Source organism: Podarcis muralis, chromosome 9 (genome assembly GCF_964188315.1).
Source record: "Podarcis muralis chromosome 9, rPodMur119.hap1.1, whole genome shotgun sequence".
In the NCBI taxonomy this organism is placed as follows: domain Eukaryota; kingdom Metazoa; phylum Chordata; class Lepidosauria; order Squamata; family Lacertidae; genus Podarcis; species Podarcis muralis.
The window spans coordinates 9384707-9528885 of NC_135663.1; the positions used below are offsets into that span (position 1 = coordinate 9384707).

At 46.0% G+C, this 144179-nt stretch overlaps 1 protein-coding gene across 1 annotated transcript; it reads right to left on the minus strand.

Annotated features, from left to right (window-relative positions):
* Positions 1-22455: 22455 nt before the first annotated feature.
* On the minus strand, positions 22456-91588 carry NPFFR2 (neuropeptide FF receptor 2). Its single transcript, XM_028744421.2, has 4 exons — positions 91274-91588; positions 36253-36597; positions 35006-35105; positions 22456-25712 (listed from the first exon to the last, which is right to left on the minus strand). The coding sequence occupies exons 2-4, from the start codon at positions 36578-36580 to the stop codon at positions 24866-24868; spliced, it is 1275 nt and encodes a 424-aa protein (XP_028600254.1). The 5' UTR covers positions 36581-36597; positions 91274-91588; the 3' UTR covers positions 22456-24865.
* Between the last annotated feature and the right edge of the window lie 52591 nt (positions 91589-144179).

The following is a 144179-nucleotide window of genomic DNA, read 5'->3' on the forward strand; positions in this document are numbered from 1 at the left end:
ACCACTGTACAGTAGTTGGGAGCTGGCAAAACACTTGGCAGAAAGTGAATCATTCTCTCCCTAATATGCAGGAGGGCTATTGCCTTCATGATCTGTTTGTGAAGCTCCCAGGTGTATCTGGCTGAGCACTGGGGAAATACAGGAAGCTGTCTTAGTCAGACTATTGGTTCAACTAGCTCAGTATTGGTCCAATGGGATTTCAGACATTACTTGTTGACAGCCCTGCTGGGGAAATGCCAATTACTGAAGCTGGAATCTTGCAAAACTGAGGTGCAGGATGCTAGCCAATTTGTCTGATCCAGCAGTTCTTCTTGTTGTTGTTGTTGTTGTTGTTGTTGTTGTTTTATTGGTATGCCACCCATCTGACTGGGTTGCCCCAGCCATTCTGGGTGGTTCCCAACAGAATATTAAAAACACAATAGAACATCAAACATTAAAAACTTCCCTAAACAGGGCTGCCTTCAGGTGTCTTCTGAACAGATAGTTGTCTATTTCCTTCACATCTGACGGGAGGGCATTCCACAAGGTGGGCGCCACTGCCGAGAAGGCCATCCGCGTGGTTCCCTGTAACCTCACTTCATGCAGTGAGGGAACTGCCAGAAGGCTCTCAGTGCTTGATCTCAGTATCTGGGCTGGATGATGGTGGTGGAGACACTCCTTCAGGTATACAGGGCCAAAGCCATTTAGGGCTTTAAAGGTCAGCACCAACATTTTGAATTGTGCTCAGAAACTTAATAGTAGCCAATGTAGATCCTTTAAGACCGGTGTTATATGGTCTTGGTGGCCGTTCCCAGTCACCAGTCTAGCAACCGCATTCTGGAATAGTTGTAGTTCCCGAGTCATCTTCAAAGGTAGCCCCAGGTAGAGCGAATTTCAGTTGTCCAAGAGGGAGATAACCAGAGCATGCACCATTCTAGGGTATCCTAGGATAAGGACATGGGTTTTCTTGAGATCTACTGCATCCTTACCCACTCCAGGATTTTGGTTTTAAACTTCTATTCCCATTAGTAAGGTGATACCTTAACTCTTTGCACTGTGTCTTTCTGTTGTTTCCACTTCTGCTGCATCTGATTGCCTGTGACAGGACATGCTGATTTCATTTAAATTCTGTTGCCGCTGCAATTGTGCGAACCATAATGAAACGGAGGAGGTATGTAGGGTGGTGCAGCCGAAAGCATTGTGACATTAGCTACGTTCCCTCCACAAATCTCCTGTGGAGATGAGAGGTAATTGATCTCAGCTTGTGTGGCATGAAGATCAAGGCATTGAGACCAAGACGTTAAATGCAAAGCAATAGACCTGGAAGCAGGGGTGCTATAATTTTTCTGTTCCCAATGTTAACATTAAAGAGAAAATTAAAAATGGAAGAAAAGAGAAAAGAGAAGAAGCAGCTGACACAGCCAGCCAAGCCATTAGCCGGGGTAAGGCCACAGGTGAAATCTTGCCAGAAATCAGTGAAATCTTGCCCAAAATTTGTGCCAGGCTGCAGGATGGGCAGCTCAGGCGGCCGCGGCACAAAACAGGACATACCAGCCCAGAAGCTGTCATGTTTCTAATTAGGGTTCCAAACTTGCAGTGCTAATCCATTGCATTCTAGTATTCTCTGTAGGGGTCCGTCCCCCGTCCCCCCCGCAGAATCCATTTCTGGAAATTAAAAATGAAATATATAATTGAACCATCTCATGATAAGTAACTTGGGAGGGGTACAGAGAATAAAGTTATTATTGTTGTTATTATTATAATTTTGATAATATTCTTTATTGATTAAAAGAAGTCTTTTCTTATTATTTCTTTGTTTCTTATCTTTGTTACTTCTTTATTTTTTATTTTTTTTCTTTCTTTAAAAGTTTTCTATTTTATATAATTTTCCTTTTTCTACCTGTTAAGAGATAGTACATAATGTTGTTATTATAATTTTGAACACTATTTTGTTGGTGAAGCTGACTTATTTTTTGAGCAGTTACTTTAGATACCAGGAAAACAGATGTATTGACAGGTGCTTTCTTTTCATATACATAGTTATTATTCCAATAATTTATAGGATACATTCAGACATCGTTTCCTTTTTATACTAGCAATTTAGAACTCACAAGAAGTGGATACATTTATGAGCACTTCAGAGAGTCCTTGAAGAGAACAGTGAAAAGGAATTTTTTGTAAGATGGACAATAAAACTTGCACAATCTACAGGGTGAGAGGCTACATACTGACAATAGCTTCCATGGCAGATGAATTTATGGCTGTGCACATAAATGGGCTTTTAGAATAAAAATAAGTATGCTTTCTCCCTATCTGAGTGTTTCCCAGGGTTTCTGAAGCTCCAAATAGCCTGGTCTTGGTTCTGAAGCATCAAAACTGACACATCAGGAATTATGTAACTGAGTGAAAAAAATGATCTGGGAAAGACACAATGAGCTGAATCCAAAAGGTTATCTTGCTCTATCACAAGAAGATTCATTCCATTGGAACAAGGGAATCTTTGGATCCAACCCAATATATATAGATACATGGACCAAAACTAAAATGGTATCACCCCTGAGCAAGTTGGCCCAAATTCAGTGGTTGTATTCCTCCTTGGGTTCAATATTTTCAGGAGAAACAGAGTTACATCATGGGAGATCCATGGGAGATTGTCTTCTTTGTTCAACAGAGTCATGCCAAATTTGGATATCAAGGTAACTTAGTGTCAGGAGGCAATACCATTGATGGATCGCCGGGATGGAACCAGGAGCTCTAGGTGTCAGGTGATCCATCAGAGTTACACATTGGAACATCATCATAGGCCTAGGACAGGAAAAATGTGCCCTGAAGGTCACATGGGGCCCTTTGCCTAACCATGCAGATGAGGGTAGCCCAGATAGAGAGAAGGAGGATATGAGAATTGGAGGGAGCCAAAATGGAAGGTACAGTGGAAGGAAGTGATCAGTTCAGACCACCAGCGCGGGCAATATGTTTGACCCCTGATAACCTGCTGAGCAGGGAGAAGAACAGAACTAATAATTCTGTTGCTGCTGTCCAGTTGTGTGTATATTCTGAAATTTTGCACCTTTGCAATCTCATGCCATCCAACATTTCTCCAATGAAAAATAGAGCTGGACCATAAAGAAGGCTGATCGCCGAAGTATTGATGCTTTTGAATTATGGTGCTGGAGAAGACTCTTGAGAGTCCCATGGACTGCAAGAAGATCAAACGCATCCATTCTTAAGGAAATCAGACCTGAGTGCTCACTGGAAGGACAGATCGTGAAGCTGAGGCTCCAGTACTTTGGCCACCTCATGAGAAGAGAAGACTCCCTGGAGAAGACACTGATTCTGGGAAAGATGGAGGGCACAAGGAGAAGGGGGCGACAGAGGACGAGATGGTTGAATAGTGTTTTCGAAGTTACCAGCATGAGTTTGACCAAACTGCGGGAAGTAGTGGAGGACAGAGGTGCCTGGCGTGCTCTGGTCCATGGGGTCACGAAGAGTCGGACACGACTAAACGACTAAACAACAACAACATTCGATAATAATAATAATACCCCACCCATCTAACTGGGTTGCCCCAGCCACTTCCAACATATATAAAAACATGATAAAAAATTCAGCATTAAAAACTGCCTACAAGGCTACCTGTCTTCTAAAGGTTGTATAGTTATCTCCTTGGCTCGGGGGTCACAACACTCCACACCCTCCAACGTGTCTCCGATGAAAATAGGGATGTCCTAAGGAAAAGCGGGACATTCCAGGATCAAAGCAGAAACTAGGGATGGCTTTTGTAAATCCAGGACTATCCCTGTGTGGTGATATTCACCCCTTTAAAACTGGTTTGTGGGAGTGGGTTAGAACCTCAGAAATAATGAGCTTGCATACAGCTGTCTCCCGTTAAGGATTCAAGGCTGGTGTCACAAGGTAATTGGGTGGAAGAGGTGAATGCCGATATCCAAGTTCCCATAAAATCTGGATTGCTGGGAGCTACAGCCAGCCAAGGTTAGGTCAGTGTTTACTTGGGCTTTTGACAGCATCTAGTTCCTTTGCTCAGCCAACTGAGATTGAAGTGTAAGCGTTTATGTTGATTAGCTGGATCAGTTAGCATTTGTTGTTTTCTTACCTTCTGAGCTATTTTAATCTGTGTAATTATTTGGAGTTTTTCTCTCTTGTAGAGTTTTGTTTTTTTAGTAAAGCCTGTGTATGATTTTATGAAATTTGGTCTGGTCTGAGTTCCTGAACTCTTTAATTTTGACCATGCTTTTCGGAGCAAGGGTCATCCACCATACCCTGGAGAACAGGGGCACTCGGAGGGTCAACGATCTGCTGGTTTGATCCATATACTCATGAACTGGTGCGGTTTCCGTTCTTCTTTGCCATTTCTTTAGTCAGCTCGGGTACCCTCAACAATCATCATCTCAAACTAAGCTCTGATGACATTTCCAAACTGGAGATATTTACTTCCCCAAAGCTGTGCATATTGAACCAAGGGGGGAGGGGAGAATGAAGACACAGTACCTTTCCTTCGCCATATGGCAGAGTCATGCTTTTCACAAATTCACCCAGATGGCTTAATCTCTCCACCAAGTGTAAACTTATTACTTTCTGAGCAAACAGAAGAACAGGAGAGATAAATCAAGGGGCAAACCTTTGCCAAGAAGGGGTGTTTGTAGCATGCAATCAAGTATGTGCAAACTTTGTGGAAGAGGAGAACTACGAAGAGTTTGGGGCTTCACTTGCTTTGCTGTCCATTGCACCAAGCTGTGGCTCTCTTTGTAAAAAGAGTCCAGGGCTCAGAAAGACCAGCTCTTCAGTCATCCAGAGAGCCAGTTTATGTATTTAAAAAGGAAGAGGATAAAGGATTGACACACCCTGAAAATAAGACCAGAACTAGGGCTTTGCTTACAGAAACAATACGATGTATGTTTTTATTTTACTGTTCATGGCTGAAGCCTGCAGAGAAGCAGGGCTGTTGATGAGGGATGAGAGTGAATTTCTGGAGTCTGTGTAGCCCCGGCTATAAATGAGTTGCAGTGCCATGCAAGCAATCACAAGTACTGTACTAGCAGGGGAGCCATTGGCAAAAGAAAGATCAGTGAGTAGATAACATTGGCATTCTTGCAGATGATTAGAATTATCAATATTAGAGAAGAGGCCCTATTCTGAGGTCCAGCGCTGAGGGCCTTCTGGCGGTTCCCTCACTGCAAGAAGCAAAGCTACAGGGAACCAGGCAGAGGGCCTTCTCGGCAGCGGCACCCACCCTGTGGAACGCCCTCCCATCAGATGTCAAAGAGGTAAACAACTACCTGACATTTAGAAGACATCTGGAGGGAAGTTTTTAATGTGTGACATTTTAATGTATTTTTTAATCTTTGGTGGAAGCCACCCAGAGTGGCTGGGGAAACTCAGCCAGATGGGCAGGGTACAAATATATTATTATTATCATCATCATCATCATCATCATCATCATCATCATCATCATTACCTCCTACTGGCAATGGTGTTATTCCTCTGGAAACAATGACAGCTAAGGCCACATGCAACAGAAACAGGGACACATCACCCAGTCATCATGCCTCATTTTGCTTCCTGGGAAGAAATTATCTATTTTCTTTCTTCCAAAGGTGTCATCAATTTCCTCAGACAACCATGGAGTTGTAGCCATTGCCAGGGCAGGGGATGATCCTTCTCTTCACTTTATCCAACTGCTTGGTGCCTTCAGGCTCAACTGACTTATAAGGACTCTCATGCTCATCACTTCTTTCTTGAAAGCTAAGCATATCCCGGCACCGTCTGAGATTTGCACATTATCTTCCCTGGGCCTCAAGGGAGCTCAGAGTTTCCCAGCAGCACTTCCATCTCTTGAAAGTTTCGGGGGAAATGGATGGAAACTCTGCTGCTATTGTTATCTTACAGAACAGAACTCCATTCTGCAGCAAACATCTGGATGCAAGTCAGAAGCATAAAGGACTAACACTTGAGCTGTCACTTATATCTTTCAGGCCTAGCAGAAGCTTTTGAAGAAATGAGCACTCAGACTTTATTCTGTGGGTGCCCTTTGTGGCATCGCGTGCGGTGCTTTGGACCCAGGGAACCTGCCTCTCAGTATTATTCATGCCCAGCCTCAGTAGACAGGTTACACTGCTGGGGGCCAGTCGCATAAATAGGGGCTGGAGCCAGCAGCAGCCAGGAAGTCGGCTCAAGAGTTTCACCTACCCAGTAGCGGAGATTCATGCTCCGGCACCGGGGGATGGAGAGCAGATGGGGCGGGGCTGGGGCATGTCCCGGGGGCATGGCGCACCACCCACAAGGGTGTGGCACCCAGCGCGGGTGGGGGGCATAGCTGTCAACTTACAGATTTGAAAATAAGGGGTCAGCAGCCAAAATAAGGGATTTTGCGAGCACAGGTATGTTCAACTTCTGAGCCCCTCCAAGCCAAAGGCATAAAGCCCAGCCAGCAGCCAAACAAAGCCTCAAGCGGTGGTTCCCACAGCGCAGCAATCTGGCAAAGGGGATGCAGCAAGGAAAACCACCGTCACCTCTCTGCTGGGAAGTGCTGAGCAAAGGCGAGTCCCCAGGCAACCCGGCCGATTTGATCGGCACAAGGCATGCAAGCTCCACCCCCCAGTCGTTCTTAGACTCCTTATTGGGTGAGCAACGCAGCCAAGCAACACAGTTGGAGCCTCCCTCCTCCCTGGCCGGCAGGGAGGGAGGGAGAGGAGCTGCTTCCTTTGAAACCCAGCAAATTTAAGGGACATCATCAATAAGGGACAGCAGCGGGACACGGCGCTGGGATAAGGGACTTCCCCACCAAATAAGGGATGGTTGACAGCTATGGTGGGGGGCAGCTGCGATGGCACCCCACCGGGATCATGCTGCCAGGGGTGTTGCACTTCCCCTGCACTCCTCTTCCTCCGCCAGTGCGCCCACCCAAACCTCCTTTTGTTTATTTTTTATTTTTTAAATATTTTTATTGAGTTTCTTTTCTTAGGTTCATATACACAAGATAGAAATAAGAAAGTACAAGAAACAAATACAAAGAAAAATAATAAAAAAAAGGTTATTTCAATCCAACTTTCAATAATTTTTTCAATATTCCAAATGGACTTCCCCACATCCTCCAGACTCTGCGTTCTTTGCAATAAAAGTTTCAGCAAATTGTTATCTTGTTTCTTAACTTACTGTATCTTTCAGTTATTATGTTCCCAAATTCCCAAACCTCCTTTTGTTTAATGTTTCTTGTTTACAGTTTAACCGTTTTCTTTCTGTTTAGCGGGCGCTGCTACGATCTTTGACTGGTTGCTGTTGAAGAGCCGGGAAGAAATTTTCCTGCATTGGCAGGTTTTGTCTTCCCTGTAGCAATTCTTCACAACTTTGGCAGTTTAAGGCTTTGAGCGGAATCCTTTAGTCTTTTCTTCCCTACAATGGGGGGGGGGGGGTTTGAAGTGGTGACTAACCCCCCCCACCTGCGGCAGCGATTTGAGGGTCCCCTCTTAAAGGGGTTGTCACCCATATTGGTGTCACTGTCCATACACTGAAAGGTCGTCAGTAAACTACCCTGCGTGTGGGGATATGGGGTGGGCTGCCTGCGTACACTTCTTGAGGGCTTCATTTAATACTCTCCCTCACTTGTGTTTTGGATTACTTCTGAATCTCATTCTAAAAGAACCACCTTGCATTTGGCAAGACAATGGGTCTCGGCAGATGCCACTTGGATGTATGGGTCTCAACAGATGCCTAGTGATGCTGACATGTGATACCAGCTGCTGGAAACCACAGGAGGGGAGGAGAAAGAAGAAGAAGAAGAAGAAGAAGAAGAAGAAGAAGAAGAAGAAGAAGAAGAAGAAGAAGAAGAGGAGGAGGAGGAGGAGGAGGAGAGGAGGAGGAGTAGTTTGGATTTGATATCCCGCTTTATCACTACCCGAAGGAGTCTCATAACGGCTAACATTCTCCTTTCCCTTTCTCCCCCACAACAAACACTCTGTGAGGTGAGTGGGGCTGAGAGACTTCAGAGAAGTGTGACTAGCCCAAGGTCACCCAGCAGCTGCATGTGGAGGAGCGGAGACGCAAACCCGGTTCCCCAGATTACGAGACTACTGCTCTTAACCACTACACCACACTGGCTCTGGGGAGAACATTGTTGCGCTCAGGTCCTGCTTGTGCGTTTTCCGTAGGCTTCTGGTGTCAGGGACTGGAATGAAGAGGCAGAGGCATGGTGGGGGTCTCCCCCACCCCCCGTTTCTCCTGTAGCTAACAGGGCGGAGAGAGACAGTCTTGAATTGCAGCCAAACAATGAGGAAGATAGTGAGGTAGGGATGGGTGAACAGCCAAGCTACGCTGAATTGGGAGAATTAAGGGAGGGGAAAGAGCAGCCAGCAAACTCTTCAATAGGCAGTGTGGCAGATCCTCCGTCCCCTAGGACGCGGCTGTCGTTGAGGGTACAAGAGCAATGTATGCAGTGGTGTTTGGCAACAGGAGGCTTCTGTAGGGGCTGGGGAAGGGGAAGGGGAAGGGAGGAGGAGCCAGAGTGAACAACTTTATCATGGAGTAAAGACTGGAATTCTTTGTTACCGCAGTGACTGAATAAATCATACTGAAAAGCCTTCTTGTTTTCTCCCGTCTCCTTGAAACCCTTGGGAGGGCAGGGAGAGATTCCTGAAGCCTGACATATGGCCTGTCATTGTGAGAACAGGACCCTGGACTTGATGGAGAGCCAGTGTGGTGTAGTGGTTAAGAGCCGTAGTCTTGTAATCTGGGGAACCGGGTTCACGTCTCCGCACCTCCACATGCAGCTGCTGGGTGACCTTGGGCCAGTCACACTTCTCTGAAGTCTCTCAGCCCCACTCACCTCACAGAGTGTTTGTTGTGGGGGAGGAAGGGAAAGGAGAATGTTAGCCGCTTTGAGACTCTTTAAAGGGAGTGAAGGGCGGGATATCAAATCCAAACTCTTCTTCTCCACTTGTCTGATCCATAAGGTTCTTCATCTTCTGTTCTTACTTTGCTAATAGTTACAACAGCACCATTGGTGAAATGCTCTGAAAACTGAAAGCCTTATAAAAAGGTTCAGCCTCTTACGTCAACATATATTCCAGAGCGAGAGCTTGAAGTACGGAAAAGAGTTACAGAAAGCATTAGCTTTACTTGGGGATATTTGCCAATTTCGAAGCAGTGTTGTTTATCAGCCAAATGCATCATACTGTACATTAATGCCCCCAAAATGCAATCTTATGGTAATCATGAACTTCGTATTACGCAAAATGGCTTTCATTCTTTTCCTTTTTTAAAGCCATAATCCATCTTAAAGTTGATTTGCCTTTTCCTCAAATGCTCAGTCTTTGTCCCCATAGGCGGCGTTATATCTTCAATTTGAATATTCAAGCCTAAATGTAAAAATATGTGAATGCCACAAGAGTTCGGCAATACCCATCGCACCCACAGAATTAAAAAATAAAAAGGAGCCATGAGGATTTGCACCAACGGCATTTTGTCACGCATGAGTCCTAAACCATCTTTCATCCTCTCCAGTACTATTATGCAAATGCACAATCTCCAATTAAGATAGAATAGTGAATCAGAATGCATATCTAATCTGAGAGAGCACTCAGGGCAATGTAGCATTTTATGGTGCCCACTGCGAAGTGATTTAGGCCTAAGAAATGCTTTAAATCTCCTGTGTTGAAATGCCTCAAATCTTCAATGAGTTAAAGGTGTGGTTTCTTGCCTCGGGATGCAAAGCAATGTTCGCCTGCCCAAAATGGAACTTTGCAAAATCCATTTCTTTGTACGCATACTTCTGAGCATTACTTACCTGTTCAGTTAAGAGGGGTAGAGAGAGAGAAGATCTTTTTTAATATATAATTCTGCCTGTGTGGAAGAAAACGAGTCTTCAGGCTTATTTTAAGGTGCAAAGTTATGTGAAAGATCACGTTATTGGAAAGCAATAGTACTTGAGATGGAACAGACAGAAAACCCAACTGAGTGCCCCCCTGCTAGGCTGATTCCTCTGAAGAAGCAGGCATTTAATCACACATTAATTCATAGGTTGTTCTGCTATACAAAAAGAATTAAGGCAGGTCATTTCAAAGAATAAAGGTGTACGGAGCTCAGCAGTTACATCCAGTGCTTTTTGGGGGGGGAGGGTACGTAGGGGTACACATACCCCTAAACATTTTGTGAATCTAAAGGGAGAAGAAACTATCTTTTTTTAAAAAAAAAATAGTTTCTTCTCTAGCATGATGAATCATCACTTCTGTTGCTACCTCCAATGGCGGCCTCATTTCCTATCATGGTGTTTCCTGAGTCTCAGACGCAAGTGAGCGTTTAATGTGTGAAGTAGGAGCTGGGATTTAGAAGAAGAAGAAGAAGAAGAGTTTGGATTTGATATCCCGCCTTTCACTCCCTTTAAGGAGTCTCAAAGCGGCTAACATTCTCCTTTCCCTTCCTCCCCCACAACAAACACTCTGTGAGGTGAGTGGGGCTGAGAGACTTATTGGTCAATTTCGTTCTGTTTGCTGTATTTATTTTCCCTGATTTGAACTATAAAATGGTGATTTTCTTGAGTCAAAATGAGAGTACCCCTAAACATTTATATCTATATATACAGAAAAGAAAGCACTGGGTGTAATAATGTAATACCGAATTGTATAGTTTTTGTAAAATATGCAGGGATTTATGATACGTAAAATGAACCATTGAAAGAGAAGAAGGGGAGTCATTGATGTCTTAAGGATGTAAAAGTGAGTACTTTAAATTGTAAAACAGAAAATTTATACATATGTATAGTGTGGACACATATAGGGGTTCCCATGTAGACATGTAATTAAGACATGATGGCTATGTTCTATCTCCACAATGCTTCTGAATACCAAACTGCTGGAATGGGAAGCTGGGAGAGGGCTTTTGCACTCAGATGCTGCTTGCAGACTTCCCACTGGGACACTGGTTGGCCCCTGTGAGAACAGGATTCTGGACTAGATGCGCCTGGGCCTGAACCAGCAGACTCTTCTTATGAGGAAGCAACGGACTCTGCATGCTGCTCCACTGTTCAGCTACCATCAGGAGTGGACAAATTAATCCAACTTTGGTTCTTGTCACTTTTGCATGTATTCATTAGGAAGTCTGTTCCATCTCATTACCACATTGATGTGCATTAAATAATAATAATAATAAGACTAAGAATAACCCACACAGAAATATTATGTAGGGCAAGCGACTTGATCCCTGAGGGGCTGCCTTTAAAAACATGTCCTTGTCTGTTTCATGGGTAATGGCCACTTCGAGCAGTGGGAAAGCTGAATTGCTGCAACAGAAATTCAAAATGAGGTCACAAATGCTCCCAGAAGAGACAGGGGCCTTCTCTACAGCCACAGCAGGAGCTACAACAGCTTGGCAGCACCCCCAAAGGTGCACTCCTTCATTGTCTCCTGAGATAGGCAGATGCCAACCAGTGTGTATGGTTTTCCACTCTCCACCTACCATTTATCGACCCAGCTCCCTTGATAAGCAGTTACGGCTCAGGCAAGGCTACCAAGTAAACTTCATGGCTGAGCAGGCATTTGAAGCCAGGTCTCAATGGATCGTTCAACAGAGAATTTGCTGCCACTGGATGTGTTGGGAATTCCCTTCCACCCTTGCTGCAGATATGTGGGATTGTTACATGTTACATTTCTGTTTACATTCCAGCACAGATTGCTGGAGTCCCGTGAGCAGAACATCTGCTCTGTATTGCTTTTGTCCTCTCTCTCTCCAAGAAGAATGACAAGAAGAGAGGCTATGCCTTTCTTTGTCCTGATTTATGTATAATAAATGCGTAGTTTAGTATAGTAGCCACGCCTCGAGCCCGATCTGTTGTGTGTTTACTCTGCTGGGTAATGTGTGCTCTTGCATGCACAGCAGCATGAGTTGCGGAAGCATGTCGGAGGAGGATGACTGATGGATCTCCGCGGTGGCAAGGCTGAGAAGGGAGACGCTCCGGCTGGGGCCAAGCCAGCTGGCTTTCCATCCCACGGTTCCGACAGGATGTAGGGTGGCCATCAACTTGACAAGTCCACGGAGGACTGGCTATGCATATTATCTCTAGGATCAGAGGAAACATGCCCCAGAATACTAGGCACATAGTATTACAAGGAGGAGAGTGTCATTGCCCCCATGTCCTGCTTGTGGGCTTTCCATAGACATCTGGTGGGCTACGGTGAGAATAGAGCACTGGTCTGATCCAGAAAAGAAAAGAAAAAAACCACTGACTACACCCCTTAAGGAACAGCAGCTGTCCTGCGCCATTTACCTGTGAGTTTAGCTGGTTTTGACACCCCTTCCTTCACACCTGAAACAGTAGCTCTATTTATGAAGTCGTGTTTTGTTAATCTGCTGTTTGTGTGTTGTTTTATTTTGTTGTGATGTTTTGTGTTGTGAGTTTATGGAAAATCAGGGTTCAAAGTTTGATTCCGGTCAGATTTCCCCATCAAAAATGAGTGTCATGACCAGTAAAGAAAATTCTCTAGAGAAACTGAAAAAGCAATGAGAATTTCCCTCTCATTCTCCTTCTTAACTTTCTTTTTCTCCCTGTGTTTCAATCCCTAACACTCAAAACCATTGCCCAAGCCAGAGATCCGAGCAAGATTGGAACATTATTTACTGTTAATTATCTCAAATTATGCAATGCATTTTTTTGGCTCTAGTTTGTCTATTTTTAAAGGGGGGGGGGTAGAGAGTTCAGGTTGTGTGTTCTAGACCTGATCAATCTGGCACACACCCAGCAAAGTTGTTTAATTATTTGATTCCATTCCAAGTTGCATACAGAAGCATAGAATCACCAAATTGGAAGGGACCCTGAGGATCATCTAGTCCAACCCCTTGCAATGCAGGAATATGCACCTGTCCCTTACATGGATCAAACCTGAAACCTTGGCATTATCAGCACCACACTCTAACCAACTGAGCTATCAGTTTTTCAAAAATGTTTAAACTGGTTAAATTGGTTTAAAGGATTTGAGAAATTTGTAAACATGTTAAGACTGTGAGCAAGTTGAAAAAGTTTATCTTCCTGCTGGAAAAGGACCAAGGTTTAAATAAGGTTTAAGATCATTGTGACCTTATAAAAGCTGGAAAATCTTTTCCCCCCAGGTGTTTGCTAAGTGCATGTATGTTCTCTCAAAAATCATTTGTAAACTGTTAAGCTTGAAAGCTTGAGAGAATATAAAAGGTGGAGAGTGTCCAGAATATTTGTTTTCCTCATTCTCTGCCTGGGATTGTTTTTGTTTTTGGCCATTAATTTGTAGGAGACAAATGCTGTTGGAAGGCTGACAAGAAAACTTCTGCTGTTCATTAACTCTGTGCTGGCTAGGATTAACATTCGACATTTGGCAGTGACTAAGTTCCAGAAATAAGAACAGTAGCACCTGCAATTATTATAAGTGATTCAGGGGGGACAGTAAATTGATAGCTGCCAAATTATTTTATCCTGCCGTTCTTCAGTGAAAATGGGCACCAGCTCAAAATAATCCTTAAAAGGGCTATAATGAGCCCTTATTGAGGTACCTATTGACTATGTTCAAAGAGGAAATGAACGGTCTATGTCTCAGTTTGTCATTCACCTGGCAATTTGTTTTGGATCCTTCAATTTAAGGAAATGGGTTCTATTATAGTAAGCTGATTTTGTAAACCAGATCAGACTGTCTTCTAAGTCTTCTGGGAAGCTTGGGATCTCAGCTGTTTCCCTTGCCTGGGCGAGCAAGATCAGCTTAATACGTTCTTGCAAAGGGAGACCTGCACCAAAACCTTCATTCAATATCCCAAAGATCTGTTTCCTTACTCTCTCATCAAGTTTATCATCTTTGGGCAAAGATTCCATTTACTACAGAAGCAGCTCTGCCATCATATCCTCCTGTTTGGTGGGTTTTGCCCTCCAGTGCACATAGCCTGTGTGGTACCAGGAGGATCTTTCATTTGCCCAAAATGTGGTGTTGGTTCTGGAAGGGTTCTTTTCGGCCAATTGGTGCCAAAGAAGGACAGAACTTTCTTTTTGTACGCCACAACAGCAGCAAGAATACTTATCGCAAAGTATTGGAAGACACAAGATCTACCCACCCGGGAAGAATGGCAGATGAAGGTGATGGACTATATGGAACTGGCGGAAATGACTGGCAGAATCCGAGACCAGGGAAAAGAGTCGGTGGAGGAAGATTGGAAAAAGTTTAAAGTCTACTTACAGAAATACTGTAAAATTAATGAATGTTAGAATGATGTTGGACAAGAGGTTAAGTGGTTTTTAGCCATAATGCTATAAGGAATATGAAAAAATGGATTATTAACAGGTAAAAATTTAATGTTACTATATTTTAAGATTAAAGACTAGGATAAACAAAGAGGGAAAGGATTTGCTGAACTAACAAATTGAATTGGAATACAAAAAAGGGAGGTGTGAGGAGGTCCGGGAAACAAGCAAATGAAAGATAAGTAATGGAAAGATGGAATTGTTTTTAACTATTTTTATTTTGTATTTTTCTTTTTTCTTTTTTCATTTTGTAATACTTTGAAAATCTTAATAAATATCTTTTTTTAAAAAAATGGAAGGGTTCTTTTCATTTTAGCTCTTTCTTCTCAGGATGCTTGGAAGGGCCAATAGTTACCACGCAACGCACAATAATTTCTTGGCTTTGTTAATTACACCAGTCAAGGAAAGGTAAACTCTGACCGATGTGCAAGGTGCACCCCTGGGTTAAATCCATATATTATCTTAAATTGCAATTTCAATAAAATCACTGTAAATACCACCCAGAAATCAAGCATATGACCAGGGCTGTCGTAAGCATATGTGGTGCCAGGGTGCAAAAATCTGCCCAGCGCCTCCCCCCTGCCTTCTGGATGGAGTTGCTGTGGCCGGAGCTTGCTTGGATGCCGGGTGTTGGCGACAGGGAGGGGGGTTACAAATCAAATAAAATGGCCAGGGACTCCGCCAAGCTGATTTCTTTTTCGCCTGCATTGCCATCCTTGCTCACATGTTGCCTCCGTCTCCAGCAAATCTGGGAGGCAGAGAAATGGAAGGAGGAAAGTTAAGGCTGGCAGCTGCCAGGCATCCAAGTGGCAAGCCTCTGCGGGCGGCTTGCAAAAGCCCGTCCGGGGACCCAGAGCGCTGCCAGCTTTGGTCCCATGGCAGCACGGCACCTTAAGACTTTGACAATGATTCCGCCGTCAAATGCTGGGCAGGAGGGCGGGGAGTTGGGGTGGAGAGCCACCTGCAGCAGAGCTCACGGACGGGCTCTTCCCCGGACTCAACTCTTGGGCCCTGGGCTCTCAGCCTAGCACCCCTGAAAGCCTGGCGCCCGGGTGCCCCGCACCCCTAGTGCCTATGGGTAAGATGGCCCTGCATATGCCTCTTTATATCCTTTTCAGGATGGCAATTCCATGTTGTCCAGCTCTGATACAATTGCTACAAGCTGGACAGTGTTAACAGGTTAATATACGAGGAGTGAGTCTGACTACTGTCCCCATATTTGAATGGTACTTGCTATGTAGGGTAGGTACTTCCTCCTTAGGTAAGCCTTTGTTTGGATGGAAGGGAGGTTGTAGCCTCTGCCTGTCCCTCCCTCCTCATTAAAGGTATCCTGTTAAAGGGATCTGGGGGTGTGGATTCTGTCTAATGCCTGGACATGGGCCAGGGACCCCTCAGGGTCCCCCTATTTGATGTAAGTCATAGGGCTCCCCCTATTGGTGGTTTCCCCTTAGACTCCCTGTTAGACGGGCAGGAGTCAGGATGTAGCCTGGCTTCACCCAATGCCTAAGCCAAACTGTTCACATCTGTAACCTATAAAATTGTGGCCTATTTCAACCCATAAACCAAAATACTTGTGCATGTGTGTTTATTATCTACTAGGGAACTACGGGTCACAGGACCTTGGCGCACAATTACAGTGGTACCTCAGTTTTCAAATGTCTTGGAAGTTGGACGTTTCGGTTTTCAAACGCCGAAAACCCGGAAGTAAATGCTTCCGTTTCTGAACGCACCTCGGAAGTCAAACTGCTTCTGCTGAGTGTTTCTCCATTTTCTCAATTAACTTTGCAGACTGCCCTTTGTGCCTCGGTTTATGAACGTTTCGGAAGTCAAACAGTCTTCCGGAACAGATGACATTCAAAAACCGAGGTACCATTGTACTTCCTCTCTTATGAGTAACAAATATTATTCTGCCTAAAAGAAGGTACCATGTTAAAATGAATCTGGAAACTTAATTTCAAAAGGGAGAAAAAAATAGGGAATGCTGGAGAAAACAATAATTTTACAAAACTGTATCATTTGGATGATTCCATTTTCATTCGAGCCTATATGGTTCTTTGCAGCCTCCTTATTTTTGAGGCTGTCCCAATGCACATTTGTATTTCAATAAAGGTCTATCTTTTCACTTACTTTGAACTGTCCATGTCAGGAAGATGCTCTGATCCATCGATTATTGTGGCACTGCTTTTCTGTAACCTTTAAAGCCGTATGAATACCCCTTTAGAAATGGCATTGCCAGCACTGTGTACCACATTTTAAATGGAAACTATGACCTGACACTGTCAATCATGTTGTGAAAGCTAATGCTTGTGCTTATGTGGGTGGAAGGTAACATCTTTGTACATTCAAACAAAAGTTGCACAAAAGTTCTTTTCTTTTCTTTTATTTCTCAGATCCTCAATTCTTTTTTTCTTTTTTTAAAAAATAAAGTCCTTAAACGGAGGGACGGATTTACTGGGAAGCGAGACAGCACAGCACAAAAGTAACAAAGGGATGCTCAAGAGGGGAGAATCAATACAAAGAAAAGGGAAGTCTTGAAAATCTTTACCATATGCTGGTTCAAAGAAAGCCAAGCCTGAAGGAAAGAGAATGCAATGTTACCTAAGAAGGAGCCACCCAAATCGCAAATTGCCTATTTGGCTGGTGACTGGCCAAAAACGACGCCAGCTTTTATTAGGCATGTCTATCTCTAGGGCTACTGGCAATGGAAGCTTGTTCAATTAAAGAACTCCAGAGATAGACAATGTGGTCTGGAGCCAATATTCAAAGCACAATTTTCAAGAGCAGTTGGTGCTTAATGGTGAAGAATTGTAACGTAAGACTGAAAAGAAGGCCAATTAGCGAGAATGTCTCTGCCCCCTCCCCTTTTTAAATCACATTGAAACCAGTTTGGAAAAAGTTCTGATTCCCACAAAGCACTGTGAGGACTGCAGTTTTGCCGCAGCACTGAAAATTCTTTGGCAGGGATATGAACGTAAGAACCCTGTTTGATCAGACCACAGGTCCATACTTCATTAGTGGTCAGGAAGGCCACAAACAGGGTGTGAAGACACCAGCCCTCTCCCACTGTTGTTCCCTGATGTCATAACTAAGTTGTTCCATTGAGATCCAAGTTATCAAACAGATAACTTCAACAGGATCAGGGTTAGAGCATGCCCACATTCTACAAGCACAAGTGCCCCATGGTGACAAGGTAGTTTGGGCCAAGTGTTAATGTGCCCAGTGGCTGAGTATGCATGTTTGAGAGAGGAGCTGCCTCACATAAGAAGCCCTCCAGCATGTGGAACATCAAAGGTTCTGTATCCCTGTGGCAGACTTAGCCACTGTGATCCACGCGTTGGACACCTCCAGACTTGATTATTGTAACTCACTCTACATGGGGCTGCCCTTGAGATTGACCCAGAAACTCCAGCGGGTGCAGAATGCTGTGGCAAGACTCCTTACAGGGTCCTTGCCACAGGATCACATTCACCCTGTGCTATACCAGCTGCACTGGCTCCCAGTGGAGTACAGGATCAGGTTTAACCTTTAAAGCCCTATACGGCCTAGGACCCCCGTTCCTACGGGACCACCTCTTCTGGTATGTTCTACGAAGGACCTTACAATCTTCAGACAAAGACATCTTGGAGGTCCTGGGTCACAGGGAGGTTAGGCTGGCCTCAACCAGAGCCAGGGCTTTTTCGGCCGTGGCCCCGATCTGGTGGAATGCTCTGTCACAAGAGACTAGGGCCCTGCGGGACGACATCTTTCCACAGGGCCTGCAAGACAGAGCTGTTCCACCAGGCCTTTGGCCAAGGCACAGTCTGACCCCCCTCCTTTGGAAATCCTCACAGAACTCTAGTGCAATGGTTGCCATTAATTTGATTTTGAAATTGATTTTAAAATGAATTGATTTTAGAATGCTGTATTACTTTTATTGTTGTTAGCCGCCCTGAGCCTAGCTTCGGCTGGGGAGGGCGGGATATAAATAAATAAAATATTTTTTATTATTATTATTATTATTATTATTATTATTATTATTATTATATGATTTGGATGTAGAAGCTTAAATCCACAGACTTTCATGTTGAAGGATCTGTGGAAACAGGACAGGGGGAAGTCCCTGGAGAGCTGCATGCTGAAGGCAGCTCCGAACAAAATATCACAGACCTGGCATCAAGTGTTGGGGCTTGAGGGAAATATGGGCACCTACAGCAGCTGCTTGCAAAATGCCAACTTACCATGGGGATAATTTGTCGAAGGAAGAAAATTAATAAAAAGCCAAACAAGAATTTCCCTGATTTTTTCTCTCCCCTTTGCTTATTATTGAATGGAGTTTCTTTTCTGACATACACCAGAGATTAGCAACATGGTGCCCTCTAGGTGATGTCAGACTCTAACACTCAACCAGGGTGGTCAAAGGCCAGGGATGATGGGAACTTCCAGAGGGCGCCATATTGGTGGTCCTTGTTGTGCATGTTAACTCAGAAATATGTCACACTAGGCAATAACCTATTGATGTCCTTGCAGCAAAGTCATTAGTTTGCATCAGGCGTCCTACTGGGAAGACCCAGTTTTCTGAGTGCATGTTCTGGAAGTTGGGCAATAGGGGCAGTACAGGATTCCTTTTTGTGTACCAACCTCCCCGCTGCACCAAGGATTCCCTGTCCGAGCTGCTTCAGGTCGTGGCGGATGTTCTCCTGGAGACACCTAGTTTGGTTGTCCTAGGGGATTTTAACATCCACGCCGACACGACCTTACAAGGGGCCGCTCAGGACTTCGTGGAAAGCATGGCCTCCTTGGGGCTGTCCCTGAATAAGTTGGGCCCAACTCATAGTCATGGACATGCCTTAGACCTGGTATTCACCTCTAGTGACGTGGGTGATCTGACACTAAGTAAAAGTGAAACCAAAGAAGTGCCATGGTCAGATCACTTCCTGGTGCAACTGGACTTCTCCGTGACCCTTCCCCTCTGCAGGGAGGTGGGACCAATTCGGATGGTCCGCCCCCGCCACTTAATGGATCCAAATGGTTTCCAGAGAGTGGTAGGGGATGCTTTATCCCATGTTGATGGCCTTTCAGCTGATTCCCTGGTGGCCCGCTGGAATGCGGAGTTAACCAGGGCTATCGACTGTCTGGCTCCGAAGCGCCCTCTCCAATTGCATGGAGCCCAGACAGCCCCGTGGTTTTCTTCGGAGCTGAGGGCGATGAAACAATCGCTGAGACGGCTAGAGCGTCGGTGGCAGAAAACTCACTCCGAATCTGACCGGACACAGGCTAGAGCTCAACGTCGAGCCTACCAAGTGGCGATAGCGACGGCGAAGAAGACTTTCTTCACCGCCTCTATTGCATCTGCAGAAAATAGTAGCAGGAGACTCTTTCAGGTGGTCCGCAATTTAACGGAACCACCTTTACCACCGGGGCCTTGTAAAGACCCCAAGATCTCCTGCAACGATTTTGCAAAGTTTTTTGCAGATAAAATCACTCATATTCGGAAGGAGCTAGACACCACTGTGGGAGCAGGGCTGGGGCGGGAGAGTGCTAGAGCCCTGTCTGGTCAAGTTGCATGGAATCAATTTCAATCCGTTACCCCAGAGGATGTGGACAGGCTGCTTGGACACATGAAACCAACCACCTGTCTCCTTGATCGTTGCCCATCCTGGCTAATAAAAGCAAGCCGGGAAGGGCTGGGTGATGGGCTCTGCGGGGTGGTGAATGCTTCCCTCTGTGAGGGAACATTCCCAGATCCACTGAAAGAGGCGGTCATTAAACCGCTTCTTAAAAAACCATCTTTAGACCCGGCCAGTATGTCCAACTATCGCCCAGTCTCAAATCTTCCATTCTTGGGCAAGGTGATTGAGCGTGTGGTTGCTGAACAACTCCAGGCATGCCTGGAGGATGCGGACCATTTGGATCCCTTCCAATCGGGATTCAGGCCTCATCATGGGACTGAAACTGCCTTGGTCGCACTGGTTGATGATCTCCGGCGAGCTAGGGACAAAGGTGAGAGTTGTTTCCTAGTTCTGCTGGATCTCTCAGCGGCCTTTGATACAATCAACCATAACATCCTTCTGGACCGTCTAGAGGGGTTGGGAGCTGGGGGCACTGTTATACAGTGGTTTCACTCCTTCCTCCTGGGCCGTGTTCAGAAAGTGGTGGGGGGGAGGAGTGTTCAGACCCTTGGGCCCTCACTTGTGGGGTGCCTCAGGGTTCCGTCCTCTCCCCCATGCTTTTTAACATCTATATGAAGCCACTGGGAGAGATCATCAGGGGGTTTGGACTGGGTGTCCATCAATATGCAGATGATACCCAGCTCTACCTCTCTTTCAAATCAGAACCAGTGAAGGCGGTGAAGGTCCTGTGTGAGTGCCTGGAGGCGGTTGGAGGATGGATGGCGGCTAATGGATTGAAGTTGAATCCTGACAAGACAGAAGTACTGTTTTTGGGGGACAGAGGGCGGGCTGGTGTGGAGGACTCCCTGGTCCTGAATAGGGTAACTGTGCCCCTGAAGTACAAGGTACGTAGCCTGGGAGTCATTTTGGACTCACAGCTGTCCATGGAGGTGCAGGTCAATCCAGGGCAGCTGTCTACCAACTCCACCTGGTACGCAGGCTGAGACCCTACCTGCCCGTGGACTGTCTCACCAGAGTGGTGCATGCTCTAGTTATCTCCCGCTTGGACTACTGCAATGCGCTCTACGCGGGGCTACCTTTGAAGGTGACTCAGAAACTACAGCTAATCCAGAATGCGGCAGCTAGACTGGTGACTGGGGGCGGCCGCCGAGACCACATAACACCGGTCTTGAAAGACCTACATTGGCTCCCAGTACGTTTCCGAGCACAATTCAAAGTGCTGGTGTTGACCTTTAAAGCCCTAAATGGCCTCGGCCCAGTATACCTGAAGGAGTGTTTCCACCCCCATCGTTCTGCCCGGACTCTGAGGTCCAGCGCCGAGGGCCTTCTGGCGGTTCCCTCATTGCGAGAAGCGAGGTTACAGGGAACCAGGCAGAGGGCCTTCTCGGTGGTGGCGCCTGCCCTGTGGAACGCCCTCCCATCAGATGTCAAAACGATAAACAACTACCTGACATTCAGAAGACATCTTAAGGCAGCCCTGTTCAGGGAAGTTTTTAATGTATGATATTTTAGTGTTTTTTGGTTTCTATGGAAGCCGCCCAGAGTGGCTAGGGAAACCCAGCCAGATGGGTGGGGTACAAATAATAAATTATTATTATTATTATTATTATTATTATTATTATTATTATTATCATCATCATCATCATCATCATCATCATCCAGTGGGAGGGCTTTCTTCGTGGAAAAGGGGATTTTTTGTTGGCCAATTTCTCCTGCTTCTGAGAGTCCCCAGCAGCTCCAGGAAATTTGTTTTGTAGGGTTCTCAATGATCAAGTCATTGTCCGGCACCAGGCCAGTTGGCAGACCAACTCTGTGTTACAAAGATTTCTGCACGTGTGACATGAAGGCTGGCAACATCAACGCTCCCATATGTGGGAAACCCTTGCAGATGATCACAGCACCTGGAGACAGGCAGATGAGTTGTGTATCCATAGCAGTGACCAGAGGAGGAATGACCACTGGGAGGAGCGAACAGAGAAGAAACGCCTTGGTGCATCTGCATTTGGAGCAGCACAACTGGACACCTTCATCTGCCCCAGCTGCAACAAAACATGTCTCTCCAGCATCAGTCTCTACAGCCACAGCAGGCAATGCAAACTTCCAACAGCTTGACCTCACCTCCAAAAGCACACTCCTCCTTTGTCTCCCAAGACAGACAGATGCCAGCACAGGGTTCCCAATGGTCCAGAAATTGTATATCACCTGTTATGTTAAATGGGGCATACTCCCATGTAAGTTCGCAAAGAAAGTAGCTGTAGTCACAACTGGCTTTAGCTAGTTTGAGGCTTCCACATATGCATTGCCAGGGGACTCTGAGAAACCATAATACAACCGTGGAAAATATATATGTATGCAAGTTAAAATCCTTCAAATATACTCAATTGAAAGCAGCATATTCATTATTATTTTCAAATTTTGTGATTTTATAAACGTTAACTTTTAAAACTGTTTTGTTTTTCTAGTCATGGCTTAGGGAAAACATTTCCCAAATATCAGAAAGGAATAGGAAGGACATGCACCACCTGTAGTTTGGAATACATCACCTTTACAAAAGGGGATAGGTAGATATTAATTGCATGCAAGCAAGGTAAACATCAGAGGCACAGGATGCGTTCAGTATTTATTGAACTGCTTCTTCAGATACCTATAAAGGATGCTCAAGATATGGGGCACCACGGAGGTGAGAACTGCAATTCCAAAGCATAGAAGCTTGTGGTACCCAATTTAGAGAAGTAGTAAAACGTACTAGCACTTGTCTCAAAGACTTAAGCCAGCTTTACCCAGTCTGGTGCCTTTCCATCCTTCCTGACCATAAGCTATGCTGATTTAGGGAGGTGAAGAATAAAACACCTGACACCAGGGTAGGAAAGGCTGCCTTAAGCAATTAAGACACCACACACCCAAGGGACCTGTCTTTTTCCTGTACATGCTGTTCTTAACATGGTCTGAGGCTGCACACCTATACCCAGGGATACTGAAGCTTTGGCCCTCTGAAAGTTGTTGGATCCAAACTCCCAGCATCCCTGACCATTGCCCATCCTGGCTGGGACTGATAGGAGTTGGAGTCTAGCAGCATCAGGAGGGCACCACATTCCATATCCCTACTATATGGCCACTTACCAGAGAACTTAAAGGTAAAGGGACCCCTGACCATTAGGTCCAGTCGCGGACGACTCTGGGGTTGCGGCGCTCATCTCACTTTATTGGCCGAGGGAGCTGGTGTACAGCTTCCGAGTCATGTGGCCAGCATGACTAAGCTGCTTCTGGCGAACCAGAGCAGTGCATGGAAACACTGTTTACCTTCCCACCAGAGCAGCACCTATTTATCTACTTGCACTTTGACGTGCTTTCGAACTGCTAGGTTGGCAGGAGGAGGGACTGAGCAACGGGAGTTCACCCCATCGCGGGGATTCGAACCGCCAACCTTCTGATCGGCAAGTCCTAGGCTCTGTGGTTTAACCCACAGCGCCACCCACATCCTGCGACCAGAGAACTTAGTGGGGGTTATTTGTAAGTAGACACATGCAGGATTGCACTGTTAGTGCCTTCTTAATCACACCATAATGAGCTTAGAACAGAGATGTCTGGGTAATACATTGATCTATCAATCTTCCTTTCTGGAGGTTTAGATCACTCATATAGAAGAGAGGGAACATAAGTACCTAGAACTGTGTTGGATCTTCTCAAATGTCAAGGTGGGTTTTATTTTTTCCCCTTTGTTCTGAAACCGGCATATCTTTTTACTGCAATGAGTTACTGTGATAGCTACACAGAGGTAAGCTAGTAGCTACAGTTAAGCAAATGGCAGATTGCTTAATTTTAACAACCCATTTGTTCCTAATAACAGGTGCTAACCAGTGGCACAGTGGGGGGGGCACAGGTGCGCTTGCCCTGGGTGCAAAATTTCGACACCCGGTACTGCCTCAGTACAGTTGTGTGCTTCCATCGCTGAGCTCCATTGAAAACAGCTTCTCCATGCAAACCAGGAAGTGTCTACTCCAGACAACGTAATGACTCCTCTTTTCTTATCTCTACAGCTGTGATCTCTTGGGTGACGCGGATGCCATTGGGCAGTTGAATGTGCATGTGTACTCTATCTGTTTCCCTCCCATCCACCCAGCCTTCCGCATGGCCCTGGGCACTGGCAACCCACACTACACCACTGGTGCTACCCAACCTGAACGTTCAGGATAGCAACTCAAATATGAATACAAGCACCCATGTGCAAGCACATGTGCGTGTGAGAGAGAGAGCTTTAATGTTATTCAGTAAAAAGTGTCCTCGCTTCCATCTTTGTCAGGAGCAAGATCCCAGTCCCAGCTAAGGCAAGACTGGGGAACCTGTCACCCTCCAAATGTTGTTCAACTCCCATCAGTCCCAGCCAGCACAATGGTCAGGAATGCTGGGATTTGTAGTCTTCACAACATTCAGAGGGCCATGGACTAAGGGGCATCCCTGAGCTAAGGGACACTTCAGCAAGGGAATTCTCAGGGTGGTGATATCTTCCATGTAAGTGACCTAAAATATATATTCTAAAATAATTAATAAAAGAGGTAAATGTTTATGTTAAGGCCATGGAGCGTTAGCGCATATCCAGGAGTTTTCTCTTGTTTTGAGTGACCCAGGATTGTCTTTTCAACTGGAAATATTTCCCAGTCTGAAGGGTGTTGGCCTTCTAACTGACAGTATGTCTTAGATAAAAGCTGGTCAAGCTTGCACCAATAGGTTTTGCAACAGGCTGCATCCTGCTAGGATCCAGAGCTCCCTTAGAGTCAGGACTTTGAGACTACTCCAGTGAGATGGTGCAAATATCACTTCTAGCTTATGTTATAAACATTCCTGGTTTGTACTGGCATAGGAAACCACTTCTCCCCCTGACCCCCTAACCATCAGATGTAATTACAAAAACGTATATACACTGTACAAGCAAGAAAGTCCTAAAACAGCTGCAGATGTTTTTGCCAGATAGGGCTTGAATATCATGGCTCTTTTGGCAAAACCAAACAGCTGAGGTAGTTTATAGCAGGTCCTGCTTAACACCATGGTTGTTGGAAACCTGTTCGAGGTTCTCCATCATCAAAACCTGCGTCTTGTCCATCCAGTTCCCTTTCTGAGTTGACTTCCCCATCATCGCTGATGTAAGGCTATGCTCCGGCTCCTGCGGATCAGCTGCTGGCAAAATGGCATTGCTCTGTCCACGCTGGGAGTAGGTTTCCCTGGGCATCCCATCCCCAGAGCAGAGCTGAAGCCGGAAAACTGCCTGGAAGCCTCGCCGGAAGTTCTCGTTGAAAAAGCCATAGATGATGGGGTTGATGCTACTGTTGAAGAAAGCCAGCCAGTGAGCGAATGGGTAGATGTAGATGTTGATGACCTGCAGCTGTTCCTCGTTCAGGTCAGCGTAGTCAGAGAGCATCGCCAAGGTCCACAAGGGCAGCCAGGAGAGGATGAAAAGCAACGCCACGATGATGAGCATCTTGATGACCTTCAGCTTCTTCCTGCAGACAGAGTGGCGCTCCTGGCCTTGCTTCCCAGAGGCAGGCAACGAGGTGTTGAAGAGCGTGATCCCAATCCGGGCATACATGATGACAATGAGGGACAGAGGGGCCAGGTAGATGTTGGCAAAGAGCACGGTTGTATAGATCTTCCTCATGTCCTGGTTCGGCCAGTCCTCCCGGCACCAGTATATGGGGCTGGTTCTGTTGTCATAACCGAGCAACACTCGGAAGTGCCGGGATTCTTCCACCTTCAACATCACGGCAGACGGGCACATGATGGCAATGGCCAGGACCCAGATGACAACTATGATGACAACTGCTGTCCAGATGGTGAGCTTCTGCTTGAAAGGGTAAACAATGGAGCGGAACCTGCGAGGAAGAGATAAAAACACCTCTAAGTTCAAAAACAGACAAGGTTTCCATTCTGCATGTCTCATATTCTCAACGTGTCTCCTTGGTGGAAAATAGGAAGTTGCCATATATTGATGCATCTAGTTCAGTACTGTCTACACTGACAGTGTCTCTCTGGGATTTGGGACAGATAGGGGACATTCTCAGCCTTACCTGGAGATGCCAGGAATTGAATCTAGGACCATCTGTATGCAAAACAGATGCTTTAGCAGTGAATTAGAGTCCTTCCCTTATTCTGGCAGCAAAAAGGAGGAGCGGGACAGTGATCAGTACAGGTCCTCTCCACCTACCAGAGTGTTCCATGATGCTGAAGACTCTGTACTGTACCCAGCCAGTAAGAAGAGTATTATCTCATCCACTAGGTGCTTTGTAGGCTGCAGGAAGAAGAATTCACTGCAGCATTCTAGCTATTTTCCAAAAGAAGATCTATCAGTTGAAACTGAGGTTCAGGCTGCGTGTGTTTGTGTGGAATCCCAAACATCAAGGAAGGAATTCAATGCCACCTTGCCACAAAAGTTCTACAGTTCTAACCCCATCCACTGTTCTGTGAGTTCTGCTGACCACTGCCAATTGAAGGGAATGGGGTACTGGGGAAGGAGAGGAGGGAAAGCAGGAAGTGGGGCTTCCACTAGCAGGACCAATTAGTTGAATCCAGTCCTAGGAATTCACCCTTGAGTGGGTGGTTGATCGTATGTGTCAGAGACGGCCTCCAGGTCCCAGCTCACAGAAGACCAACGCTAGCCAGCAGAACTGTACAAAGTCTTTATTGAAGTTTAGTTCCCATTTTCAAACCCTAGCGTGCGTCTCTACGTCTAGACCCTAGACCAGCGAAGCCTCGTCTGAGTCTCCGCCCCCTGTACACCAGTTTAAGACTCTAGCCTTACTCCACCTCCTACGTTTCTCCTTCCTCCTCTGGGTCCTACTACCCCCCTGGGTGCCTTCCTTCCTGGACGCCTCGGAAGCGGACCCTTCGGACTCCTCCCCCTCTCTTCGGCGTGCTTTGGGACCCGGCTCCCTCTCCGGGCTGCTCATTGCGCCTCCCTCTTGTACATTTGAACTTGGCGCGCGCGCGCTGCCCCCGACCTTCCTTTTGACCGTTTCCTCGCTCTCTGATGCAGGCGTGGCTAACCCTGACTCATGTCCTTCCGCTGACGGAAAGCTGCCTGCTGCCGATGTTTGGGACTCCTCCCCCTTACTGCTCTCCGGTGGGGAAGCTGGTCCCGATTTCCAGCTGCTGCTCTCTGAGTCCCCTCTGGCCCCTCCTTCCTGGGGTGTTCCCTCTGGCAACCCCCTAGCTCTGACCACGGGAGCCCCTTTCTGTGAATCCTCTGATTCGCTGGAGAGACTTAGAGACCTCGGATGGCTATCATCGCTGACCTCTCCCTCGGATTCCTCTCCCTCGGTCTCTAATTCCTCCCTATCCTGTCCCTCTGCTCCTGAACCCCTGACATCCATCCCCCCTCGAAGCCCCCCCTTCCCCCCTCCCCTCCTTCCGGTGTGGGTACTGGGTGCTCCGTCGTAGCGGGGGTGCGTGCAGGATACAGTTCGTCCCCCATGTACTCGTCGACCTCGCTCTCCTCTGCCTCCATCTCTCTGTCTCCATGCTCGAACCCCACGTTTTCCCCCAACACGTCCATCTCGCCCCCCTCCCCCTCTTCGGGTGGTCCCAGCCAAGGACCCCGCAGCCACTTCCTGCGCCACTGCTCCTCTGGTTGATCGTCCCACCAATACGAGTGGTCTGAGGCAGACCCCGGTGGCGAACCCACCTGGGAGCTCGGGACTGGTGCCTGTTCCTCGTCCGAGGCGAACCCCTGGAATGTGCTGGCTGAAAGAGTGGGTGTGAAGAGCCAGTCGTCGAAATACTCTGCTGGCATGGGCCTGTGCGGGAAGATGGCATGAAACTCCTCTTTGAGCAGAGGCTCCTCCAAGGCATAGTCCGGTACCCAGCTGTTGGCACTGGCCGGGGTACCCTCTCTGGCTAGGAGATATTCTACTCCCTCTTCCCCCCATCTCGAGTCTAAAATCTCTGTGACCTCGTTGATGTGCCCCCTCCTAGGCGACCCCCCCTTTCTGGGCCCTTCTCTGAGCGGGTCTGGTGCTGTGTCTGGCTCCTGAAATCTATGAGGTGCTTTGTAGGGCGTGAGCACCGATCTATGGAACACCGGATGCATTCTGGAACCTTCCGGAAGAGCCAACCGGAAGGCCACTGGATTTACCTGTGCCTGGACTTGGTAAGGTCCTAGCTGCTTATGTCCTAGCTTCTTCTTCGCTAACGATCTGGTCGGCACTGCTTGCGCTGCTAACCAGACCCAGTCTCCCACCTGTATGTCTTCCCCAACTCTTCTGTGTCTGTCGGCCTGCACCTTGTATGCGTGCTTTGCTAGTTCTAACTGCCTCCTGAGTTGTTCGTGGACTTCCTGCAACTCCGACGCTAAGGCTTCCGCTGCCTGTGGCTCCCCCTCCCCCACTCTCTCTAAACCCGGGAAGGTTCTGGGATGCCTCCCGTTGTTGGCGAAGAACGGCGTCACCCCCGTCGACACGTGCTTCGTATTGTTGTAAGCGAACTCGGCGAGTGGCAGGTAGTCCACCCATGTCGTGGGCTGCTGATTGGCGTAGCATCTCAGGTACTGCTGCATGATGGCGTTGACCCTCTCCGCTTGCCCGTTGGTCTGTGGGTGTCTCGCCGACGCCAAATTGACTTTGACGTTCAGAATGCCCATCAGCTTCTGCCAGAAGTTCGAGATGAACTGTCGCCCCCGGTCGGAGAGAATAGACCGTGGCAGACCGTGGACTTTGAACACGTGGTCTATGAACAGTTTGGCGGTCTGCTCTGCCGTGGCTACCTTCGCACACGGAATGAAGTGTGCCATTTTAGTAAACATGTCCACCACCACTAGCACTGCTGTCTTTCCCCTCGAGCTGGGCAGATCCGTGACGAAGTCCAGGGCCACCCTCTCCCACGGTTCAGACGGTGTCTGCAGCGGTTCCAGCAGTCCCGCCAGCGGTTTGTGAACTGACTTGGCCCTTTGGCAGGTGTCACATCTCGAGACGTAATCCGCTACTTCCCCCCGCATCTTGGGCCACCAAAAGTCTCTGGCTACTAGTTCGACAGTCTTTTCTTTGCCAAAGTGCCCGGCGGTGGGAGCGTCGTGTAGCTGCTGCAGGACCCTTGCGCGGAGGTCGTCTCCCGGCACGTAGAGTGCTCCCTTGTGGAGGAGCAACCCATCGCGTATCTGGAACTCGTCGGCCCTCGCTGTGCCCCTGTGCACCTCCTCCATCTTGGCCTGTGCGAAGGGGTCTTCCCGCAGCGCGCGACGTACGGCGTCCAGGTCCACGGTTGCCGACGCGCATGCCCACGCTTCCGGTGCGAAAATGTGCTTGGCCGCCGACGGTGCCGCCTCCTCAAGGTATTGCGGCTTTCTGGACAATGCATCCGCCATCACGTTGTTGTCGCCTGGAATGTACTCTATCTTAAAGTCGAAGTCCGCGAAGAACTCTGCCCATCTAATGTGTCTCTGGTTGAGGAACCTAGCCGTGCGCCAGTACTCCAGATTCTTGTGGTCCGTGTGGACCTGCACTGTATGTCTGGCTCCGATGAGGAAGTGCCTCCATGCCTTGAATGCTGCATGTATGGCTAGCAACTCCCTGTCCCAGATAGTGTAATTCTGCTCCGACTTGCTGAGCTTCCTCGAGTAGAAGGCGCACGGCCTCCAGTCCCCCTGCTGGTCTTGTTGCAACAGGACAGCTCCCACGGCTCTGTCTGAGGCGTCTGTCTCCACCCTCATGGGTCTGCTGGGATTCACATGCAGCAGCTGCTCTTTGGACGCGAAGAGACGCTTGAGTTTCTGAAAGGACTGCTCCGCTTGCTCCGTCCAGATGAATTTCTTCTTCTTGGAGCTGAGCGTGTCGGTGATGGCCGCTGTCTGCATGGCAAATCCCTTGATGAACTTGCGGTAAAAGTTGGAAAAGCCGACAAACCGCTGGACTTCCTTCCGATTGCGTGGGCTTTTCCAATCCAAAACTGCGCGAACCTTGGCGCTGTCCATGGTGAGCCCCTTGTCCGACAACTTGTAGCCCAGGAAATCCACCTCCGTCACGTCGAACTGGCACTTCTCCAGCTTGGCGTACAGCCTGTGCTCCTTCAGTCTCTGCAGAACTTCCCTGACATCCCTCTCGTGCGCCTCTCGCGATTCTGAAAAAATCAGGATGTCGTCCAGGAAGCATACGCACTTCTTGTAAAGGAGCCCCGCCAGCACATGATGCATAAAGGCTTGGAAAGTGTGAGAGCCATTTTGTAATCCGAAGGGCATAACTCTGTATTCGTAGGTGCCCAGTGGCGTGAACATGGCCGTCTTCCACTCGTCGCCGTCGCGCATGCGAATCAGGTTGTACGCCCCACGTAGATCCAACTTGGTGAAAACGCGTCCTTTCCACACCGTCGCGAGCAGGTCGTCTATCTTGGGCATGGGGAAAGCTGAGGGCTTGGTTTTCGAGTTTAAAATTCTGAAGTCCACCACCAGCCTCCGTTGGGGCGTGTCCCGCTTCTTCACAAAGAATACTGGACTGCCTCCCACCGCTTTCGACTCCCGGATGAACCCACGCTTCAAATTGTGATCTATGAACTCCCTGAGTTCCTGCAGTTCATCCTCAGACATGGAGTACAGTTTCCCAGTTGGCAGCGTCGCCCCCGGCAGGAGGTCAATCTTGCAATCATAGGGTCTGTGAGGAGGTAGCTTGTCCGCCTCCTTCTCGCAGAATACCTCCAAAAACTCCGCATACTTGAGGGGTACTGCTTGCAGCGTGCCCAACTGTAACTGCGGGTCCTCCTCTTCCCCTTCTGGGCTGGGTATAATGCAGTGTTCTGCACAGTAGGAGGATCCAAAAGTCAGTTGGCGCTGGTACCAAGCCAATGCTGGGCTGTGCCTGTGCAGCCAACTCATGCCTAATACTACAGGCGTGTCCGACAGTTGGGTGACATTGAAGCTGATGACCTCCCGGTGATTCCCAATTTGCATCACCATCGGCGGCGTCTGCTGCACCACCTGCCCCCCTAGCAGTTCCCTGCCATCCACCGTGACAACCTTCAGGGGCAGCGTGGCTGGCAGTAAAGCTACGTTGTGTTGTTGAATGAATTCCAGTCCTATAAAGTCTGCATTACTGCCAGAGTCAATCGTAATAGGCACTTCTAAGGTGAGTCCATTGGGCAGCTGGAGCGATGCGGTGAGCTGCACCACTGGTTTGGGCGGGAGGGGGTCTGTGGGCTGCAAAATCTCTGGGGACTTCTTCACTGACTCGTCTGGCTGGGCCCCAGTGCCTCCTATTCCAGCCAGACTTCGTCGTTTCCCTGCTGTGGTTCTCTCTGCTGAGTTGTTTCCAATACTGTCACTGAAGCTGCAGTTTGCTTGTGGATCCTCTGGGGACACTCTTTCGCCATGTGCTCTTCACTCTCACATATATAGCACTTCCTGTTCCTTCTAGGCAGCTTCGGTTTTACTGCTCCCGGTGTTAAGGCTCTGTTAGCTGAGTGAGCCCTAGCACCGCCAATCTCCATCTGCTCTTCGCCCCCTCCCTGTGGAGGCGTGGACTGCGCACGCGCTGCCTCTCTAGACAAGAGGGAGGGCACTCTCGCTGGTGTGCGTCCCCAACGCCCTTCTTCTTTGCTCCATGGGCGTTCCTCCTGCCTCACCCCAATCGACAGCGCTCTTTCAACCACTTGCTGAGTGGTTGTGGGTCTCTCTCCCCGTGCCATCTCATCCTTGATTTGTGGGTTCAATCCCTCCAAAAAAAGGTCTCTAACTGGCGGAGAATCCTTATCCCAATTCAGCGCGTTGACCAATGCAAAAAACCTGGAATGATACTGCCTTACGCTGGCTTTCCCTTGTCTTAGCCCAAATATGTCTTTCCGGGCAATGTCAATGTCTATGTTAGATAAGAAACAGGAGTCCATTGCTTTAATGAATGCATCTGCGCTTTGGAGCGCTGGATCGTTATCCCTCCACAGATTGCGCAGCCATGCTTTCGCGTCCCCATGCAGATGAGACAAAATAAACCCCACTTTCTCCCGCTCATCTCTAAAGTCTCTATCCAGCAGCTGCAGCGCAAACAGCACATCTGCTCGGAAATTGGGGTACTGCTGCAAATTCCCATCAAAATGAGATACAATGCTGCCTCCTCTCTTCCCCAGCCCAATCCCCTCGGATCTGGGTCCCGGTAGCCCCTGCTTCACAAGCCCTTCCAACCTGGCTTGAAGATCTCTGCAGGCAGCTGCCGCTTCTTCCTCTCTCTTCCTGGATGCGATTATTTCAGCGCTGAGTTGTGTCACCGCTTCTTCCAGGGAAGCTATTTTCTGTTCTGTAGTCATCTCGCCTGACTTTTGTGAGCTCGCAAGGCACCAGTCTTCTGCCCTCCCTGCCTCGCTCCCGCAGCGATGCTTGAGGCGAAGAAAACCGATGAAACTGTGAGACGAGGCTTACTGTCAGAGACGGCCTCCAGGTCCCAGCTCACAGAAGACCAACGCTAGCCAGCAGAACTGTACAAAGTCTTTATTGAAGTTTAGTTCCCATTTTCAAACCCTAGCGTGCGTCTCTACGTCTAGACCCTAGACCAGCGAAGCCTCGTCTGAGTCTCCGCCCCCTGTACACCAGTTTAAGACTCTAGCCTTACTCCACCTCCTACGTTTCTCCTTCCTCCTCTGGGTCCTACTACCCCCCTGGGTGCCTTCCTTCCTGGACGCCTCGGAAGCGGACCCTTCGGACTCCTCCCCCTCTCTTCGGCGTGCTTTGGGACCCGGCTCCCTCTCCGGGCTGCTCATTGCGCCTCCCTCTTGTACATTTGAACTTGGCGCGCGCGCGCTGCCCCCGACCTTCCTTTTGACCGTTTCCTCGCTCTCTGATGCAGGCGTGGCTAACCCTGACTCATGTCCTTCCGCTGACGGAAAGCTGCCTGCTGCCGATGTTTGGGACTCCTCCCCCTTACTGCTCTCCGGTGGGGAAGCTGGTCCCGATTTCCAGCTGCTGCTCTCTGAGTCCCCTCTGGCCCCTCCTTCCTGGGGTGTTCCCTCTGGCAACCCCCTAGCTCTGACCACGGGAGCCCCTTTCTGTGAATCCTCTGATTCGCTGGAGAGACTTAGAGACCTCGGATGGCTATCATCGCTGACCTCTCCCTCGGATTCCTCTCCCTCGGTCTCTAATTCCTCCCTATCCTGTCCCTCTGCTCCTGAACCCCTGACAGTATGGGTTATTCCCATTAATTTATTTGGGGGCATTTGTATTCTGCCTATTAGCATTTCCAGGGCCATTAGCCTATGATCGTAAAACAATGATCACTAAAATGGCAGATTTTTATTTTGAAAAAAGAAGAATAAAAGAAGATGCTATGAAGTTAACGGAACCAGGAAAATATTAATAATAAAGGTTATTCTGGCCAGTACTGAAAATTTTTCTGTCAGGTTGGTGTGAGGAAAATTGGAGTGGGTTCTGCTTTCAACAAATATAAAAACCAGAGGAAGAGAGGGGTGTGAAGAAGCCACACTTCTTCTTAACATAGCGCTAAACTGGTTTTGTGCATGGATAGCCAATATGGTACTCTTCAAAGGTTGTTGAAATATAGCACCCACCCATCTCAGCCAACATGGCCAATTGGCAGAAACTATGTGGGAGTTTTCTCCTTCATGGATCACTGCCTTGCCGTGTCTTAATGAGGGTGAAAAAGGAGAGCACAAAATATGGTCAGAAGCTCAACATCAAAAAAACGAAGATCATGGCCACTGGTCCCATCACCTCCTGGCAAATAGAAGAGGAAGAAATGGAGGCAGTGAGAGATTTTACTTTCTTGGGCTCCATGATCACTGCAGATGGTGACAGCAGCCACGAAATTAAAAGACGCCTGCTCCTTGGGAGAAAAGCAATGACAAACCTAGACAGCATCTTAAAAAGCAGAAACATCACCCTGCCAACAAAGGTCCGTTAGTTAAAGCTATGGTTTTCCCAGTAGTGATGTATGGAAGTGAGAGCTGGACCATAAAGAAGGATGATCGCAAAAGAATTGATGCTTTTGAATTATGATGCTGGAGAAGACTCTTGAGAGTCCCATGGACTGCAAGAAGATCAAACCTATCCATTCTGAAGGAAATCGGCCCTGAGTACTCACTGGAAGGACAGATCCTGTAGCTGAGGCTCCAATACTTTGGCCACCTCATGAGAAGAGAAGACTCCCTGGAAAAGACCCTGGTGTTGGAAAGATTGAGGGCACAAGGAGAAGGGGACGACAGAGGACGAGATGGTTGGACAGTGTTCTCGAAGCTACCAGCATGAGTTTGACCAAACTGCGGTAGGCAATGGAAGACAGGAGTGTCTGGCATGCTCTGGTCCATGGGGTCACGAAGAGTCGGACACGACTAAATGACTAAACAACAACAATGTGGGAGTTGAAGTCTCACAACTTCTGAAGGACATCAAATTGGCTGGCCTGGGTTTAGTACTACATCAAAGATGAAACACAGACTCAGACCATTGGACTATCTAGCCCAGAACTTTCTGCTCTGATTGGATAAGCTACCATGGCAGGTTTATTTAATTTATTTATCAAATTTCTTTCTCACCCCTCCTCCCAGCCTTGGATACGTGTCTTTCCAAGCTGGTATGTGATTAGAGGAAGAGCTGTGATGGTGCATCAGGCTCGCATACAGAAGGTCCCAGTTTAATCCCCAGCATCTCCAGGTAGGCCTGGGAATGTCCTCTGCCTGAAACCTCGAGGAGCCAATGCCAACCAGCATGGAACAATGGTCTGATTCAGTATAAGGCAACTTCCTATGTTCCGATGTAGAAATGTCGCAGGTGGAGCCTAAGACCTCATGAGCTCCATCATGATGCTAAGGCTCCTTAGTCATAAACTCTGTGTCCTGCTAAACTGTGCATTTACTCTGATAGGCCTGCAATCCCCACCTCTTCTCTCTCTCTGTCACTTTTCCTGCAAAGCTTGAATCACAATAGGTTTGCAGAGGCAGTCTCTCACATCAGTCGAAAAAAGGCCACAAACCCCCACATGTTCTGAAAAGCTCCTTCACACAGCAACAAGCTCACCACTGCATAATTGTGCTGTCTTGTCCCACCGGATTTCTTCCTGACGCTACTGCACAATGGCGTAATTGCACAAGAACTGAAGAGGCTTACAAAGACAGCAACCTTGGACAATTGGTACAACTGACATTTTATGTGTTCCATATCCATTTCCAGGCTGTTACAGACACATACCTGTCGACTGCAATTGCCACTAAAGTGAAGACAGAAGCCGAGACAGATATTCCCTGGACCATTCCGTTCATCTTGCAGGCAATATTCCCAAAGGGCCATCCTGGAGTTTGAAAAGAAAATGGTTATCAGATATTGAAACTGCTTTCATAGCATACCAAAAGGAAAGGACACATTGGGGCTAAACTGGGTGCTTGTCAGGTATGTTTAAACATACACAGTCCTTGTCTGCGTATGAAGTTGAGGGTGAGAGGGTCTTTTAGTTCCCACTAAAATCAATGGGTGGTATTCAACAAAAATTACTATGAACCACAGAAATTAATGAACACAACTTGTGGATTATTGCATTAGTTCTCCTAGTTGAAGTCCTAGTGCTTTTATCCTGGATTCTAACATTCTTTTTAAACTGCAAGACCTGCTGGATTACATAAGCATGGCTTTTTGATTGATATACCATCATGTTGCATTAGATTTTAAACAGTGGGAAAGAATATGCTGGAATACTACTGGAAATTTTTTTCCATCATGTGAAATTACATTGCAGAACTCACATGATTTTCCAGGCTAATGGGGCTGCAAATGGGTTTTTTCATGCAAATAAATAATACAAAAATGAATGCTAAATTTCCACTAGTTTTCCAGAGGTGCCTTTTATGCTGTGTGAAAGAGCACATAAAAAATGGAAATTATCGGGTAAGGAAATGCCAGGAAAATGAAATAGAGTGCTGTGTCAGATTCTTTACTTTCAATGGATCTACTATGCATTAAGTCGTGACTAGTTTGTGCCACTGTTTTCAAGAGTCTGTTTTAAGTATGACTTAGTTCAGGGATGGGGAATCTGTGGCCCTCCAGATGTTGTTGGACTCCAATTCCCAACAGCCCTAGCTGGCATGGCCAGTGGTCAGTGATGATGGGAATGGGAATCCAGCAAAAACTGGAGGGCAACACGATCCTCACCCTGACCTAGGATTTGGAATGCTGGTCGTGGTCTGCTATGAGTATGACGTTGTTCATGGTGGGAAAGTTATGGACCTCCAGATGTTGCTGGACTCCAACTCCCATCATCCCCGGCCAGAATGGCCAATGGTCAGGGATGGATCTGAGTATGATGTTGTCCATGGATGGGAATCTATGGCCCTACAGATATTGCTGGAGTCCCAACCTCCATCAGCCCTAGCCAGCATGGCCAATGATCAGTGGTGGTTCCTCTCCCATGACTTCATTGGACACAAGCTAGAGACAAAATTTACCTGATATGATGTTATCCACTAAGGTAGTGGGCATGCAAAATATCCCCACCAGCAGGTCACTGACAGCAAGGTTCAGGATGAAGAGGTTGGTGACAGTGCGCATATGTTTGCTTCTCAGCACGATAAAACACACCACTCCATTGCCAATCATGCACAGGAGGAAGATGAGAAGGTAGGAGATGATGAAGACTGCAGCCACGAGCGGCTGGTGGAGGTAGAAACCCACATAGGAAATGTTGGTCTCCATGTTGCAGCTGCTTATATGTCCACTGCAATTTCTCACGGGAGGTCTGCTGACTGAAGGACTGGAGTCCAGGTTCTTGTCCATGTTAAAAGTGTGCTTGACTGCAGAAATCAGACAATTGAAAAAATTGAGTCAATGAGGAAAGGGAATGCATCTTGGAATTCTAAAATGTGTCTTGTAACTAGTATGATAAGATGGTATACCCTATAAAATATCAGAACACCAGAAGATAAGATGAACCCTGCTGGGTCAAGGCAATAGCCCATCTAGTCCAGAATTCTGTTCTCACGGCGGCCAAGCAGATGCCTATGGGAAGCCGATGGAGGTTCTTGGAGGTGCAGCATAGCCTCCATTTTGGCCAATAGCCAATGATAGTGGTATCCTCTTTGAATCTGCCTAATCCTCTTTTTAAAAATTGGTTTTTATAAAGCAAAGTGATAAAACAAGTGCTCAAGGAAACAAGCATTGCTTTATTGTTGCAAAGGGGAAGGACTTGATTTGACAAATATCTCAGCATTTTGGGCTTACCTTCAAAACAGCTAACCATCTCAGGTTTCATTTTACTTATAACTTCCAAATAATGGGATTATATCCACCGGGGTCTTGCCTGAGGTTTGAAATTGGCACATCAAGTCGGGGCTTTCACATCTGAAATTTATTGAAACATTCCTCTGCAAGTTCACTAGTAAAAGGATACTAGGAACAGCTTCATTTTGGTTTAATAGAGGTGGAGCTGCCTTTGTAGTCTTGACCAAAACCATCATACATTTTTGCCTGTACAAGTATTTATTACAATTCAAGTGTTGAATTTGCCAGGGGGCACATGCCCTTTATTATACTGCTGAGTTGGCAGTATATGGTGAATTAAAACAAGTAATATTATGAGATATTCAGTGTTGGGTATCCTTGCCATAGCTGCGTAGACCCTTTGAAATCAAAATACTTGAGTGTCAGAGATTCTACTACAAGTATGACTAACACTGGATAGCACCTACTGCATTCGCATTTAATATACTGCCAAAATTGTCCGCTGTAAGGGGAAAGGTCCAATAAAGTAAGGATTGTGCTATAAAAAATAAAACAAAACAATTGGTTTTTATTAAAGATTTACTTGTGTTACAAAACAAACAAGAAAAAGTATATATAGTATAACATGGCAACTGCAAGACAAATTTCGGGACACTCCAATACCCTGGCTGATCCACCACCAACTAGTGTACAAGTCTTCTTCGACAACCCAGCAACATCAGGCCATTGACTAACTTCGAGAAACTCCTCCTAACAACAGAGGAACAGAGCAAAGGGGTGGTATCTACATTATATAAAATACTACTTCAAGACAGGACAGCCCCCCCCCCTAATTAAAGACCAATGGGAGCATGACATGGGATACAAAATAAATTCTGTCCAATGGTCAAAAATGTGCTTCAAACTACCATTTAAATCTATCTCAGCCAAAAGAAGAGAATTCACTCTGAAACTTATCTATAGATGGTACCTAACACCATGGAAGCTGGCACTGATACATCCAGGAACCTCAGCTAAATGCTGAAGAAGCTGCACCTCCACAGGCACATACCTCCAAATGTGGTGGGAATGCCCCAAAGTTCATTCCTTTTGGGTATCAGTGTTGCAGGAAACCTCCAGAATAACAAAACAGGTAATAGAAGCAACTCTAGAACTAGCCCTATTAAATATCCTCCAGGACAACAACACACATGCACATGACAAGACCTATCAGGAGCAAACATAGACCACTGGTACCAAAATGTATGGGAAACTGCCCTACTGGAAAAGTTAATCAACAAACTTTTACTAGCACAGGGACAAGCAAAGGAGGACTCCTTCACCCTGGAATGGCTCCCGTTTATTATATATACAGCACAAGACAATGATCTATCCCCCCAGAAGTGTATGAATCAATTATGGCTAATCTGACCCAACAATTCCCTCCACCCACCTGTCACACATACAAACAAACCCCACTGCAATCGACTGAATGCCTAATCCTCTTTTAAAGTCATCTAAAAAAGTGGTACATGACCCCAGTCAAGCTTGCTAAGATATATCACCTGTCTGATAACAAATGTTGGAAATGTAAGGAGGCAGAAGGGACATTCTTCCATCTCTGGTGGACCTGCCCAAAAGTGAAGGCCTACTGGGAAATGATTTACAACGAGTTAAAAAGGGTATTTAGGTATACCTTTCCCAAGAAACCAGAGGCCTTCCTATTGGGCATGGTGGACCAGAAGGTGTCAAAGAAGGATAGAACTTTGTTTATGTATGCTACCACAGCAGCAAGAATCCTTATTGCAAAGCACTGGAAGACTCAAGATTTACCCACGCTGGAGGAGTGGCAGACGCAGTTGATGGACTACATGGAACTGGCTGAGATGACTGGCAGAATCCGAGATTTGGGGGAGGAAACAATGGAAGAGGACTGGAAAAAATTTAAGGACTATTTGCAAAAACATTATAAGTTGTATGAATGTTAAGAAATACGCACGATTAGGAAACTTTTGCTTTTAGCAACTTGATTAGGTAAACTGAAAATTAAGACAGGTAAAAAGAGGTGGTAAATATGAAACAATTTTATTATGTTAACTTTAAATGTACAAAGTTGGGATACAATATTGTGAAATGTCCCATTAAACTTTAATTAGTTTAATGCTATGCCAATGTCCAGTGCGCTTCCACCGCCACAATGTCCCATTACAGCAGAGCATTTCGCGCAGCAGTTTAAGAAGGGCTGGAGAGTCAGTATCTTTTCAATAAAGGAATCTTGGAGCAAGCGGTTTGGAACTCAAATAAAAGGTTTATTTACACAAAAAACAAAAAACCCTGGTGACAAACCACACATATCAACAAACACGCCCAAAAGAAAGGAGGGAAGGGGACAAACACACGAGTGAGCTGACTATTTATACAAACTCACATTCCTGGCAATTTAACGACTTCCAGCTGCTCAGTGATTAGAGCGTCTTGATTAGAGCCTTTTAACCCTTTAATACCAACACCCCCTCTCGCTCGTAACACTGAGCTGTACCAACCTTAATTCAAATTTAAACCTGAACAGAAACATTTATGAGATTGCGGACTCAAAGCTTTTGTAAAACCGTCTGCGAGATTTTCTTTGCTTGGACAATACTTTAGTTCAATTAAACCTTGTTTTACACTTTGGCATACATTTTGATAACGGATATCCAAGTGTTTTGTGTGTGCCTTGAATTGACCTGATTTGGCTAGTTTAATACAAGGTTGATTGTCTTCCCACACTCTGATAGGTAGGGAACATTCTCCAAACAATTCTTGTACCAGTTGCTTATAAAATTCCAGTTCTCTACATACATCTGATAATGCATTGAACTCAGATTCAGTTGAACTTAAAGCTATAAGTGATTGTTTTCTTGATCTCCAACCAATTAGTGCATTTCCAAATTTTATCGCCATTCCTGACACTGATTTTCTATCTGGTCCAGCATCTGCCCAACTGCTGTCGGCCCAACATTCAAGTTGTGTGCTGCCCTCTGCTGATAGTTTTAAGCGAAACCTTTTGGTAGTTTGGAGATACCTTAAAACTCTTTTTACTCCTTGCCAAGCATGCATTGATGGTTTTTCAGCTTGTCTACACAGCATGTTGACAGCATATGTTATATCGGGCCGAGTCCACTGTGCAATGTGGAGTAGACTGCCTATCGCTGACTGGTAAACCCCGGGATTACAGAACTCTGCCTGTTGCTCAGTTTGAGCATCCTTTGTGTAACTTAGCTCCATTGGGGTTTTAACACCAGCACAGTTGTCCATTTTAAACCTTTCCAGCAACTGCTGGATTTTAGCTTCTTGGCTGAGCCAATAGTTACCATTTTCATCTTGCTGAATTTTAACTCCTAGATAAACAGATACATTGCCTAGTGATTTTATCTGAAACCTTTCTCCAAGCTTTGTGGCAAATTGTTGTGCAAGTTTATCGTCCTTTCCACTGTATAATAAATCGTCAACAAATATCAAGACTGCTTCTTGTTCACATCCCGAGCCTTTTAGATAAAGACACGCATCTGCTGCACTCTTTCTGAACCCCATGCTCTCTAGAGCATCGTTTAAGCAGGTATTCCAATTACGGGCGGACTGTTTCAACCCATAAATGGATTTGTGTAGGCGCCAGACCTGGTTTGGCTTGTCTCCTTCAAAACCTGGTGGTGGTGTCATATAGACTTCCTCCTGTAAGTCTGCATTTAAATAAGCCACATTGACATCAAAATGAAACAGCTTATTTCCCTTCTTAGCTGAAGAGGCTAAAAGCATTCTTAATGACTCCGATCTTGAAGTAGGGGCATAGATTTGAGAATAGTGAACTCCTTTGCGCTGCGAAAACCCTTTTGCAACTAGTCGGGCTTTATATTGCAACTCTTCAGTAGTTGTGGGCTTTAAACGATATACCCATCGACAACCTACAGCTTGTTGCCCTTTTGGAAGCTCTGTACTTGTAAACACACCGAGAGACTTCATTGAAGCCATCTCCTTTTCCATTGCTTCCTGCCACTTTACGGCTTCTGAGCTTGGAAGCTGTTGTACTTCCATATAGCTATCTGGCTCACACTGTGCCATATTTACGTATACACTTGTCACCTTAAACCGCTCTGGCGGCTTGCCCTTCGTGGCGCGTTTTGACCTGCGCAATTGCTCCTCTTGTGCCCCCTCTGACCGTTGGCTGTCAGAATCTGTCTCAGACTTTATGTCTGGACGTGCCTCTAATAATAATAATAATAATAATAATTTATTATTTATACCCCGCCCATCTGGCTGGGCCTCCCCAGCCACTCTGGGCGGCTTCCATAAAAACCAAAAATACAATAAAATATAACATGTTAAAAACTTCCCTGAACAGGGTTGCCTTAAGATGTCTCTTGAATGTCAGGTAGTTATTTATCACTTTGACATCTGCTGGAAGGGCGTTCCACAGGGTGGGCGCCACTACCGAGAAAGCCCTCTGCCTGGTTCCCTGTAGCTTTGCTTCTCGCAATGAGGGAACCGCCAGAAGGCCCTCGGCGCTGGACCTCAGCGTCCGGGCAGAATGATGGGGGTGGAGACGCTCCTTCAGGTATACTGGACCGAGGCCGTTTAGGGCTTTAAAGGTCAGCACCAACACTTTGAATTGTGCTCGGAAACGTACTGGGAGCCAATGCAAGTCTTTCAAGACCGGTGTTATATGGTCTCGGCGGCCGCTCCCAGTCACCAATCTAGCTGCCGCATTCTGGATTAGTTGTAGTTTCCGAGTCACCTTCAAAGGTAGCCCCACGTAGAGTGCATTGCAGTAGTCCAAGCGGGAGATAACCAGAGCATGTACCACTCTGGCGAGACAGTCCGCAGGCAGATAGGGTCTCAGCCTACGTACCAGATGGAGCTGGTAAACAGCTGCCCTGGACACGGATTTGACCTGTGCCTCCATGGACAGCTGTGAGTCCAAAATGACTCCCAGGCTGCGCACCTGGTCCTTCAGGGGCACAGTTACCCCATTCAGGACCAGGGAATCCTCCACACCTGCCCGCCTCCTGTCCCCCAAAAACAGTACTTCTGTCTTGTCAGGATTCAACCTCAATCTGTTAGCCGCCATCCATCCTCCAACCGCCTCCAGACACTCACACAGGACCTTCACCGCCTTCACTGGTTCTGATTTAAAAGAGAGGTAGAGCTGGGTATCATCCGCATACTGATGAACACCCAGCCCAAACCTCCTGATGATCTCTCCCAGCGGCTGCATGTAAATGTTGAAAAGCATGGGGGAGAGGACAGAACCCTGAGGCACCCCACAAGTGAGAGCCCAGGGGTCTGAACACTCATCCCCCCCCACCACTTTCTGAACACGGCCCAGGAGGAAGGAGCGGAACCACTGTATAACAGTGCCCCCAGCTCCCAGCCCCTCAAGACGGTCCAGAAGGATGCTATGGTCGATGGTATCAAACGCCACTGAGAGATCCAGCAGAACTAGGAAACAGCTCTCACCTTTGTCCCTAGCCCGCCGGAGATCATCAACCAGTGCGACCAAGGCAGTTTCAGTCCCATGATGAGGCCTGAATCCCGACTGGAAGGGATCCAAATGGTCCGCTTCTTCCAGGCGTGCCTGGAGTTGTTCGGCAACCGCTCGCTCAATCACCTTGCCCAGGAATGGAAGATTTGAGACTGGGCGATAGTTGGCCATCGTGGCCGCATCTAAAGATGGTTTTTTAAGAAGCGGTTTAATAACCGCCTCTTTCAGCGGGTCTGGGAAGGCTCCCTCACGGAGGGAAGCATTCACCACCCCACGAAGCCCATTGCCCAGTCCTTCCCGGCTAGCTTTTATAAGCCAGGATGGGCAAGGATCCAGGAGACAGGTGGTTGGTTTCACTCGTCCAAGCAGCCTGTCCACATCCTCGGAGGTAACAGATTGGAATTGATCCCACTCAACTTGACTAGACAGAACTCTAGCACTCTCCCGCCCCAGCCCTGCTCCCACGGTGGAGTCTACTTCTTCCCGAATCTGAGCGATTTTATCTGCAAAAAACTTTGCAAAATCATTGCAGGAGAACATGTGGCCCGTACTGGGCCCCGATGTTGCAGGTGGTTCCGCTAAATTGTGAACCACCTGAAAAAGTCTCCTGCTGCTGTTTTCTGCAGATGCAATAGAAGCGGTGAAGAAATTCTTCTTCGCCGTCGCTATCGCCACTTGGTAGGCTCGACGTTGAGCTCTAACCTGTGTCCGGTCAGATTCGGAATGAGTTCTCCGCCACCGGCGCTCTAGCCGTCTCAACGATTGTTTCATTGCCCTCAGATCCGTGGAAAACCACGGGGCTGTCCGGGCTCCATGCAATCGGAGAGGGCGCTTCGGAGCCAAACAGTCAATAGCCCTGGTTAACTCCACATTCCAGCGGGCCACCAGGGAATCAGCTGAAAGGCCATCAACATGGGATAAAGCATCCCCTACCACTCTCTGGAAACCATTTGGATCCATTAAATGGCGGGGGCGGACCATCCGAATTGGTCCCACCTCCCTGCAGAGGGGATGGGTCGCAGAGAAGTCCAGTTGCACCAGGAAGTGATCTGACCATGGCACTTCTTTCGTTTCGCTTTTACTTAGTGTCAGATCACCAACATCCATAGAGGTAAACACCAGGTCCAAGGCATGTCCATGGCTATGGGTTGGGCCAGACTTATTCAGGGACAGCCCCATGGAGGCCATGCTTTCCACGAAGTCCCGAGCGGCCCCTTGTAAGGTCGTGTCGGCATGGATGTTAAAATCCCCTAGGACGACCAAGCTAGGTGTCTCCAGGAGAACATCCGCCACGACCTGAAGCAGCTCGGGCAGGGAATCCTTGGTGCAGCGGGGAGGTCGGTACACCAAAAGGAATCCTGTACTGCCCCTATTGCCCAACTTCCAGAACATGCACTCAGAAAACTGGGTCTTCCCAACAGGACGCCTGGTGCAAACTAATGACTTCCTAAAAATCACTGCAACCCCCCCTCCCCGCCCACATGACCTGGGTTGCTGTGCGTAAGAGAAACCTGGTGGACAAGCAGCGGCAAGGACAGGCCCATCTGCTTCATCCAACCAGGTCTCTGTTATACATGCCAGGTCAAATCCTCCATCCATGATCAAGTCATGGATGGCAGTGGTCTTATGAATCATTGACCTGGCATTGCACAGCAGCACCTTCAGGTCATGTGGGTATCCCTTGCTGATTCTAGTATCCATCCGGTCAGGACCAGACCCGGAGGCAGGGATAGTCCTCAGACAACGACTAAACCTGCCTCCTCTGTAATGATAGGGTCTGGTCTTAGCGTAACTCCTCCTCCTACCTGTGATCACTGAGATCGGTTGTCCCAGTGCATCCTGCCCTGTGGAACATGCCCCAGCCATTTTATGGGCTGGGGCCCACTCCCCGGCAGCCCTGAACCCTCCCCCTAAAAACAAAATAACACCTTAAACAAACAACCAAAACCAATAAAACAATACAAACGAAAAATGTAAAAATTACAAAAACATCAAAATAATAAAAAAATAATAATTCCCCAAGCCCAACCAACATCCATCCCACCCCCACCCCCCACATACAAAAAAATCCAAAGAATTAAAAAACAAACAAAAAAACACATTTTAAAAACACTCTGTGCCTCTCCGGCAGTAACAACTGTCCTGGTGAGGCCTGTCAGGCCCCGCCCTGGGCCAGATGGTAAGTGGCAGGAAGGAGCAGGGCCCTCAAGCACTCACTCAGGGAGTCTTCCTGGGCAGCAGGCCGCAAGCCGCACGCAGTCCTTATGAGGCCCCAGGCCCCGCCCCAGGCCAGATGGTAAGTGGCAGGAAGGAGCAGGGCCCTCAAGCACTCACTCAGGGAGTCTTACTGGGCAGCAGGCCGCAAGCCGCATGCAGTCCTTATGAGGCCCCAGGCCCCGCCCCAGGCCAGATGGTAAGTGGCAGGAAGGAGCAGGGCCCTCAAGCACTCACTCAGGGAGTCTTCCTGGGCAGCAGGCCGCAAGCCGCACGCAGTCCTTATGAGGCCCCAGGCCCCGCCCCAGGCCAGATGGTAAGTGGCAGGAAGGAGCAGGGCCCTCAAGCACTCACTCAGGGAGTCTTCCTGGGCAGCAGGCCGCAAGCCGCACGCAGTCCTTATGAGGCCCCAGGCCCCGCCCCAGGCCAGATGGTAAGTGGCAGGAAGGAGCAGGGCCCTCAAGCACTCACTCAGGGAGTCTTCCTGGGCAGCAGGCCGCAAGCCGCACGCAGTCCTTATGAGGCCCCAGGCCCCGCCCCAGGCCAGATGGTAAGTGGCAGGAAGGAGCAGGGCCCTCAAGCACTCACTCAGGGAGTCTTCCTGGGCAGCAGGCCGCAAGCCGCACGCAGTCCTTATGAGGCCCCAGGCCCCGCCCCAGGCCAGATGGTAAGTGGCAGGAAGGAGCAGGGCCCTCAAGCACTCACTCAGGGAGTCTTCCTGGGCAGCAGGCCGCAAGCCGCACGCAGTCCTTATGAGGCCCCAGGCCCCGCCCCAGGCCAGATGGTAAGTGGCAGGAAGGAGCAGGGCCCTCAAGCACTCACTCAGGGAGTCTTCCTGGGCAGCCCTAGGGATAAAGACCTCCGTTTAGATACTTCCCTTGGGCTTGGTGTTGCAGGCGACCTGCTTCGCTTTTGCTGTCTGCTAGGCCTACTGACTGGCGATGTTGGAACACTCCCAGATTCTGGCTTTTCTACCTTAGGAGAAGAACCTTGTGCCTGGTCAGAATCTGCATCTGAACCATGTGCACCGTCCCCTTCTGGCTCACCACCCTCTGGACTTTCTTTCTCACCATAAATGCCTAAATCATCTCTCAAAATTTCAGGGTTAGCATGTAAGTGAGTCCATCCGGATTGCTCACAAAATTCAGCGCTCCTACTGAGGACCACTCTTGTAGTATCCCCATCTGGGTCCACAAACCTCCAAGATTTGGCATGTGGTTCGTACCCGCAAAAGATGAGTTTCCTAGCCCTTGGACTTCCCTTTTTCCTTAACGCTTTTGGGATAAGTACATAGGCTTGAGATCCAAACACCCGAAAGTAATTAACTTTGGGCTTTTTTCCATATAAAGCAAAATATGGGGTAGTATCAATTACCGAATTATATACTCGGTTCAGAATATGAGTAGCCGCCTGCCAGGCTTCCGCCCAGTAACTTTGAGGGAGTTTAGCATCAAACAACAGAGTTTGCCAACTCTTGCAGAACCCTGTTTTTACGTTCGGCCACACCTCCTTCTTGGGGGGAATAAGGTGTAGACAGACGATGCTTAATTCCCTTTTTCTTAAAGAAATTCTGCAACACAGACCCGGTAAATTCTGACCCTCTGTCTGTCTGAAAAGCAAGTACTCTAGTACCGAATTCAAGTTCTACTGCATGAACCCAATTTTTAACTGTTTCTGCAGTATCTGCTTTTGTTTTGAGAGGAAAAAACCATGTAACCTTTGTTTTGTCATCCGAGAGACACAGTGCATACCTCGAACCTCCCATGCTAGTAACAGGCATTGGGCCACATAGGTCCATATGCACAAGTTGGAATACTTTGTCAGACTTCCTATTTGAACTGGGATAGCTGCATCTATGAACCTTCGCACTTTTGCATGCAGTACAATCCAAATACTTAGTACATTTGTTCAATTTGCACCCTTCTGATAATTCAGGTTGCCTTTTAACATACTGAAAATTAATATGTCCCAAACGGCGGTGCCATAAATGAACACAAGAATTATGGGTAGGCGAGTTCACACAACCAGCATGAACCTGTTCAACTTCATCTGGACTTGTCTCAAAATAATATAACCCATTTCTGCTTTCCACCTGCAAAAGGGACACGTTATTCTTTGAAATAGTGCAAACCCCATTTTCAAACACAGTTTTAAACCCATTTCTATCAAGTTCTGACACAGACAAAATACACCCCTTCATTCCCTTTAGCACGTAGGCATCAATTTCTGTTTGCAAACAATTCAGGAACACTGTGCCTACGGTCTCTAAGGAACGTTTAGTTGAATCTGCCATTGTCACAACTTTAGGGGTTTGCAAATGTCTGCAATTCTGCAAACGGACACTAGATGGCGCCACCAGGTGGTGAGAGGCACCGCTGTCGATTAACCAGCGTAGTTTGCTGCCTTGGCCACGCCCTTGCATCAACACCATTGCTGAAGCCATGTGCTGTGTGCTGTGGGAGTAGCCACGACCTCCTCCTCTTCTTCGACGTCCCCTGGAACTCCTTGTCTGGTAACTAGGGGTAACGGCCTTGGTGCTGTCTTGACCAGGTTCACGTGTACAATTCCTGATTAAATGGGAAGAGGAACCACAGCGAAAACAGTGTCTAGCTGCAAAAGCATTTACTGTGTTCTCAAACTCAGCATCCCCACTCTTAGGCACAGCATAACTCCCCTTTGAAAACAAACCTCTTTCTCTTTGCCTTTTATCCTGTTCATCTGCAAGTCGAGAAGAAATGTATTCAAGGGTTAATTCAGTTGAAGGCATAGCTTCCAAAGTTAAAGCTAGAGTCTCATAGCTTTTATCAAGAGAAGACAACAATATGTATGACTGCTGCTCCACAGAGAAAGGAACGCCCAGCTGTCTTAGTTGATTAAAGGCAGACACCATTTTGGCAATATGTTCTTTCACACACGCTCCCGGTTGGAGACGTAAATCAAACAAACATCTTGTAGCATGGATCTTGGCCCCCGCAGTGTTTCTGGAATTTAGCCGCTGCAGAACCGTCCAGACCTCATGCGTGTTCTTTAACTCAGAAATATAAGGCATTTGCTCTGGTCCCACTGCCAAAACTAGTAGACCTTGGGCTTTCCTGTCGCGTTTCTGTGAAGCTGCTGCTGCTGCTTTGTCTTCTGCAGACGCGTCTGCAGCTGCCTGTAAAGGCGGTGCTTCAGTACAACTCCACAACTCTTTTGCTTGCAACCAAACCCTTACTCTAGCCTTCCAATCTTGCCAATTTTTCCCATTGAGTCGCGTAAATGGGACAGTAAAACTTTCCTGGGACTCTGCCATCCTCCCTGGGGCTTAGGAACGATACTCACACACCTGTAGACCGTCTCCCAGCTGCTGAGGTGGCTCCTTGAGGAATAAGACGTCTTCCAGCGAGTACAAACTGCGCAGTGCCTCTTTAAAACTTTTTCTAGGCACGTTGCAGGACTCAAGCTGCTTTGAAAGCTTTCGTTGTCGGCAACCGCTTCTGTCTTCGCTCCAGTCCTTTCATAAATCACCCTGAACTGCACTCCTTATCTCCTTCTTGACGTACAAACAACCATAACCTGTCCCATTAAACTTTAATTAGTTTAATGCTATGCCAATGTCCAGTGCGCTTCCACCGCCACAATGTCCCATTACAGCAGAGCATTTCGCGCAGCAGTTTAAGAAGGGCTGGAGAGTCAGTATCTTTTCAATAAAGGAATCTTGGAGCAAGCGGTTTGGAACTCAAATAAAAGGTTTATTTACACAAAAAACAAAAAACCCTGGTGACAAACCACACATATCAACAAACACGCCCAAAAGAAAGGAGGGAAGGGGACAAACACACGAGTGAGCTGACTATTTATACAAACTCACATTCCTGGCAATTTAACGACTTCCAGCTGCTCAGTGATTAGAGCGTCTTGATTAGAGCCTTTTAACCCTTTAATACCAACATGAAATTAGAAACATAATAACTGAAAGATACAGTAAGTTAAGAAACAAGGTAACAAATTGCTGAAACTTTTATTGCAAAGAACGCAGAGTCGTGAGGATGTGGGGAAGTCCATTTGGAATATTGGAAAAACTATTGAAAGTTGGATTGTAATAATCTTTTTATCATTTTTCTTTGTTTTTGTTTCTTGTATTTTCTTACTTTAACTTTGTGTCTATGACTCTAAGAAAAGAAACTCAATAAAAAATATTTTTTAAAAAATAAAGTCATCTAAAAAAGTGGCCATCAGCTAATCATCATTGAAGTGTCTAGTTAATTAAGAATTAAACAGATGCAAAGGCTTGTCTGCACAATCAGTGTAATATCAGGCAGACATCCATGATGAATTTGCCCAATATGCTGCATTTAGCCAGTTCAAAAATCATGGATATGTTTGTGTGTATGTGGGGAGCTGTTAGCATGATTAGTTTAATGATTCACTGCTATGCTTACAGTGATTAATGAACCCATTCAGCATCTTGAAACAGTCTAAAAATGGAAAACTGCCAGCTGAAACCTTGCTGTACAAATTATGCAAAGGTTGAGGCTAGATAATTTGTGTGACTATGTGAGTTTGCCCATCTGCCAATTCTCTCCATAATAATCCATAATACCAAACGGCAAAAAGTATATTTTTTCTCTCATGGCGGTGTTTCCATTCTCATGTGAATGGACTCACATACAGAGAACAGGGATCAGCATTCTAGCAATGGAACACCTGAACAGACTATCTTGGGCAAGGTTCTCTGACCAGATCCAGGTGCTGTTGGAGGAAACTGATTTTCTTTTTTTCTTTTTTTAAATATTTTTTATTGAATTTCTTTTCTTAAAGTCATAGACACAAAATTAGGGAAAGAAAATACAAGAAACAAATACAAAACCGAAATAATAAAAAGGTCAAAGGTCAATACAATCCAATTTTCAGTCATTTTTTCAGTATTCCAAATGGACTTCCCCACATCCTCCCGACTCTGCGTTCTTTGTAATAAGAGTTTCAGCAATTTGTTACCCTGTTTCTTAACTTACTGTATCTTTCAGTTATTATGTTTCTAAGTTCACAATATTATATCCCAACTTTGTACATTTAAAATTAACATAATAAAATTGTTTCATATTACCACCTCTTTTTTCTTGTCTTAATTTTCAGTTTACCTAATCAAGTTGCTAAAGCAAAAAAAAAAATCCTAATCGTGCATATTTCTTAGCATTCATACAACTTATAGTGTTTTTGCAAATAGTCCTTAAATTTTTTCCAGTCCTCTTCCATTGTTTCCTCTCCCAAATCTCGGATTCTGCCAGTCATCTCAGCCAGTTCCATGTAGTCCATCAACTGCGTCTGCCACTCCTCCAGCGTGGGTAAATCTTGAGTCTTCCAGTGCTTTGCAATAAGAATTCTTGCTGCTGTAGTAGCGTACATAAACAAAGTTCTGTCCTTCTTTAACACCTTCTGGTCCTCCTTCCAGGAGGAAACTGATTTTCTAGATCCATTTCAATCAGGGTTTAGACTCAGTTTTGTCACAGAAACTGCTTTGGGCGCCCTGTAGGAAGACTTCTGTCAGGAGAGGAATCAACTGTCCTTGTTAGTTCTCCTCAACCTCTCAGCAGCTTTTGATATCATTGACTATGGCATCCTTCTAGAGTGGCTGCCCAAGTTAGGGGAGGGTGGCACTGCTTTGAAGTGGTTCTGGTCCAAATTAGGTGGTTGTTTCCAGAGGTGGATGCTTGGGAAGTGCTCCTTGGCCCCCTCAGGGTTTGATTTTATATCCACATGAAACTGCTGAGCAGAGTCATCCAGAGTTTTGGAGTGTGTTGTCAGCAATATGCTGATGACACACAACTCTACTTCTCCTTTACATCTGCAGGTGAGGCAGTGGATGTGCTGGACCAATGTTTTGTTACCATAAAGCACCAATGCTGCAGCAAGCAAAGGCTCCAGCAGCTCAGTCAGCTGCTTGTGGCTGGAAAGCCAGACAGGATGTTTGTGACTGTTGCCATGGAAACAAAGGGGCAGTCCATTCTGTACTGAGCACCGGATGTTAGCTCAGTGTGTGTGTCATATGACCCGTACTGGATGTACATGGGTGGAGTTTCTTCTTGCTGTTGTCGAGTGCAGACATGTTTCTCTGTACTGATATGAGAGGCAGAAATAAACGATGTAAATAGTTTTCTGTCTGCTTCTTTCCCCTCCCTGGGGGACACCAAAGGGGAGAGAGGAAGAACGGTGTGTTCCTCTCACACATCTGAGAAGAATCGCCGGTACCTCGCCTGCTTATCAGCAGAGGGAGAAGAGGGAGGTCGACAGGAATATCTGCCGGTGCCTACGCTATGGCACATTCCTCTGACCGGGCAGAATTCCAACAGTGGCAGCCTTCGGATGGTTCGATTCATTGGACATCTGCATGAGAGGCTGGTGAATTGTCCTCCATTGCTCCATGGAAGCCTGTTGTGAGAGGCTGATCCTCTGCAGCCAGAAGCTGACCAGAAGAAGCTGACAGCCAAGCCACGATGCCCAAGGTATGAGATTTTTAAGGGCTTAAAAGAGTGAATGCAGATTGATTCATTCTCTGCTTCACGGAGAGCGTGTGTGGGAAAGCAGCTCCAACTTAGAAGAGGCCTGCATTCCAAGCATTTTTGTGGTTTCCTGTCCGAGGAGAAATATGCGCCGTTGCTAAGCGACGTCCTTCAGTGAAGGAGGACTGGAAAGTTATATCGAGAGGGCTGGACAGTCAGTCTATGCCTCAGAGAGGCGAAAACAAAGTTTTGTTATGACTAGGTCCTCACGAACTGCTGGAAGGGACTTTCCAACGCAGCCAGAGTCAGAGCTGCCAGGTGCAAAGAAAGTAAACAAGCCAGCTATTGGATTTTAGAGGCTTGTGTTTCAGAGTCAATGCAAGGACTCAAAATGGATGCTAAGAAGGGGGGAGGCCTGCCTTCTCCACCCCTCCTGACCAATGACAATTATTCATCTTGGTCTGTAAAGATGAAGGCCCTGCTGCAGAATCAGAGACTGTTTGAGGTGATTGAAAACCCCATTCCTGCAGCACCAATGCGTGCTTGGGAGTCACAGAATGTAAAGGCTAGGACTGCTATAATTCTGTGCGTCTCAGATGATCAATTGGTGCATATTCAGCATTTGGAACATGCGCAAGAGGTTTGGGATACGCTGCGTACAACGCATCAGAGAGATGCCGGTTCTTCAGCGTTGCTGTATTTTGAGAAGTTGACCAATCTGAGATTAGCACCTGATGGAGATGTTCAAGCGCACCTGACAGAAATGAAGTTTCTGCGTCAACAGATGGTGGAACGCAATTTTCGTCTACAGGAGGAAGTGTTTTGCTTCATGATGATAAACAGCCTGAACCAGACTTACAAGGTTGTTGCCAGTCAGCTTGGTTCGTTACCAGCTCAAGACCTGACTTCGGAAAGAGTGTGTGCGGTGGTCCTCAACGAACACGACAGACTTGCTGCACTGGAAGTGAAGGACAGGGGGAGGCAAGAACAGAGTTCAAATCTTCCCACTGCTGATGCTACTGGAGAACATGCTGTAGCATTGAGCGCTGTCCGATGCCACAATTGTGGACAGACTGGGCATCTACAGCGGAACTGTAGAAAGCCACGACAGTCAACAGGAGCAAGGAACAGCTCGACGAAGCCTGAGGCGTCAAGCAAAAGCCGTAACAAGTGCCAGGTGAAACCTGCAAAGGCTATGATGGCGAAAGGAACCACGCCAGATGTTGGGAACGCATTCATAATCGACACGGGTGCAACGAAGCATCTCTGCCCACACAGACAACTGTTTTCGACGTTGAAGAAGCAAAGCTTCACTGTGAAACAAGCCAACGGTCAAGAACTGGAAGCGACCGGAATTGGAACTGTGTATCTTGAGAGTCTGAACTTGACTATAAGCGATGTTTACCTGGTTCCAGAACTGAGATATAGTCTGCTGAGTGCTTCGCAGATTGCAAAGAAAGGGCTAAAACTGTACTATGATGATAAAAGATGCAAGATCTACAAAGATGGAGAACTGTTTCTTACTGCCAAAGAGAAAGATGGACTGTATTTGTTGACTTTTGATCAAAGTGATTACATGAAATGTAATACTTTTGATGCTAACGAAATTTCTCTTGCAGATCCGACCAACAAGGACACCAAGAAGGTGACTAAGAAGGTCGACAGAGCGTTTCAGCGGGTGTATGCTGATGTGATTGGTCCTTTAGAACCATCTAGAGGCGGTGCAAAATATTACCTTTTGTGTGTTGATTGTTACACTAATTATTCTTGGGTTTATGTGATGAAGAAACCGCAAGAAACTTTAGAAAAGTTTCAGGAGTTTTGTGACAAGGTTAAAAGTATGCATGATGCTAACGTTGATTGTCTTTTCACAGATGACAAGCCAATTTTTCTGTTACAGGATTTCCAGAAGTTCCTGGATGGAAAAGGGATAAGACACAAACTTGCTAGTTCTGAAGAAGCATGGAAGAAATGTGTCTGTGTAAAAGTGAACAAAGAATTGCAAAAAGGCATGCATGCGCAATTGCTGAGTTCACATTTACCACATGAATATTGGGCCGAGTCGCTAGCGTCCTATCTTCATGTGTGGTTGAGAAAAGTCTCAACAGAGTTGGGATGTTCTCCTTTTGAGAAGCTGTTCAATAGAAAACCTTCTGTTGCATATTTTAAGGTTTCTGGTCTCATGTGAGAACAGAAGCTCCAAGTGGGGTAAAGAATGTCAGAGGCATTTTTGTGGGTTATGAAAAAGGTCTCTATAGAGTAATTTTGTCTGAATCTGGTCAGGTGATTCTCACAAAATTTCTAGAGAGTGCTCCTGAACAGGAGAGAGTGATTGTTCACACTTTTCCCACAGATGATTCTGATGATTCTGATGATGAGTTTAATCTTATTGAGTTCAGTAGTACTGATGATGACAGCGATAGCTCAGACAGCTCAGTTGTAACAGTCATTGAGAGGAAATCTCAAATAATGACTAGACCCTCAGAAGAGGAGGATGAACCACTGATTAAGCTTAGTACTGGTTCTCCAGAGAGTTCAGAGGCTGAACCAGAAAGCAGAGAAGAGAAGCAACTCTTACGTAGGTCTGAGAGAGCTACAAAGGGTGTACCATCCAAGAGGTATTCAGAGGAGTTTGCTAACCTAGCATATGTTGCTGTTGTAAACGATCAAGGACAGATTGAAGCTGTGTCTGAGTCAGAGACAAAGGCACAACAGAGAGTTGTTAACCAAGGTAATGCGAAGTCACACAACCAGAGAGGTACATTGGTTAAACCAGTGGCGGGTAGTTCCAAGGGTGGAACTGAAACAACAGGGGAATGTTATAAGTATAACAACTGTTTGTTTTCTTCTCTGGATGACGCTTTGCTCGCAGCAAGCATTGATACTTTAGGGGGAGTATGTTACCATAAAGCACCAATGCTGCAGCAAGCAAAGGCTCCAGCAGCTCAGTCAGCTGCTTGTGGCTGGAAAGCCAGACAGGATGTTTGTGACTGTTGCCATGGAAACAAAGGGGCAGTCCATTCTGTACTGAGCACCGGATGTTAGCTCAGTGTGTGTGTCATATGACCCGTACTGGATGTACATGGGTGGAGTTTCTTCTTGCTGTTGTCAAGTGCAGACATGTTTCTCTGTACTGATATGAGAGGCAGAAATAAACGATGTAAATAGTTTTCTGTCTGCTTCTTTCCCCTCCCTGGGGGACACCAAAGAGGAGAGAGGAAGAACGGTGTGTTCCTCTCACACATCTGAGAAGAATCGCCGAGACCTCGCCTGCTTATCAGCAGAGGAAGAAGAGGGAGGTCGACAGGAATATCTGCCGGTGCCTACGCTATGGCACATTCCTCTGACCGGGCAGAATTCCAACATGTTTTGCCTCAGCAACGGACTGGAAGAGAGCCAACAAACTGCAGATCAATAAAGATAAGACTGAGGCACTGTTAGTGGGTGGTTCCCTAGATCAGATGGCTGAGAGATTGCCTGCTCTTAATGGGGTTATATTCTCCATGAGACGCGGGTGGCGCTGTGGGTAAAAGCCTCAGCGCCTAGGGCTTGCCGATCGAAAGGTCGGCAGTTCGAATCCCCGCGGCAGGGTGCGCTCCCGTTGTTCGGTCCCAGCGCCTGCCAACCTAGTAGTTCGAAAGCACTCCCGGGTGCAAGTAGATAAATAGGGACCGCTTACTAGCGGGAGGGTAAACAGTGTTTCTGTGTGCGGCTCTGGCTCGCCAGAGCAGCGATGTCACGCTGGCCACGTGACCCGGAAGTGTCTCCGGACAGCGCTGGCCCCCAGCCTCTAGAGTGAGATGGGCGCACAACCCTAGAGTCTGTCAAGACTGGCCCGTACGGGCAGGGGTACCTTTACCTTTACCTTTATTCTCCATGAAGGAGCGAGTATTTGGGGGTACTCCTGGATCCTTGAGTTTCTGGTGGCCTCAGTGGCACCCCGTCAGCTTCGACTAGTGGCCATCAGCTTTGACTAGTGGCCCAGGTTTGCTCCAATCTGAACTTTTGTTGTCTATGCTCTGGTAACCTCTAGGTTAGATTACATGTTATTTGTAGGGCTGCCTCTGAAGACGGTTTGGTTGCTCACTGGGGCAAAACGGTTTGAGCATATTACACTGATCTTGGCCTGACTGCGGTGACTGCCAGTTTCTGAACCCAATTCAAAGTGCTGGTTTTAACTTGTAAATCCCTAAATGGCTCAGGACTGTTATACCTCAAGAACTGCTTCTCCTCATATGAACAAACCCAGATCCTGCAATCATCTTCAGAGGCCCTTCTTCATGTTCCTCCTCCACAAGAGGTCCAGAAGGTGGCAACATGAGACTGTGCCTTTTCTGCAGTGGCTTCATATTTGTGGAATGCTCTCCTCAGGGAGACTCGCCTTCCTTATGCACCTTTAGATGCCAGGAGAAAATGTTCGTCTTCAAATAGGCCTTTGGCTGATTGACATCTGATGCCCTTTTAAATGTGCTGTGGGAGCAGGGTATTGTTTTATTGTGTTTATTATGTATTTTGTGTTTTTATCTTATATTTTTTCCCAGTAGTGATGTATGGAAGTGAGAGCTGGACCATAAAGAAGGCTGATCGCCGAAGAATTGATGCTTTTGAATTATGGTGCTGGAGGAGACTCTTGAGAGTCCCATGGACTGCAAGAAGATCAAACGCATCCATTCTGAAGGAAATCAGCCCCGAGTGCTCACGGGAAGGACAGATCATGAAGCTGAGGCTCCAATACTTTGGCCACCTCATGAGAAGAGAAGACTCCCTGGAAAAGACCCTGATGTTGGGAAAGATGGAGGGCACAAGGAGAAGGGGACGACAGAGGATGAGATGGTTGGATAGTGTTCTCGAAGCTACAAACATGAGCCTGACCAAACTGCGGGAGGCAGTGGAAGACAGGAGTGCCTGGCGTGCTCTGGTCCATGGGGTCACGAAGAGTCGGACACGACTAAACGACTAAACAACAATCTTATATTTTTATGTTGTGAAGCACCCTGAGATCTTCAAATGAAGGGTAGTATACAAATTTAATAAAGAAAGGTTATAATAATAAAGATTTTCATGAGCAATTAAAAAAAAACAAGCAAAGAAACAAACTGATGCAATGAATGGAACTTAAGTTTGGAAATATGAAAAATGGAGAGAACTGAAGTTGATCGATTTGTCCGTCCCTAGTTGCTAAATGCTTTGTTCCAAAGTGCAGTTATTGTGCTCTTTGTGTTTGCTACCCTGAAAGAGAATCAGAAAGATAAATATGTATTCTCGCTTTCGTCAGCAGAGGTCAAAAAGGGAGTTGAAAAGAAAAGAGGGAGAAATACAAAAAGCATAGAACTGGGATAATCTGTAGACGATGCCTTGGTGTGCATCTGTGCTGATTGATTATATGGTGTCAAAAGCACATAGTGGAACCATTTTGTAACCTAAGTAGAGGTTAGACAGGAAAAGGAAGGAAAGACGAAGCACAATTCTTTTCAGAGCCAAATTGCTGTTTTTTTCCCCTGAGAATGTCATTTCCTCACTATGTGGCAAGATTTAAAAAATAGTAAAGAAGAGAGAGCACCTGGACCATAAAACTATGTAGCATTATTAAAATAAATTAATAGTTCAGGAGAACATCAGGAACCCAGGTTCTTCAAGGTGCTGCTAGATCAGTACAGGCAGCGACCATTTTAGGAGCATCTGATACATGGGAGTTTGTGCGCACATGCATTGCTCTGAACCCAGAAATGACCCCAAAACATCACAAAAAAGGGTGGAGCAGGGGCAGAATGGGGTGTTTTCAGGTGTTATCAATGGTTTTTTTCCCCAATTATACATGATTTCGCTTAAATGTATGGAGCCTTGGAATGTAACCCCCATGTAAATCGGGTGTTTCCTGCACAGAAATGAATATTGCTAAATTGCTAAATGTTATTGGACAGCAACTCTCACCATCCCTAACCATTGACCATGCTTGCTGGAGTTAAAAAGATAGATAGATAGATAGATAGATAGATAGATAGATAGATAGATAGATAGATAGATTTTGGCTGAAAACAAGACTCATAACTGGCAGGGTTGCAGAGCTCAAAAGCACATGTTGTGAAGGAGATGGAAAATGGAACCATGCCATAAATATCTATAACCTTGTTGATGTGGATAAAAATGCATATTGTAATGTGCATTTTTGATGAGGACGTCTGTTGAATTTCACCATTCTCTGCCAAGGGCAGAAAAGAAGAGGGGAAAGAAAAGTTGCAACACTGCTTTGTGTGGATGCAAATCAACATGGTTCCACACCAACTATGTGCAAGGGCTCAGGGGTTGGCTCATTTGAATTAAGGTAATTTGAATCACATTAAATAAAGACCCGTTTCGCTAAGCGAATGTAAATCAGGTTTCCTGTTTTGCAGGCCATTTATATCCTGAAGAAGTGTTCCTGCATATCAAACGGTGTTTACAATCACAAAAGTATAGCGGGTTGCGACTAAAAAGAGAGGTACTGAATGACTGAGAATGTAACACGAACCTTTTGGCAATGAAGCTCTCATGTCTTTTCCCTTGCGAAACTGCATAGCCTCCACATTTGTTTCAATGGATGAAAATAAGGATCCGTACTCCTACGGTCAGCGATCTCCCATTTTTGGCTGGGATTTCCAGGCTAAGCCAGCAATCGTGATCCACAAGGTTTGAGCAACCACAAGGCAAGGCTTAGTAGGTGTCTTGTGTCCAGATTGCTATTATTATTATGATTTATTAGATTTTTTAGATTTATATACTGCCCCCTGCAGTATACGAAGAAGCTATTTTAGATGGGCTTTGCATTTTATAACATTAAGAACCATCTTGTGAGAATTCCTCAGTTGCCACTAGCCTTTCCAGAGAACAGGAAATATCAGAAAATATCATTTAAATCCTACTCTTGCGAGGAAATCCCTTGGGGCCAGCTCTAATTTGGTATTCAGCAGCTCCATGCTGACTTTGAAAACTGTTCCCATGACACACATGAAAACATTTTGGTCAAAGGGGATGTAAATGCAGCACTCTATGAAGACAATGCTGTGAACTAGATATTGAAGACATTCAGAAGCTCAAGAACCCAGCTGGCCACCCTTATGGGAAAGGCTGGTCAGGTTTTGACCGTTTCCAGGCTCTGATGACTGCTTGCTGTCCCACCTCTGAGCTCCCAAACAACTCCCAGCTCAGAACTATGGAAGGGGGTGAGGATCATGGTGCAACTAACAGGACAATTCCCCACCTTACCTCTGCAACTTCAATGTAGCGAGGGAGGCTCGTCGCTCATCACACTCGCCAAAACAGGTTGGCAGAATCACCATGTCATATAGAGGAGGGAGAAAGGTTGTTTTCTGCTGCTCCAGAGAAGCGGACACGGAGCAATGGATCCAAACTACAAGAAAGAAGATTCCACCTAAACATTAGGAAGAACTTCCTGACAGTAAGAGCTGTTCGACAGTGGAATTTGCTGCCAAGGAGTGTGGTGGAGTCTCCTTCTTTGGAGGTCTTTAAGCAGAGGCTTGACAACCATATGTCAGGAGTGCTCTGATGGTGTTTCCTGCTTGGCAGGGGGTTGGACTCGATGGCCCTTGTGGTCTATTCCAACTCTATGATTCTATTCTATTCTATTCTATTCTATTCTATTCTATTCTATTCTATTCTATTCTATTCTATTCTATGGCAATTGCAGCAACCAGAACTTTTGAAGACTTCTTGTAGCAAGGAAAGCCACTCGAGCCCTTCGCCCCACAAGCAGACACACTTCTGACAGTTCTGCCTGCTGTGTTTTTACTTATCAAGGGTGGGTTGGATAGTTACTGGGAAGAACAGTGCTTCGTCATGATAGAAAAAGGTAAAGGGCACTCGTAACTATTCGTAATCCACAGTTGGCACACACTAAAGGCCTCAGGTGATTAGAAGTTCCAGCTGGTGCAGAATGTGATAGATGTGGCAGATAGCCAATAACCTATGCCAACGTGGTTGAAACATCTGCACTGACTGCTCATCTACTATTGAGCCAGATTTAAGATTTTTGCACTCATTTACAAAGCCCCGAGCAATTTGTTTGTAGTGCCAGGGCTACCACTGAATCCATGGTCCTGCCACTCATGGCCAAGTAGGAAGGTGGGAGGCAGAATATTGCTACTCCAGTCTGGAGCTGGTGCAGCAATTTGGCTTGATGCTGTTGCATGACAGCAGTGAAACCAGCCTAGGGTCCAATTAACCCTGGACCAGCTCAGTTCCTCCCATCTATAGAAAGCCCCATTTAGGAGCCTTCTGGTAGATAGCAACAGCACAGATTCTGCTGATAGCATCCTGCTCACCTTCACCCTCAGCTGGACAGAGGGATGCTTCTGCCTGATCCAATGCACTCCCAGCCCAATGTACACAGAGTGTGGATTGCTCTTTACCCACTTCATAGGGTTGTTGTGAGGATAAGATAGGGAAAAGAACTACCGGTAAGTTATGGTTACCAGATGTCCCCGTTTCCCATGGACAGTCCCCGGATTTACAAATCTGTCCACGGACAAAATCCGTCCCCGGAATGTCTCCAGATTTCATTTAATGTCCCCGGATTTATATTTTAAGTGTTGTAGATTTATTAGTAGGGGATGAATGTTGTGTGATTGGTTCAGCGGCACAAGACACATCATACGGGGACTTCCGGTGAGGGAAAATGGCGGGCGCCACGGCAGCAAGCAACTCCTGAAGCCAGACAGAGCCAACTGTGCTACCAGGCTGGCTCCGGGCTGCTGAAATTGCCACCACCGCCACAGGGGAACAGGGGACGCCTGGTGCGTCAACTAGGGAAACCACTGACACACACACCCCACCCCGCAGCCCAAATCAAGCCAGGAGCGAGAGTGCCCGGCCATCCAGCCGAGTGCCCAGCAACACTCCAGGGCCAGGAAAAACCCCAGAGCCGATGAAGGGAGAAGGAGGAGAGGAAAAGGAGAAGAAAGATTGAGAGAGAGAAAGAGGAAGGAGAAAAAAGAGGGGCGCCCCGACCTTGCCACGCCACTGCCGCTGAGGAGGAGAGGTAGGAGAGCACTGGGAGGGCAAGGACACGTGGCCGAACCCAGGCCCGGCCTGAGCCTTCTCCACGGCAGCTAGTGCTCCAAGAGAGCAGGCCGGAGCCCAGAGGAAGGCCATGCAACAGAGGAGACCACAATGGTTGGCCATTGTGAAAATGCAATGCTGGACTAGTTCTTCTGATGTTTAAAGATTTCTTATTTTTGTCTCCAGGAGAGGGGACAGTAGACTGCAAATGCCGACCAGTGACCAAGCCCACAGAGCAATACTCTGTGAGCGTTACCTATCAGACCACAGCGAGGGTCTGCAAGCAGGGCACAGCTGGTTGACGAGCCAAGCTCTTTTGCATCTCATTAGACTCTGTGCAGAAGCTGCTGGAGCATGAGGCCAGTAGCAAGCAAAAGAGAAAAGATGCTGTATTGTGCAAAAGAACCACCACCACATCAAAGAACCATGTGCTTGGCAAGTGCCTGATTTGGACTAAACACTTGAAGATGCAGCATGTTAAGCAGAAGAAGAGCTTGCTGGATCAGGCCCATCTAGTCCAACATCCTGTTCTCACAGTGGCCACCCAGATGCCTTTGGGAAAAACTTTGAGCATAATCCTGAAGCCATCCACAAAGCCAGGGGGTAACAGCTGCCCCTAAAGTCATGCCCCATTGCAACCTGGGCTGAAGCACTTTGTAGATTGCTGGAGTGCTTGCATACTAAGGCAGATGCAGTAACCATGCTATCATGACTCTTAGTGCCTTTGAATCTCGGAGCCTTCCAGCCATGATAACTGGCTATAATAATACAGTTTTAAAGCACTGCTTTAAGAAATATTTCATTTGCCACTCTAAAAGAAACACAGCGTATGAGAGGAGAGGTTAAATCTTCCCTCAGATTGTTTCTGCTCCTTTTTTCCATGAGGAAATTGCATATGTGAGTGGAAGGGGGTGTTTTTAAATTAATAAAGAATAACTAGGAAAACAAAGTATGTGATTCACCCCCTATTATTCTTCCAAACCAAAGACTTTCACATTTGTACGCAGCAGTCTGCATGTATTAACATGCACAAAGGCTGCCTTTGTGCAATTTGTTTCATTTGCTGGTACGTCATGTTGTCGAGCAGCTTGGCTCAAAGAACATAAGATTGGTCAATACAGGTGCTATAATGAGGCAAGGCGAGGCTTGCGGACAGTCCCAGGGAGTGCTTCCTTCCTGCCAGTAACACTGGCTGTCCAACTGTCCAGCTCTCAGCCAGCCAACCACCCCTTCTCCCAGCCTCCCTTCTCTTTCATGAGGAACACTGCATGAGGTTGCAATAAGAGCGGGGGCTAGAAAGGCTGTTGAAACTTAGCAAAGTAACTTTAAAAATTTTGCTATGTTTTAAACAAGCTCTCTAGCTAATACAGCAGCAGCAGTGCAGGCACTGTCCCAGCCATGTCACCCAGAATGCCTTGCTGTAAGGAAGGATCCCCTGAACCGTTCCACAGAGTGAGGCAGATGTGAGTGGGAGAAACAGCTAACGGTGCCACCAAGGGAAGTGATAGTTCTGGTCTATTCTGCCCTGGTCAGACCACACCTGGAATACTGTGTCCAGTTCTGGGCACCACAATTTAAGAAGGAGATTGACAAGCTGGAATGTGTGCAGAGGGGGGTGACCAAGATGATCAAGGGTCTGGAAACCAAGCCTTATGAGGAATGGTTGAAGGAGCTGAGTATGTTTGGCCTGGAAAAGATGAGACTAAGAGGAGATATGACAGCCATCTTCAAATATGTCCAAGACTCGATCTGGCAACCTCGCCAGATCTAAAGCTTTATTATGAGGCCTCATGTCTGTGTTGGCTAAAAGAATGGATGACTCTGAAAATTACGGATATACTGGACACACACGGATGGGACAACAGATATGGGTGGCATGCATACCTAGGCTACAGTAACATGCAAGTACATGGGGGGGGTTAAATCATATAATTCAAAAATCTCTATATATAGTTTGGTACTGATATAAAAACTTGCTGGAGCCAATCTCTACAATTCTCTGATTCTCTGATGGTTAAACCATTCTAGGATTTGCAGCTCTGTGAGGGGAATAAGGACCTCCTAACAATTCTAGGCACCATTAATAAATTATATAATAAAAGAATATGAACACTGTTAATAAATCCTACAAATCCCAGGATATTTTAAATGTATAGTACAAATGCGTGTCACAGATATTTCTATGAGAAGTGTGAACTGAGTTGTTTTCTCATGGCAAAGGTCCTGTAGTCTATCATTTCTTCCAATGCCTTAGTACAACTGCAGAGGGAAATGAATTTACAGAAAAAGGAAAGTAGGGAGTGTGTCCCTGTATCAGATTGCTACAACACAGTATCTCCTTTTTTTCTTAACCAGTTTCCCAGAATTGTTAGGACTATTGGAGATTGCAGGGCTCTTAATTGGTTCTCAGAACACTTTGCTTTCTTCTTTGATGAAAAGGAAGTTGTCAAGAGTAAGAGAAACAAATTGGACATCCATATCATTTCTGTGAAGTAGGAAATGTGAGCTATAAATAGCACACCAAGGAAACAGAATGAGAGGGAGAGTCATAAAAATGGTATGAATAAAAGAAACTGAAGTGTTAAAGGATCGCTGCTGCACTTAACTTGAACTTTGCTCAGCACTCCTCAGTTTCTTTCTGGGGATGGCAAAATTTGCAATGAAGGAAGCAGCAGGGTGTTTTCTTTCCCAATGAAGTTAAGTTTTTCATGTTTTGTTACATTTTGGTTGGTGGTCTTCATGCCTCAAAGGTCCATCTCCCCCAGTGCACTGACACCTGACAACCTTCTCCACATTATATAAAATTCAGAATTCATTCGGCAATAAGTGGCTAATTCCAGAATAATGAGAAATCCCAATGAGGAGAGTTTGCCTAGCATCTACCACTGAAAGCGATGCTTATCCCATGCATTCATAAATATACAACTGAAACAGGTGCTATTCACAAGCAGCAACACCACTTGATTTCTCTACAGTTCATCACTGTGCTCAAAAACCAGCAAGCCTTTCTTGATGCCAATTATCAAGGGCTTGGTTGAAACCCACAATTTGTTCTCCTGATCTACCACCCACACATTGGGAAGGGGGGAGGCATTCTGATGTTATGCTGACCTCAAGATGCAGCACAGTTGCAGGGTGCAATGCTCTGTCCCATGAGACCAGGGTCCTGCAGGATTTAACTTCCTTCCGCAGGGGCTGTAAGACAGAGCTATTTCACCTGGCTTTCAATTTGAACTTAGCCTGATCTTTTATTCCCCTTCCTTCCCTCCCCCTCCCCTTTTTATGAAGATTACCCGCTCTGGGATCCCACAGCTAATTCTCCCCTGGTCTCCTCGCTGGCCCAAATAGGACTAATTTAGCCAGCTGGCCCTGGTGATCATCTAATGTTTATTGGATGGATTTTCCCCCTAAATTGATTTTTGAATTCTGAATTGATTGTTATTCATGTTTTATACTTTATTTTATGCTGTTTATCGTTGCATCAATTAAGTGTTTTAAATTTGTTGTTAGCCGCCCTGAGCCCAGTTTTCTGAACTGGGAAGGGTGGGGTATAAATAAAAATTTATTATTATTATTATTATTATTATGGAGCTGACTGGCTCTCCTCCCAGAGGAGAGAGATGAGAACTATTGCATTAAGCCTCAGGTGCTCAGAGAGGAGCAAGAAACCCTGTGGCTTTTCAAGTGTTTCCAAGAATAACTACAGCAGCTGGAGGAGACCGTACTATTGTTAAGTGCTTTGAAGTCAACATGCCTCCCCATTGTTCTTTAGGCAAGGAAGAAGTTCAGGGGTCCTCAGCACAGCAGAAAAACAACAACATACTTGTAAGTGGAATGCTTGAGGGATCAGATGAAAGCTACCTTAGACGAGGTTACAGCATTTCTCAATCCAGCCCAATATAATCTGCACTGACAGGGGTCTGAAGATGTGGTCTTTCATATCAGCTGCTGCCCACTCCCTCTTTTGAAACCAGAGAAAACCAGGGACTCCACCACTAAGTCACAGCCCTTGCCCATTCATAATTCTGGAAACTTCCTCCCTGCCTCTATTTAGTTGGTTAGCCATGGACTCAACTGTGTCTGGCAAAAGAACCCATGGCACCATGTATACAAAAAAAAAACCCCTGCCTGCGATCATCTGTTATCTTTGTTGAACTCATTTCCCATTGAAACCAATGGGACTTAAGTTATGGTCAAAATGCTCTGTTGATTTCAATGGGAAATAAGGCCAAGATACTTAACTTTAGGTGGAGGTGGGTGGCGCTGTGGTCTAAAACACTGAGCCTGGGGCTTGCCGATTGGAAGGTCGGCGGTTTGAATCCCCGTGACAGGATGAGCTCCCGTTGCCCTGCCCCAGCTCCTGCCAACCTAGCAGCTCAAAAGCACATCAAAATGCAAGTAGATAAATAGGTACCGCTCCGGCGGGAAGGTAAACGCCGTTTCCGTGCACTGCTCTGGTTCGCCAGAAGCGGCTTAGTCATGCTGGCCACATGACCTGGAAAAACTGTCTGTGGACAAATGTCGGCTCCCTTGGCCAGTAAAGTGAGATGAGCGCCACAACCCCAGAGTTGTTCACGACTGGACTTAACTGTCAGGGGTCCTTTACCTTTTTACTTAACTCTAGATCCAACCAAATGAGTGTAAGCAATATCCAATGGAGATCTTGAATATCTCAATGGAGATATGGCCCAGCACACCCTTCCTTTTTGTTCTTATTGATATCAGATCTATTGATTGCAGTGAGGCCAGGGTGTCAGAGGTTTCTGCAGCAGCCTGAAGTGGGGAAATGGGACATCAAATCTCCATCTTCAGTGCCAGAAAGATTTGATAAATCCTGTGGTGCTTGGGATGCCCTCCCTATGGCCATGGGAATGCAATCTAAAAAAATCACAATATACTACTAAAATTTCATTTATAATGTATTATCAGTTGAATACAATTTTGCCAGTGGGTAACTCAGTTGGCCTGATAACGCCAAGGTTGCGGGTTTGATCTCCATATGGGATAGCTGCATAGAATCATAGAATTGTAGAGTTGGAAGGGACCCCGAGGGTCATCTAGTCCCACCCCCTGCAATGCAGAAATCTTAGCTGAAGCATCCATGACAGATGTCCATCCAAACTCTGCTTTGAAACCTCCAAGGAAGGAGAACCCACCTCCTCTCTGCATTGCAGGAAGTTGGTCTACTTCCAGTATAAAATAACTGGTAGTGATCTACCCATGGACATTCGAGGGGGGAGCTTTTTTTAGGGGGGGACGTCAAAGAAACGGAAAAACAACCTCCATTAGACACGAGGGAGGGACCAAGCGAGGGCAGCGGGGGGCGGAGACTTTCAGCCCAATGTTTTTTCATCCACCGATCGGGAGGGATCACGAAATCGACCGCAATCGACAGGGAGCACCGATCTGTCAATCCTGATTGACCAGTTGGACATCCCTGGTCTAGATGATCCTCAGCGTCCCTAACAACTCTGCAGTTCTATGATTCTATTGCTTTATACTTGAAATATCATCTTGCCCCTTATATATCCAGTCAGCCGATGTGTTCTGCAGCTGAGGGCCTCCTAAACATGGCATCTTATCAGGAGGTCACTTCTGCACTGCATTGTACCTTTAACACTGTGGCACCAACCTACCCTTTCAAATTCTCTCCCCATGAATATTAGACAGGCACTGTCTCTGTTCTCTTCTTGGTGCCTACTGAAGACCCTCCTCTTGCAACAAACTTTTAAAGTAAAGATATTTTCCTAATATGCATCTATGTTCGAACTGTTTTGAGATGCTCTTGTTGTTTATTGCTTGTGAGTTTGCCACCTTGGGCTCCTTTAATAAACTTTTTTTTTAAGAGGAAGGGTGGGATATAAATTTAATAAAGAAATAAAATGTCATTAAGATGAAAACAGCTTGAAAGTATTCAACCTGCATCTCTAGTGCTACATTGCTACACATACTAAAAACATCCAAGTAAAACTGTCCATGTACAACTCCTAACAGTTTGTAAACAAATGACAGCCTCAACTACCAGACATTTTTTTTGGACTGCCAATTTCTTTTCAAGCTGGCTGGTTTTCCTCAGCAGCACAAAAATTAAAGGTATATGTGTGATGAATCCAAGGTGAGTCAAACCATCTGTCTTTCAAGCTCAAAAGGCAGGCATAAATTCACTAGATACTCAAATACATCAAAATTGTTGCTCCTTCCACGGATCTCCAGTTTTCTTAATTAATCCACATTTTCTAGTCCTCTGGAAAGTCGTTATTTGGTGTCACTACCAGAAGTTTGAAGGCTACAGCCTTTTGGCCCAGGAGCCAAATCAGCAAGGAGGAAGAAATCACTTGTATAGGAACTGCAACAGCAGAGATCATTCAGTTTGTAATTTAAGAGTTAATCTAGTTATCAATAAGCCAACTAACCAAGTAGGTGTGGGGAGGTGCTGCTGCTTAGCAACCAAGCTGGTAGGCGTGATGTTTGGTGGGGTAGTGACTGCATTGGCTCTGTAGTTCTGTGGCAATTTTTCCCTGTCTTTCCTCTATTTGGCTGACTGTTTCTCTGATATGTACATGGCCTGAAGTAAGAAAAACAAAATCAGTGTATTTCTCCTTTTTTGTTCTGTTTCCTCAGTTCCATTTCCTGTGTGCCTCACTGCCCTCTTCACACTCTGACTTGGAACCAGTAGTATACAGTGGTACCTCAGGTTACATACGCTTCACGCTTCAGGTTACAGACTCCACTAACCCAGAAATAGTACCTCGGGTTAAGAACTTTGCTTCAGGATGAGAACAGAAGTCGTGTAGTGGTGGCGCAGTGGCACTGGGAGGCCCCATTAGCTAAAGTGGTACCTCAGGTTAAGAACAGTTTCAGGTTAAGAACAGACCTCCAGAACGAATTAAGTTCTTAACCCGAGGTACCATTGTAGCGGCAAATTCAGATGTGCAGAGTTCCTTCATGATAAGTCACAGCCACACTCTCACAACCTTCTAATACAATAATCTAATAATTATATAGTAGTAATAATAATTAGGTATACCTTGCAGCAATCAATGCACAGCTCCCTGTGTTCCTTTTTTATCCATATCCACTGTTTTCTGTGCATTTACACAGGCAGATGATTCAGAGTGCTCCAATATCTTATTTTGGAGTGACAGTATGCTGTGTTTTCCTCAAAGTCCCATTGAATATAACAGTACCTGAGCACCATTCTCTTGAAAGCTTGTTTTTACATTGTTCCCAGATGGTCAGCTTTTGAGCGTTCAGAACAGCTCTCCCTCGGCATTCTTCCTGGACACCTTTTCCAGAATGACCCTAGGAGTCTACCCTCAGTGGTTGACTAATCTCCTTTCACTCTGATTGGGTCAAACAGAGAGAAGACTTATTCTCAGTGGCTTAAAATCTCCCCTTTCATGCTGACTGGGCATATCTAGGATGCTGAAGACCCTGCTAGGACCCTGCCACAAAAACAGTAACAATTCCTCGACTCCTCGTGACCCCGGACCCCTACCCCACCCCCCGTTTTGTCTGCTATGAACAGAGGTCCTTTGGCTAGGCTGGGACGATATAGGGTTGGGGGCCCAACTCGCATCCCTTGTGGGGGCGCAATTACTGTCAGCACCTTCCATCAAGAGTTTGGGTGTAATCTTCGACTCCTCCCTTTCTATGGAGTCGCAGGTTACAGCTACAACAAAGGCGGCATTTTTTCATCTCCACCGAGCTAAGCGGTTGGTCCCTTATCTCTCTCGCCCTGACCTTGCCACTGTCATCCATGTGGCGGTCACCTCCAGGCTTGATTATTGTAACTCACTCTACATGGGGCTGCCCTTGAAACTGACCCAGAAACTCCAGTGGGTACAGAATGCCGCAGCGAGACTCCTCATGGGGTCCTCGCTGCGGGAGCACATTCATCTGCTGCTATACCAGCTGCACTGGCTCCCAGTGGAGTACAGGAGCAGGTTTAAGGTGCTGGTTTTAACCTTTAAAGCCCTATACGGCCTAGGACCCTTGTACCTACGGAACCGCCTCTCCTGCTATGCCCCATTGAGGACCTTAAGGTCTGCAGATAATAACACCCTGAAGATCCCAGGCCTCAGGGAGATTAGACTGGCCTTGACCAGAGCCAGGGCCTTTTCGGCCATGGCCCCGGCCTGGTGGAATGCTCTCTCACAAGAGACTAGGGCCCTGCAGGATTTGACATCTTTCCACAGAGCCTGCAAGATGGAGCTGTTCCGCCAGGCCTTTGGCTGGGGTTCAGTCTGATTCTTTTCTTTCTGTATAAGAACAAGCATTAAAGAGGCCTCCTAGCCCGCTCACGGGTCCTCTATAAGACCAGTGGTAATAGCTGGCCCTGGAGAATATTAACCACTCTCAATTCTACCCGTGGACTGCCATCTGTCCAGATTATAATTTGCTCTGAACTAATTTTAAGATGTATTTAAATTAACTGATTGTCTGTTTTTATATTTTTATGTTCTTATGTTCTTTGTACACTATGTTAGTTTTAAGATGTTAGCCGCTCTGAGCCCGGCTCCGGCCGGAGTGGGTGGGGTGCAAATAAAAATTTATTATTATTATTTTGAACACCTGAATAAGAAGGCTGCCATCAACCTGTGCCCTGTATTTTCCCCTAGACAACTCAACCTAACCAAAGCTGCTGGTGGATTTCGCCTGGGTTTTTGTTCTTTTATAACAGAAGCTTGTCTTATGTTTTTAGGGGTTGATAGAAAAGAGGCAGAGAAATGTTGAGAGAAAGAGACAGGCCGGCATGTAGGATGCTCTGAGATCCAAGCAGAGCCACCAATTTGTGTTTCATGGCAACAGCCACCCATCAGCAGGTTCCATGCTGAGAACAACGAAATTTGTAGCTTGTATATATTAGTGGCAAACTGCTTGTCCCCCCCCCCCCAGTTTAGGATAAGCTTATTGAGCTGCTGTGAGCTACATACAGTACCAAGCCTGCAACCAGTCATTAGCCACACCGTCCAGAGCCTATTTTTACAAGAACTGAGCTAAAATGTTCACCAGCTTCTCTACAGGAGTTGAGCACACTTCAGGGATATGTTGCTCTCTTTTTAGGGTAGGGGTGCAAGCAGGGGGAACCCACAAACAGGATAGAAGCACGAGAACCCTCTCCCCCCCCCCCGTGGTTTGAAGCAACTGGTGTTCAGAAGCATTTATTATTTCCCATTGTGGAGCATAGCCACACTCCTCACGAATTTGTCTAGCCTTCTTGTAAAACTACAGTGGTACCTCAGATTACATACGCTTCAGGTTACAGACGCTACAGGTTACAGACTCCGCTAACCCAGAAATAATACCTCGGGTTAATAACTTTGCTTCAGGATGAGAACAGAAATTGTGCGGCGGCAGCACGAGGCCCCATTAGCTAAAGTGGTGTTTCAGGTTAAGAACAGTTTCAGGCTAAGAACGGATCTCCGGAACGAATTAAGTACTTAATCCGAGGTACCACTGTATCTGGCTTGGTAGCAATCACTGGCAATCTACAGATGATTTCTTTTTCGAGATTCTACAAATAAGATCCAAGACCCTCCTGTTTTATACAGCACAGATCATCATGAGCCTTGCTAAGCTACATGAGGAGTTAGCTGACTGAGTCTACCTTATCTTCTTCTTCTTTGGCGATGACTCGTAGCCGAGTAACATTGTCTTCCATAAACACGGTATTAACAATGAGTCCATAAGTGACTGTGGAGGCCAATTCTGGATCCACATGTCCTTCCACAGTGGGGGCATTGGTTCCCGGGCAGGAGTTGATCACAGTGTGGATTTCCTCTTAGCACATTTCTCCCTTGCGTTCTGAGTTCGAGTGTCTTCAAAGTCCATGACACCTTTGTGGTAAAGGCTGTTCTCCAACTGGAACGCTGGCAGGCCAGTGTTTCCCAGTTGTCAGTGTTTATACTACATTTTTTTAGATTTGCCTTGAGAGAGTCTTTAAACCTCTTTTGTTGACCACCAGCATTACGCTTTCCATTTTAAAGTTCGGAATAGAGTCGTTGCTTTGGAAGACGATCATCAGGCATCCAAGCAAGATAACCAGTCCAACGAAGTTGATGTTGAAAATCCATTGCTTCAACACTGGTGATCTTTGCTTTATCCAGTACACTGATATTAATTCACCTGTCTTACCAAGTGATGTGTAAGATTTCTACCTTATACCATAAAATACTGTTTTCTGCTGCAGAGGATATAGCAAGGCAGGCAACTTTAAAATTAAACATTCATTTTTAAGCACATCCTGTAGAAACCTACCTTAGGCAGCAGAGCTTTCTCCTTTCCCTTTTTGCACTGCCATTCTCCCCCAACTAGCTTTATATGACATCTACTAATTATAACACAGACACACAACCCCCACAGAGAGAACTGAAGCTTGCTTCAGGGTTGAGGTGGCTCTAAGGGCTTCAAGAAGACAAACAGTGATGTGTCTTGTGCTGATTTTTCTAATTAAAAAAGGCTACTTTCGTGCATCGTATCTTCCCACGTTTCAATAGTGATTCAACTCATTTTACGGGCAAAATTCAAGGCCACTGTTCCTTCTTTGCTTATCATTGAAAACATTTGTCAATGTTATTTGTAGTTAGTCTCCATACAAGTTTAGCTAATTAGCAGGGCTGAAGCAGCCAACAGTTAATTCACTTTGATTTTTTTTTTTAAGGCATCCAAGTAGTGTCAGTAGCCTGACAGAGAAGCCAACAGGTAATTCATTCTAAACAATTTAAAAGGGTGTGTGTGTGTGTGTGTGTGTGTGTGTGTGTGTGTGTATGCAGTGCAGTTCCTTTCATTGAATGGGTGAATGGGTAACCAAGAAATATTCAGTTGGGAATGGTTGGCTGGCTAATTAGATAGAGAAAATAAGTAAGAGGCAACTGAAGTATGCTATGGGCAGTATCCATTAGCACAAGGATGTCCCATTAGAGCAAGGATTTAGATTTGTTGCAATGGAACTTCCTCCCCTTTTCCCTCCCATACATAATTCACACCTTCCCCAAGTCCGTTTCAGAGTTGGGAGAACCCGCCAGAACAGATTTAGGGGAGAGAGAGAGAGAGAGAGAGAGAGAGATGATAGATGATAGATAATATATACTCCTCCCATCTGGGCTGTTCCCAACAGATAACCTCACTTCTCGCAGGGAGGGAACCGGAGCTGGACCTCGGAGCTGAACAGTGGGGGTGGAGACGCTCCTGGGCTGAGGCCGTTTAGGGCTTTAAAGGTCAACACCAACACTTTGAATTGTGCTCGGAAATGTACTGGGAGGCAACGTAGGTCTTTCAGGACCAGCCACCCCCAGTCACCAGTCTAGCTGCTGCATTCTGGATTAGCTGCAGTTTCCGGGTCACCTTCAAAGGTAGCCCCATGTAGAGCACACTGCAGTACTCCAAGCAGGCGATAACCAGAACATGCACCACTGTGGCGAGACAGTCTGTGGGCAAGTAGGGTCTCAGCCTGTGTACCAGATGGAGCTTGTAGACAGCTGCCCTGGACACAGAATTAATGTGTGAGAGGATGAGAGGGGCAGAAAGCTCCATTGCACAAGGGTAAATTCTTGCACTTACACACACAAACTTAGCACTACTCTGGATACAAGCCAATGTTTTGTCTTATATTGTGAACCTGCTACCTCGCTGATACAGGTCACCAATGTTAGAAACTCAGATATATAAGCTAGGTGCCAAATTCCTTCTTTGAACCAGGGTTCCAGGTGCTGAAACGGAATGTCTAGTTGCCATTTGGGGGCCAAGCAGCTCAAAAGTTGTATTTTTCAATATGACTTTTTGCTTCCTGAAATTCATTCTGATTGTGCAGATAAAATATCATGGCTGGAATTCTACAGGATGTGTTGCTAGTGTGTGGAAACCGTCACAATCCAAGGATCCCCAGGCTTGCACCTCCAGATGGTCAGGCGCCATCTTGGGGCCTGGGCATCTTCACTAGGTCACAAGTGGCCAATAGCCAGGTGCTTACATTGCATATGGGAGCATCTTGCCTCCCTCCAGGCAGAAGCTTCCTGGGCTTAGGGTCTGATGGGTCCAAGAGCTCTCCCACCACCTTCCCAAAATGCACCCAAGCTTAGGGAAGGAGGCAGGAGGGCCCCAACATCCTATCAGAGCCCTGACACCTCCTTCCCAAAGCCCAGGAACCTTATTCCTGGCTTAGGGATGGAGATATGCTCACATGCACAACATCGCCCTCACAAGCTGGTGCCTCTGGCCCTGTTTTCCCACGAAAAGTTTCAGCGCACACCACTGCAAGCAGAGCTGTTATGTTCTTAGTGGCAAGCCATTGCACAAAAGAATAGTAGCTCTGAAAGGGTTATTTTAAATACAATTTTTATTTTCATTCATTCCCATCTGCTGCTCCACCTGTCTTTTTTTTTTTTAAAGAATATTTTTTTATTAACTGACCAATCACATCAAATCAAACCAAATTACATAAATTCCAAATTACACAGCCAAATTTTAAATTTTTGTTGGGGGTACCCATATTTCAAGTTCCGAAGGGGATCCAATCAACTTCTTGCTTCTTACTGCTGTTTTAATGTCCACAAATCTAACCTTATGATGCTCACAGTACTATCCAGTCCTTTCTTATTATTTTTCCACATCTCTTGTTGTTATTTTCATATATTTTTCCTTTCTCTTTGTGACCTCTGATAGTCTCCACAAGCTGGTTAGAACAGTTTGTAATCCTGCGTGGATTTTTTCTTCTTCTTCCAGTAGCCATATCCAGACGTTTTCCATATAACATCACTTCCAAACATCAAAACAGTCTTAGCGTCATTAATCTTCACCAATCTGCCTCCTTTCTCAAAACCTCTGAGGAGATTCACCAGGAATGCAGTCTGAAAACAAGCCCGTTCCTCCTCCCGGCTATAAATCCTTTGGCAAGATGGCGACTCCGAATTAATTGCTGTGCCATTCCCAAAAGCTCTTATTGCTTCTCGATCTCCATAAAGCATACTTTTGGTTAAAGTTTATCTCTACACAGACCTTAATCATCCTGCTTGGGTCAGTTCAACCGACGATTCTAATGAGGAGGGGTTCTTGTAAATCACATAGAAGGAAAGTGAAAAAGGTCCCGTCCCCCCATTCAGCCCCGTTGTCAACATACCCAGCCTTTGGTGTATCTTCATCATAAAATATTACTGTTTCTCCAACCCATCGCCTTCTTTCGCAGAGGTCACTTAAATTAGCAGACTTCACTCCCCTTCTTCACTTGAAATATGTGCATTTGCTTCTTTTGTAATTAATTATTCCAAATTGCTGCAACTAGTGCGCGATCAGAGACAGCGTCCAGGAGAGCCGAGGTCCACACGGGGGCATTCTGCCTAGGGCCCTCACCCCCTTCTTTCGAATTAGGGGGTGATTTATGGGCACAGCAGGCAAAGGCAGTGTTCCCCATTTCCTTGGGGCAACAAGGGAGGCTGCCTACTCCCATAACAGCCTCTTAATTACCCCGTGTGGGTCGGAGAGATGGTATTGTCGGCCATCTTCCAATGCGCCCCCTAGTGGCCCCCCGCTGCTCCACCTGCCTTGATTCCAGATGGCTTTATCTTCTGGTTGCCCTTTGATCTTTAAATATCTGCTGAGCTCTGGAGGCTGCAGGCCAGGTTAAAAAAGGTCTAGGATTTCCTGCCCACTGAATGCATAATGGCTTTCTAAGGGCCTGGGACCACGCGGAAGAACAAATGAGCACTTAAACTGCCAAGGTCCAAACCGTTTGCCTCCCTGGCTGGGCCTTCGTATCTTCTTGGTCGCTGAAAGTCAGTGGGGGAAAAAATGTGCCAGAGGCTTTGAATCTGTTTCCCACCTTGTGTTTTTCATTTAGTGAGAACATGAAGCACATTGACTTTTGTGGTTGTACAGGAACAAAGGATTTCCATTTTGTGATTAGTTGTGCGAGTGGCAAAGGATCCAATGATCTAAGCCAGCCCATGTTTCTGTTCCGTAAATGGCTTGTCATTTTTCATAGATGCTACTAATAAGAATAATAATTTATATGCCACCTATCTGACTGGGTTTCCCCAGCTACTCTGCATGGCTTCCAAACACGTTAAAACAGTAAGACATCAAACATTTAAAACTTCCCTATACAGGGTTCACTTCAGATGTCTTCTAATGTTCTCATCTCCTTTACATCTGATGGGAGAGTGTTCCACAGGGTGGGCAGGACTACCGAGAAGGCCCTCTGCCGGGTCCCTGTAACCTCACTTCTCAGAAAGGGAACTGCCAGAAGGCCCTCAGAGCTGGACCTCAGTGTCCGGGCTGGAAGATAGGGGTGGCGATGCTCCTTCAGGTCTACAGAGCCAAAGCTGTTTAGGGCTTTAAAGGTTAACACCAACACTTTGAATTGTGCTCAGAAACATACTGAGAGCCAATGTAGGTTCTTTAGGACTAGTGTAACATGGTCCTGGCACTGCCTTGTCTGAGTCTAACTCATTACCAGATTTGTCACCTGGCAATTTCCCTCCATCTGTTCTGCTCAACCACTTGGACATTTAAGTTGGGCACATTTGGCTGATATCGCTTCATCAAATCCATACCAGAGAGCCTATAAATTGCATGGCTGACAAGGGCCAAAAACCACACATGGAATACAAGGGGAATGCAGATGGCGCATCTGCAGACAAGGCAAGTGTTGGCAGAGGACACAGGGACCACAATGTGGGAACTTAACAGCACCAGACAAGCAATTTGTGACAACTCAGGTCCAAATGCAACATGATCCGAAGCCTCTTGACTATTGCATTGCATTTATTGGCTGCCAAGGCATCCAAGGCCATTTACAATTTCAAAATGCTAACACAAACAAATGGTCCTGCCAAGCCAACCCATGGTCTCTTCAGTGACTCCCACCTTTCCTCAGGACGGAGGGGTCTCAAGAAGCCCTAGCCAGAGGTGGGAGAGAGGCAGGGATGTAGTGTAGGGGGGCTGTCGGGGCGATTGTCCCAGGCACATTTTTCTGGGGTGGCACGGTGCTCACACCACCTTCCCTGATCAGATCTCAGCCTTGCAAAGCGGCAGAGGGCTGGCTCAGGGAGGACGGCATGAAGAGGACGCAACAGTTATGTGCCTTTTGATCCCAGCCCCTTGAGGGTGAGGCTGGGATTGAAGGATGCATGGTATACTTCTCACACAGCCCTCCCCAGGATGCAGGGCACTGTGCTGCTTTGCGAGGCTGGGATTATTCAAACTTCATTTAATTGAATTGAAATACTTTATTGTCACTTGCACAACTTGTACACAGGGACGCGGGTGGCACTGTGGGTAAAACCTCAGTGCCTAGGACTTGCCGATCGTATGGTTGGCGGTTTGAATCCCCGCGGTGGGGTGAGCTCCCGTCGTTCGGTCCCAGCTCCTGCTCACCTAGCAGTTCGAAAGCACCCTTAAGTGCAAGTAGATAAATAGGTACCGCTTTATAGCAGGAAGGTAAACGGCGTTTCCGTGTGCTGCTCTGGTGCCGGTTCATTCAGCAGGCTAACAGCCCACGGATAGAAGCTGTTCTTTACCCTGTTGGCATGACTCATCATGCTTCTATATCTTCTGCCCGAGGGCAGGAGATCAAGGAAGTGCCGGCCAGGGTGTGAATAATCCCTGAGAATTTTCCTCACTCTCCTGAGGCAACGTTCTTCCGCTATTTCATCCAGTGGATTCATGGGACAACCCATAATATCTTGTGCTGTATTCACCACCCTCTGTAGTCACTTCCTATCAGTTGATGTCAAACTAGTGTACCACACCATGATGCAGTATGAAAGGACACTTTCTATTGTTGACCGGCCCTCCGAGCCATTTGCCCTGACGCCCAGCATTCGTGTGCATCCCTGGGCGCCATGAAAACATGCTCCGCTGCTGGAGAGAGGATGCCCCAATACTTCTCTTGGACAACTGATGGCTCTGTGGTCTCTAGCTGGGGCTTCTGTTTTCGCTCAGGGCACACAGATCTTTCTCAGCACAATCGTACCTTGGAAGTCAAACGCCTTGCGAGTCGAACATTTTGCCTTCTGAACACCACAAACCCGGAAGTGCGCATTGCAGTTTGCGAACGTTCTTTGGAACCCGTACGTCCGACATGACTTCTGCAGCTTCTGATTGGCTGCAGGAGCTTCCTGCAGCCAATTGAAACTGCACCTTGGTTTCTGAACGTTTTGGAAGTCGAATGGACTTCTGGAATGGATTTCGTTCGACTTCCGAGGTACGACTGTAGTGGCCAGTGAGATGGATGGGATGGGGCACCATCACTCTTCCAGCTTTCTAATCAGGGGCAGGGGAGGGCCATAGGGAGCTTGGTCCAGCCTGGTGCATCTGTAGTGGGATGCATTTGGCCATTGGTGATGGCAGCATCTCATAGCAGCCATCTCCAACTGACACTGTGTTGTGAGGTCACAGACTTCCAGAACTCTAGAACTGGGGAGCTCAAAGGAAATGCCACAGGAGGCTGTGTGGAGGGACACAGCAGAGTGGGATGCAGTGGGGGAAAGAGCAGTTGTAAACAGTTCTAGACCGCCAAAAGCAGAACAGAAAAGAAATTCAGTTTTTTGCAGCAGTTGCCTACCGACATAATTCCTTTCACAGTGGAAAATCAAGCCTGAAGAAGATTTGGATCAAAACTAGCCAGCTTTTGTATTATCTTCTGTAAACAAGTTCCTGAAGCCAAAAGAAATATCCAACTTTTAGTATTTCTGCTATATGTGTTTATTTGTAAGCGCACAGGTTGTTCACAGACAAGCAGCTAGACAGATTGATGCTGCGTTTTTTAAACCTAGCACAATTTCCAAAAGGCAAACAGCATATGCTTGCAGCCTCACAGATAGACATCTCATTCACTGGCTACAACCCAAACGATTTCTCTCTGGCCTCACAAAATGGAAAGCGAGCAACTGTCTCAGCTCCTATCCTCTGCCCACTGGCTAGTAGACTACAGCCATCGACCCAAAACAAAACATCTTCTAGCTCTTAGTGATGGCAGTGTGCTGAACATTTCTCCCACTTTTTTTTAACCCTTCCCCTTCCATTGCTGAGAAATAAATTGCATTAAAAATTGTGAAGAGGGAAAAATGTTGGTGATATTCTCATGAGTAGGCTACACAGGCTTCTGTCTCACTAACAATACTTTTGAGGTAGCTGAGATGTGCTTGCAAGTGTCCTTTCCTTGATTCTACAAACAATCCTGCAAAGTGCCCCATGCTCCACAGCCTTCCTAGGTGCCTATGTTGCAATCAAAATCCAGGAGTTGCCACTGGGCTTTTGCAGCGGTGCAGGCAGCTAGGGAGGCTGCAAATTAAGGGAGGAAAGGTTTACTGTAAAGAAAAAAAGCACATGCATTTTTAGAATAATTTAACCCTTGCAATGGCATAGTAAGCTCAAAGCCCCACATTCAACAAAATTCTCAAGTGCCATGAGAATGAGGCAGAAGAAAATGGAGGAATCTTTTGTAGGCGAAGAAAACTTTTGAGAAATTGGAGGATGGGGTTTTGGCACAGGACTAAGTGGTTCCCATGGAGGACAAATATTCAGCCATCAGTTAACGAAAGCCTAGAGAAAAGGGCACTTGGATTAATAGCAATATTAGCATCCTAGACCACATTCACACCGTACATTCAAAGCACTATGATACTACTTTAAATAGGCATGGATTCCTTCCCCCCAAAATTCTGAGAACTGTAATTTGTTAAATGTGCTGAGAGTTATTAGGAGACCCCTGTTCCCCTTACAGAGCTACAATTCCCAAAGCTCCCAGTGAAGAGGGACTGATAATTAAACCCAGTGCTTTTCTTCTAGAAAAAGAGGTGCCATTACACACCGTGAAGTTGCTACAGCAAGTAGCAGTTTTAACCAGTGTTTTTCTTCTAAAAAAACCCCATGCCTTTACTGCATACCCTTTAGTACCCCCAGAAAAAAGCACTGATTAAACCACTCTGCAGCGGGAATAGGGGGTCTCAGCACCCTTAACAAACTACAGCTCCCAGAATTCTTTGGGGGAACCCATGACTGTTATGTACGGTGTGACTTTGGCCCTACCCTGCAATCCTTTGGTGCGGCGCTGTACAGTGGTGCCTCGCAAGACGAAATTAATCCGTTCCGCGAGTCTCTTCGTCTTGCAAAACACGGCTATTAGCGGCTATTAACGGCTTAGCGGCTATTGACGGCTTAGCGGCTATTAACGGCTTAGCGGCTTTAAGAAAAAGGAAACAAACTCGCAAGACGTTTCATCTTGCGAAGCAAGCCCATAGGGAAATTCGTCTTGCGGAGCGACTCAAAAAACGGAAAACCCTTTCGTCTAGCGAGTTTTTCGTCTTGCGAGGCATTCGTCTTGCGGGGCACCACTGTACTTGGTTCCTTTGGAGGAAGGTGTGAGGTTTAAATCTAATAAATGGTACATAAATTATAAAAACCAGACGGAAGGTGTTGCCATTTTGTATTATTTAGTACTATTGACTGATGAAGCTTGCTGCAAAACCTGGATAATATCCGGAGAACAGGTCTCTATTTGGCTCCATTTTACTATTTGTACCATTTTCACCGTGGGAGCAGTGAGGAGTTGTTTTCCCGCAACTGCGCATACATATATCGCTTAGCGCTTCCGGCAAATGACTATTTGAAGAACACTTTCTCGCAATCGCTCCTACGTATATGGCTTTGTGCTTCCAGTGAACGACTATTTGAAGAACGATATGTTTGCTCAAGCTGTGTAATGTAATACAGTGGACGCTAAGGTTGTGAACGTGATCCGTGTGGGAGGCACGTTCGCAACCCGCAGTGTTTGCAACCCATGACCCGTGCGTCTGCACACACGCAGGTTGCAATTCGGCGCTTCTGCACATGTGCAAGTGCCGAAACTCAGAAGTAACCCATTCCGGTACTTCCGGGTTCGGTGCGGTGCGCAACCCGGAATCGCACAACCCGAAGCGTCTGTAACCCGAGGTATGACTGTACTTACTGCATACACAACCGGTATAGTAAAAAGAGAGACATTAGTTCATTCTATGTTTATTAGTCTCTCCAGGATTGGTTATGCACATTGCACTTTAGTTTGCTTATTGTTTAGTAGGTTTATGAGTTTATATATCTATTCTAGTAAAACTGTCCTTTATATTCATAAGCCAGTTTTTGGTGTTGTTGGCTTGTTGTATAATAATTGTCATTACACCTGATACTTTTTGTGTATACTATGTTTCATTGAAATGGACATAATTTTCACGTGAAAATACCTGGGAACGGAAATAACTTTATAATGGGCATTTTTAAATAGGGACCAGCATTCTCTATTGGTGCCACTCTGGTGTTTCCCCGGGTTTTTATGCAGATATTTCCAAAAAACAGCAGCCTCACAGAAAAGTGTGCGCCCAAGCTAGGGGAAAGCTAAGAATGAGCTTGATGTATGCTCTCATGGTATTGTGGGAAGCATTCTAGGTTAGCATTACACCTGTACAAGAAAATTATAGGATACGGCGTACCACTACTAAGTCATTTGCAAAAGGACTCATAAAAACTAATAATGCGGAAAATATTAGTTGGCCGACATTCATGACTTTTGCTTCTAAGTGGAAATTTACGGCTAAGAAAGTTATCAGCGCTACGTTGGAACAAGTTGGAATTAATTAAACCCATGTTAAGGTTTAATTAAAATTAAGAGAGACAAGGTAATCTAATTTTGTCAAAGAAAAACACATCTCTATTTATTTCATGTTGATTTAATGATATGAAACTAGGCCAAGCACTATATTCCAATCTGTTGATTTGCTTTCCACTTTGCTGTTTTCAGATAACAACCCTTTTTAAAAATGGCATTATCACAAATTGTTATCAGAATACTCTGACAGCTAAATTAAAATGTACCGTAATTATGGCATTGGTGTGGCAGCCAGAAATTATCTTTATACATACACACACACACACACACACACACACAGAGAGAGAGAGAGAGAGAGAGAGAGAGAGAGAGAGTGGTTCCTCGGGTTAAGAACTTAATTTGTTCCGGAGGTCTGTTCTTAACCTGAAATTGTTCTTAACCTGAGGTACCACTTTAGCTAATGGGGTCTCCTGCTGCAACTGCGCCATTTCTGTTCTCATCCTTAATCAAAGTTCTTAACCCAAGGTACTATTTCTGGGTTAGTGGAGTCTGTAACCTGAAGCATCTGTAACCAGAGGTACCACTGTGTGTGTGTGTGTGTGTGTGTGTGTGTGTGTGTGTGTGTGTATGCGCCACAATACTGATCATAGCTAGTGATGAAACAAGAAGAGATGCCATGTGTGCATCAAAAATTGATATTCGTAAAGTTTCTTATAAAACTCAAAGCCATGAAGCACACATGGGTAGAATGATCACTGCAGATTTTCAGGTGAAAAACACAAAACAACATTTTTTTTCTGGAGAGGGAGGGGTGGAAGTCGAAGTTTTGAATTTATTTACAAATCCCAGTGTATCTGAGCTTCTTCGGGCTGGGGAAGGACAAATTAGTCTATTTATAGCCTGCATCACTTTTGCATGTTTTTGCATACGAAAGTAAAAACATAAGAGGAGGAGGCTGGATCAGGCCAATGGCCCATCTAGACCAGCATCCTTTTCTCATGGTGGCCTCCCAAAGGTCTGAGGGAATCGGATTCAGTGGGGTGTCTCATTTAGGTGCCCTGCGGGAAATCTTAATGTCCCACACCAGCTGCACCTTTGTCCCAAAACCTGCCCCAGACTGCCCAAGGAACACCTGGGACGAAGAAGTCTCAAAGGGAAAAGTTGAGATAGACAGAGGAAGGTTCATTGAATGATAAGAAGCTGCCTTAAACCATGTCTATGCTGGTTGGTTGGCTGGCTGGGTCTCTGTAAGGTTTCAGACATCTCCTGTAAGTTAAAAGGTAGAGGACCCCTGGATGGTTAAGTCCAGTCAAAGGAAACTATGGGGTTGCGGCGCTCATCTTGCTTTCAGGCCAAGGGAGCCGGTGTTTGTCCACAGACAGCTTTCCAGGTTATGTGGCCAGCAGGACTAAACCACTTCTGGTGCAATGGGACACTGTGAAGCCAGAGTGCACGGAAACGCCATTTACCTTCCTGCCGCAGTGGTACCTAGTTATCTACTTGCATTGGCGTGCTTTCAAACTGCTAGGTTGGCAGCAGCTGGGACAGAGCAATGGGAGCTCACCCTATCGTGGGGATTTGAACCGCCGACCTTCTGATTGGCAAGCCCAAGAGGCTCAGTGGTTTAGACCACAGCGCCACGTGCGTCACCTGTACTACCTGGAGATGCCAGGGGCTGAACCTAGAACATTCTGCATGCAAGGAAGATGCTGTACTACTGAGCTATTTTTCCATTATTATTATTATTATTATTATTATTATTATTATTATTATTATTATACCTGCCCATCTGAATGGGTTGCCTCAGCCACTCTAGGAGCTTCCAGATCATACAGAAACATAATAAAACATCAAACATTAAAAAGTTCGCTATACAGGGCTGCCTCCTTGACATCTGATGGGAGGAAATTCCACAGTGTGGGTGCCACCACTGAGAAGGTCTTCTGCCTGGTTCCCTATAACCTCACTTCTCACAGTGTGGGAACTGCCAGAAGACCCTTCCCCATTGAGATATGGAAAATAGACAACACGTTAGCCTAGGGCAGGGTTTCTCAAACTTGGGTCTCCAACTCCCATCAGCCCTAGATACCAGGACCAGTGATTGGGAACGACAGGAATCGTAGCCCCAAAACACCTGGAGACCAAAGTTTGGGAAACGCCGGCTAAGGATGTGCAAAACAGGCTGTGGCACACATCTCTAAGCTCTCTGCCCCTCAGAATTTGCCGCCTGAGGCAGCTGGGTCACTCTGCTTCATGATAGGAGCAGCCCTGTCCTTCCTGAGCCAGCACTTTCCTTACCCAAAAAACCAACAACTTCATCTAGAATGGGGAGGAGTAAGCAGAGTCAGCCAACATGTAGGGGAGGATGAAAGACCATTTAAGCATCCTCTGTTGGCTTCACATAAGGGAGAAGATGGAGACCTCGGGGCAGCACAGCAGCAGCTTTTAGCACAAACACCTAAGCAAGGAAGGGAACAGAGAGCCCCCAAAAGGGAGAGACTGAAAAGCCAGGAGCTTCCCTCCTTTGCTGTAAATAGGAGAGTCATCCACTCACTCAAAGGTTAGCAGCAGTGCAGGAAATGAATTTAGCTGGTATCACAGTTGGTGAGGGAAGGGGAAAACCTCTCTTCTTCGCATGCTGCATTTCCAATTAAAATTCACCCCCTCCGTGCCTGTTATTAACATTTTTTTAAAAGAAAGAAAAAGATTGACACAGCTTCCACTAATGTCACATTTAATGGCATCTGAAGCATGGCCCTCAGTAAGGTAGAGAAATTTGGTGAGGTTTTCATTTTAATTCACACATCCCAAAGGTAAACACGAACCAAAATGTGCCCTCCATCTGGCAAGATAGGCTTTCACACTAGATCTCCAAATCGGACATAGTAGCAGCTAACAATCAGATCTTTGTAAGCATGTGGCGAGAAGACCGTAATGCACTCTTATGTGGTGCTGCCATGGTGAGTACCATCAACAGCCTGCGATTATTGAAGAGTGGGATAGAGATGGACCACTTAGCCCAAGGCTACAACATTTTCACAAGCTGCTGATTATTTTATAGGCTCTTGTCACTCTGATGGCACCGGCTATAGAGAGAGCCCTCCAAAACACATCATGACAATTTATAGCGGGCTTCTGCTGCCCCAAGTAGGGCACCCGGAACAGCTTACAAGCCGTATTTCAAACCGGAGAACAATATTAAAGCAATAGATATCTTGAAGAAAAACCACTTGATAGGTCAAGGCAGATCCAGCAGCAACTCTAGCTAAACACAAGCTCAGCAGCCGTAGGTCGAGAAACCAGAAACATGACCATAAAAGAGAGAAATTGCGTAAAGAAAGCCATCGTGAAATATCTCCTGCATGTGCAAGCTGATGGCTCTCCCAAGGGGCGGTAAATTCCTCAGTCTAGGCACTGCCAGTGTTTAAAATTAGGTAACCACCAAGCATGTTTTGTGATTCCAATTGCAACCATGTTGAGCTCTCTGAATGACAGGTTGGTGACAACGCCATCTGACTGGCCCCTCCAGCTTTCTAAAACAGGTAAGGAAAAGAGCTTATTTATTGCACGTCACTCCTTTTTCTCCAAGGAGTACGTGGTTCGCCACTTCCTCAGTTTATCCCTACTATGACTCTGCCTAAAAGGCTGTAATTGGCCCAAAGTCACCCAGTGAGCGTCATGACTGAGTGGGGACTTGAACCCTGATCTCCCAGGTCCTAGTCCAACACTTTAACCACTACACCACCCTGGCTACCTCGAGGCCTTCTGCTACAGGGCAGCTCTATAAATTAAGTAGCTAAATAAATACGGGGAAAGCAAAATGCCACTTACAGAAGAATCTGAAGTATTTTCCTTGAAGATTGAATTTGTTTTATTCTGGATTGTTTTATTTGATGTTTTAATGTGCTGTAAAACTGCTTTGATTTTTTTTTCTTTAAGAAAATGAATAGAAGTAATAATAATAAATCTCATTGGGGGGGGGGGGGGAAGTACCTAGACATTCCACTATGGCAACCGTAACCTAGGTTTAAGGTGCCATTTGGAGATTAGATTTTACAGTGGAACCTCAGTTCCCGAACACTCTGTTGTCGTACGTTTCAGTTCTTGCACGCCAAAAACCTGGAATTAAATGCTTCCATTTTTCAAACGTTTATTGGATCCCAAATGTGTGACGCAGCTTCTTCTGAGTGCAAGAAGCTCTTGCAACCAAAGGGAAGCTGCACCTTGGTTTTCAAACATTTCGGAAGCCGAATGGGCTTCCGGAACGGATTTCGCCAGAAAACATCTGAGTTTCTAACACTGGGCACTGCTACCAAGAAAGCCCAGACTCACTTCATTGTCTTCCTCACCTCACAGTCATGAAACAAGTCTCTCCTAAACAACAGGGTTCTCTGGGGGTTCAAGCAGAAGAAGACAGTTTTTCATCATCTTCTAATGCAGGGGTAGAGAAACTCAGCCCCAGGGCCTGAATGTGAATAACCTCCACATGCCCTGATTTTCGAGGGACATTCCTGGAATTACAAAAGCTACCCCGGCTTCTGCTTTGATCCCAGAATGTCTCTAGTTCCCTTGCCAGTGCAGCCCTGGAGGAGGATGAGCCGGCACTTGCTCCAAGTGCCTGTAGTGGCTGCTGCAAAGGAACTTCCCATTGCCTCTCCATGACCACTGCTGCCAGCCTCCTCGCTTGGGCATTAAAGGCTTTTCTCAGGATGTGGAGGGTGTGTGTGATGGTGGCACATGCCCTTCTTCTGGTAGGAAATGCTTTGCTAGGCAGGGGGAAATAGGGGGTTGAGGAGGGTCAGTTGTGGGGGCAGAGAACTCCTGCAGGGTGGTGACAGAAACACAGATGCCAAGGGGGCAGCATACCCTCCAACATTTCTCAGATGAAAATGGCCCTATTTGCATCTGAGGAATGTTGGAAGGTATGGATGTGACCCTACGTCATGGGTAGGCAAACTAAGGTCCGGGGGCCAGATCCGACCCAATCGCCTTCTAATTCTGGCCCGCGGACGGTCCGGGAATCAGCGTGTTTTTACATGAGTAGAATATGTGCTTTTATTTAAAATGCATCTCTGGGTTATTTGTGGGGCATAGGAATTCGTTCATTATTTTTTTCCCAAAATATAGTCCAGCCCCCCACAAGGTCTGAGGGACAGTGGACCGGCCCCCTGCTGAAAAAGTTTGCTGACCCCTACCCTACGTTGTACTGTTGCCATATTTCCAGAAGTAAGATTCAAGACACAAACCCTGTTGAGGAAATGAAACTCAATGTTGTTGAGCAATAAACCTCAATATCCCAGACATTTTGCAGATTTCCCAAAAATGGTGGTTAATTCCCAAACGTCTCTGGGAAATTCCATATGGAAGACCTTTCCTACAAGCCCCCCTGCAGCAGTTCTTGACCCACTACTGCTACCCTGAAACTGGTATTCAGGGACATACTGTCTCCAACAGATCTTAGCTTAGCTGACTAGAGCATGGTCCTGATAAAGCCACGTTTGCAGGATTGACCCCCATATGGGACAGCTGCATATTCCTGCACTCCAGGGGTTGCACTAGATGATCCTCAAGACTCCTTCCAACTCTACAATTCTATGCAGTGCTTTTTTTCTTTAAAAAAAATGTTTAGGGGTACAGTGGTACCTTGGTTTGCAACCAAGGATTACAACCGTTGCTTTGGATTACAACCGTTTTGGACTACAACCACGTCAAACCCAGAAATGTGTGTCCCTTTTTTTGGATTACAACCCATTTTTCTGGGATTACAACTCAATTTTTTGGGACGCCCCATTGGCGAAAGCACGTCTTGGGTTACAACCTGTTTTGCTTTACAACCGGACCTCCGGAACAGATTATGGTTGTGAACCAAGGTACCACTGTACTCTCATTTTCCTACTCATATTGAAATACTGCCCCTCAATGAGGCCAAACTTAGATTCACAAAATGTTTAGGAGAATGCGTCACCCTGCGCCCCCCTGGAAAAAAGCACTGATTCTGTGCATAAAATGCATTACAGTGGACACTCGGGTTGCGGACGTGATCCGTGCGGGAGGCACATTCACAACCTGCAGCGTTCGTAACCCGTGTCTGCACAATTTGGCGCTTCCGTGCATGCGCAAAGCATGATTTAGCACTTCTGTGCATACGCAAAGCGTGATTTAGCACTTCTGCGCATGTACAACTGCCAAAACCCAGAAGTAACCCATTCCGGTACTTCCGGGTTTCGGTGGTCCGCAACCCGAAAAAACGCAACCTGAAGCGTCTGTAACCCAAGGTGTGACTGTAATAGCCCTATGCTCCATGGGTTTGCCTAATACTCTTTTGAAGCCATCCCACTTCTGGTAGGAGCAAATTCCATGGATTTAACTATGTGCTGTGTGAAGAAGGACTTTCTTTTGTCCGCATGGAAGCCTCCAACATTCAACTTCATTGAATGCATGAAGCTCTATGTCCTGGGGACACACAACTGGCGTTTGAGGGCAAAGCGCCCAAAGTGCCCATCCAGGTATGCCAAGATGATGGCGAACAAGCACCCTGGCTTGCCCCTGCAATGGAGGGGGGTCGGTGCCGCATGATGTGTGCACATGCTGCACAACGTGCTGATGTCACTCACACATGCCGTGCGATGTGCTGATGCGTCGTGGGAAGATGCTGCAGAATTTTGAGGGGGCCCAGCCCGCTCTTTGAAAACTGGGCCCCCTAGATGGTGCCCTTGACGGCGATAAAATCTATTACCTGCCCTTCAGGTGTCAGGTGAGGAAAAGAAAGTCAGAAGTGTTACCCAAGCAGAAAGACATTTGTGTTTCCTTCCAATAAAAGAAAAAGGAAAGCATTTTTTCCCTTATGTATAAAGTAACAAAACACAGAGGTGCAAAACAACAGCAGCAGCAGCAGCAGCAACAACAAAACAAATGCAGAAAGGAAAGAAAGGGACACGTTGTCTGGAACTGCAGGCTCAAAGAATGAGGCTTAGAAGTTCTCACACAAAGGGTCCAAAAGAAGGCAAACTCCAAGCTGAAAGATGGAAGTGGCCAAATCAGCCTGCTTCCTGCTGCGTGGATTTTCTACTTATAGGTAGGGAGCTTTTCCACAAAGGAGCCATACAGAATAGAATACAATACTATTACATTCAGCATGAGGTTCCAGGCTCTTATGCAGGGTGTGTGTTTCCTTTTAGAAAAATGAGGCACGGCAGAGACCGTGGTGTCTTTGCGATATCTAGTTTATTTACACATATATACAAACCAACCCATTGCTCTCAAATGTTGTTCTCGTTCTCTCTCTAGCTCACGGCTTACTAACTGCCATTCTAAAACACTCTCTCCGAAAACATATGCACTTTTCAGGCTAGACTGCTCAGACAAATGAAAACCCAGCTAAATCTCTCAAGCACAGAGCAACTCTGATTATAAATGAAGGAAATGTCTTATTTGCATTGAAAACATTAACTCTGTCCTAATGGAAATGTGCACAAACTCGTTTTCTAAGAGACAGGCTTCGGAATCTGATTGCCTGACATTTTACATAGGAAGCTCTTCTACACCAAGTCAATTCAGTGGCCCATCTAGCTTAGTAGCACTGTCTAAAATGAGCAACTGATCTTTCAGACCACAGGTGGAGAGATCTAGCTTAATGCATTGAGTGCTGGAATGCAAAACAAATTTTCTGGATAGAGAAGAAAGCAACAGGGAATGGGACACAGGAACACTGAATTGGGGTTCAAAAGGACCTTAACAAATTGGAGAACTGGGTCCAACCTAACAAAAAAATAATTTCAATAGGGGCAAATGTAAGGTTTTGCACTTAGGTTGGAAAAACCAGCTGCACAAATATAAGATGGGGGGAACACCTGGCTTGCCAGTAGTACATCTAATAAGGATTTCGGGATCTTAGCAGGTCACTAGCGTAACATGAGTCAACAGTGTGATGCGCAGCAGCCAAAAAAGCTAATGCTATTCTAGGCTGAATCAGCACCAAGGTAAGTAAAAGTCCCGCTCTATTTTATCTTGAGTAATGTGCCCAGCATGGGATGCGGGTGGCGCTGTGGGTAAAAGCCTCAGCGCCTAGGGCTTGCCGATCGAAAGGTCGGCGGTTCAAATCCCCGCGGCGGGGTGCGCTCCCGTTGTTCGGTCCCAGCGCCTGCCAACCTAGCAGTTCGAAAGCACCCCCGGGTGCAAGTAGATAAATAGGGACCGCTTACTGGCGGAAAGGTAAACGGCATTTCCGTGTGCTGCGCTGGCTCACCAGATGCAGCTTTGTCACGCTGGCCACGTGACCCGGAAAGTGTCTGCGGACAGCGCTGGCCCCCGGCCTCTTAAGTGAGATGGGCGCACAACCCTAGAGTCTGTCAAGACTGGCCCGTACGGGCAGGGGTACCTTTACCTTTACCTTTAATGTGCCCAGCTTTGGGAGCCACAACTTAAGAAGGATATTGACCAAGTGGGATGTGTGCAGAGGAGGGTGATCAAGATGACCAAGGGTCTGGAAAACAAGCCTTATGAGGAACAGTTGAAGGAATTGATGTTTTTAGCCTGGATAAGAGGAGACTGAGAAAAGATATGATAGCCATCTTCAGATATCTAAAGAGCTGTCGCAAGGAAAAGAGAGCAAGATTGTTCTCTCCTGCTCTAGAGGGTAGGACTCGAACCAATGGCTTCAAGTTACAAGAAAGGAGGTTCCAACGAAACATCAGGAAGAACTTTCTGAGAGTAAGAGCTGTGTGACAGTGGAACGGACGCCCATGAGAGTGGTTGACTCTTCTTCCTGGAGGTTTTTAAGCAGAGGTTGGATGGTCATCTATCATGGGTGATCTAGTTGAGATTCCTTCATTGCAGGGGTTGGATAAGATGGCCCTCAGTGTCCTTGCCATCTCCACTGTTCTATGATTCTATACCAAGTGAGACCATCAGTCCATCTATCTCAATATTGTCTACACTGGCTGGCAATTGAACTCCAGGATTTCAGACAGGGTTCTGTCCCAGTCCTGCCTGGAGACACCAGGAATTGAACGTGGGACCTTCTACAGATGTTCTACCAATGAGCTACAGCTCTGCCAGTTGCCCTTTCCCCAATCAGACCATTGGTCTCTCCAGCTCAGTATTGTCAGTACTGACAGCACTGACAGGCAGCATCTCACCAAGGTTTCAGGAAGGAGACATTCCCAATCCTGCCTGGAGATGCCAGAATTAATTGCGGGAATGAAGCTTCTCTACCACTGAGCTGCACCCCTTCTTCAATCTTAGGCATGTCTATGCCAGTTTTCTCCCTAGAATATTGCAGCACAAACTTGCGAACACCACATCTCTTTATCCAAAACAGTCGCTCAGAAGCTCACACACCACACAGCTAACCGAGATTCAGCCAGCAGAGGTTTTTTGCTTCACCTAAAACAGATTTTTCTCGATTTCCAACCACCTTCAGTGGACATGTTTTCAGTACAAAACAAAATCAAGTGAGATCTTTCGAACAGCAAATGTCCCCAGAAAAACAGGTCCCATTACTGAAAGAGAAGCATCTTTGAAAGGAAAGGCTATTTCACACCCTCATGGTGTGAGTTGCCTGTGTACATCGATTCTGATTCATTCTGTTTTTCAGGCTCACCTCTTCTCACCCCTGCCTTTCCCTTCCTCCTCGGCCTCTTTGTTTTCTCCACACCTGAAATTCAGTTTGTAGGCTCTTTGGGGCAGAGACCCATCTTCATTCTTACGTTGCTTTTTAAAGAACCTCATAAAATGATGGTGCCATAATCATATGCAATGGTAACTGGCAATGGCTAGGGAGATTTGGGGACAGAGTTAAGGGGATTTTCAGATGCATCAGGAATATCGTCAGCCTACGATCAATGCAAATGTGGTTATTCAGTACCTCCTTCCCCAAGAAGGGCTCCTGCGCCTGCAACACAGAAGTGGGATGGCTTTGGCCCTCCAGGTGTTGCTGAAGTGCAACTCCCATCAGCCCTACCTGGCATGACCTATGGGCAGGAATGATGGGAGTTGTAGTTCAGCATCATCTAGAGGACCAAATGTTCCTAAAGATGCACATAGTTCCCCATCAAACACCTGTGGGACTTTCATCAAAGTAAAATGGGATGGTTGGAGAAAAGTGCTCATCCATGCAGAGTATGGAAATAACTTTTCCACCTCCTGGTCCTCATGCTACTTAAGCAGGAGCCCTTTTTGGTCAAAAGCAGTTTTGTCCCATTGAACACAACAGGTTAAACCCAATGAACTATGAGGTTTCACCAAGTCATGAATCCTAGCCTTGCAAAGGGTCTTCTTCATTCTTTAGCCCAGCAGTTCCCAACTGGTGGTCCGCAGACCCCTAGGGGTCCGCAGCACCATTCACATAACAAAAACTACCAGAATTTTCAACAGGTGGGTCAATGGCTTAGCTTTTGCAGAACATGGCGTCTGCAGTACTTAGCTAATTGGGAACCACTGCTCGAGGCTGTATTGGAAGTGTTCAACACCTCAATCAGCATCTGACACCTTCATGCCTCCTGTAAGACCTCCCTCCACAGAGTCAGGTTTATTTCCTCTGTGTTCTTTTGAGCACACACTTTTATTGACCGTTGTACTGCCATTGTACCCTCCCTGTACTTCAAAAGGGGATTCCATCTATGCCCTCAAAACATAGGGGAATGATAATCTCATCCATCTTGATTTGAAAGTTTATAACTCCTAGAGTACTGCGTGTGGCCTACTCCCAAGTAAACAGAAGGTAAGGCTGTCAAAGCAAGCCAGGGCTTACCTAGTATGCTAGGGGGAAAGGCTGTTATTTTATCTAATTTCATTGTTGTTTTATCATTTTTATCCCCATTGAGATTTTTTAATTTTTATTTTGTAAGCGCTTAAGAGGTGTAGGGTGTTTGGGGAAGTGTGAATGCTTGAAATGAAATAGAACAACCCCATCCATCCTCAGTGCCTGACCTCGCAGCACAGAGTCTCTGGAAATGATGATAATAATAATAATAATAATAATAATAATAATAATAATAATAATAATAATAATAAAGTACTGCTTTGGTGCATGCACAGAATTCCCTTCCCGCTAGCCACAGCCATTGACAACAGGCGTCTGGGATAGCTCAGTCGGTACCAAGCTGGGCAAAAGATTCCTGCATTGCAGGGAGTTGGACAGCACGACCCCCGTGGTCCCGTCCAACTCTGCAATACTATGATGCGGGAGCCTGGACAAGGGGAAACGTTTAGATAAGCGTTACAGGGAACCTTCAGCCCCGGAACCTCTCCGTTTTTAGAACTCAAGAACGGCGTGAGAAATTAAGGTCTGAGTTGGTTCCTGATCTGAGTTGGTTCTCTCCACCCAACCCAGAACCCCGAATTCCCAATCCAAACCCCACAACTCCAAATGGTTTGTTCTCCCAGGACCACCTCGGAAAAGGGGAACCTTCTTTAGATTCACTCACCGTGTTAAGGCAAAGCTCCCCACGGAAGCGGGACGCTGCGTAGGCAGAGGTCCTCCAAGTTCCCCCTGGCGGACGCGCAGTTCCGCCGAGATCCGCCGCCCTCCGGCGGTTCATGTTCCACGTGTCCCATGTCCGGACCTCGGAGCCTCTCGTGGCCCCCTTGCCCCTGGCGGTTTAGTCGAAGGCGCGTCTCTCTCTGTGCTCCCCGCGGCTCCTGCTGCTGCAAGCGACCAGGCGGCGGCTGCACGACGGAGTCAGCCACGCGACGGCTGTGCGCTCTGCGCTCTGCCCACTCTCGGTGGCATTTTTTAGCATCCTATGAGGGGGGCGGGTCTGGGTGGAGTCCGGAACCTCCCCCAGCCGAAGAGGCACGCCAGGAGGAGGAGAGGAGAAGCCCTGCCCCGCCCTCCTATTATCCTGATTGTCGGGGCAAGGCGAAGGAGAGGCGGAGGTAGTTTGATTTGAGCGCCCGGGTCCGCTGTCGCCTCTCCAAATACGCGCCTGGCTTGCAGCGGGTCGGAGGGGGATGGAGACGCGCGCGTTCTTGATCCAAAAGCGAGAGACCGTCGAACCTACTTGAGAAGAGCAGCCAGCCGCCTTGGTTATGAGGAAAGAGAGAAAACGTTTGACACCTGTGTGATCAGGTGTGTGGATCGCGCAGGATTCGCGGTGCCGAGCGCAACCCAATCCTGTCTTCTTCTTTGGCGATCAGTCGTAGCCGAGTAAGATTGCCTTCCAATCCTGTACATGCTTACTCGGACGTAAATCTCACTGGATTTAAGTCAGTTGGATCAAAGGAAGGGTAAGCAGCCTGCCTGCCGGTGTTCCCTCAGTTGCCTCGGCTCTGTAGACTTAGGCTACAATCCTGTACCCAGCTACCTAGGAGTAAGTCCCATCGGTTATCATTTTTGGTAGCGATTTGTCATGAGTAGATATGCATAGCTTTGTTAAAACCTGGTCCTATGCATAGCTAAGCATAATGGGTTAACATCACACAAGATTGGGTTGGTGCATGCAACCCTGCCTGTGTTTACTCAGAAGTAGGCCCTACAAAATTCAATAGGATAGGTGGGTTGCTTGTTGTTGCAATTTTATACACTGTGAATATGGGATGAGCACTGTGGAACTTAGTGGGATTTGCTTCCGAGTAACCATGCATAACATCACACTATTACAGTCCTGCTCTATCAAAGGTCTGGAAACCAAGCCTTATGAGGAATGGTTGAAGGAGCTGAGTATGTTTAGCCTGGAAAAGAGGAGACTTAGAGGAGATATGATAGCCATCTTCAAATATCTAAAGGGCTGGCACACGAAAGAGGGAATAAGCTTGTTTTTTGCTTCCTCTGGAGCATGGGTAGGCAAACTAAGGCCCAGGGGCCAGATCTGGCCCAATCGCCTTCTAAATCCAGCCCGCAGATGGTCTGGGAACCAGCGTGTTTTTACACAAGTAGAATGTGTGCTTTTATTTAAAATGCATCTCTGGGTTATTGGTGGGGCATAGGAATTCGTTCATTTCCCCATATATATATATATATATATATAAATTCGGCTCCCCACAAGGCCTGAGGGACAGTGGACTGGCCCCCTGCTGAAAAGTTTGCTGACCCCTGCTCTATCTCAATGACACTCAAGCCCAAACACTTACCTGTCTGGTGCTGCAGTGGCCTGAGAAATGTACTTTCCCCCAAGAAGGCTGCTTTCCAAGGCGGCGGCTGGTCATGTTCCCACTGGTTAAGTGGGTGGTAAAGAAGAGGTGAGTAGATTTAGAGGATTGTTGCTGGGGTGGGGGCAATATGGAACTGGGGCAATAATATATTCCTCAGCTTAGCAAGCCTTCTAAAACCTTTATCCCGCTTGCTTTCCTTCCCTGATCTGAATTGCTTTTCTGTATGTGTCATTGTTTTAAACTGTTTTTCTTTATATATCTTTGCTGTCATTATTTTAGATTGTTTCATATGCAGTTGTTTTTAACTGCTTTTATATTATACCTAACTAGTTTATACAAGTCGTTGTGCTGCACATCGCTTTGGGATACGTTGCGGGAAGCGATTAATAAATGCTATGCATAAATAAATATTGCACAGCCAGAAGGGAAATAGCTTTGCTGAATTCAACTCTGGGACATTTCAGCTATTGATGTAAGCAAGTTTGCACCAGAAAAAGAAGAGCAAATGGCTTTCATCAGAAATTCAGAAGAGCCTGCTGGGTCAGGCCAATGGCCCATCTATTCCAGCATCCTGTTCTCACAGTGATCAACCAGATTCCCTTGGGGAACCCTCAAGCAGGACCCGAGCACAAAAGCCATAGGCTATGAGATTAGCCCCACTCAGTGGACCAGAATGTGGTCTAACCCCACCCACCCCCATAAATCCATATCAACCAGAAAGAGAGAACTCACTCTGAAACTCACCTACAGGTGGTACCTAACACCAAGGAAACTAGCGCTAATACGCCCAGGAACCTCACCAAAATGCTGGAGAGGGTGCACCTCCACAGGCACATACCTCCACATGTGGTGGGATTGCCCCAAATTCCAACTATTCTGGACAACAGCCATACCAGAAATATGTAAAATAACTAAGTATTCGAAATCACCCCAGAACTGGCCCTACTAAACACATTCCAAGACAATAATGCCCACTCATATCACAAACAACTCATAACCCACCTACTCTCAGCAACAAGAAACTTCATAGCCAGAGACCTGTCAAGAGTAAGCATGGACCAATGGTACCAAATAGTATGGGAAACAGCCCTACTAGAAAAATTAACTGATAAACTGAAACTGACACGGGGACAAATAGAAGACGATAACTGGTATGGCTCCCCTTCATCACATACACAGCCCAACAAGACAACAACAAGAATCCCCCAACAGCATGTGAATCAATATGGCTAACCTGATTCAAAAACACCCACTCACACACGAAAATAAAGTTCAACACAGCCAGTCACAAACTAGCAACCGCACCCTAAGCAAACCACAATTTCTCTCACCACCAAAGGAACACAAGTGAATAGCAAAGAGAACCTGCACAAACGATGGCACAAAAACCCACACATACATTAAGCAAAATAGAAATATTGCCTCCCGACCCCACCCCCACCCACCATGGCCCCCTCCACTTCTTCTTCCCTTTTTTCTTCCTAATGTCTCAACAAATAAAACAGAACTATGGAAAATGTAATGTGAAAAAAGAGACATTGCGCATACATTTGTAAACCAAGAAAACTTTAATAAAAACTTTTTAAAAAATAATGATAATTTTTAAAAAGCCCTCTCCCTTCCTCTGGTTTCCAGCAACTGGTATTCAGAAGCATTCCTGCCTCCAACTATGGAGGAAGAGCCTAGCCATCATGGCAAGCTCTTCCTCCCAGGTTGGCGGCCTTCACTTCGGGGGTGCCATAGTTTAACTGTGCACTGTTTGGAGAAGTCCCTTTTTTGCCTGTCCTGATCCTTCCATCATTCAGCCTCATTGGATGTCCACAAGTTCTGCAGTTACAGGAGAGGGAGACAAACTTTTCCCTAACCACTTCCTCTGTGCCGTGCAGATTTTTGCCCACTTCCACCATGCTGTCTCTTCCTTGCCTTTCCTCCAAACTAAAAAGGCTCATTTAAAGGGAACAAGGTGGCGCCGTGGTCTAAACCACAGAGCCTAGGGCTTGCCAAACAGAAGGACGGCAGTTCGAATCCCCACGATGGAGTGAGCTCCCGTTGCTCGGTCCCTGCTCCTGCCAACCTAGCAGTTTGAAAGCACGTCAAAGTGCAAGTAGATGAATAGGTACCGCTCCGGCGGGAAGGCAAACAGCGTTTCCGTGCGCTGCTCTGGTTCGCCAGAAGCAGCTTAGTCATGCTGGCCACATGACCCGGAAGCTATACGCTGGCTCCCTCGGCCAGTAAAGCGAGATGAGTGCCACAACCCCAGAGTCGTCTGTGACTGGACCTAACAGTCAGGGGTCCCTTTACCTTTACTAAAGGGAACCAGAAGTATCCCTTAATGCTCCGTAACTTGATTATAAATGCTTGTCTCATTCACATCCTCCCATTCTATAGCCTTCAATGAATTTCCAGTGATGCCTTTTGGGGAGTTTAAAGTTCTCTGTCTCCTCTGCCCTGTACTTTGTGTTTAATCAGCACTTATCCAGCCCAATGCAATCAATTCCCATTTACACAAATGTGACCAGACCTGTACTTTGTCTTCTAGCACACTGACAATTATTTCACCACCACCACCAACACAGGAGCATCCAGGGATTGAGGGACTGCATGTGAACTGAAATTAATCATACAGCAATCTTTGCCATAAACCAAAATTTACCAGACACAGACAGACAGACAGACAGACAGACAGACAGACAGACACTGCTGTAGGCACACACCAAGTTTCAGAATCCATGGCCTTTGTGCTTAACGAAGTTTAAAAGAGCAGTCACAGAGGGCAGTTGAAAAGTTCCCAATCATCTGAGGCACTGACTTTGAAAACCAGCAAGGCAACTTATGGAGCAAATCAGCTTGAAATAATAAAAAGGCTACCCTAAATATGAAATACGAAAAAGTCTTAAAACAGCACAGCACAGCACAGTCAGGACAAGAAGATATTTTAAAAGAGATTGTCAAAGCAGAGAGAGAGAGAGTTAAAAGCAGTAATAAACTCCTTCATGGATCACTGCCTTGTCGTGGCAAAGGGGCTTGAATAACTCATAGAAGCTATGAGCTATGCCGTGCAGGGCCACCCAAGATGGACAGGTCATAGTGGAGAGTTTTGACTAAATGTGGTCCACCTGGAGCAGGAACTGGCAAGCCACTCCAGTATCCCTGCCAAGAAAACTCCATGGACCAAAACAACAGTCATAAACAATGTATCCTAAATAATTGCTTTTCTCCCATATTTATTTTACAATTCCCCATCAGTTAATGAGAAAAGAAATTGCATTTGAAAATGATCAATAGGGAAAGTAATTTTCAGTGAAATTCTTATAGTTGGAGTGCCGGAGTTTCGTTGTACTTAGTTTCCCTTTGGGGTGGCCATGGGGTGTTTGTGAGTGTCTTTCCCACCCCCCTTCATTTTTTCACATTAACTCACCAGCGGTCTGCACTCTGCAGCCTTCCTGGGTGCTCACACTTCAGCTCAAAGTCCTAGGGAAGGCATCATGAGGCAGTGTCTCCTTGTGGCCTTTCCAGATTGCAGAGAGCTGGAAAAAGGTTTGCAGGAAAGAAAAAAACGCACACAGCACCTTGCCTCACCTTGCAACGATAAGGGCAGTTCAATAACCCACCCCCCTTGCAGGAATTCTGAAGTCCCCTGGGAATGATGCACAAAAGTGGAAGCCCCTTCTGCAGGTGAAGAAAACTTTCCACAGACTGAAGGGCAGAACTTGGCACAACGCTATCCTAAATATTCAGAACACACAGCCTTTGAGGGCAGTGGTGGGTGGGCAGGGGTTAAAAAACCTGCCTTACAGGGCTGCCACCACAATGTTGCCTCCAAAGGGAGCTATACCTTTTCCAAAAGATCAGATTCATCTTTGGAAAATATCAAAGGCAAGTGCATCTCTGCACTTCACTCAGGGTTGTATGGACATGAATGTATCCTATCGGTGGCTTTATATAATAATTTGCTGTTTCACTGTACAGTACGAAGAATGCGTTTTGTAGTCAAAAGATCTGCTTGAAATGGGTGTAATTTGCCAACCTTTGCGACAGGGCATCTGTTGGGCAGTTTTTAACTCCAACATGAAAGAAGTTGAGGTTGTCAATGGAATAGCTAGATTTTTTAAAAAACGCAAACCCTCAAAGAAATGGTTCACATTCCATTCCTCCGTTCAAATAATGATTTGGCATAATGATAGGCCTCTGTTGCATTCAGGGCTTAGGGAAGCAGCTGGAAAATGAGGGGGGAAACTCTGCGGTGAGATTAGTTGAATGGAACAGCTGAATCCTGCAGCTTACAACAGTTACTGACTGTACAGTTGACATGTGTGCTTTGCTGATAATTACTTGTCTTTGAATGTCAACCGTTACTCTGGGCACAGAAGAAAGCAAAAGCCAACAGTGAATTACAAGTAGTAGCTCATAAAGATGCTTCCAAAATTCTCCCCTTATAAATAATTTCCCTCTCCTTCTGGATTCCAAATTCCCTCTTGTGAAATCAATGCTAGGGGAGTGGCTGGAGAAACCCAGCCAGATGGGCAGGGTATAAATAATAAAATTATTATTATTATTATTATTATTATTATTATTATTATTATTATTATTGCATTAGGAGTGTTCCATTTCCAAATTTTGCACAAGCACAAAGGAGAGCCCCCCCAAAAAAAATTCCAAAATTCAGTGGAACAGTTGGACAGCATAAGAAAGAGTGGGAGTGTTTAATGAAAAAGCAATGTGATAATACCAATAGTACATAAAAGCACATGGGAAATGAATTACAACCACATTACATAAAATACATGTGAGACAGATTTATATAGTAACCAACAAACCACTGATGAGAAAGGTCGCTATAGCTTTCTGCTTTACAGGTGCTCAAATGTATGATGTGCTTGTGACCAGGCTCTCATAACATCCAGAGAGCACTCCTTCAAGATACTTTGTGTGGGCCTATCTTTAAAAATTATCGTATTCTTCTGTATATAAGATGCCCCCATGTATAAGACACCCCCTAATTTTTTAAACCCAAATTAAGAAATTAAGTTGTTTAGCTTTTGGGGGGGAGGTCTCTTCTGCCAATTGCTCACCCACCTGCCCACAACTGCAGTTCACTTGCCTCTGCCACTGCCAATCGCACACCTTTAAATATTGCTGTTGCTTCTTCTGTGCTTTACTAGAAGTGTCCTGCTGCTATTTAAAACTGTTGCTGAGTGTCTTGTTTTAAAATTGTAATGGTAAGGTTATGCCTTTTTTTCAATAGTTTCATATTGTTTCAATTATGATTGTAAACCACCTTTGGAAGACTTCCCCACCCAAACCCCAAAGGCAGCATATTAATTCCATAAATTGCTTGAGATTCTGTTTATCTATATTGAGCAATATGACCCCCCCCCCCCCCCACATATATAAATAAAATGTCGAACAAATGAAATACGAGTCAGAAGCCTTGCCAAAATTGACATTACAGAATTTCTGGACATCTTTGTCTGGGCAACTGTAAATAAAGAAATAGGTTGATAGATCTACAGATAGGTATTTTTTTATTTTTCCCAGCTTACTGCGGACATGCTTTCAAGAGACCTTCTTAAAACATTGCTGCTGTGAGTTTTGTGAGCTGTCATGCTTCAGTGGCCATCTCCCTGAACAAAATTTATAGCACTAAGTGATGCCGGTGGGCTGTGTATGTGTGTGTGTGTGGGGGGGGGGTGTTCTCTTTATCTTTAACCCACACAAAAACGCTTCAACGCACATGCATAAAAACACAGGCACCAAGAAACGCACAGCCTTTTCACAGGCTGGAGAAGCTCGCTTTGAACCCAGTCGATAAAAGACTGCAGGACAGCAATTACGTTTTCCTAATTTCTCTTCAATCCCAAGCGCCTGCCTGGTTCTTAAACGAGAGGAGGACAGAGGCTTACTGGGTGAATTTAATGAATGCAGCATAAGAAGGGGAGGTAATGGGGTGGGTGGAGGGGAGGCTTGGACAGTCAGCCTGGTTATGGGAATGGGTATGTTAAGAATGTGCCCTGATTTTTATATTTGAGATCTGGGATGGGGGTGCAGAGTATGGTAGAGCTTCGTTTTGGCTGCAGGTCATAACAAAACTGCACCAGCTGGCAGGTGCCATCAAATAAAGTCAATGTGCTGGGCCTCGGGATAACCTGTGAAACACGGTCCAGGACCGGCCCAGAATCCAGAGGTTCTGCTAGGAGTCAGTCCGACAGTGCCAAGGCAAGACACGAGGCAGGAAACCAGGCAAGGACAGGTACAGGATCTCAGGCAGGATCTAGCATACAGCAAGGTTGCTCCCGCAACCTGGGATGGGATCCGACAGGCTTTTATCTTTGTCGGGGTAATAGCTGGTCCTGATCCTCCTGTGACTCACCTCCCTGTTTTGCCTGAAGGTGAGCAGTCCTCCTGCGGGTACTCAGGGCTCTCCTTCTCTCAGACCTTCATCTCTGCAGCTCAGGAGACGTTGGTGGGTTACTAGACCCAGGGGCCACCCCAGCCTCCCCTGACCCAACCAGTAGTGGAGCAGCTGTAAGTGATGACCCCACTGAAGGCAACAAGGTAATCCCCGCATCTGGAGCCAGGACAGGTTTAGGCCCCTGACTCAGCCCAGCTGGTGTTTGTTGCAGGGGAACCTATGCAGACTGGGAGTCTTCAGGATCAAGCCCCAGACTTGGTTCAGATGATGTCTGAGGCAAAGGATCTGGTGAAGACTGAGACTCCTCTGGTTCTGAGTCCGAGCCCGAGTCCCAGGCCATCACAGTCAAGTTAACAGGACAAACATGAAACATCATTATTAGCAGGTGTGGTAGACTGGCTGGATTCAGGGGAGGGATGGAAGGCACCAAGAGTCCAGAGAGTGGTGGTGAGATGGTCAAAGGGAGAAGAGGGAGCTGACTGGGAAGAGAGGTGTCAGCAGAAGAAGTCCATAGGCACCATCTCCACATTGCCAACAAAGACCCCATGGCAGAGGTGGAGCGGAGGCCCCAACCCTGTCATTGCCACTGCCAGAGAGCGGTGGAGGCAAGGCAGCAGGCATCATGATCTTCCTTTCTTCTTCCTTTATTTGGTGATCACTCGTAGCCGAGTAAGATTGTCTTCCATAAACACAGTTTTAACAATGAGTCCGTAAGTGACTGTGGAAACCACACGTCCTTCCACAGTGGGGACATAGGTTTCTGGGCGGAAGTTGATGACGGTGAGGGTGTGCCAGACATGCCTTCCCCTTAGCACGTTTCCTCCTTTCGTCCTGAGTTCTAGGGTCTTCACAGCACCTTTGGTAAAGGCTGTTCTCCAATTGGAGCGCTCACAGGCAAGTATTTCCCAATTGTTGGTGTTTATCCTACCATCCTAAATATCTCCGCAGAAGCTTACAAAAAGCTTGGCCTATCGCTCAACATCCAAAAAACCAAAGGGCTACACCAACAAGTACAAAATAACCCTTCTGCAGTGCCACAACTCCAACTCAGTGGTGTAACATTGGAAAATGTTGATCATTTCTCCTGCCTGGGCATCATGATATCACATGGTGTGCACCCACAACCTGGGGCCCAAGTCAGTGCTTCTGGTCGCAAATACATTTTGAGGAGCCATTTTGAGATGCTACATTCGCGTATAAGACAAGTACAAATATCTGCTGGAAATGTAAAGAAAAAGAAGGCCTCTTCTGCCATATGTGGCGGGCGTGTAAGGTAACAAAAGCATTCAGGGAAATGATAATATAATGAATTGGGGGGGGGAGCTTAAAATAACTTTTGTTAAAAAAGCAGAAGCTTTTTAAATTAGGAATTGTAGGTACCGAGATCCCAAAGGAGCAGAAAAGACTTTTCATGTATGCAACAACAGCTGCATGGATGTTACTAGTCCAGAGATGGAAAGAAGACAAAGTCCCTATCAGAGAAGAATGGCAAACTAAGCTGTTGGACTATGCCGAGATGGCAAAACTTACCGGAAAGCTCAGGAACCAAGAAGACCAAACTTCAATAATGGGGGGAAATTATAATTTACCTGAGAGACCACTGTAAGCAAATGAAAACATTAGGAGGATTACAATAACACTTGTAATGTAGAAGATGCCATGGAAAAAATGGAGAGACATAAAATTTGGATGATGAAATAATATGCAGTTGAAAAGATTTTTAATAGGACCCATGGAGGGGAAGGTTGGAAGTCTAGAGATTTGGAGAAATCTCTAAATAGAGATATGCATTTTGTATTGTTATAATTGGCCACCTCATGAGAAGAGAAGACTCCCTGGGAAAGACCCTGATGTTGGGAAAGATGGAAGGCACAAGGAGAAGGGGACGACAGAGGACGAGATGATTGGATAGTGTTCTCGAAGCTACCAGCATGAGTTTGACCAAACTGCGGGAGGCAGTGGAAGACAGGAGTGCCTGGCGTGCTCTGGTGCAGGGGGTCATGAAGAGTCAGACACGACTAAATGACTAAACAACAACTCTACACTTGTAAAACCAAATGAAAATTATTATTATTTGGGGGGGGGGGGGGGGAGATGCTACATTCACCACTGGCAGCTGTAACTGGAAGCATCAGAAGGATTTGTAGTGCTATCAAGATGGTCTGAAAGACACCAGCCATTTTGATATTATGGATGTGCCACACCCTGCATCTTGCTGAATTGAAATCATAGAATCATAGAATCATAGAGTTGGAATAGACCACAAGGGCCATCGAGTCCAACCCCCTGCCAAGCAGGAAACACCATCAGAGCACTCCTGACATATGGTTGTCAAGCCTCTGCTTAAAGACCTCCAAAGAAGGAGACTCCACCACACTCCTTGGCAGCAAATTCCACTGTCGAACAGCTCTTACTGTCAGGAAGTTCTTCCTAATGTTTAGGTGGAATCTTCTTTCTTGTAGTTTGGATCCATTGCTCCGTGTCTGCTTCTCTGGAGCAGCAGAAAACAACCTTTCTCCCTCCTTTATATGACATCCTTTTATATATTTGAACATGGCTATCATATCACCCCTTAACCTCCTCTTCTCCAGGCTAAACATGCCCAGCTCCCTTAGCCGTTCCTCGTAAGGCATCGTTTCCAGACCTTTGACCATTTTGGTTGCCCTCCTCTGGACACGTTCCAGTTTGTCAGTGTCCTCCTTGAACTGTGGTGCCCAGAACTGGACACAGTACTCCAGGTGAGGTCTGACCAGAGCAGAATACAGTGGCACTATTACTTCCCTTGATCTAGATGCTATACTCCTATTGATGAGGCCCAGAATTGCATTGGCTTTTTTAGCTGCCGCGTCACACTGTTGGCTCATGTCAAGTTTGTGGTCAACCAAGACTCCTAGATCCTTTTCACATGTACTGCTCTCAAGCCAGGTGTCACCCATCTTGTATTTGTGCCTCTCATTTTTTTTGCCCAAGTGCAATACTTTACATTTATCCCTGTTAAAATTCATCTTGTTTGTTTTGGCCCAGTTCTCTAATCTGTCAAGGTCGTTTTGAAGTGTGATCCTGTCCTCTGGGGTGTTAGCCACCCCTCCCAGTTTGGTGTCATCTGCAGATTTGATCAGGATGCCCTTGAGTCCATCATCCAAGTTGTTGATAAAGATGTTGAATAAGACCGGGCCCAAGACAGAACCCTGCGGCACCCCACTAGTCACTCTTCTCCAGGATGAAGAGGAACCATTGATGAGCACCCTTTGGGTTCAGTCAGTCAGCCAGTTACAAATCCACTGAGTGGTAGCATAGTCAAGACCGCATTATACCAGCTTCTTTACAAGAATATCATGGGGCACCTTGTCGAATGCCTTGCTGAAATCAAGGTAGGCTACATCCACTGCGTTCCCTTCAGGAAGCCTGGCAAGTTTCCTTTGTGTACTTGCTGATTTGCTTTTCTAAAAAGGGGAAAGGGGAAATCTTTTCTTTTTTTAAGGTCTTCCTGCACTGACTTTTTCTAAAGCAAAAAGACTTAACTTAAAAAACAACAACAAGCAACTACCAGGAGCATGGTACACAGTCTCCCCCATGTCCTGCAATTGCAGGACATCCCAATGGAGGACATTGTGTGGTTTTCAGGCAGCATAGACATGCAGATTGCAATCCACCAGGGAGTTGATCTGCAGAATGACAGGAAGAAAACCACTCACAAAATCCCTTAGCTATCTTGAAAGTAAGGTAAGTGCAGCACAGACCTTTGATAATTCTTAAAAGCAGTTTCTTTTATCATTAATTAAAAGGGTGGACTTGGAAGAAAATTTCAGCGCAGCACTATTCCAAGCCACTGGCATTTGTATGCCTCATCTTTAATAACCAGGCTTTCATTTTCATCACAAATTAATTATCAGGTACATACCTAGGCTGCATCTTTCTACAAACAGAAAAATAAATTGCTCGCATTAGGGTGCACTTTGCCATCAGTTGATCTTTTGTATCTCCTGTAGCCCTGAAGGTGAGTAGAATAATTTGCCATGCACAGGTTGGGGGGGGGGCGTGTAAGCAGAACCAGCCCTCCGCAAAAGCAGCACCCCCTCACATGGAGTGAACAAGAGAGGTCCACAAATATTTGGACCACAGCATCAATTGCTGGGCATGGGTTGCAGATTTGTCTGATTTAAAGCCCTAAACGGCCTCGGTCCAGTATATCTGAAGGAGCATCTCCTCCCCCATCATTCTGCCTGGACACTGAGGTCCAGCGCTGAGGGACTTCTGGCGGTTCCCTCACTGCGAGAGGCCAAGTTACAGGGAACCAGGCAGAGGGCCTTCTTGGTAGTGGCACCCACCCTGTGGAATGCCCTCCCATCAGATGTCAAAGCAATAAACATCTACCTGACATTCAGAAGACATCTGAAGGCAGCCCTGTTCAGGGAAGTTTTTAATATGACATTTTAGTGTATCTTTCATCTTTGTTGGAAGCCGCCCAGAGTGGCTGGGGAAACCCAGCCAGATGGGCGGGGTACAAATAATAAATAATAATAATAATAATAATAATAATAATAATAATAATAATAATAATTATTATTATTATTATTATTATTATTATTTAAGCCAACAGCAAAGAAAACTCTGGTTCCTTAAACAAATACGATGCCATATTTGTTGCACAGGATATCCCGTGACATATTCATTTTGCAATGAATATGCTTGTCCCTATCCATTTTGTGCTAACGAAACCCTTGGCATTTGCATAGCTTTGGGTACTTCTAAACTGCATCCCTGGAGTTTGGGGATTAACGGCAGAGCAACAAAAGTGGATCTTGCAAGCTTGTATTTCGTGCCTGGGAGGTTAAACTCCCACAGCCTATGACAAGACGCTCTGAGGACCTCGCTGCCCTTCTTGCATTTGAACAAATTTCTTATAAAGGTCAATTTAATGTGGATTCCCGTCTGGACATTTGGCTTATATTGATTTATATGTTTAAATGAAGATGGAATTATTGATCGTTATTGTAGTTTAATGTGAACTGAGGGCTGTTGTTTTCTTCATCTGCCCCCACCTGTTTTTGGTTCCCTCCTCCCCTGCTTGATATATATATCAGTAAAAAAATGATACTACTGAGGAGATGGCTTTAGGAAGAACACAGAAATCTGCCTTATCCCATGTGCTTGATACAGTCCAAGCATAAAGGTCATGACAATACAGTGGTACCTTGGTTCTCAAACTTTATCCATTCCAAAACCAAAACGTTCCAAAACCAAGGCATGCCTTCCCATAGAAAGTAATGCAAAACGGATTAATCTGTTCCAGACTTTTAAAAACAACCCCTAAAACAGCTTTAATAATAATAATAATAATAATAAATTTTATTTATATCCCGCCCTCCCCTGCCGAAGCTGGGCTCAGGGCGGCTAACAACATTCTAAAACATTCATTATAAAATTAATCAAATCAAATTAAAGTCAAATTAATGGCAACCATCAAGCAAAATTCTGTGCAGATTGCTGATTGCCAGAGGAGGGGGTCAGGCTGCGCCCTGACCAAAGGCCTGGTGGAACAGCTCTGTCTTGCAGGCCCTGCGGAAGGATGTCAGGTCCTGCAGGGCCCTAGTCTCTTGTGACAGAGCGTTCCACCAGATTGGAGCCGCGGCCGAGAAGGCCCTGGCTCTAGTTGAGGCCAGCCTAACCTCTCTGTGGTCTGGGATCTTTAGGATGTTTTTATTTGCAGACCGTAGATTTCTCTGTGGGACATACCAGGAGAGGCGGTCCCGTAGGTACGAGGGTCCTAGGCCGTATAGGGCTTTAAAGGTTAAAACCAGCACCTTAAACCTGATCCTGTACTCCACCGGGAGCCAGTGCAGCTGGTATAATACCGGATGGATATGATCTCGTAGCGAAGACCCCGTAAGGAGTCTCGCCGCGGCATTCTGCACCCGCTGGAATTTCTGGGTCAGTCTCAAGGGCAGCCCCACGTAGAGCGAGTTACAATAATCCAGTCTGGAGGTGACCGTCGCATGGATCACAGTGGCTAGGTCAGGGCGAGAGAGATAAGGAGCCAACTGCCTAGCCTGGTGGAGATGAAAAAATGCCGCCTTTGTTATAGCTGTAATCTGCGCCTCCATAGAGAGGGAGGTATCGAAGATTACACCCAAACTCTTAACGGACGATGTTGGCACTAATTGCACCCCCGCAAGAGATGGGAGTTGCCCCTCAATCCTAAATCGCTCCGTCCCAGCCAGAGGACCTCTGTCTTCGAAGGATTTAACTTCAACCGGCTCCCACGAAACCATCCAGCCACAGCTTCCAGACATCTGGTCAGTGTATCTGGGGCCGAGTCAGGATGGCCGTCCATCAACAGATAGAGTTGGGTGTCATCGGCATACCGATGATTTAACATGATTTTTACTATTTAACGAGACAATTGATCCATAAAATGAAAGCAATAATTAATGTGCTGTACTATAAAATACATAAAGAACCATGGACGATAAAGAAGTTGGGGGGGGGGGAAGAATTTGATTACCAACCAACCAAATTTAGACATGTAATAACGCATACAAGCATTTACCATTTCAGTGAATTAAATGAATGTGCTTAACATTCCCCCTCCCAGAGCTTCAGTTCTCCAGGTTCCCAGTGAAGAGGGGCTTCCTCCTTCAACAACACTAAGCACCCTAACAAACTACAGCTCCCAGAATCCTTTGGGGGAAGCCAGGGCTGTTTAAAGTGGCACCACAATGCTTTAAATGCATGTTGTGAATGTGGCGGTTTTTTAGACGAAGGATGAGCTGACCACTGATCCCATCCCTTTAAAATGGGTTTGGATAAATCCACAGAGGATAGGTCTGTTTGTTGTTGTTGTTGTTTAGTCGTTTAGTCGTGTCCAACTCTTCATGACCCCATGGACCAGAGCATGCCAGGCACTCCTGTCTTCCACTGCCTCCCCCAGTTTGGTCATGCTAGTAGCTTCGAGAACACTGTCCAACCATCTTGTCCGCTGTCGTCCCCTTCTCCTTGTGCCCTCCATCTTTCCCAACATCAGGGTCTTTTCCAAAGAGTCTTCTCTTCTCATGAGGTGGCCAAAGTATTGGAGCCTCAGCTTCAGGATCTGTCCTTCCAGTGAGCACTGAGGGCTGATTTCCTTCAGAATGGATAGATTTGATCTTCTTGAAGTCCATGGGACTCTCAAGAGTCTCCTCCAGCACCATAATTCAAAAGCATCAATTCTTCGGCGATCAGCCTTTTCTTTATGGTCCAGCTCTCTGACTATTATTCAGGATAGTGGGGGAAAGAACAGAGTTCCAAGGTAGTTTGCCTGGTGGGATTCCAGGTGCTAGGCATCTAAACACAGGGGAGGGACTGTTGCCTTTGTGTCCTGCTTGTGGACTTCCCAGAGGCATCAGATTGGCCCCCATGGAGAAGAAGACGCAAGACTGCAGATGGGGCTTTGCTCTGTTCCAGCAGGGCTCTTCTGATGTTAAATTGGATTAGTCACCACCAGCAGAGCTGCTTTGTAATTGTAATTGTTCTGATCACAAGCATAATTCTCCAGGCAGCCCATGAAAAGACTCACGGGCTACTCCCTTTTTGCTATGTTTTATGCCACTTAGCTTAAAAGCTGTTTTCCAGAATATGTTGACTTATCTGAGGGAAATATGCAAATGCCTCTGGAAAATGTGATTTTCTCAACAACCGATTTTTCTGCAGCAAGGGAGCCTAAGCCACAACAATAGTGCATAAATGTTTCCCCCACATTTCTCTTTTACCATTTCCCACCAATTAATGAGAAAAGAAATTGCATTTGAGGAGTGCACTAAATACGTAAATTGAAGCTCTCTAGACACATAAGGCTTACTTTCTGATGACACATAAGGTGTTTGATTCATTTTCAATGATACTGCATTGCTGAATCGTGTTCAGGTATGTGAATCACGATAAGTTGGCAATTCTATGGTGCACATCGCACTCTCGGATGCTTCCCAAGACCATGATCACAGGAACATAGGAGGTTGAATTTTGTTATGCCAGTCCATTGGTCCATCCAACTCAGCACCGTCTCCGCTGACTGGCAGCCAGCAGTGGCGTAGCAAGGTCAGGTGCTACCCGGCGCAGAAAATTTCTTGTCACCCCCCCCATTGAATTCCCCCTCCCCTGCAAAGATGGTTTGATTTGGGGGGGGGGGGTCCAAAGTTCCAAAGCTCTTTTAGCAGAGCAGGAGTTGTTGAGCTTTCTTGGGGTGAACCAAAGTTCTTCAGCAGAGAGGAGAGCCAAAGTTCTTGGCCGCCCTATGGAGGGACAGCCGGCGGGCGGACCATTTTGGCACCAGGAACCCTGCGCGTGCAAAAGCCACACCGTCTCTCACAGACGTTAAGTGTCACACAGCATTTTGTCACCCCCCTTGGAGGTGGCACCCGGAGCGGCCCGCACCCACCACACCCATCTTGCGACGCCTCTGGCAGCTGCTCTTTGAGATTTCCATTGGGGTTCTCTCCCAAGCTGCAGGTGCCAAGGATTGAATTTGAGACCTTCTGCCACTGAGCTGTGGCCCTTTCCTTAATAAGATAGAAACATGCAGAGAGCTTTTTTTTGCTATTGCTGTTGTTACAGAGCAAGTGGGGATGAAAGCTGATTTTGAACTCAGTAACCCCTGCACTCCAGTACAAATGTACTATGTACACGATGGGATAAAGCAAAATGGCAGCCTTTTGTGGGCTGGATGCGAAAATATAAAATATAAACTGAAAGAGTGTGGGTGTTAAAATGTGAGGTCTTTGGGGAGCTTTCCAGTGATCAAATCCTTCCGAGATGCATCTTCCACCATCACTGCCAGCTCCTCGAGTTGACTGATGTCTTCCATCCTTCTGCATTGCTATGCAGAACTCTTCTGTGCCACAGAATAACGTTGTTATTTATGGGTTTTGTGCCTTTCTTTTATTATATTTAATGTAAAACACATTTGCTTTTTAAATTGCAATTATTTCTGTAACCCACCTTAGAACTGTTGGGTGGAAAGTGGACAACACGAGAAATGTACGGTAATTTCTCCCAATTGGCTGGTTTAGACACCAACTCACATTCCCCTCTTTGTCATCCATCTGGGCAACCAAGAGGCACTAGCAGAGTTCAAGGACACATTCCAGCCAAGCAAAAGCATCTAAGGAGGATATGAAGTAGAGTTGGTGAGGGGTGTGGCCTCGGGAGAAGGGGTGTGGCCTGAGAAGAGTGCCAAGAGCCAGAAAGAGAAACCTGGAGTCTCCCAAGGCCCTGATGTTCCCAACCCATAGTTCAGAGATTTATATGCATTGGGATCCAAGCCTTTCAGACATTGTAGGGTGTGTTGACATTGGGGAAATGGGCTGCTTCCTGGATAGTATCCCTCTCCTCAATGAATGCCCGAGGAAGTGTGGTCTGGACACCTCTAACATCATTTTAAGGAAGCTTGTCATCCATTGTAAAAGTGTTTGTTGATGGAGTGTTCAACAAAGCCCAGGGCTCCAGCTTGAACATGGTTGCTAAACACAATGGCTGTGTTCTACCTCCAGAGGCAGTATGTCACTGAATGCCAGCTGTTGGAAATCACAAGTGAAGAGAGCTCTCTTGCTCTCCTTTTGAACTTCCATTGAAGCATCTGGTGACCCCCTCTATGAACAGGATGCTGGACTAGAAGGACCATTGGTCAAATCCAACAAGTCTATTCTTACCTGCTTATGGAAACTGCTGGAATAGACAATCTACAGGACTCCTTTCAACACTACGAGTCATTTTTCCTCTCCAAGATGTACTTAAATTCTCATTAAAGTTATTATGTACCCAATTAATCTGGTTCACTGCTCTTTTTAATATCACACTTCCTGGCTAATCTTCTTATGTGCTATTCATATTTGGGGAGTCCCCTTCGCAATCAACCGAAAATGTGCACTTTTTCCATGTTTCTTGCGAAGGCATCAGTGTGTATCTAGCTAAGCATCGAGCAGTGCTGCCTTCGATCTCAGAATTACATGTTTGCTCCAGCGAGGAACGAGAAGCATTAGCAAGGTTATTTCTTTAAAGAAGGATTAAGAGCAGGTTGTTCTGCAGAAATGTAATGCATAACATTATTTTGTCAGTCATACCCACTCTGAGAACGGCTATGTAGATAATAAGGCGCTATAATGATTGTTTTCAGATTCCATGCATAAGAATTGAGAACAAACAACTGAACTCAATAATAGGCATGTTTATACTTGGTCCAAATATGTGGTTGTTTGTTTTTTAGTTTGTATACCACCCCCTATATGGAGATCTTGGGTTCCATGATCACGGCAGATGGTGACAGCAGTCACGTAATTAAAAGACTCCTGCTTCTTGGGGAAAAAGCAATGACAAACCTAGACAGCATCTTAAAAATTAGAGACATCACCTTGCCGACAAAGGTCCGTATAATTAAAGCTATGGTTTTCCCAGTAGTGATGTATGGAAGTGAGAGCGGGACCATAAATAAGGCTGATCGCCGAAGAATTGATGCTTTTGAATTATGGTGCTGGAGGAGACTCTTGAGAGTCCCATGGACTGCAAGAAGATCAAACCTCTCCATTCTGAAGGAAATCAGTCCCGAGTGCTCACTGGAAGGACAGATCCTGAAGCTGAGGCCCCAATACTTTGGCCACCTCATGAGAAGAGAAGACTCCCTGGAAAAGACCCTGATGTTGGGAAAGATTGAAGGCACTAGGAGAAGGGGACGGCAGAGGACGAGATGGTGGGACAGTGTTCTCAAAGCTACCAACATTAGTTTGACCAAACTGCAGGAGGCAGTGGAAGACAGGAGTGCCTGGCGCGCTCTGGTCCATGGGGACACAACTAAACGACTAAACAACAACAAACATATGGAGATCTCAGGGTGGTTCACAACACAAAAATGCAAGGAAAAACACACAGAATGCATAATAAGAACAAGAACAAACTAATAGCCCCTCCCCCACCATTTAAGGCCTGATTAAAGAGGAGCATCTTTGCCTGGCACTTAAAGGTGCTTAATGAAGGCACCAGGTGAGCCTCCCTGGGGAGAGCATTCCATAAAGGGGGACCCACTGCAGAGAAGGCTTGTTCTCACATTGGCACTCTCTGGACTTCTCATGGACAAAGGACCTCAGGATCTAGGTAGGTTCATATGGAGAGAGGCTGTCCTTGAGGTACTGCAGTCCTGCACCATTTAAGACTTTATAGGTCAAAACCAGCACAAAAAGCAATTTGCAGCCAGTGCAGTTTGGTCAAAATCATTGTAATATGTTCAAACCATCTTACCCCAGTAAGCAACCTGGCCACCGAATTCTGCACCAGCTGAGGTTTCTGAACCATCTTCAGAGGCAGCCCTACATATAGCACATCACAGTAATCTAACCCAGAGGTTACCAGAGCATAGACAACAGTAGTTAGGCCATTCCTCTTCAGATAGGGGTGCAGCTGGACCACCAGCTGAAGCTAATGGAAGGCATTCCATGCCACTGCTGCCACCTGAGCACTGAGTGACAGCAAAGGATCCAGGAGTACCCCCAAGCTATGAACCCACTCCTTCAGATGGAGTGTAACTCCATCAAGAGCAGGCAACCTCCCATCCATCTGGTCTAGGAAACTACCCACCAGCAGTGCATTGGTCTTATCTGGATTGAGCTTCAATTGTTGGCTCTCATCAAGTCCATTACTGAGCCAAGACATCTACTGCCACACCTGCAGGTGTAGAAGAGATTGCAGAGCTGTGTGTCATCAGCATATCGCTGGCAGCGTACTCCAAATCTCCGGATAACCCCAGTCAGTGGTTTCATGTAGATGTTAAACAGCACAGGGGATAAAATCAATCCCTGAGGAACCCCACATGGAAGGCTCCATGAGTCAAAGAGCACTCCTTAAACTTCACCCTCTGGAAAGCCATCCTAGTACAGTGGTACCTCGCAAGACGAATGCCTCGCAAGACAAAAAACTCGCTAGACGAAAGGGTTTTTTGTTTTTTGAGCTGCTTCGCAAGACGATTTTCCCTATGGGCTTGCTTTGCAAGATGGAAACGTCTTGCAAGTTTGTTTCCTTTTTCTTAACACCATTAATACAGTTGCGACTTGATTTCGAGGAGCAACTCATAGAACGCGGTGTGGTAGCCTTTTTTGAGTTTTTTAAAGACTTTGGTGATTTTTGAAGCTTTTCCAAAACTTTCCCGACACCGTGCTTCGCAAGACGAAAAAAATCGCAGGACGACAAAACTCGCGGAACGAATTAATTTTGTCTTGCGAGGCACCACTGTAGGACCAGAACCTCAGTATCTTCTTTGTTGGTGCTCTGTCCATGGCCACCCTAAGTTGGCACAAGACTGGGCAATGTTGTAGGTCTATATTGCTACCATCTATAGCTGTAAATGAGCATATCCAACTTTCATGCAGAGTTGGGTCCTCCCTTGCCCACTTCTGGCGATGCACAAGTGACCACCTTACACTCACCCAGCCATCCCATTTTCATAGCCCCTGACAAAAACAAAAGGTGTACCAAGGTTGGGTGAGGGGCTCAGGGCGTAGTTGGTTATATTTAGTTGGCTGCTGTGAGATTTGTTTGCTTGTGTGAGGGGGGGGGGGTGTTGTTGGGTCAGGTTAGCCAGATTGAGTTGTATACTGTCTGTGGGTTTTTGCTGTTGTCTTCTTGGGCTGTGTATGTGATAAAGGCAGTGCCGGATTTATGTATAAGCTAAACAATCTATAGTTTAGGGCCCCTCTCTCTTGGGGAGCCCCCAAAAAATTAAAGGGAAAAAACTGGATGTACATTTCCAAAATATAAGATAAAAAACAAATAAAATAAAACCTACATATAGCAACAGTGTTTTGTGTTGTGTAGGCTCCTGTGATGTAAGTAATGGGCCCCACCTGCTAGCCTGCTCCCTAAAATATCACTGGTTTGCTCATTTCTATATATAGGGTGCCTACATTTTGCATGTGCAAATGGCTTTAGATATCTATTAGGTCCATAAATTACCATATAGCGTATATTCAACACAAAAAACAGCGACAATTCGTTGATGACAAAGGTCAGGTGGACATATAAAGGGCCCCATTACCTTCAATAGCTTGGCCTCATCAAACCTAAATCTGGCCCTGGATAATGGGGATCCATACTGGGGTGAAGGAATCCTCCTCTATTTGTCCCCGTGCCAGTTGCAGCCTATTGGCTGAAATGCCACTGTTGAATCCATGACCGAGACAAAATAAGGAAGGAACCAGTCCCACTGACAGGAGTTGCAGGAACTGTAGTAAAGTTTTAGTAATTACGGTAAATGTATGAGAAAATCATTTTTTAAATACATCCTACATTTTTTTTTAAGTGCAGTGAGATTCCTTTTATTTATTTATTTTAATAAGGGAGTGAGGGAAATCAGTCTCATTACAGACTGTGTTCAGGAGAGCAAAACCAATATGTCAGTTACCCTGAAGCAATCATGAACTCCTAAATCCCAGCTTAACTTTCTTGCTTTAATTAGTCTTGTAAGTTTTAATTGCATGTTTTTGGAAGGACGGCATTGATTGATTAAATTCATAATATAGGGGCTGCTCCATGGGGTTTAATTTTCAAGCCGTGCTTGCAAAAAAAGGCAAAAACAAAGTGAGACAAGGGGAAAGTTGCTCAGTCCGTTGATCCTCCAGGTGCAGGAATGGCGAAGCTGCAGCTCTCTGGTTGTTCCTGGACTACAACTCACATCATGCCTGGCCATTGTCCATGCTGGTTGAATGTGCTGAAGTCACTGTGGCTGATGGCCAATCAGCAACATTCTTTTTTGTAGACTCCAATGAGAAACAGGCCTTTTTTAGTAGTGGCCCCTAAGCTATGAAAAAACAGTCTCAGGGAATGGTTGGTTGAGGAAGAATGGTGGGAGACAGCTGCCCAAGAGCACCCCCGGGGAAGACACAGCAAATGACAATGTAGAACTCAGAATGTGGTGGTGGGACACTGAGTAGCAGTCTAGGGAAGGGAGAATCTGGGAGGTGCTAGAAGCAGGGAGGTTTAGTGAACACTCAGGGACAAGAGAAGTAGGCCCTTCCAGGACAGAGTTAGAGGCTGAGAGTCGTAGTGTGAGTGCAGACAGTCTAGGACCTGCTGGCTCTACTCCCCCTCTGACACTCCACTTGAGCAGAGTCCTCCATGTTGCTGAGCAACAGTCCAGACCAGCCCAGAGGAGGGGCACAGCCTTTGTCTGCTTGGGAGGGATCCAGAGTAAGAGGCTCAAGGGCGCACTTTACTGTGAACTAATCTACACAGGTGAGTTATAATGTTAACAATGTGTTATAAAAATGTGACACCACAGGGCATGGTAGACCAATGATCTGTCACCAATGATAAATTGCCTTGAGAGCTACATATTTTTACAATAGCGTTTTTATAGTGTTTTTTTCACATCAGTGTAGATCCAGCCTGTGTTGTAATTTTCCATAAATAAAAAGCTAATTGGATTCCGTGCCTCCTGTGCTTTCCTGTGGATGACCTGGCCTTGCTCAACAGCTCCGTGACAAAGAGCTGCCCCAGAAAGGCTTGTGCAGCAACTGTTTTAGAATAGAATAGAATAGAATAGAATAGAATAGAATAGAATAGAATAGAATAGAATAGAATCATAGAGTTGGAATAGACCACAAGGGCCATCGAGTCCAACCCCCTGCCAAGCAGGAAACACCATCAGAGCACTCCTGACATATGGTTGTCAAGCCTCTGCTTAAAGACCTCCAAAGAAGAAGACTCCACCACACTCCTTGGCAGCAAATTCCACTGTCGAACAGCTCTTACTGTCAGGAAGTTCTTCCTAATGTTTAGGTGAAATCTTCTTTCTTGTAGTTTGGATCCATTGCTCCTGCTTCTCTGGAGCAGCAGAAAACAACCTTTCTCCCTCCTCTATATGACATCCTTTTATATATTTGAACATGACTATCATGGACCTTTCAGCACCAGGACCAAGATATTTTTTGCTCCCAGGGACTGTTTTAAATATTGGTTCCAAATCATTTTATGCTGCCTCTATGCAAGGGAGGTTTTTTTGCTGTCTTTTACGATGTATTGTTGGGTTTTACTTATCGTTACATCTTGCGGTTTTTAAAGGTTTGGTAGAAGCCATCAAGGGAATGTCTGTTGATGAGTGGCTACAAAAATCTGAAAGGCAACAGCACTCTGCTAATAAAAACAGCTCACAGTTTGCAAGTTTAAATGCGTTGCTGGATAACGCTGCTGGAAATTGCCCTTGCTCAAGTTGAGCCGAAGTGTGTGCAAGAAGAATTGCTGCAAGACCTTCCTCCAGAGGTGGCCAATATGTGGCCCTCCAGATGTTTCACTGTTATACAGTAGCAGCATGTGCAACTGTTGTCCACGTAAACAGCAATGATGCGGGTGTTGGGGGGGTGGAGCACCAGTGAGCATACAGTAAAATGGCTGCCATGGGTTGCTTGACATAAAACAAAGAGAGAGAGACAACCAGCCCTGACAAATTTATGGTTACCATGGCAAGAAAGCTGGACTTGATTGTGGAGATTGCACAGTATTGCTTCTCTTTCCACACACACACACACACAGAGAGAGAGAGAGAGAGAGAGAGAGAGAGAGAGAGATGCTGTTGCTGTCTAATAGCAACAGGGAACATTCCAGGAAAAATATAAAATGCATCCAGACCGCACTTGCTCTCCTTTCACCAAAAATGGCTTAGAAGGTACCTGCGCATTTTAATCCCTAACTTTCTTTCCAGGAGTTCCAGTTACAGATGGGTAGCCGTGTTGGTCTGCCATAGTCAAAACAAAAAAAATTCCTTCCAGTAGCACCTTAAAGACCAACTAAGTTAGTTCTTGGTATGAGCTTTCGTGTGCATGCACACTTCTTCAGATGCACACGAAAGCTCATACCAAGAACTAACTTAGTTGGTCTTTAAGGTGCTACTGGAAGGAATTTTTTTTTCTTTCCAGGAGGACAAGAGGCCAATCAGGCTTCTGGAGGAAGTGAATCCGTAACCTGATTGGCCTACCGGAGCAGCCCAGAATTAGCCAATCACACGGGGCCCATTGTGTAATTTATGTATAATATAGCTAGATGTTTTGGGGGAAGTTTCATTCATTGCTACTACGAGCTGAACAAAGAGCATGAAATTCACTCTCGACTCCGAGTATAGTACAATAACAGGGAATGCAAATGGTAAGAAGAGACTCTTTTGTGGATTCAAGGAGAGTAAAAATTGCCAGCTCTGCCAAGGGCATATAATTGGACAACAAATTATACTGTATATGTTGGCTGAAAGAAACAGCTACCTGTGGCTTTATGACCCTGAACAGGAAACAATGGGTGCTTATGAGTTCTCAAGTGGGAGAAATTGGGACAGAAGGACAATGCAACATTGAGTACAGGAAGAGTGGATTTCTAGCTTTAGTCCTGCTGAATGCTTCACTTTGTCTGTCCTTCAACTGCTTTGTGACACCTTCTCAGAAGGAGAAACTTCAAGTAGCGGTAAATGTCTGGATTTATGTTCACTGCAATTGTACTCTGATGCTTCACATCTCTTCGTGGGGTAGGACATGTTTACAAGCTGGAAAATGTAGAGGGCAACCAAGATGATCAAAGGTCTGGAAATCAAGTCTTATGAGGAATGGTTGAAGGAGCTGGGTATGTTTAGCCTTGAAAAGAGGAGACTTAGAGGAGATATGATAGCCATCTTCAAATATTTCAAGGGCTGTCACAGGGAACAAGCTTGTTTTTGCTTGCTCTGGAGCATGGCTAGGCAAACTAAGGCCCGGGGGCCGGATGCAGCCCAATCGCCTTCTAAATCTGGCCTGCGGACAGCCCAGGAATCAACGTGTTTTTACATGAGTAGAATGTGTGCTTTTCTTTAAAATGCATCTCTGGGTTATTTGTGGGGCATAGGAATTTGCTCATTCCCCCCAAAAAAAAATATAGTCCGGCCCCCCACAAGGTCTGAGGGACAGTGGACCGGCTTCCTGCTGAAAAAGTTTGCTGACCTTCTCTATAGGGTAGGACTTAAACCAATGGCTTCATGTTACAAAAAAGGAGATTCTGACTAAACATATGGAAAAAAGTTTCTGACAGTAAGAGCTGTTCAACAGTGGAACGGTCTCCCTCGGGAGGTTGTGAACTCTCCTTTCTTGGAGGTTTTGAAGCAGAGATTGGATGGCCACTTGTCATGGATGCTTTAGCTGAGATTCCTGCGTTGCAGGGAGTTCAACTAGATGACCTTTGGGTCCCTTTCTACTCTACAAGTATATGATTCTATGTGAGGGGTCCCCAAACTAAGGCCTGCAGGGCGGATAAGGTCTGAGGGACTCATTTATCCAGCCCGCAGCGACCCCTGCCGCCCGCTGCTGCCGCCTGCTCTTACCGGTGCGGCACTGCGCAGCTACCCACTTCTGGGTCAGAGGAGCACCGGAAATAGCTTGTGCACATGTGCAAGCGTTATTTGTGCATGCACAAGCATTATTTCCAGTGTACATCTGGGTTGGAGGAGGCCCGTGCACATGCACACAAGCTATTTCCGGTGCTCCTCCGACACAGAAGTGCGCCGGAAATTGTGTGTGCGCTCCCCCGCCCTCCGGCCCGCCGTGCAATCGGCACTGGAGACACCGGCTCGAGGCACAGTAAGTTTGCAAGTAAGTAAGCAAGTTTGCTGAACCCTGTTCTATGTGGCCAGATTAAGCTGCTGGTAACATCCAGGTAATAAAGCAAGCACCCAAATGCTCTCAGAATTCAAATTGGATCTAAGAGCTTTGTGGTTGCAAGAGAGAGGGTCTTTAAATGTATGTATAATACATTTAGCCCAGCATTTTCTGCACCAGATTCCCAGATTCCAATAAATCTGCCACCATAACAGATATAACCATGGGTGATAATTATAATGAGAACAATTACAACGATGGCTTTATGTTTATGCAGTTTTGGACCACATCAGCTCAGAGACTTTCAGCAAGCTGCTAAGCAGAAGTGAGCTTTATTCATAAAGTTTACGATGCAAACATCTGTTCCTATAACTTTGATTTCCAAATGATTCCTCCCTACCCTGACTGGGGAGGTGGATTATGAGTGGAATTTTCGCATTCATAAATCAATATTAAACTATCTGGCAATAAAGCTTCATGTCTGTACCAAGCGTAAGATAAAACCATAAATCCATTCAGGTTCGTTAGCTTTTATTAGTTTCAGCTTTTAATCACATTGTAATTTGAGCTTGCAAGTCAATATCCTGGCTTAATTACTTGGAGTCTATAAACAAAGACAAACAAAAAAAAAGAACATTTAATCAAGTGATATGTAAATAACCTAAGAATCCCATTTGTAAACCACCCTTAAAATATTTACATTGAAGAAAAGCACCGTAACTGACACAGGCTGCTGTGTGGCTGTTGTGTAGGGTTGGGCATTTGACTGGCCAAAAGGAAGAATAAACCAGAATATTCACAAAAACAAACAAAACTCCTGCATTTTTCCTGTTAGAGATTAGTACAATTATGACTGCAGCTAGCAGCAACTCTAGAAAACCCATTAAAGCTCTAAAATGGCAGAAATGATATACCGGCAGTCTCCTACTTGGCATTCTTCAGAAATTCTAAAAGCTGTGCCGTTTTAAAGTCAATAGTTAAAGTCAGCGCAGGTTCAAAGGGTTTTGTTTGCCATCTTGAGTCAAAATGGTACCCAATTGTATCCAAACATAGGCAAAAAAAACCCCCTGTTCCTTGATCTCAGGAACCATCATGCAACATTGGTTACAATATCTTGAAAAGTGTCCAAACACAAACAGCACACAGATAGTCAGTCAACTTTCCGAAATATATTATTGTTGTTTAGTTGTTTAGTCGTGTCCGACTCTTTGTGACCCCATGGACCAGAGCACGCCAGGCACTCCTATCTTCCACTGCCTCCCGCAGTTTGGTCAAACTCATGCTGGTAGCTTCAAGAACACCACCCAACCATCTCATCCTCTGTCGTCCCCTTCTCCTTGTGCCCTCCATCTTTCCCAACATCAGGGTCTTTTCCAGGGAGTCTTCTCTTTTCGTGAGGTGGCCAAAGTATTGGAGCCTCAGCTTCAGGATCTGTCCTTCCAGTGAGCACTCAGGGCTGCTTTCCTTCAGAATGGAGATGTTTGATCTTCTTGCAGTCCATGGGACTCTCAAGAGTCTCCTCCAACACCATAATTCAAAAACATATAGCACACCATATAACTTTGCAAAACCAATCAGTGCCAGATTCCCCCTCCATTTAAAAACAAGGGCCACCATAATCTAGTTTTGCTTCTTCCCGCGGCATAATTAAAAATGCTTTTATTCCAAATACTAATTTGGCTGAATCAACTTCCCTTGTGGAGGGTGCCGTGGTTTCATAAAAAGTGAAAAATGCATTGGAGGAAGAGCAGGCATGTGCTTATCTCTCCTACTATTTCCCACCCAGCCGGGAGGCATGGTAAAAAAAATATAAATAAATAAAAAATGCCATCCATTAACTCAAATCCAGGATTCAATTTTCTCTGTGTTGTAAGCAGCTTGGCTGCTATCTGACTGCTAATAAGGATGGTGTCACCAAAGGACTGTCATACATGGATGGAATACAATACATAAGACTGTCTGCTTCCTTCCTTTATCATTCACAGCTAGCAGGAGTAGTGCATTTCTTTTTTTGCCATCAGCAGATTCAACAGTGCAATATTTTTATTACTTTAATTTATATACCGCTTAACGCCAAATCAAGCTTCTAAGTGGTTTACAAAACCAGGTGCCGAAACATTAAAATATAAACACTGATGATTAAAAATTATTTATTTCATAAAAATTATATACTACTTGATTTTGTGTGTGTGTGTGTGTAATCTCAACAGCAGTTTACAAAAGGAATGAAACAATAAAATTATAAGGAAAACAGCTATTTAAAACATACAAAAAATAATTAAAATCAAACTACGAAATAAAATGAGATTAAAACACACTTCAATGGTCTATATATCTGAGTAGGCTTGTCTAAACAAAAATGATTTTAGCAAATGCCAAAAGGGATACAGGGAAGGTACCTTTCTGATAGCGATAGGGAGGGAGTCGCAAAGTGTGGGTGATGCCACACTAAAAGATTGATTCCTTATAAATGCAGAATGAGTATTATGTGGCAGCTGTAACAGTAAAATAAAACAATTCCATTAAACCATTTAAATATAAACATGTGTAATTAGTGCTTTTTTCTAGGGGTACGCATACCCCTAAACATTTTGTGAATCTAATGGGAGAAGAAACTACAAACAAAAAAAAATTAGTTTCTTCTCTAGCATGGTGAATCGTCAGTTCTGTGGCTACCTCCGATGGCGGCCTCATTTCCTTTCCCGGTGTTTCCTGAGCCTCAGACAGAAGCGAGCGTTTAATGTGTGAAGCAATGTGGAATGTGTGGCGTTTTACTGTTGAAAGTTTGGCCTCATTGAGGGGCAGTATTTGAATATGAGTAGGGAAATTACTAACGACATCTGGCGGTGGACACCAACAGCAAGCAGAGGAATCGGGAAGACGTTAGTGCACACAACCTCATGCCAATGTGGAAGATACTGTGAGCTGTCAGCTAATATGAGGTCATGCATGTTCTTTGTACTTTTGTCCATTTATTGTATTTATTTCCCCCCGATTTGAACCATAAAATGGTGATTTTCTTGAGTCAACATGAGAGTACCCCTGAACATTTTTTTTAGAAAAAAAGGCACTGCATATAGTTAAATTAACACCTCCCCGCATCCTGTTCATGCCACACAACAATTAAGAAAGGAAGCTCAGTCAAGCGATCAAGAGAATGCCAGATAGATAGATGATAGATGATAGATGATAGATAGATGATAGATAGATAGATGATAGATAGATAGATAGATAGATAGATAGATAGATAGATAGATAGATGATAGATAGATAGATAGATAGATGATAGATAGATAGATAGATAGATAGATAGATAGATAGATAGATGATAGATAGATAGATAGATAGATAGATAGAGATAGATAGATAGATAGATAGATAGATAGATAGATAGATAGATAGATATAGATAGATAGATAGATAGATAGATAGATAGATAGATGATAGATAGATAGATAGATAGATGATAGATGATAGATAGATGATAGATAGATAGATAGATAGATAAAAGGTAAAGGGACACCTGACCATTAGGTCCAGTTATGACCGACCTTGGGGTTGTGGCGCTCATCTTGCTTTATTGGCCGAGGGAGCCGGCGTACTGCTTCCGGGTCATGTGGCCAGCATGATTAAGCCGCTTCTGGCGAACCAGAGCAGCGCACGGAAACGCCGTTTACCTTCCCGCCAGAGTGGTACCTATTTATCTACTTGCACTTTGACGTGCTTTCGAACTGCTAGGTTGGCAGGAGCAGGGACCGAGCAACGGGAGCTTACCCCGTCATGGGGATTCGAACCGCCGACCTTCTGATCGGCAAGTCCTAGGCTCTGTGGTTTAACCCACAGCACCACCCGCGTCCCATAGATGATAGATAGGTAGCTGATAGATAGATGATAGATGATTGATAGATAGATAGATGATAGATAGATGATAGATAGATAGATAGATAGATGATAGATAGATAGATGATAGATAGATAGATAGATGATAGATAGACTAGATAAATGTGAAATTCCAATACAGATGAATCCTCTTGCATTTCTAACCCATGCATAGATTCTACTTAAGATAATATCTTTATAATATAAACGCCAGAGCCACAATAGCCAATCAATATGTATCCATATAAAACACATGTTGGCAAACTGGATACATGTAAATATATCAGTCAGTTAACATTGACATTCACAGTGTGCATGAAACAGAGAACATTTCACAGCCAGATGTGTTTTGACTGCAATGTCTTCTTCAGCAGCAGATCAAAAATTCTGAACACCGGGCTTGAGCACAAATCCAGAGGTTATAATCATGCTGAAGATTTGCTTAAATTAAAAATCCCCTTCTTGAGTTTTCAAAATGAAAACTGTAACTCTCTTAATCTTCGTCTAGACAGCACTGGCCAACATCCCCAGAACACACACACACACACATACACACACACACACACACACACTGCAAATATTATTCTTTCGAACAAGAAATATCAGCTTATAGGTCGGTAAAGATGATCCACACTTCCATACATTGTAGCTTTTATGTGTGGAATAGCATTTATTATATATTCACAGGCTGCCTTGTGGTTTTTGTATTCATACATGGAAAATAAAGCTTGGTTTTTGCTTTTCCTATTTCAGCAAGGAATATTTCAGCAAACTCACCTTCCATTCTGCTTAATTCATTACACCATAGTTGCAATGACCTGTAGCATCCACTAGGCTCGGCACCCAGTGTGGTAGAACCGGTCATGCTGCCTTAAATCCACCTTGGAAAATTTTCCGCTTCTCATATTTCAGCAAGAAGTATATTCCATTGTACAAGTACCACCAGTTGAAAAGCTCACCTCCATATCACTGCAAGCTGATAATCATCAGGCTGTGGCAAGACACACTGGTGACTGGGAGCAGCCACCAGGACCATATAACACCAGTCCCGAAAGACCTACATTGGCTGCCAGTATGTTTCCAGGCACAATTCAACAGGTTGGCTCTGACCTTTAAAGCCTGAAACAGACACAGTCCTATATACCTGAAGGAGTGCCTCCACCATCATCATTCACTGAAGTCCAGCTCCAAGGGCCTTCTGGTGGTTCCCTCACTGTGAGAAGTGAAGCAACAGGGCCTTCTTGGTAGTGGTATCCACCCTGCTGAACACCGTCCCATCAGATGTCGAGGAGATGAGTATCTATATAGCCTTTAGAAGACATCTAAAGGCAGCCTGTATAGGGAAGTTTTTCATGTTTCATGTTTTATTATGTTTTATATATGTTGGAAGCCACACAGAGTGGCTGCGGCAAGCCAGTTAGATGGGTCGGACATCACCCTTCTTCTTCTTCTTCTTCTTCTTCTTCTTCTTCTTCTTCTTCTTCTTCTTCTTCTTCCCAGGCTCTGTTTATTTATCTTAATGCCTTAACTGAGCAATGCAGGGCAAGCTGGTCTTTCCAATAACATGGTCCAGAGTTGTTTAGGGCTTTAGAATTGTTTAAGTATCAAGAACTTAAAACTGACGTGGTGGTGAATAGGCAGCCAATGCATGACCTTCAGGGCTGGGGTGATATGTGCCCACTAAGGGGCACCTCTCATCACATAGGCCATGACATTCTGCACCAGCTGCGCCTAATATTTTGCCCTGTGGATATCTATGGATGCAAAATCTCATGTGGGTTATGTGCAAGAGTTCCAAGGTCAGAAATGGGCAGGATCCAGTCTGCTGAACACTGAGATGGGACAAAGTATGAAGGGTAAATTTATTTGGAAGTTTTTTAGACTGCCTTTTAGGGCCATGGCAACACAAGGTGGCACTGTGTGTGTAACATCTGAATATAACACAGTTGGTAATGATAAGGTTTAATCTTGGAAATATCAAAATCTTTCAAGTAGTTTCCCCATGGACTAGAAACATGATATTTTGTGAAAACATAGGCAAGTGTCTACTAGAACTTATAACAGCATCTCCAGGTTTGTATACTGGCCCTGCCTTAAATACATACATGCGGTATTTTATCACTGTCCTCTTACAGAGCAATTCTTGTCCCAAGATCCACTGCCTGGAGGGCGTTAGGATGGAGTGGGGGGGTGCCCTCTTCTTGTGCAAAGAGCTAAACCATGGACCCCCAGCTTGCTGTGACTGTGGATATCAGCAGAGATCTGCCATGGTTGATACTTTTAGCTGGCCGACGCCATTGCTGAGACAAAATAAAGAGCGCTGCTATTGACCACACACCCACACCCACAACACTTGTTGGCATCAGTCTGTCTTGAGAGACAGTGGAGTGTTCCTCTGGGGGTGAAGTCAAGCCACTGAATTAGCAGCACCAGTGTAACCTTTCCAGAGTGCAAGCCTAGGCACTGTCCATGGAGGTCCTGCACTGCCCAAACAACAAGGCCTCTTGACCTTGCTGATGTGGTCCAAAGGAAAGCAGAGTTAGGCACCAGCTGTGCTGCAGAAATTGCCAGAAGGAGGCATGAAAAGCACCATCCAACTGCCTTTGGTTTTCCACTCCTGATGTGTGTAGGGTTTACTCCTTAGCCTTTTCTTCTCCTGAAGATATTTCATGAAGCAGTGGAGGTTTAGGATCAGAGCTGCAAAGCTGGGTAAGGAAACATGACCCCGAGAGTTGCAAGCGGTGGTGGGGCAGAGGGTTTCCTGACCAGCTCCCCAAAGGCAGAGATATGGGAAGAGTAGGTGAGTTCATTCCCGTACTTTCAAGAGGCCCTGAAATGGGATCCTCTGGTAACATGATAAGTCTTTTAAATTTTATTTTATAGAATTGGGCGGTGTATTATTTGGAGGGGCAAATGGGGCCCATCAGCCTGGAAGGTAGCCCATCTAAGAGAAGAAAAACTCTGACCCTAAAGCCCCACACAATTAGGGGCTAGAAATCTGAACAGACAATGAGAGATACCCCAGCTAGAGGAATAATCCTGTGCTCTTACATAATGCCCAGGAAGTTTGTATTTACAGTTTCATTTCCCCCCGTACAAAACTTTCCCCTACCATTTCAGTGACATATTGTCATGCCAGCACAATAGAAAATATATTCCTGGAACAAGACCAGGTTTCTCCATTATTCAGTCTCCTTTCATTTAGCTGCAGAATTTTTCAAAGTTCACGGCTTCACTCTTTGACATGGATTTGGAAACTGCCAACGGGGAACAATTCTTAAGCATTGCTGTTTTATTCCCTCCCCACCCACCCCCTTTTTTGGGGAGAAGTAGACTTTTTCTGAACTCTTCCAAAGTTTCCTTCAGCTGCGGTTGGGTGAATGCTCAGATTTGGCAAAATGAAAGCCAGGAGCTCAACTCAACACACCTCTTAATGACATGGTGGCTGCGGGTGCACATTAATTCACTGGGACTCAGATTTCACTTCAGAAATTGGGTCCATAGAGGATTTGCCACGACAAGTCAATTTAGAGAGCAGTTGACCAAAGGACTATTGGTAGCAAACACAGCTGCACATGAGAGGGGAAAAGCACAGATAAGAAAAGTGAGCAGAATACAGATGGGAAAATCAATTAGGAGTAAACTTGCATTTTAGGGATAAGGAAGGAGAGGCAGTATAAAAATATCACAATAGGGGGAACAGAACAGTAACAATGCACTGTTAAGCATCATTCATTTCTCCCCCCAAGGCTGTATAATTAAGAGATGGAACCTAACTGAGAGTACTTATTGGTACAACAGGAAGCTTGATTTTGTCCCTGGATGATTCATCTAGTTGGGTTCTCAAGCTGCAGGCACCATGGTTGGTCAGAGATGCTGCAGGTGTTCTCAGCACCCCTCTTGAATGATGGTCTGGCCACAGCCTGCCTGCTGCTTCAAGAGCATGGCTGGCCTGCAGCCCCAGCTGTGTCTCCACAGCTGGAGGCAGTAGAAATGGGAAGCATGTGTGGTCCTCATCAACTTCCAGAAAGACCTTAAAGGCTACTTCAAACTCTTGGTGTAGAAGAGCGTGGCATATAACCTCACCGAAAAGCTGACAAACAAGTTAGAGAAATAAAACATATGGACACTTTTGCAGAAGGCTGGTGGAATTTTATTGTCTTTAAAAATACACCAGAAAGTGGATGGCCAGTGCCTAGAGTTTGTACTCACATATGGTTTTCATGACAACAATTTTTCAAATGGTATATATACCTATTTATAGAAATATCTGCCTTTATAGTGTGGGAATTATTATCAGAAAAGTGAAGGTGTCGGTTTTCCAGGTCTCATCACAATATGTGCCTTCTTTAAGGGAGGACGCAATTAAGAAAGACTGGGAACCATTCATGTCTTATATACAGAATCAGTGTAAAGAAATGGACTCACTTGCAGGAATTGATTAAACACTTGCAACTAACAAAATAAATGTAGGAAATAGAATGAGGATGCTAAAATGATAAGAGAATAATAATAATCATGTTCAAAATGTTAAAGAATAAGAAATAACCAACAAGCAGGGAGAGATAATATGCCAAAAAACCAGAAGAGGAAGCTGAGGGAAGTCGGGGAGGGGAGGGGGAAATTGGGGGATGGTATCTTTGTTATATGTTATGATATTTTGATGTTTAAAAATGTAAAATCTCAACAAAAATATTTTTAAAAAAGATTTTGATTATGCAGCACAAGTGTAAAATGGCAATAAAAAGCTGGCAACAACAAGAAGGGGAAAAAAATCAAAGTACCGTATGTGTTCTGGATGTGCACTGGATTCCATGTGAAGTGGGCAGGCATCTGTTGTGCCCACAAAATTGATTTCATGCTGACAGACCCTCTGTCAGGCTTCACTCCAGGACAGTCAAGGGAAGAGTGAAGCAAGAGCTATGTGAATCTCAGCAGGTCTTGTAATTGCTCAGGTCGATGTGGAAGAAAACCTCTCAGGAGGTCTCTCTGGAGAATCACCTGATTTGCTTCAGCCTGTAAGAGCAAGGAAGACTTCATGGACAGTGTGGTTGGCCTCCCCGAAGCCCAAGAGTAGCTTCTCTAGTGGGAGTGGACCTGCAACAATGGTCTTCTGACAAGAGCATCAGTGAGGTGGTGGTGAGGTTGGAGCTGTGAGGGCACACCAGTAGGCACACTTGACTGGCTCCACTGGTGTACCTACGCAAGCCTGACCTCACCCCCCTGCCCCAGTAAACAGCAGTGTTGCCCCCGCCAGGAAGCTCTTCCTGCAGCAATCCCTTCCATTGTCTTCCATAAACACAGTTTTAACAGTGAGTCCGTAAGTGACTGTGGAGGCCAATTCTGGATCCACACGTCCTTCCACAGTGGGGACATTGGTTTCCGGGTGGGAGTTGATCACGGTGTGAATTTGCCAAGCATGCCTTCCTCCTAGCACATTTCTCCCTTGCATCCTGAGTTCGAGAGTCTTCAAACCCCGTGACACCTTTGGTAAAGGCTGTTCCCCAATTGGAGCGCTCGCAGGCCAGTGTTTCCCAGTTGTCAGTGTCTATACTATGTTTTTTTAGATTTGCCTTGAGACAGTCTTTAAACCTCTTTTGTTGACCACCAGCATTACACTTTCCATTTTTAAGTTCGGAATAGAGTAGTTGCTTTGGAAGAAGATCATCAGGCATCCGCACAACATGACCAGTCCAACGAAGTTGATGTTGATGAATCATTGCTTCAACACTGGTGATCTTTGCTTCTTCTAGTACACTGGCATCAGTTTGCCTGTCTTCCCAAGTGACGTGTAAAAGTTTTTGGAGACATCATTGATGGAATCTTTCGACTAAACTATTAAACGAGGAAGCTTCTGCCTGGCTTAGGGATGGAGGCACAATGCTCACATGTGTGGTGCTGGAACATCACAACGTCAGCCCCACCCCCTTGCCTTTGCAAACTGGTGCCTCTGGCCCTAACTGCTCCCCTATGAAAAATTTCACAGCACACCACTGACAGAGTGGTTCAACAAACAATGGGAATTGTAGCTCTGTGGAGGGAATATGGGGTCTCCTAAGAACCCTTAATTACAGTTCCCAGGATTCCTTGGGGGAAGCCATGACTGTTTTAAGTGGTTTGATCCTGAATTAAATGTGTGGTGCAGATAGCATTTCTTACCAAAAACCAGCTGACATAGAAACAGCCCAGGGGCAGGAGACTCCTAATGGATGTGGTCTTTCAGCAGAGCTGTCGAACTGAGCCCTGTTTCCCATCTCTCCCTGATGGCTTCTGCCATTTGACAGTTGACGGAGCTGGGCTTTCAGCAGAGCTGGTGGAATGATGAAGGTACGCAGGGTACGCAGAAAAGAGAGGACCCAAATAATTACCGCCCAGTCAGTCTGACATCAATACCAGGGAAGATTCTGGAGCAGATCATTAAGCAAACAGTCTGTGAGCACCTAGAAAGGAATGCTGTGATCACCAATAGTCAGCATGGATTTCTGAAAAATAAGTCATGTCAGACTAACCTGATCTCGTTTTTTGACAGAATTACAAGCCTGGTAGATGAAGGGAACGCAGTGGATGTAGTCTACCTTGATTTCAGCAAGGCATTTGACAAGGTGCCCCATGATATTCTTGTAAAGAAGCTGGTAAAATGCGGTCTTGACTATGCTACCACTCAGTGGATTTGTAACTGGCTGACTGACCGAACCCAAAGGGTGCTCATCAATGGTTCCTCTTCATCCTGGAGAAGAGTGACTAGTGGGGTGCCACAGGGTTCTGTCTTGGGCCCGGTCTTATTCAACATCTTTATCAACAACTTGGATGATGGACTCAAGGGCATCCTGATCAAATTTGCAGATGACACCAAACTGGGAGGGGTGGCTAACACCCCAGAGGACAGGATCACACTTCAAAACGACCTTGAAAGATTAGAGAACTGGGCCAAAACAAACAAGATGAATTTTAACAGGGAGAAATGTAAAGTATTGCACTTGGGCAAAAAAAATGAGATGCACAAATACAAGATGGGTGACACCTGGCTTGAGAGCAGTACATGTGAAAAGGATCTAGGAGTCTTGGTTGACCACAAACTTGACATGAGCCAACAGTGTGACGCGGCAGCTAAAAAAGCCAATGCAATTCTGGGCCTCATCAATAGGAGTATAGCATCTAGATCAAGGGAAGTAATAGTGCCACTGTATTCTGCTCTGGTCAGACCTCACCTGGAGTACTGTGTCCAGTTCTGGGCACCACAGTTCAAGAAGGACACTGACAAACTGGAACGTGTCCAGAGGAGGGCAACCAAAATGGTCAAAGGCCTGGAAATGATGCCTTATGAGGAACGGCTAAGGGAGCTGGGCATGTTTAGCCTGGAGAAGAGGAGGTTAAGGGGTGATATGATAGCCATGTTCAAATATATAAAAGGATGTCACATAGAGGAGGGAGAAAGGTTGTTTTCTGCTGCTCCAGAGAAGCGGACACGGAGCAATGGATCCAAACTACAAGAAAGAAGATTCCACCTAAACATTAGGAAGAACTTCCTGACAGTAAGAGCTGTTCGACAGTGGAATTTGCTGCCAAGGAGTGTGGTGGAGTCTCCTTCTTTGGAGGTCTTTAAGCAGAGGCTTGACAACCATATGTCAGGAGTGCTCTGATGGTGTTTCCTGCTTGGCAGGGGGTTGGACTCGATGGCCCTTGTGGTCTCTTCCAACTCTATGATTCTATGATTCTATGATTCTATGATTCTATGATTCTAGGGCCATTTCCTCTGCTTATGGCTTAGATGTTTTTCCTCAGCTTTTAAAGACAGATTTTACAGCCTCTCCCCCCCTCCCCATTCCTTAGCTACACCAAGTTAGCTTTGATCAAATAATACGCACAACCATCTTCCTGCCAATATTGCTTCTATAATATTTATGAATATCATTTCGGAGGAGCGTTTAAACTTTGATGATCTGTTTTTGAAGAAGAGAAGAAATGTAACTTTTATAGAAAGAAAAGAAAGAAAATCAATCAAAACTGTGTTGCAGATGGAAGCAGACTAGTTCTAAATAGTTGTCTTTTCTCCTGTGAATACTTTGTCCCTATTTGGATGTGGGAAGAATTTTTATTCCTGTATAAATAGGCTCTGAACTCTTATCAGCTTTTTTCAAATCCCTTGTTATCTGGTGGGAAAGCACCCCTGAACCACCTGGGTTGATGTTACTTCTCTAAATTCCCTTGTTTAAAAGCCACCTCTAGCATGATACACCTGAATAGGTCATGATTTCAAATGCACCAGCCATTGTGTTAGAGCAGCATGCCTCCATTAACAGTGCAATCTTGTGCAAGTCTACTCAGAACTAAATCTTACATGCGTTCAATGCCCCACTGAACTCAGTAGGATTTATGGTCCACCTGCGCAAGGCAGAATCCCTCCCTCTGGCTCAAGGAAGAGGCAGAGCCAGAGAAATCAAGCAGGGAGGATAAGAGATGTTCAGGAAAGTTCCCTTCTCCCTCCATAGCTTCCATGCGTACACACAGGCACACCAATTAGAAACAGGAGCAGATTATTATCATCAATATCAACATCACCACGGGTTTATCAATTGCCTTCTAAACAACCACCTCAAGAAGGTTTATACATTAAACAGGCAACTATATCTGAAGGAGCGTCTCCACCCCCATCGTTCTACCCAGACACTGAGGTCCAGCGCCAAGGGCCTTCTGGCGGTTCCCTCACTGTGAGAAGCCAAGTTACAGGGAACCAGGCAGAGGGCCTTCTCGGTAGTGGCGCACTCCCTGTGGAACGCCCTCCCATCAGATGTCAAAGAGAACAACAACTACCAGACTTTTAGATGATATCTGAAGGCAGCCCTGTTTAGGGAAGCTTTTAATGTTTGATGTATTACAGTATTTTAATATTTTTCTGGAAGCTGCTCAGAGTGGCTGGGGAAGCCCAGCCAGATGGGCAGGGTATAAATAATAAATTATTATTATTATTATTATTGAGCATGTGGTGTGGGGAAAATATAGGACCAGGATACAATGGTGGAGCTTCATGCTCCGGCACCATGGGGCGGGGAGGAGGCAGGGCTAGCACGCGTCCTGGGGGCATGACCCACCACCTGTGGGCATGGCGCCCAGTGTGGGCGGGGGGCAGCCATGATGGGACCCCACTGGGATTGCACTGCCGGGGGCGGTGCGCTCCCCCTGCACTCCTCTTCCTCCGCCAGTGCCAGGATACATATTTTTCCCAAGGCCAATGGCAGTGTGGTCTAGTGCTCAGAGTGTTGGGCTGGGAGCTGGGAGACTAGGTTTCAAATCCCCACTCAAGTCATGAAGCTCACTGGGCAGCCTTCCTTTGTTTCTTATCTTCTACCAGCAGTGGAAATCAGCCCTGTTCCCCCTGTGTAATTCCTAGGGATAAAGGGGCACTGGGAAGGGCTCTCTCTCAGATACAAGATTGCCGTCACAACTTGCCCCCTCAAAAAAACCCCACAGCCTCTTACCTTCATTTTACTTTCCGAAATAAATGTCCTGCTTGCATCGGCAACAGACAGACACACTCAGAAAGATGTCGCTATACGTTGCCTTCAGTGTACATGACAGTGGCAACTATGGTTGACCAAATTTGTTAGAAATCGTAGTTCTGTGGTGGGTAAACCACAATCCCCAGAATTCTTTGGGGAAGCCACATGTGTTAAATTGTATAGTACATCTGGCTGGCCACCATGGGAACAGGATGCTAGATTATATGTGCCATTGATCTGATACAGCAAGCTCCATTGTTCTTCTTATGATGTTATATGCATTGTTGTTGTTGTTTAGTCGTTCAGTCATGTCCGACTCTTCGTGACCCAATGGACCAGAGCACGCCAGGCACTTCTGTCTTCCACTGCCTCACACAGTTTGGTCAAGCACATGCTGGTAGCTTCGAGAACACTGTCCAACCATCTCGTCCTCTGCCGTCCCCTTTTCCTTGTACCCTCAATCTTTCCCCAAATCAGGGTCTTTTCCATGGGACTCTCCTCCAGCACCAGAATTCAAAAGCATCAATTCTTTATGGTCCAGCTCTCACTTCCATACATCACTACTGGGGAAACCATAGCTTTAACTATACGGACCTTTGTTGGCAAGGTGATGTCTCTGCTTTTTAAGATGCTGTCTAGGTTTGTCATTGCTTTTCTCCCAAGAAGCAGGCGTCTTTTAATTTTGTGTCTGCTGTCACCATCTGCAGTGATCATGGAGCCCAAGAAAGTAAAATCTCTCACTGCCTCCATTTCTTCCCCTTCTATTGGCTAGGAGGTGATGGGCCCAGTGGCCATGATCTTCGTTTTTTTGATGTTGAGCTTCAGACCATATTTTGCACTCTCCTCTTTCACCCTCATTAAAAGGTTCTTTAATGCCATCAAGGTTGTGTCATCTGTATATCTGAGGATGTTGATATTTCTTCCGGCAATCTTAATTCCGGCTTGGGATTCATCCAGCCCAGCCTTTCGCATGATGAATTCTGCATATAAGTTAAATAAGCAGGGAGACAATATACATCCTTGTTGTACTCCTTTCCCAATTTTGAACCAATTCAGTTGTTCCATATCCAGTTCTAACTGTTGCTTCTTGTCCCGCATAGAGATTGCTCAGGAGACAGATGAGGTGATCAGGCACTCCCATTTCTTTAAGAACTTGCCATAGTTTGCTGTGGTTGACACAGTCAAAGGCTTTCGCATAGTCAATGAAGCAGAAGTAGATGTCTTTCTGGAACTCTCTAGCTTTCTCCATAATCCAGCGTATGTTTGCAATTTGGTCTCTGGTTCCTCTGCCCCTTCGAAATCCAGCTTGCACTTCTGGGAGTTCTCGGTCCACATACTGCTTGAGCCTGCCTACATAGCCCAAATCTAAACTGGCTTTGAGCAGCAGGCTGCTGAAGTGGCGGGGGCACAGGGGCAGTTGCACTGGGCGCAAAATTGTTAGAGATGCAAAATTTCAACACCCGGTGGCTGCCTTAATACTGTATGCTTCTGTTGCTGAAAACAGCTTCTCCATGCGAACCAGAAAGTCACCTCTCCAGACAATGGAACCCCTCTTCTTTTCTTAGCTCTGTGGCTGCCATCTTCTGGGTGACGTGGACACCATTAGGCAGTTGAATGTGCATGTGGAGTCTTGGTTAACCACAAACCTGACATGAGCCAACAGTGTGACGCAGCAGCTAAAAAAACCAATGCAATTCTGGGCTGCATCAATAGAAGTATAGCATCTAGATCAAGGGAAGTAATAGTGCCACTGTATTCTGCTCTGGTCAGACCTCACCTGGAGTACTGTGTCCAGTTCTGGGCACCACAGTTCAAGAAGGACACTGACAAACTGGAACGTGTCCAGAGGAGGGCAACCAAAATGGTCAAAGGCCTGGAAACGATGCCTTATGAGGAACGGCTAAGGGAGCTGGGCATGTTTAGCCTGGAGAAGAGGAGGTTAAGGGGTGATATGATAGCCATGTTCAAATATATAAAAGGATGTCACATAGAGGAGGGAGAAAGGTTGTTTTCTGCTGCTCCAGAGAAGCGGACACGGAGCAATGGATCCAAACTACAAGAAAGAAGATTCCACCTAAACATTAGGAAGAACTTCCTGACAGTAAGAGCTGTTCGACAGTGGAATTTGCTGCCAAGGAGTGTGGTGGAGTCTCCTTCTGTGGAGGTCTTTAAGCAGAGGCTTGACAACCATATGTCAGGAGTGCTCTGATGGTGTTTCCTGCTTGGCAGGGGGTTGGACTCGATGGCCCTTGTGGTCTCTTCCAACTCTATGATTCTATGATTCTATGATTCTATGTGTACTCTGTCCATTTTCCTCCCTCTGTGTCTCTCTCACACACACACGACCCCGGGTACTGGCAACCCACGCTATGCCACTGGGTCGCTGACTTATGGAAATTACTGCTGAGAGGGTAAAATTCCTATTACTTTCAACATTCAGAAAGAACCTTAAGGTTCATGGAAGGACGCGTTTGTACTCTAACTTTCCACATGCACACCTGCAGCAAATAGTTCTCAAAGCTGCTCATTAAATCCCATATTTTCAGTGACATCGAGAGAAGTATCGCTAGGAGGGAGTTACTTCTAGCACTGTGTCCTGTTAAAAATTAACAAGCCCCTGGTCCTTGCAAATTTACCTTCTTAATAATTTTCCTGGTTTCATCACTCCTGGTAATTTCCAAGATTAATATTTGGAGCAAATACATTTTTCTGCAGCCAAAACTTTGAATACCGTTAAGAAGTATGTGTAAGGCACAGAGAGTATTTATTGCAACAGGATGTCATATGTGGGTGTTCTGTTAGGAACACTCCTGCAATTCCCATCACGAATATTATACCACAGATTTCTTAATTCACTTGCTGACTTCACTAATGAGAGAGCTTTAGTTTCCAGTCTTTTGGGTACATTAATTAAATCTGCTGGTTTCATACGCTCTTATGGACTTGGGATTTGCAGGGTTGATGGTATGTAAAAAAAGCACACTGCTAATTAGGAATCAGCTGCATACTCCCCCCCGTATCGATTTTCAAGCAGAAATTAGCTAATTAGGAAGGTGAGGGAATGCTTTGACTGTGTCAATATTGCGTGTTTGTATGTGCTGGTGTTATTGTCCCCCTTCATGGCAGCTCCTATCAGAGACTGAAGCTTCAAACCAGAGTATAGATTTGTGAAACCCAGTTACCAATATATATATATAGAGAGAGAGAGAGAGAAAGACCAGAGAGGAGTGGTCTATTTTATTTTCCGCCACTTTCAGGGTGGGGAAACTCCACTTCCCACCATGATTTACTAGGCATGGCTAGGCGAGGTAGATTAGGATATCAGCTGCTGCATTTCTCTGTAGTGTCCATTTTGACTCTCATTCATGCACAAAATCATGCTGTTTTAGAGCTGGAAAGGGTTTTGGAGCCCATCTAGGACTGCCTCCCCCCCATGCTCAGTCCAGAGGTCTTTCAACTACAGCACCCTTGAAATATACATGTAGGAATTTTACTTTATAAACACCAGTGCCTAAATTTGAAGAAACAAAAAATATTGTGTGTGTTTTTAAGTGGATAGTGTAATTTGTGAATTTCAGGGCCCTGCACACCTCATGCAGGTGGTCTAAACCACTGAGCCTCAAATCCCCATGACGGGGTGAGCTCCCATTGCTCTGTCCCAGCTCCTGCCAACCTAGCAGTTTGAAAGCACGCCAGTGCAAGTAGATAATTAAGTACCACTGTGACAAGAAGGTAAACGGCGTTTCCTTGCGCTCTGGTTTCTGTCACAGTGTTCTGTTGTGCCAGAAGTGGTTTAGTCACGTTGGCCACATGACTCGGAAAGCTGTCTGTGGACAAATGCCAGCTCCCTCAGCCTGAAAACGAGATGAGTAGCCTTTGACTGGACTTAACCATCCAGGGGTCCTTTACCCTTTACTTTTCACATACACACCATTGGAGGCTGGCTTTTGGAGTCTCTGGTCTGAAGCATTCGTTGGCACTTTATACTTATGCTGGCAGCTCTTCTGTAGTATCCAAGACCATAATTGCTCTGCCAGAGACTTTAATAAACAAACGGAATGAAACTCAACAGCCTGGTACCTGCCAAGTATCTCTGCTCTTTCCAAGCAGCCGTTGCCACTGGCCTTGTGTGTGAACTTCAGCGGTACTTTCTGCTAGCCCTTTATGCTGAAAGACAAAAGCACAACAACACGGAGATTCATAGCTGTTGGGAGAGAAATCTTAAGGCGCCCACAATCCATGTAGCTATATTTAAAAGAGATGGATGAGTCTAAGATGAATTTGCCTACCATTCTGGCTTCACAGTGCAAATTTCTCTATAAATCACATGCTCTGTGAACAATCAAAGTACTTTCTTTTAAGCTGAGGAGCAATTACTTTCCAAAGACCAGGATAAATGATTCAGGATTGTTAGCTCTTATTAGAATTTCAGAGCAGAGGATCTAATAGTAATACTAGGACACATGAATAATTGTTCTGGTTCGTTCAGTATCATAGGACGTTGAGGGACCTCATCCCAGGAAGAGGCATGAGGGGACCTTGCAGAGAACCCCAGCACAGTAGGGAATTCAGAAGAGCCCACTGAGCTACCCAGCCTCATGGATATCTTGTTGATCTCTGGTGATTTTCATTCTGGTTCTTAAGATGAAAGCCTTCTCAGTTGCAACAGTGAATTCTGCTTGCAGGTCCAGGTGTTGTGCCCTCCAATCATCATCATCATCATTTTTCATCATCATCATTTTATTTGTTTTTTTTTATTCAAAATTATAACAAGACATATTATCCAAAAACATATCATCCTTATTTTTATCCCCATTTTCCCTCCCTCCCCCTTCCACACAGAACCCCACCCCCCGACTTCCCTCAGTTCCAGTCTTTGGTTTCTCTAATAATGCTGTTTTCTGCATGTTACAAAGTTGTATAGATCCTCAAACTGTTTAGCTTATCATTATCAGTAAAAAAATTGTGAATGTTTATTCAAAACCTGCCAAGGAGTCCAGTTCGCTTTGTTGCGTCTTCAGATACTTTGTAAAAGGTTCCCATTCATCCTTAAAGTCACAGTTATCCTTGTCCCATAGCTTATATGTCAGTTTTGCCAGTTCTGCATAGTCCGTCAATTTTTCTTGCCATGATTCTTTAGTTGGGGTTTCTTCAGTCTTCCATCCTTGTGCAACCAGAATTCTCGCGGCCGTTGTCGCATACATGAAGATGTTTTTCAACTTTTTTGGCAGGTCTTTCCCTACAATCCCCAACAAAAATGCCTCGGGTTTTTTAACAAATGTTAAATGGAACATTTTCTTCAATTCATTGTATATCATTTCCCAATTTTTTTTAATTACCTTACAATCATCATTTTATTTGTATGCCACCTTTCCATAGTGAAAACAATGCACAAGGTGGCTTACAGCATGACAAGATTTACATAATTACCAACTTAACAAAAGTCATAAACAATAAAGAAAGCACATTAATTATTATTATTATTTATTTATTTATTTATTTATTTATTTATTTATTTATTTATACCCCACCCTCCCCAGCCAAGACCGGGCTCAGGGCGGCTAACACCAGGTATAAAAACAATGGATTAAAATACAACTTAAAAACAAGATTAATATACAACATTAAAGGTACGCAACCAAATGGAAAACAATTTCCACATAAATCATAAAAAAATCTAGAACTAAAAATACAACGTTAATATCAGTAACAATTTAAAATGACATGGGTGAAAAATAAAATACAATTAAAATAAAAACAATTTTAAAAAGGATCCATCTCTGTCGAGCAGCAGTATGGCCAGTTCCCCCCTCCCACCAGTAGAAATGAAGACACCGGACAACATTATTTAGGTAAACGGGCTAAAAGTGGCCACAACTTTATTGGTTACAGGGGATGAGTGGTATTGGCTTAGGCATTGGTCCTAATCAACTATCCTGCTTCAGTCTGCCTGCCTGAGAGGCCGGGAAGGGTTAACACAAGCAGGGGGAACCCTGCTGATGCACATCAACTAGGCACTCCCCCCGGGGTCACCGCTCGGGGGCGTGCCTTGGGCCCTGGCCTCCATAGGCTTCCGATGGGGCCACGCCCCCCGGAGTCCTTTACCGGACTACCCTTCACTATCCAGGGGAGGTGATGGTGCTCCTCCCCCCCTACATTCATCTACATAACAATACCCCTACCAATGCCTAACCACCAAACCGTGGAAGTTGTGATGATTTGCTACGAGGTAGGCGAAAAAGCCAAATGGCTGGTGCCAATTTGCCAAGTGGAAAAATTCATACCAGGCCCCTTAACGGCGACCAACCGAGTCCATAGCAAGGTCAATAGAGAACCTTGAAGGGTGGGTGGGAAATTCCCCAGCTGATCGGCAGCAAAAGAGGACGCTCCTCTGCCGCGCTTGCCCTTAAATGGGGCAAGCCACACTCCCTGAGCCAGCTGATAGGCTGGCCAGGGAATGACGCGGCAGAGGATTCCCCTGGTCACGCGGGGCTGGGAGTCAGCCTCCGCGCGAGTGTTGGGGGCGGGAAGCCCGTAACACCACCTCGTCCTTAGGTTGGAAGTGGCTTTACGGAGCCCTCCATGCCCCGCCCCAAGTCAGGTGTAAAGAGGCAGGGCGGGGCCCTTCAGGCTCCCAGCAGGTCAGTCCTCAACCCAGATAAATAATACACCAATATGACAGGTTTGGATCAAAACAGACCACACCTTTATTGAATACAGATGAAAAACGTTTGGCTTGGGCATGGGGCAATCAAAATACCACCCACTGGAAATGATATGTAGGTCAATCGGGGGGGGGGGGTCCTAACTACATGAAATAGGGTGACCCCCGCAGGGACTGCTGTTTAGGGAAGTGCCTTCAGCCCTGGCCCCGCCTGGGCACATGGACATGGCCACTCCCATCGGATCCCTTTAACGGGATACCCCAGCGTTTGGAGGGGCAGGAGTAGACTGCAACCTCCCCTCCATCCAAGACAATGGATTGCCCCAATGTCCAACCACCAACCAAGAGCAAACAGGTAGTTCCCAGGCACAGGCTGTTTAAATGGCCATGGGGCAGACCTCAGGGAAGCCTTTCCTCTCCATTGGCCCCACCCACTGGCACAGCCCAGGTCCCACTCTGCACCCCCATTTGCCAAAGGAGGGTGCAGGCTAGGATCCGGCTCCTGATAGGCCATCAGGAAGGGCACCAAAGCCATTGCTCCTCCATCAGGGCCCCAGGGGAGCCTCTGCTATCCAGCAACACTCTGCCCTAAAAGGGTGAGCGCTCTTCCCATTTTAATATGAGAAAAAGATGTACCTCGGCTAACAGAATTCTGAGAATCATTGCTCTATGGCCAAGGTGGAGGATGGATGATCCATATGGCATTTCTTCTAAGACCTGTCTGTGGCAACAGGATCCTGCGTACCCATCAGATCTTTCCAATTTAACCCAGACCACTCCAAGTCACATTGTTAGGAACAACATCCAAGAAATGAACTGGTTGTAGAATTCTTTTTTCTTTTGCTTTGCCTCACCTGATAGAGTGCATTTGATACTCTAACAGTGGCATGGATGCTGAACAGCATATTTACCTTGTACTCTCATAACAATCACATCACTGGATTTATAGTGTGTCTGGCCTGCGGTAGGGGTCAAATAAGCACACAAGCAATGCTCATTTCGGCAGCTCTCACTGCAGCTTGAGATGCCATAAAGTTTAACTCGTGGAATGTTATCAGTCTGAGTCAGAGGCTGTTACCAGGCAGAGTTTGGGGGTTTTGTAGTGCCCTTTCACGCCAAAGACCTGGAAGGGTAGGCAATGATCAAAAATAAGAATACAATAAAAATAAGAATACAGATGGACAAATCTGTAAGTGTCACTTGCTCTCTTTTTTTAGTTCTCCAACTTTTCACATCAGTTTGTAATATCTATAGCCAGTGCTTTTTTTCTGGGGGGATTTGGGGGTACGCATACCCCTAAACATTTTGTGAATCTAGTTTTGGCCTCATTGAGGGGCAGTATTTCAATATGAGTAGGAAAAGGAGAGTACCCCTAAACATTTTTTAAGAAAAAAAGCACTGGTTATATCCACCCATCCATCCTTGCTGGCCTCCCATGGGCAGGGGTACATTAAAGTCTCCCATGTCCATTCCCTCAGCTAATTCCATTCCCCTCTTATTTCTTCACACAAATGACCACAGTCATGTCGTTAAGTTCACGGCTTTTATTAGGGATGAAGTACATGGCACTAGGGATGCGAGTGGAGCTGTGGTCTAAACCACTGAGCCTTGGGCTTGCCAATCAAAAGGTCAGCGGTTCGAATTCTGTGCAACGGGGTGAGCTCCAGTTGCTCTGTCCCTGCTTCTGCCAACCTAGCAGTTCGAAAGCACACCAAAAAGTGCAAGTAGATTAATACAGTGTTTCCCAACCTTTTTTGGGCAAAGGCACACTTGTTTGATGAAAAAAATCTCGAGGCACACCACCATTACAGCCCCGTGATGTCAGCGCGCAGCGTCGCGCCGGGAGGGACGCACGAAAGTGTAAGTTTCAATTTTTTTCCCTCCCCTCCTGTGTAAAGGGGAATGCACTCTGCTAAGTAAAGGCACTTGCCACAGCAGCGTCAACGTCACAGCACCCACCGGCACCCAAGAGAGAAGGGGTCTCAGCAGCCCTTTTGCCAGGAAGAGGAGCAAGAACGAGAGGAGGAGGAGGAAGAGGAAGAGAGTCCCCCCCCAAAAAACATTCTCCTTTTGATCTTCCTTATTTGCAATTCCTCATTGCAAAACAGCGGTTGATATAGAGCTGATTTTTTTGTTATTACAGTCCCCACCACCTCACCTAGAAAAACACCCCCTGTCAATTTTATTATTATCATTATTATTATTATTATTATTCCCCGCCACTCTGGGAGGCTGAAGCGCTTTAAGGCTTCCTTCTGTCCACTCTGTGACTTACCTGCCCGGAGCGGGTTTCTGGGGGGGGGGGGCGCTGCTGCCGGTGTCCTCCCCGTCGAGTCTCGCCTTGCCCGGCGCGTGGCGGCCGCCCTTTCCCACACTCTGCCGGCTGCGCTGCCAAGCCCCGCGGCTCAGCCTGTCAGCGTTACCGGGCTCGGCGGGCGGTAATTCCCGAAGAAAGCCGGCGGCGCTTGAAGAGCTGGCAAGCCCCCATTTGCATGTCTGTTTTCCGCAGCCCTTGGAGAGGATTAAGTTCCCTCCTTCCTGCCGGGGAACCTCCAAGCTTTGGGGGTGGGGGGAGAGGAGGCAGCAAAGCGAGGCTGGAAGGAGAGCGCGGCTTGGCTGGGTGAGCTTTGGCAGGGGCAGGGAATGAGAGCCACGAGGCGGGCGCTGCGGGCGGAAGCGCTGCCCGCCGAGCTCGCAGGCAGCCAGGCAGGCAGACGGCGAGAGCCCTGCGCTGGGCGGCCTCTCCTCGCCGCCGCCGCCGCCCCGCCTCTCACCGCCCGACTCGCCCGCCTCCCTCCCACGGAGGTAGGCTGGTGTGCCGTGGGAGGGAGGCGGGCGAGTCGGGCGGCGAGCACACGCGGGGCGGTGAGCGAGCGAGCTCCCTCCCACATCCCATCGCTGCTCGCTTCGGCCGGCCTACTGGGCTGTCGCAGGCGGAAGGCCTGCGCATGCGCGAGGTTTTCGCGCCTTCCTCCAGTAGGCCGGCCGAAGCGAGCGGCGATGGGATGTGGGAGGGAGCTCGCTCGCCGCCCCGTGTGTGCTCGCCGCCGCCGCCCCGCCTCTCGCCGCCCGACTCGCCCGCCTCCCTCCCATGGAACACAAGGCAACGTTCCGCGGCACACTAGTGTGCCGCGGAACACCGGTTGGGAAACACTGGATTAATAGGTACTGCTCCAGCAGGAAGGTAAATGGCGTTTCCGTGCGCTGCTGTGGTGTTGGTGTTCCATTGCACCAGAAGTGGCTTAGTCATGCTGGCCACATGACCCGGAAAAACTGTCTGCGGAGCTGGCAATCACCGGCTCCCTTGGCCTGTAAAGCGAGATGAGTGCCTCAACCCCAGAGTCGTTTGCGATTGGACTTAACTGTCAGGGGTCCCTTTACCTTTACTATGGCACCCTCTAATAGCTACCCCAGCCATACCAGCACTACCTCTCCTTGGTTTAGGGTTTTAGACAGCTCCCCCCCCCCACACACACACAGAGCAAGGGTCAGACAGTGGTTCCACTCAAGAGTGTTTGGGTAGCCAATAAATACAGTCCAATAAGTCCTTGTCTGACAGCTTTATATCAGTGTCCCCTGGTGCTAGCAAGCAGGCAGGCAGGCAGGCAGGCAGGAAGGAAGGAAGGAAGGAAGGAAGGAAGGAAGGAAGGAAGGGAAAACTCTTTCTCTTACCTACCAGGCAGTGGCAGAGCTTCATGCTCTGGCACCGAGGGGTGGTGGAGAGCAGGCGGGGGCGGGGCTGGTGTGCATCCTGGGGGTGTGGTACACCGCCTGCAGGGGCATGGCACCCAGGGCGCAGGGGGGCATCCACGATGGCAACCCCACTGGGATCGCGCTGCTGGAGGCGGTGTGCTCCCCCCACACTCCTCTTCCTCCGCCAGTGCTATCAGGACTGTCCTGCTTCCCTGGGAGCTGAGGCAAAGGACTCCACTGAATGATGTCTGTATCGGTGTTTGCTGTATCGGTGTTTGCTCAGGAAGACTCCTTTCATCAGGCACTAGGGCTTCTGCTCATTAGGCCCCCAGGTTCTGCCAGCCTCCTTTGAGTCAGTTTCAGAGCCAGCTCTTCCATTAGGCAAACCGAGAAGCCCCCGAGGCAGCAGCCCTGCAGCGCAATGCCTCTCTCATCACCTCTGCTGCCAGTGCAGAAGCAGCACCAGTATTGACCGAAATCATGCAAGGTGTTGCAGAGACTGGCATTGGTGCCAGCAGCAGAAGTGGCAGGAGGTAGTGATGGCCACCAACTTGGATGGCTTTGAAAGAGGACAGGATAAATTGCTGGCCAATAGGGCTATACATGGCTTCTAACTACAATAGCTGTTCTCTGCATCCACAGTTGAAGATAGGAATGCTTCTGAATACTAGTTGCTGGAAGCTAAGGGAGGGGAGAAGGACGCGGGTTGCACTGTGGGTTAAACCACAGAGCCTAGGACTTGCCGATCAGAAGGTTGGTGCTTCGAATCCCCACGACGGGGTGAGCTCCCGTTGCTCGGACCCTGCTCCTGCCAACCTAGCAGTTCGAAAGCACGTCAAAGTGCAAGTAGATAAATAGGTACCACTCCAGCGGGAAGATAAATGCCATTTCTGTGCGCTGCTCTGGTTCACCAGAAGCGGCTTAGTCATGCTGGCCGCATGACCCGGAAGCTGTACACCAGCTCCCTCAGCCAATAAAGCCAGATGAGCGTCGCAACCCCAGAGTCGGTCACGACTGGACCTAATGGTCAGGGGTCCCTTTACCTTTACTTTTTTTTTTAAGATATTTATTAAGATTTTCAAAGTATTACAAAATGAAAAATGAAAAAAGGAAAATACAAAATAGAAATAGTTAAAAAACAATTCCATCTTTCCATTACTTATCTTTCATTTGCTTGTTTCCCGGACCTCCTCACACCTCCCTTTTTTGTATTCCAATTCAATTTGTTAGTTCAGCAAATCCTTTCCCTCTTTGTTTATCCTAGTCTTTAATCTTAAAATATTGTAACATTAAATTTTTACCTGTTAATAATCCATTTTTTCATATTCCTTACAGCATTATAGCTAAAAACCACTTAACTTCTTATCCAACATCATTCTAACATTCATTAATTTTACAATATTTCTGTAGATAGTCTTTAAATTTCTTCCAATCTTCTTCCACCGACTCTTCTCCCTGGTCTTGGATTCTGCTGGTCATTTCTGCCAGTTCCATATAGTCATCTGCCATTCTTCCAGGGTGGGTAGATCTTGTGTCTTCCAATACTTTGCAATAAGTATTCTTGCTGCTGTCGTGGCATACATAAAGAAAGTTCTATACTTCTTTGGCACCAATTGGCCTACAATGCCCAGGAGAAAGGCCTCTGGTTTCTTCAAGAAGGTATATTTAAATACCTTTTTCATTTCATTATATATCATCTCCCAGAAAGCCTTAATCCTTGGACACGTCCACCAAAGGTGAAAGAATGTACCTTCAGTTTCCTTACATTTCCAACATTTATTATTGGGCAAATGATAAAGGTAAAGGGATAGGGGTCCCTTTACCTTTACTAAGGGAGGGGAGAGTGCTCTTGTGAATCCTGCTTGTGAGCTCCCCATGGGCATCTGGCTGGCCACTGCGAGAAAAGGATGCTGGACCAGATAGCCCATTGGCCTGGTCCAGCAAGTCCTTCTGACATTCTCCCGCATCCCTAGAATAGGCATCTTTTTCTACCTACGCCTGCTCCTCTTACTGTTCTGCTCCCCCTCCCTCCCCCTCAGTAGAAATGATTTAAGCAGCCCCCCACTTCTCCAGAGGCAGCAAAACATAAGAGCAGAGCTGGAATATGGAAGATAAGCAACTGCAAGAATGGGAGGCTTCTGCGACGCAGTAACATTCAGGCTTTCCTTTGAAAGATGGGTAAAAGCATATCCAAAGCATGTGGAAAGAAAAGACACAAAGACTAGCCACCTGGGGGCCATGCCAGCTTTGGGAAGTGAGTGTAGCTTGTTGCTACAGCGATTACTTTGCTGTTGTTCCTCATAGAAAACGTTGACTGATTGAAGCATCCTGGAGGCTTATCTCCAGTCCCCATTTCAAGCCCCAATGGATTTGCTGTGAAGCATGGCACTGCTGCTGTTCAGCAGATGGGACCATCATTCGGGAGCCCCCAAAGAACTTTGGGATGCTTATTTCTCTATGGCTTTTCTGTGCTGCTCGTTGGGCAGACCTCGCCAACCTGCTGGCGTAAGATTAGTAAAACAATAAGCATCCAGTATAATATTTCTTTTGAAAATGTGAATGGACCTGATCCACACCAAGATGCAAAGATTTCACACTTCTCTTAAATTAGCAACAGAGGTCTTGGCTTGAAATATGCCCAAACGAATGTGTGTTTTTTAGGGTAAAATATATTTGGAAATGTATACAGTGGTGCCTCGCAAGACGAAATTAATTCGTTCCGCGAGTTTTGTCGTCTTGCGATTTTTTTCGTCTTGCGAAACACGGTGTCGGGAAAGTTTTGGAAAAGCTTCAAAAATCACCAAAGTAATAATAATAATAATAATAATTTATTATTTGTACCCCGCCCATCTGGCTGGGTTTCCCCAGCCACTCTGGGCGGCTTCCATAAAAACCAAAGATACAGTAAAATATCACAGATTAAAAACTTCCCTGAACAGGGCTGCCTTAAGATGCCTTCTGAATGTCAGGTAGTTATTTATCGCTTTGACATCTGATGGGAGGGCGTTCCACAGGGCGGGCGCCACTACCGAGAAGGCCCTCTGCCTGGTTCCCTGTAACTTGGCTTCTCGCAATGAGGGAACCGCCAGAAGGCCCTCGGAGCTGGACCTCAGTGTCCGGGCAGAACGATGGGGGAGGAGACGCTCCTTCAGGTATACTGGGCCGAGGCCGTTTAGGGCTTTAAAGGTCAACACCAGCACTTTGAATTGTGCTCGGAAACGTACTGGGAGCCAATGTAGGTCTTTCAAGACCGGTGTTATGTGGTCTCGGCGGCCGCCCCCAGTCACCAGTCTAGCTGCCGCATTCTGGATTAGTTGTAGTTTCCGAGTCACCTTCAAAGGTAGCCCCACGTAGAGCGCATTGCAGTAGTCCAAGCGGGAGATAACTAGAGCATGCACCACTCTGGCGAGACAAAAAAACCTCAAAAAAGGCTACCACATCGCGTTCTATGAGTTGCTCCTCGAAGTCAAGTCG

What these genes read in the sequence shown, in the direction of transcription:
- NPFFR2 (XM_028744421.2), bottom strand. Translation starts at nt 36,580, where the DNA reads ATGGACAAGAACCTGGACTCCAGTCCTTCAGTCAGCAGACCTCCCGTG. An exon ending in AGTGGATAACATCATATCAG is followed by an intron (nt 35,106 to 36,252) that starts GTAAATTTTGTC and finishes TTCAAACTCCAG; the next exon opens with GATGGCCCTTTGGGAATATT. An exon ending in GTGGCAATTGCAGTCGACAG is followed by an intron (nt 25,713 to 35,005) that starts GTATGTGTCTGT and finishes TCTTCCTCGCAG; the next exon opens with GTTCCGCTCCATTGTTTACC.